Source organism: Haliotis rubra, unplaced genomic scaffold (genome assembly GCF_003918875.1).
Source record: "Haliotis rubra isolate DU_JTF1 unplaced genomic scaffold, ASM391887v1 Scf464, whole genome shotgun sequence".
Classification (NCBI taxonomy): Eukaryota; Metazoa; Mollusca; class Gastropoda; order Lepetellida; family Haliotidae; genus Haliotis; species Haliotis rubra.
Genome location: NW_025767151.1, coordinates 798,864 through 900,025, shown reverse-complemented (window position 1 = coordinate 900,025; position 101,162 = coordinate 798,864). Strand labels below are relative to the sequence as shown.

Sequence of the window (101,162 nt, the reverse complement as noted above, 5' to 3'; positions counted from 1 at the left end):
AGGCCGCAATCTGGCAGAAAATAACAGATTGTGTATGTAAAACAACTAAAAGGCGTTTGTTGTTTCCGTACTGTCGATCCAGTCAAGTCAAGGAAAATGGGGAAACATGGCCCAAAAGCAAAAGACATTCAGTAATTACAAGATGCAGCAAAGGAAGACCGGGGAGGGCCGCCACCCCTAGAGATGAGCCAGGCAAGCAGCAGCCATCATAGAGTCCATGAAGGATACAGCCTCTTTCAGCGGCGTTCCTGGAGAGGATGGAGACTGAAATAAGCCCATGTGGTAAGAAATAAGAGGCCTAAACATAAGAACATGTTGATGTAATGATGAATTCATTCAATTGACAATATTTTTAGCGAAATAAAGTTTGATTTCTTTTTCCTGGCATAAAATGTGCAAATTCGATGTTTAGTACCACTATGTGGTCAAATTTAATCTAACCATCGCTTACCATCGATCCTAAAATTGTGTAAGATATATGCTTAAAACTGTCATAAAACTAATAGAAACAACTCGCAAACAACTCCTAAGTATTAAACTTACCAATTCATGCTATATTGTGGTAAACTAACAGCTTGTTCCCAATATTTTAACAGTAGCGTCCATGCTAACATGTTTTGAGAGGGAAGAGGAAGTGACAATCAGCGCCACCCTTGAAGCTCAGTTATCCATTCAGACTATAATTACTAGCCTGTTTCAGAAAAGTTTACATACTACTAATTACCTATAATTTTCTATCCCACCACATTTGTACTACATGTAATTGAATGAATTAATATTTCATAGTATGCAGATGATAAAAATGTTAGGCATGATGAAATATCCCGGTTTTCAACGATGTAAGACAAAAACGTAATTTTCATCATTAATGTAAGGAGACTGTGATTTCGTAGACTGAAATGTCATTTTAAAGTTTTTATTTTACTAACCTTGGTGATAAATGATGTTTTCATCTATCAAACACAAAATTATCAAGTGTTTTCTCCAAACATAACGTTGATGTCATCGTAAGATCCATAGGCGTAACTGTTGCCGCTCCCCACATCCGGTGATTTAGTATGGGTTGTCGACGGTGGTGTTTGGAAGAGCCTTATTTATCGCTCCGTAGGGAGTGTTGTGATCCTATTTATAGATTGCCTGTCACTAGTAGACTGATGTTACTGATTTTACTAAACATTACGATTGCTATTATTTAATTTTGGCAGTTGTTTTGCGTCAATAGTGATGTGAATGATCAAAATTAAGATACTGATTTTTTTTCAAAAAATATAAACTAACATTCCGGCTTTCCGTTGTGAATAAAATTTCTCAAGACAGAGATTGGGCATCCACTCAATCCATGACACTGCTCCTGTGCAATTTAATAGCACAGATTTATTTGAAAAATAGAAATAAATATATGTCTTGTATTTCATCAAGGTTATGTTTTAATGCATGGAGAATGAAAATACATATGTTACATTATAATTTCAACTAGGATAACAAATCCATTATGATTGTGAATGACCATAAATGAAAAAATCAGTAATTTCACAGCTTCAAAGGTAGCAATATATCTAATGACTACTAAGTCATGATAACACACAAAACAAGAATGTATTCACTTGAACTGAATAAAAGATTTTTATTAAATGTATGAAAGTTGTGAATGAAGACATTATATTAGCATTAAATATACAAATCTATAACAGATAATGTATTTATTCTGTACAACTTCATTTCTTATGAAAGAAAATATAATAATGATATGAAACTGATTAACAATTTTTAATTACTTTTTAAATTCTTGATTCTAAATATAGAAACTAATGATGAAAATAACAAGACATCATGTTGCAGATTCAAAAAATCAGTTACTAAATTGAACGTTATAAGTATTAATTTGTAAACAATGAGTTGTATGACACATTACACTATATTAGTATATTTAAATCTGATGCAATGTAACACTTGTCAATTACAGAAACAGTCAATCTTGAAGATATGGAAGCAATGGAATTAGTATCTTTTTCTACAAATAATCAGCAAACTATTTCAACTGATCCTGAATCTGGCGTCAAACTACCAGCATCACCCATGGATACACCAATTGAATGTTCTAAAATTCCACCATCAAGCAGGCAAGATGAAGTGCAGACAGAGAAGATCCAGGGCAGACTGAGAAAATCCAGGAAGACTAAGCACAGTAATGATGATGTACTCCATATGCAGTACCAGGTCTTAGCAGGAGAGAGAGAGAGAACCAGAGTCTGAAAAAAGAAAAACTGATATTAGAGAAGCAGAGGTTGAAACTACAGATTGAACTACTTCATCGCCTGTTGGCTCAGAATGATTTGGACATTAACCTTAATCCAACACAGCTTCTGATGTCTATGCTGCATTAATAATGTCACAATTAATGATGTCATTGTTAATGTAATAGTTTGTTGATAATGATTAAGTGAATTAGCTGGTAAATCTACTTAAATTGTTTTCTTCCATATTACTCTATCTGTATATACAAACTACTATTAACTATTAACACTCATATCAAATTATAATAGTGCTCAATATCATTTAATAAAATATTCATTTGCTCAAAATGAACTCTTTTTCATTTATGAATCAACTTAGCCAGTGTAATTTTATAACAAGTATCAAAAGTTAAAATTCCTGAGTCTCTTTATTGGTTTTAATCAAAGGGAGACAATCCACCTACATCACACCTTTGCCATTATCTCACTTTGACCATGTCTTATGTCATTGTGATTTTGTTTCTTAAAGACAAAGCTATTTTTGAATTAGATTCAGTAAATATAGATATTATAAAAAATAATATATTTGTTTCATACATATGTAATGTTTCAGTTGTGCTTGTTTATTACAAAATTTTTAACATATCCCTGTAAATTAATACACAGGTAATCTTGAACTGACCTAAACATGGTGTTTAATACAGATTATATTTATAAAAAACCTTCTACTTACCTAGTTAGCAAAGAAAGTACTTGCTATATGATCCCTGATAGCCTTGCCGTCATTCCGTCCTCTGTAGTGGTCAATGGGTGGCTGGTCCTGTCTCACATGGGCATCATCGACATCAAGAACCTCACTCCGAAAGATAGCTATGTTGTGCAATATTGCGCAGGTCAATATAATTTTGCACACCTTTCCTGGGTTCATACGGATCTAAAACAAAGTTAAAAAGCATATCACATTATTTGCTATTTAAAAATCAAATAAGCAATCAGACATTATTTATGTATTGAAAACTTTATCATAGAAATATGATATTTTACATATCTTACTGAAAATATTACATTTCCTTTAAACTGCTATCTGCCCTTACTTTAAATCAATTGTGAGGAAATGCAATTTCTCTTCAACCAATAACTCTGTTATTTTATTCTTATTTTTAACCTTGTGAAGCACCACTAAGCAGCCACCGATTGGAAATTAGGTGCTATACAAGTGCATTATTATTATATCTTAATACCTCAGAATGCAGAACATGAAACCTTCGTTTTAATCGGCCAAAGGTCCTCTCTATGGTGACTCTGGTCCTACACAGTCTGTCGTTATACCGCTGTTGAGGGTTCCCTTGTGGGTGAAGGTAGGGAGTGAGTAAGTAGGGTCTGCAAACACAACATCAGTATCAAGGAGGCATTCATTGGAAATGCTGACTAATTTGAAATAAAAAAAATATTTCACTTCACTAGAAAAATACCATATCATAATTTACATGTATGGAAAGCTACATTTGACTCGTTGAGCAATAATTATTAGCCAAAAACTTGAATTTAGGCTTTCAAGCAAATTAGATTTAAACTGTAAGTTTTTTCATGTAAGATATGAAAATTTACCGGCATGCATATCCACTATCTCCAAGGACAAACCCATCTGAAATTCTGGTGTGGTTGGCTTCTAAGTGTTGTCTCAGATTTGATGTCCTAAATATATGGCTGTCATGGGTGGAGCCTGGCCAGCTGGCACACAAGTTGGTTATATTTCCTGTTAAAAAAACCCCATATATATATATAATTTTTTTTCTTAAATTCAATTTATAGATTTGAAGTAATAATCATGCAAAATGTAAATTCATTCCTACTGAATTTCTGGAAAAACCAATCTCAATTCTTATAAAAATATTTGTCATGCTATAAATGAGTATAAGCATTACCTCTACTTTTATCATACAGACTATACCAAGGGAGCTCACTCTCACATTCTGTTTTCATTTTAAACAGATGACAGTTTTCAATCATGTACACTGAAGTGATATATCGGCTTTACTTGACACACTTTGAAACAAGTAAACATTGCAAGTAAGTTTAACTGTGAAGGTGTTGTTTACATACCTTTATCGTCACAAACAGCCTGCACGTTTATGCTGTGCCAGCCCTTACGGTTGACATAAGCAGGCTCATCTTGGGTGGGTGCCTGAATTCGGACATGGGTACCATCAATGCAACCGATGACATTAGGGAAACCTCCAATCTCAAAAAAAGCCCTTCTTTATCTTGTCTTTCTCTTGTACGCTTGGCCACTTGATAAACTGATGCCGCTTTCGAACAAGAGCATCGCACACTCTATCAACAGTCCTCGAAACTGTACTCTTATCAAGGCCAACCGTGTCTCCCACAACCTGTAGGAAACTACCGCTGGCCAAGAACCTCAAGGTGACTAGCACCTGCATCTCTACAGTGAGAGCATGGTTCCTTTTTGTGTCTCTCTCCACATCATCACGAACCAAAGATATTATGTAGTCAATGGAATCTCTTCGAAATCGGTATCTTTGGTGTAATTCCATTTCATTAAACTCAGCAGAAAAATTCCTGAATTCCTTAAGTTTTCTTTGTGGTCTAATGTTCATGAATGCTGCATTCGGCTGGACAATAAACGCCATGTTGTCACCATGGAGCTAGACCTAGAACTGATGCTAATGGTAATGTTAGTGAGCTAATGTACCCCCTCCCCTTCCGTTAAGTTAACGTGGGCTTAACGGGCCGTTAAAGGTTAACGGCACTTTGAGCAACAGGCTTTTGCTCTGTTAACGTTAACGGACCGTTAAGGACTAGTTAACGGTCCGTTAAAATTTAACAGGCTTTTGAACAACCGGGCCTGTAATCTTTAAACACAGTGGCCGGTTTCATACAGGTTACTTTCAAAATTAACAAAATATGAGGCGTACTATATTTGATGCCCAAATTATTATATATTTTTGCTATGCTCCTTATTTCGTACAGTGACATTTTATTTTTTCCATGTCATATTTACTCATATGAACCATTTGCATAGACACTGATAAACAATTGAATATTACATATAGACATATAATAGAAAAATAGTGTATATGGCCATTGTTGAAGTCCATTTTGAAGTAGTCACATTGTCAGAAAAGTATTTATCGTTGATAAATTAGCCCGTGCTACCTTGAGTTTTTTTTTACCGTTCATGAATCCTTTACGGGGACGGTGGGGCAGACGAATAGTTAAAACGTTCGCTCGGCACGCACAACACCCGGGTTCGATTCCCCACATGGGTACAAGGTGTGAAGCCCATTTCTGGTGTCCCCCGCCTCGATATTGCCGGAATATGGCAAAAAGCAGCGTCAAACCATACTCACTCACTACTCTAGCACAGCCTTAATGTGAAATGACAACACAAAGAATGCATACAGAGTAACTGTACATATTTTATAAAAATCCACGAACGTTGTAACAACAAATACATAAATGTAAAATTATATATAGACATATAATAGAAAAATAGTGTATATGGCCATTGTTGAAGTCCATTTTGAAGTAGTCAAATTGTCAGAAAAGTATTTATCAGTGATATTAGCCCGTGCTACCGTGAGGTTTTTTTACCGTTCATGAATCCTTTACGGGGACGGTGGGGCAGACTAATAGTTAAAACGTTCGCTCGGCACGAACACCACCCGGGTTCGATTCCCCACATGGGTACAATGTATGAAGCCAAGAAAAACTAAATATTCCAAAGTTATCAGCAACACAGTACAACAATTTGTCAGTTAGGCACAACTCTTTATTTACATGGAAGCTAATACAATTTTGTCTAGTAAAAACGTATAAGTCACAATATTTTAATATAATTAATCAATTAAAACAAATTATCAATAATAATACTGTCAACTTTACAGAAAATGGCGCTTTCAAAATCCATTCAGCGCCGCAAATTATGTGGAAGCGGACATGTACTAGTGATTGCAGTCGCCCGTGCAGCTTTAAACACCTTAATGCGGGATGACGTGTTTGTTGAATACGAAGCTGAAGTAATACTTGACTTGCTAAGGAAATCTTTAGACCATTCTAGATGTAGATTTGCAGTGGCAGAAGTTGTTTGTCGTGTAATGTCATATCAACAGACACTAAGAGACCACATGTCTGCAACATTTCTAGCAAGACGTGTGCTTCACGATTGTGACCAAAATAGATTTCAACAAGATACAATTCTCGAACTTGTTCGTTCTGTATTAATGTCAAATTGGGCAGTATTAAAGTAGATAAATTCAGTCTGTGTTTAATTTTTAGATGGGCAGAAGACCAATACACAAAGCAGGCCCTTGGGAGTGCAGTTACCCGCGCTTGTTACAGGGCAGGGTCTGTCTTTCCGAACTGCATCTAAACATTTCAAACGTCATGACCATTAGTGATCATGTCCGGGGAATATCTGAGGGAGGGAGTCTTGGCCGCCCATCAGTGCTGACGGCGGCAGTTGAAGAAGAGATAGCCGACAAAATAAAGGCTGCAGCGCTGACAGGGTTCGGCATAACCCGTCGCCAGCTTATCCTAAAGGTTGCACGCATATGTGGGACACTTAAGCTGAAGACCCCTTCAAGAATGGCGTGCCCGGTAAAGGGTGGATCGCTGGATTCTTGAAGCGCCACCCCGACATACATTTTTAAGATCACAGTCAGAGCAAGAATGCTCAATCCATCAGTTACCAAAAACTATTTTGATGAACTTGAAAAACTTGTCTACAGTCTAGGGTTACACGATAAACCACAAGTAATTTGGAACATCGACGAAACAAGTGTTCCGCTTACACATAAACAAACCAAAGTCATGGCTGAGGTCGGGGTTAAGAACGTTCCCGGGCGTGTGGGGAACACACGTGATAATGTAACAGTATTGGCGTGCATAAATGCTGCAGGTGGCAACATTTCCCCTATGGCGATAGTCAAGGGAAGACCCCAAAATGCCTTCAGGCTTACAATACTCCGGCTGGAGTGCCTGGCACGGCCTACACATACCAGAGTCGTGCATGGATGGAGGACGCTCTGGGTGAAGGATGGTTTGAGGCCCACTTCCTGAAACACTGTGGACCTGAGAGGCCTCAACTTATCGTCCTGGACAGCCACAGTTCGCACGAAACACTTGGGCTTCTGGAGAAGGCAAAGGCAAATGATGTAACCATCCTAGCTTTTCCTCCCCACACAACACAGTGGCTTTGTCCTCTGGACAAATCAGTATTTGGCCCACTAAGCTGGGAGTGGAACAGGGTATGCAGTGAATTCATGGTGCAAAGTCCAAATAACCTGGTGACCAAATGGGAATGGCCCCATTTGTTCAAACAAGCGTACAGTGTGGCTTTCACGCCCTCAAATGTTTGCAGTGGATTCCGTAAATGTGGGATATTCCCTGTAAACAGGAATTCAATTCCAGATAAGGCTTTTGTCCCTAGCAAACCATTTGATATCAGCTTGGATTCATCTAGAGAAGGGGGAGTTGCTGATGTTCCTGTTGTTGTTGAAGCTGACAATCCGGTGACTTCTGATACTGTCACACCTGATGCCGGAGTGTCTGCTACGCCAATAGCTGGGACATCAGTGGTTCCATCTACAACTGAAGCAGTGTTACCAGAGGGCGCATCTCTCCTGTCTGACACTGACTTCATCTTGTCTGTTTTGACAGGTGACACTCCCTGTTCTTTTGATGAATCCGGCAACTTAGTTGTTGAAATGGCTACAGTCTCCGAGGCTGCTGCAATGGACGCTATCAAGTCCGAGTTTTCCCTTCCAGCTCCTGTAACAAAACAAAGTTTGAAATCAAATCCACGGAAGCTGACTTCCCACCGCATATTCACGAGCGATGAGATCATTAAGATGAAGGTAGAAAAGAGAGATGAGAAAGAGAAACTAGAAAGAGAAAAACAAGCGCGTCTGGAAGCCAGGCAATATCGGCAGAAGGGTGGGAAGTCAGCTTCCAAATCTAATGTAAATACCTAAACCAGATTTGTTGTTTGGGACCGTTCATAATTTATGACTCTGTGTGTGTGTGTGGTCAGCAATTTTGTACATAAAATATTACAAAATTATGCTTAGAATTATAGGATGGGATGGGTGGAGGCATTGATTTTGAACATAGGAGGTTCACGTACATTTACAAAATAATTAAGTGGGGGGTGGGGATTCAAATTGTACAGGCTTCTCCATAAAAATCATCAAACACCCCACCCCACAGACATAAATTATGAACGGTCGCTTACCTACCCTACAGTGGAAGGGAGTGTTCTGTGTTTGGTTTACGAAATAATCTACAGTTTGTTTGCCGAGTGTGTTTCCGTTTCGCAAAAACCATGCGACACTGGCGTGCTTATTACCCATAACTTGTACGTTTCGAAAACCTAGGCTAAGTGGGTAATAAACTATTTATCATGTAATGCCATTCTGGATTTATCTATCGTTTTGGACATTCTTTTACTTGCGTATGAATACAATTTTTTATGCAACATTCAGTTATTGTGTGCCAAATTATTTGCATTCATTGTTGCCAACAGAAAAAACACGTGACATCGTCACACTCTTACATAAGCTGATTATGACCCTTATTCAACAAGTTGATAAACACACAGCATATTGATAAGTGGAGATAAAAGAAGTTCCTGATAGGTGGCCTCATTTATATGTTTATCACATCGTGGTGCCAAGTTTGATTAAGTATGATTCTAAATTGGTTTCGCTGTTTCCTCCATTTTAACTGTCTTCATATTAACGCCACTACCAAAACTCTAATTGTCCATCTTGTATTATAACGGATATGTTTAAACTCTTACCTTCTGCGATGCATTTCAGGATGTCTTGATTTTAGTGATATAAGACCGTCCGAGAAGTGATGCCGGTGAAATTTCTATTCCCATGCTTCAGTTATCCGACGTGTTGACAGTTCACACTATTACATTCAAATGACGCTGATTCTACCTCAAACCGTTGATGACGGTGATGCTCTGTTACTACGTCACTGCAATTCAAATTTTCCCTCAGAATATGTCAGGAAGGACGACATTTATTGTAATTCTGATGTATTACAATTTCTTGCGTTCTTAGAAATACACTTGTGATTTTCCGCCATATAGCTGGAATATTGCTAAGTGCGGCGTAAAACTAAACTCACTCACTCACTCTTTGAAATTGTGGCAGCGACTGATTGAAACGTTTTGGATAGATAAACATTTTATATGACAAGGCGGTACAATTTTTGTTCGAGCAGCGGTGTCGGAATGAAAAGAAGAAATTTATCTTTTATTATTAGTTTATTTCATTTTATATTAGGGCGATTTTTGTTTTTGTTGTTTGTTTTGTGGTTTTGTTCATTTTTTTATTTTGTTGTTGTTGTTTTTTTGGGGGCGGCAATAAAATTAGAAGGGTCGGTCGGGCGATGAGAAACACAAAAATAAAAAAATGCTAATAATTTGGTATAAAGGAGTGTATATGAATATAGTTTTTGAACCTGTGTAACCTCCGTTCATTATTCCGAATTTATAATTAGCCAGTAAATTGAAATTGTCTAAAGATCTAACAGCAGCGGAAGTGTCTTTTAGATAGTGTACGGAATTACAATACGTGTACGATATTGGAAGAAATAGCCTACGGTATTAAAGTCACTTTGTACGAATTTAAATGACCAAGGGTAGCTTCCTTTGACTAAACGCATGGTTAAAACGGAATGCACAACCGGTTTACTGGGCAGGCAAGATGATTGGACAACCTTTTAAACAGCATGCGCCATGACGTAGTATTTGTGTAGGAAGCGATTCAGGGGACACCGGTGGCCAAACGTGTACGGTATTCGGAGTACTGACTCTACATATACATGTTTTGCTTGTTTTATTTTAAGTCACTTATCCCAGATAGCATTCTGACGTCAAATGCGATCAAAGTTGGCATCCAGCATCGTCCTGACGCCTTTTTTTACCGTCGGCAAACAAAAGCTGGCCCAAAGTTGGACTAACATCTGTTTTGTTTCTCAATAAATACAACGTAGGCTGAGTGAGTGAGTGATTTAGGTTTCATGCCACTTTTAGCAATATTCCAGCAACATCACCTGAAATGTGCTTCTCAAAATGTGCCCATGTGGGAATTGTCATGTGTTCAGCATGACAAGCGAACGCTTTAACCAGTAGGTTACCCCACCACCCCAGCCTGAAATCTTCACAAGTACAAATGCAGCAATGCTATCACATAGCAAGCAATACAAAACTCTATTAAATGCATTCTCTGTCTTTGCTGGAAACATCTGGATATAGAGTGATGTAGGCTCAAATATGTTTCTGAAATACAATTAATTGAAATATTTTGCATATATTTCAAAACAATTTTCAAGACCATATCAAAAACAATATTAAAAAATAATGGATTTTCAAATTAATAACAATCAGACAACCAGCCTTGCATAAAGCCCAGCACAATAATGTGAAACATTTGCATTTTTCTTGGCCTTACCCCAGAAATATAACACTGAGAGCAAGAGTGAGAACAGCAAAATAGTCTGCATCTGATGTCCCACAATCCATTTTCATGATCAGTTAAAATTTGATTGTGACAGCAACAACTGACAATCGATAATAATGGTTAAGGTGACCTTTATTTACCAGTATTTTCCAAATTACAAATCAGAACTTCGGCTGAGTGGCAAGGGAGCTGTATATTTTCAGATCTCAAATGAAGAGGCGGAAGAAATAATCACAGTAGATCTTCATCTGTTTCAAAGGTCTGTCCTTGTGCCATGGCCTCTGAATAAAACAATGGCAAAAACATTTAATGACTTAATTTGATATGAATAGACAATGGTTGCCTTTTAGAAAAATGATTGGATGTCTGGTGTCACTGGATGATAGGAGAAATAAACCCCCACTGATTTGAATTAAAACAAAGTTTCTATTTCGATATTTTCAATTTTGGAACATGTTGGCATTTATTATTACATACCTTTGTGCTAACCTTTTTGTTTGGAGAGGGCAGTGGGGTAGCCCAGTGGTTAAGCATTCGCTCATCATGTTGAAGACCTGGGTTTGATTCCCCACATGGGTACAGTGAGTAAAGGCCATTTCTGGTGTTTCCCTGCCGTGATATTACTGGAATATTGCTAAAAGTGGCGTAAAACTAAACTGATGGGCACCGTTGTTGGAATCACTACTCCTGTCTGTTCTGTACTTTCAATGAATATGCTGCCTCAATACTGTAAACATCACCTTGCACAGAAACCACAAGCTATCACATTCTTAATCATTGTTAATGTAACCGATAATGAATAATCCCATTTAGTGTCAGTTTTAGTAGATAGGTAAATTTACTGAATTAGAGTAATCACCCTTTCTATTGAAACTGGTTGATCAAATATAGAAAAATTGCACAAATACATGCGTTGCAATGATTTAGATGTTGCAGGGTCGGAAATAACTTTAAAATTGCTAGTGTTCTCCGGTACAGTGGCACATGTGAAATCACTTGCCCTGATAATATTTTTCACTATACCGGCTGTATTCTTGTTGAATTTTTTAAATAAACAACATAATTAACATTGGAAAGTCAAATGGACGCTGGTACAGTGTGATAAACGAATTTGCTTGCCCGACAGAAAAAAACACTGGACTCGGACATCGGGTAATGGGTTGGGGAAATATTTATAGGATAATAGAAAATTTCAATAACTGGCTGGGTGAAAGATAAAGTCATCAGAAACATGTACCCGAATTTTTAATGCAAAAGTATTTCTATTTATATTTTAATCGTGAAAACAGTTTCCGTTACTGAATGTTTTATAGGCAGGAGTGAAGCATTTTGTTCGGCGGATATCTCTGCAAGGTTACGAACTTCACTACGTTTATGAATATTTGTAGTTTCATGTGATAGCCACCATAACCACAATAAATAGGTAAAACATATCTAATTAACAGCGCTAATAACCCCAGAATAGAATCGACCTCAGTGGTCTTTTCACACATTCTCAGCAAATCTCAGACAAGAGTCCCTTCTACCAAATATACATTTTTCATCACATTTATCTCTGTACATCAATGGGGTTTTAAAGAGGCAACACATGATTGTTGCTAATAACAGAACAATATCGGTTTTCAGCCTTTTGCAAGTGAATCTGTCTTCTGTTTCAGACTGTCATTACTGGAGACAGCAGCACACCTGGAGTATAGAAGAACAACCATGAAACAAGGAACTCCTCAATGTCTTCAGACATAATCTCAGAAATGAGTATTGTCTTTGCCACAGCAGGTCTTGTGTAGCATGGTATGTCAGAGAAATGAGGGTGGAAAGACAACTTGGATTCCATAACTGTGCAGAATGGCCATGTAGTTATATATTTTCATATATATGTTTAAAGACATACAAAGTATTTCTGCTGGTGTCCAGTCAGCGGTCCATGTAATGAGATCTGAATATCTGGGTCATCTGGAGGGAAAATAATATCAGGATGGACTTACCAGCTTGTAAAATTGATGGACCATAGTAAAAATTTTTATTCTTTTACATCTTCACTACAGTGGGAGCCTACAGGGTATATCTCACACAAAATAAAAAGTCAAATTTAAATTGGGAATTTAGAACCAACAATAATGACATTGACAGTTGAATTTCTGAATAAATTGTTTAAAAAAATATTTTGTTTTTCAGAGTGAGTTAGTATATGTTGTCTTAAGCAGCTAGGGCTGGGACGATACACTATGTCACGATGTAACATATGTTATATACATTACATTTGGAATTATACTTTCTTTGTAAAGTACAGATTCTAGTACTTTTGTTGGGTTGAGTCCCACCCTCAGAGTCAGGCACCTAATCGCCAGCACACAAAGTCAGACGCCCAGACCGCTCAAGTGTAATCCCAAATATCACACATGTTACATTTGACCACTTCCTAAATGGCATTGTGTATTTAATGGCATTGTGTATTTCACAATTTATGTCACGATTCTTTACGTATTGCGATATTTTACCCGCGATACGATACGTATCACGATACATACACCTTGAAAGAATGGCACAGTATTAAGATTTATTTGTGTATAACAATAACACCATTGTAATAAACAAGCAAGAAACTCTATCATATTTGCCTATTTTGCTGTAAATAAGGCCCCCCCCAAAAAAGAAAATATAAAAATAATGTCTGTTTCCGGTAACCCACCCGACCCTAAATTTTTTTTTAACCAAGTCAAAATTATGACTGGAGTGCATTTCAACTCATCCAAATCGAGTATGATATTTTCATGTTTTTCAGTGTACGTAGGGCTAAAATGGATTGCATTGAACTGGCACAATGGGCTCTCACTGACAAATAAATAACATGAATAATGATTTGATATAGAAATCTTTCAATGTTTCATCATAAGGCATTGTCACTACATGATATGGTACTCTTGAAGACCTCAGGTGCCCACCTGGTGCTGCTAAAAAAATAAAAAGTAAAAAGAAAAGAAAACCGACCCACCTACCTATTTTTAAGAAGGATGTTATAGGAAACGGACATATATTTTTTTTGGCCTAAGTACTTTAACATGTTTAAGATAAAACTGTTTTGAAAAAAACTTGTGTATCATTTTTTAATCGATACACCAGTTGACGAGACGATAGCTGTAACAAACTTAATTGTATCGCTATAGGTGAATCGTCCCAGCCCTATAAGCAACAGTAGGTCAGTTATATCACGGCGTAGGTCAATTGAGGAAGATGTCTGCATGGATGTCAGAACTTATAATTACATTACATGGAATATTCCATATTTGTTTTCATGTTTGGTCATCAGATGACATCTTTTGGAAAAAATATAGATAGACACCTGAAAATCTGTGCCGCTTTGAAAAAAAATAGTCAATGAACCATTAGTTCAGTCCTCATTGTCATACAGCAGGAGACAAGGTTTTGTTAAAATCCAATTAATTTGATTAATGTAATACCTTGTCAGATTGCTTTCATCGTCATCTATTCGTCAGGATGACTTGGGGAGGTGTCAACTGTTGAAAGAGTAGAGTACCGTTAGTTCATACCTTGTTACAAAAACGACTGTGTAAAGTTTACACAAAACTACTCCATTAACCAAATTTAGAATGAAAATCATGTTGTGAATTTGTTTTTATTAATGCAAAAATTATTCTTATGAATGACATTTACACTTCAAAAAGTATATGTAGTATAGAACTGAAATGGAAGATATATACATTCATGAAGTTGGAAGCAAGAGGTATCTGAACCAGAACATACAAAATACAGCAAATAAACCCCAGTTAATCTATGCTACAAACTAAATTGTTCTTGAGAAACTGGTTATTAAGCAACCCTATTTACATCCATGCACAATTTTGCACAGTTTCGGGTTCTTTTTTCAATTTTTTTATTCATTTTAGTTCAGCAGGTGTACAGTTTGATTTCATTTATCAGTTTTTCAGAGCATATACAATGAAGCGCTCATAAAATGATGGACATGTCAGGTGTATAATTATATATATCCATGATACATTGTTCATAGGTTTTCATTTGGAATGAAATTTAGGCAAAACATTGTTCTTACAAGCAATAATTCTTTCTACTTTGTACACATCCTTGACGATATTAGCAAAACAATCACTGGATATTTCATTCTGTTTTATACTTATACTACTGTGTTGCTAGTAAACTAGCTGAACTGTTGCAAAAGAGAATGTCTTGATCAGAAATGGGAACATCACAATTTGTAGGATTAATAAAGTTTTCAACTTTTCTCCAAAATTCCTGTACAAGAACAAAGAGTAAATATGTGTTGCAATATCTTCATTTACCAACTCTTTTCTATTATAAACACTCTGTTTATAAATATATAAAATTGTTCTCAGGAACAGAATTTTAATACATATTTCTCTTTCAGCACCTGTTATTTCCCACCACATTCCCAGGGCCATTGAGGTTACACACCACCAAATGTTTTCCCATTGACCTCTATAGTAACCTTATTAAAAAAAAAAAATATCCAGGCTATCAACAACCATTCCATGTGCACATGGGTACACTCTGGCCTTTACACTACCATAAAACAAAACAGGCCAACTTGTCCTGCTCGTTTTGCGAGCACAGGAAGCGGAACTCATCAACCCCAGTTCCGCACCAAATGTCACCTACTGGAAAAATATCTGTACACACAATAAGCATAAGTCATGGTGATAAAAATGACAACACTAAATACTTAAAATTGTGGTCAGTTTTAATTACGGAAGTCTAATTTTAGTAACGGAAACGAACTCTTCAGCCGAAAAGATATGAAAACGTTTTAAGGCAGACGACAGCAAAATGGAACCTCCAACAAAAAAGTCAAGAAAACCTAAATGGACGGAGGAGCAGAATTTGCGTCTAACCCGCCTTATGGAGTAAAACAAGAGCCTCTTACTAGGCAAATTTGGCGCGGGTGTGACAGCTCAAAAGAAAAAGGAAAAATGGACAGACATATGCGCTGAAATCAATTCCACCTTCCAAAGTGAGTGACGTTTATTTTATATAAAAAAATGTTTCAGCAACTAAATAAGTGATCTTTAACAGAATGTATTGATTGATTTATTGAAGCAGGTTAGAAATATTGATAATTAATGCATTTCTTTAGCCAATTACTTTCGAGAATATTCCATCATTATGTTTATAAAAATCAAATATATGGTTGAAAGACATCAATTTGACATGAGTTTTCAAATGAATTTTCCCCTATCGACGACGCTCATATATCCACACTGTTGCTGTACATTTCCATACACTAATTTCAAATAATTATAAAATTATAAAATGTTCATGTCTCATTTAATTGATTTTTGCTGCATTGATGTTTCCATCTTTTCAATATATTAAAGCACACTTTTTCTGGCCAATTGTAGTTTCTATCATTGTAATTATTGTGTCTTCATTCATTTGGAAATGTTGAATTATGATGAGTTATAAATCCATCGGTTTTCACTCAAAACATTAGATGATTATTTTATAGTAATGTAATTACATTATTGATCCATGAATTGTGTGTATCCAGGTTTGTGTGTATCCAGGTTTATGACAAAATAATACAATAAGTACAAATAAAAGTGTAAGAGTGGATATTTATTGTAATAAATAGAGCATATATTGATAAGTTTCATATTTTTTCTAGATGTAACTAGATCTGTGGAAGAGGTGGAGAAGAAGTGGCACAATATCCAATCTAAAGCCAAGTGTGACATATCAGCCTATAAAAGGTCAACAAGCACCACAGGTAATCATGAAATAACAAAAGTGAAATGTAAAACATGGAAGTGGAAAAGAAAACAGTAATACATCTATTATTCATACTAAACCACTCAATCACTTAATATATGTTATGTATATTTATGAAACTTTGTGGTTGAATGATAATTTCTAAATTTACTTAAATATGTGTAATGTAATACTATTTTGGCAAATCAAATAAACATTTTAATGAATTATCTTTATTCAAATCCGCTTTCATATTTATACATTTAATAGTTTTCCTTTAATAAAACATTGTCATAAACAAAACTCAATAAGCATTTTACAAAAATAAAATATTATCTGGTTCTTTAATCTGAATTAGTATATATATATTTTTTTAATAGGCATTTGAAGTAAAAACACAAGACTTTTCCTGCGAAAATCCTAAAAATTCTTGAATGTGTTCATGGTGATTATCAATTTGATATGTTTAAAAAAGGAGGTGGTCCATCCTGCACCCCCCTGTCAACAGTGACGGAAGTGGTTAGGGACATCCTGGGCGATGACAATATGGTCATTTCGGGGGTACCAAACAGCACTGACTCCAGCATGCTGCAAGTACTGGAGATGTCACCCAGCTTTGAAGCCAACAGGTATTTATTTTCTCGTCATCATATGATATTTCACTGAGTTAGTACAATAATGTTATGTTACTCCTTGCAAACAGGTAGTTTCGTAGGGAAAACATACAAATATACACAAATTAATATAAATATGGGACTTTGATATTTCCACAAGTGATGCAGCTCATATTTGGAGAAATGAGATACACATGGCATTTGACATTTGTTTATCGTATTATCATATATGCAATACCCCCAAACTGAGAGAGTGACATGGCTTTGTTAACAAATTAAGAATCATGAAATCAAAGTCCCTTTTGGACTATTGGAAGATTTTGAATAAATCTGATAGGATTAACAAGACAGATAGCAACATGGCAACACTTATATATTTGAGCATTTCAGAGAAATCAATGTGATAATATTGAGACAGTTAGCTAAATGACTTTGGCATGGGAGATAACTCTGTATTGAATCAGGACATAAGTTAAGATGAAGTCATTAAAACCATTAAAAACATGAAACGACACTTTTACTACCCAATTTTATTTTCCTTGTATGTAAATGACTGAAAAGATTATCTTTCCATGGATGTAAGGGTTTTGAATTAGCTAATGAAGCCATTGCCATATGTAAAACTGTAATTATCATAATGTATGCTAATGACACAGTAATATTTGCTGGTAATGTAAATGACGTTCAAAACAGTTTAGAAATTATGGTTTTTGGATTAAGATGCATGCAATATATTTTTTCATTAAAGGGTACAATGCTTGAAACTGTAAACCAATAAAAATATTTGAGTGTTATTTTTATGAATACTGGTAGATTTGCAACAGCCACATCAGCATTAGTGACACATCCAAAGAAAGCACTCCATTTGTAGCTGATCAGACAGTTGGTCCTATTATTTTCTAAGGCAAGTAAACAGTTATTATGGTTACTCGAGCCAATGGCATAGTAGGACATTTATTTACGACATGACTAACAATTTCTGTTTTTTTTTTAACAGATTAGACACTTTCAGTGAGGTGGATCTGAGGAGGCTGGATTTCTCCGGGGTGCAGGTCCCAGTCATGCCAACAACAGTGAGCGAGCCCCTAGTCAGAGTGTGTCCACCAGTCTCAACTCCAACTGCTCCATCCTCAAGCTGTCATACTTGCCAGGCCTCTGCAAAGGAACAAGCAGCATTAACGATTCAAAAATTAAAACTGGAAATTGAAGTTCTCAAACTAAGGAAAGCAGTCTTAGTGAAAGAACTGAAAAATACTGGGGAGGAGTAAATTTTGCACATGACTTTCGCACTAATGCTCATGGGGCAGTAATGATTTTCATGTAATTTCACCGATTTTGTAATTTTATGTGAATTTGGGGGTATTTTGTCATTTCAGAGTTATAAATTTGTCTGACTGATTGTGGAAAAACTCTTCATCTAATTCTTTTCATATTTGCCCGAGCCTTCCGCACTAATGATAGAGGTACAGTGCCAACTTTCAAGTGATTATGCCAGTTTTTTACTTTTATTTGATTTTTTTTTATTTTTGGACTTAGGCATTTTTTGAGATGTGAAGAATTTTTCAGATTAGAAAAAAATATTCATCCCAATGTTTTCATTCAATCTTTTTTGTAATCCAGTACTGTTGTGTTACTTTACAAAATTGATAACGTCTAAGTCAAATCAAATTGCAATAGGACCAGAAAAACATCAATAATTTAGCATGCATTTCACACAATATGACAATTCAATATACCTGCAAAGCACTTACATATCAATGTGACATCATGAATTGATAATATGGCAACGTGTAAATATGTTGTTGTGTCACATTTTTACTGTTCCTTGATCACATTTTTGCTACACTAGAGAAACCTGTCATTCCTAAAATGGCCATTGATTTTTCCACTTCAGACCTTGTTTATTTTTCTTTGAGGAAAAGGTAAAAATTCTCATTCAAGATGACGCAACAAATATAATATTCAATACAAATTAAACTTAGTTTGCCTGACCAATATTATCTTTAAACAGTGATATAAAGCAGGACTTTTTGTATGGCCTCCAGTTTATATTGTCTAGTAAAGAAACATCTATAAGTATCCTTGTGAACACCAATAAATGCATTCTATTGTATTTTATCACGTTCAGGTATTATTCATGGGATAACAATGTATTTGAGTAAATGTTCCAAATAATTGGTAAGGGTGTCTCATAAATAATGTTGACAATTCAAAGTTGAAGATACAGACATATAAAAGTGGAAAAAACATATCTTCAAATTATAATGGAATTCTATTGGCGTGAAATGTCTAATAAAGCTTTGATAATATACTGCCTCAGTAATAAATCAATTACACTCAAATTAAACACTGGATTGTATTCATTTTATTTGAAGAAGTTCACATTTCATTTAGAGATCATAATTTTGCAATAACCCATTTCAACTTTTGACATTCCTAAAATAAGGGAAGTAAGTCTAATTGAATTAACTTACCGGTTATACGCAAGTTGGTTAGAGTTGTTCGGCCGGAGATATGGTGTCAGAAGCCAAGTTTTTGAGGGATTCCCACTGTCTCCTAATAAATGAAAGTTGCCTGGTACCCTCCTTGTTTCAAAGAGAATTTGGAGGCCACTTTCTCGAAGGATCCGTGCATCATGTGTTGATCCTGGCCACTTGGCGACGTCGGTAATCCGGTAATGCGCATCAAAAACTAGTTGGGTGTTGATTGAGTGGTAGTGTTTTCGGTTCACAAACACAGGTTCGTTCACGTGTGGTGCGATTATTTGAACATGGGTCCCATCAATGACACCGGCCACATTTGGGAAGTTTGCAACGTGAACGAACTCATTAGCGTTATCGGTTAATTACCCTCGACACAATGGAAACTAGACGAATCTCTGCACAATATGAGGTGCATTTAGAGCAGCTTACGTCTGCGCTACAGCCCGACTTACTGTTGGTTGTGAAATATCCATGTCATCTGCATTGCAAAGCTGCATTTTGCCTGTAGCCAAAAACCTCAATGTTACAAGTACTTTGTATAGGGCTGGTAAGGACCGGTTTCTAAAGGTAAGTGCATCGATTTCATCCGATATCAAGCCTGTCACAAACTCTGTCAAGACGATAACGTCGTAATAACTCTGTCGGTGTACATATCAAAAACGTTCTTCCTAGTGTGAAAGTTTGCGTTTCCGTGAGCCGCCATATTGGATAACTAAGAATTTTCTTAACTAGTTAAGTGTCCTTATGAGGTTTCTTAAAGTTAAGAAAACTAAGAACAAAATTACTTGTCTAAGTTTTTTCTTACAAGTTAAGAACGTTATGGAAACTTAACCAAACCTGCAGAGGTTTTCAATTCTTTGAAGAGAGTCGTCCTTGGGGTACATATGCATTTTCCGGCTGAAAAATGTCCTGTGACAGTTGTATCAATGTTTTTTGAATAAAAAGATTGAACAATAAATAAACTCTTTTATTTATTATACGGACCCTACCTCACGGAGTTACCTCCCTTAGCGCATGCGCACCAACTGGGTAGGCTCCTAGACCCGTATCATCATTCCTTCTGCTGAATTCTTATCAGTGAACAGAATTGCGGGGAGGCGGGAGGCCCTACCCCAAGGACGACTCTCTTCAAAGAATTGAAAACCTCTGCAGGTTTGGTTAATTCTTTTTCAGAGAGATCGTCCTTGGGGTACATATTATGCATAAACACAGACTCCCAAAGACCGGAGGCCAGGGAGGAGGGAATTCTGTCCAAGCACACACAAATATAGCGATCGTATCATGGAAAAAAATTGAACAGACGCCATAACACTCACCTGTCACTTGTCCCAGTTTCGCTTCCGCGAGAGGCATTATGGGAGGGGAACTGACAGGGAGGAATTGTGCTCAAAGACGACCTCACTAGCATAATGAGACATTGCACGTAGTGCGAATGTCAATGAATCCCCACCCACTAAGTGGCTACATGAGAGCACCGTAGGGGGAATGCAAAATACCACTCACTAACGATATAGTAACTCCGTAGAGAATCGAAAGGGGGTACAGGTTCTCTGAGTGAGCTCACAGTAGCAGACATGTCAATAATGGAATTATTGTACAGTAGCGTCAAAACCAATAAACCAAGACTCACTCGGTCAGGGTGGCAGGACACTGTCCACTGGAGAGAACAGTACGGCCAAAGCTCGCACGATTACGGGAATGCGTATCGAGCTGATAATGCCGTGTAAACGTGCTTGGCCGGCTCCAAATAGCGGCGGAGCAGATCTCTTCAATGGGGAGTGCCGATGCAAAAGCTTTTGAGGCGGCTACTGCCCTGACCGAGTGAGCCTTCAACCCCTCAGGGAAAGCGTGATCGACCTTCGGTCGGTAAGTATCTGGGAGGCGAATACTGACACGATCCGTGTGAAACAGTCAGCGCCGGGTCGGACGACATAGCATGTAAATCGCCGACCCTACGACCAGATGTTACCGCCACCAGAAAAACAGCTTTCCAGGTCAACAACTGAATGGAAATAGCCGATAGGTGTGAGAAAGTGGGACCGGACAGCCAATCGAGCACGATCGACAAATCCCAAGGTGGACTGGTTCGCCTGAGAGCAGGTCGAATCCGTTCCGCGCCAGCGAGAAAGCGCTGTACGAGAGGGTGCTGCCCCAGAAGAGCACCATCGACAGGGGTGTGAAAAGTGGAAATAGCGGTGGAGTAGCCGCGAATGGTCGAAGCCGCCAGGCCTTCTTCCAAAGCGAGCTTGCAAAAACTCCAATACTCGGACTAAATCCGCAGAAAGGGATCTGCAATCCCTTATCTGAACACCAGCGCGCATAAGCGGGACCACCTATCCTCGTACTGAACGTTTGTCGAATCCAGCCTCGAAGCCAGAATTGTGTCTGCAACTGCTGCAGGAATTCGCGTGCCTCGAGGTTAGACCTGACAGAGGCCAAGCCACCCACTGAATCCGTGGATTTGGGTGGGCGCTCCCGTTCTGAGTGAGAATGTCCGGTCGCAAAGGTAATAGAACAGGAGGCTGAGCCAGAAACCTGAGAATTACCGGAAACCAGCTCTGTGACGGCCAAAGCGGTGCCAGTAGCACAAGTAGCCGAGCTGGCTGGGTGGACAGCTGTGAAAGGACACGGGGAATGAGTGGTAACGGCAGGAACGCCCGAGAGCACTTTGCCCGTCCAATCCAGCAGGAAGGCGTCGGCAGCCAACGCCCCTGGGTCCGGTATCCGAGCAGAACACAGGTGTCTGATCGTCCGCCCGGATGCAAACAGATCCACCTCGAACGACCCGGTACAACTGGGAGATTACTGTGAATATCTGCCTGTCGAGCATCCACTCGTCGCGGGGCCAGGATCCTGCGAGAGAGCGCATCTGCTCGCACGTTCTCCAGCCCGAGGAGATAAACAGGGAGTACCTGACAATCGTACTGGTCGCACCAGAGGAGAAAGTCCCGCGCTTCCCGGAGGGGCGCTGGGGACACCGTGCCTCCCTGCTTCAGGATGTACGACATGGCCGTCTGGTTGTCTAACTGAAGGCGGACTACCTGGCCCCGCGGACATGCTCTCTGGAAGCCTTCGAATACCAACCCGCACAGCTCTGTTCCCAACACGTTGATGTGAAGGTGGGAAGCCGGCTTCGGACCAGAGTCCGGAAGCCGACAGACTGCCCAGAACACCCCCCAGCCCGTGAGGGATGCATCGGTCTGAACTGTGAGAGCTGGCGTTGGGATTTCCAAGGGGAACCCCCTGGTGAGATTCCCGAAATTTGTCCACCACTGAAGGTGAGATGTCAACCACTCGGGGACTGAGACTGCGCTCCAGATCCTCCGTGTGAGTCCACAGCCGAGCCAAAGCTTGCTGTATGGGACGCATCCTCAACCGCGCCCGCCACACTACAGAGATCGTCGCCGCCATATGGCCCAGTAGACGGAGCCAAGTCCGTGCTGGTGCCTGGGGCTGGGAGAGGAATGAAGATACCATCTCCCGAACTCTGGTGACCCGGTCGGGCGACAAGGAAACGAGATCCTTGTTCGTTTGGAATCGCGCTGGGTCGCTCCAAGAAAAACCAATGTCTATCACTGTGTGAGTAGCATCTTGACTCGCTGGCTGTGTTAGTGCTCCGAGCAACCAGTCGTCTAGGTAAGGGTAACAACGCCTTCCTTGCGAGCGAGCTAGGGTAGCTGGGACTAACATGAGCTTGGTGAACACCCTTGGGGCAGTCGATATGCCGAAGGGGAGCACCCTGAAGTGGTAATACATCCCGTCGTAAGAGAACCGAAGGTACTGCTTGAACGATGGATGTATGGGTACATGCAGATACGCATCCTTTAGGTCGATTGACGTGAGCCAATCGCCGGGCTGAACAGATGAGATCACCGAGCGCAGTGTCTCCATCTTGAAGGATGGTACTTGAGCATGCGATTCAACCCCTTGAGGTTGAGAATCGGACGGAACCCGCCGTCTTTCGCCGAGCGAGGAAGTACGTGGAATAAAATCCCGCCTGTTCCTCTCCGGTGGAATCGCGCTCGATTGCGGACTTGTCCAGCAGAGCCTGAACTTCGTCGCAGCAATATGTCCGCCCTGGCTTGACATAGCGGCACCGGAGTGCTTTCGTATGCGGTGAAGTCGGGCGGACCACGCTTCCACAGTGGGGAGATGGCCTATGCTGACCGTGGCCAGCACCCAAAGCGTTGTAGTTCTAGCCTTCTCCGGCGGCAGGAATAGAGAAGCGGCCTCCACTGGGATATGGGGTAGGAGCGCGTGTGTAGACCCGTAAGTAGCAGAGCTGACTGGGCGTGACGGCTTGAGCGGCAGCCTGATGGGTTAACGGGAGGTCAGGGTAGACCTCCCGCGCCCGTAAAGGCTGGGAGCTGGTCGAGGACTGCTCCTTGCCCCTACCCTTTGGCGGACTCTGTTCCTCCGCCTACCCCTACCAAGCGTCGAAGCCAGCCGGCAGACTTCGGGTGTAGGCTGCACCCGGCGGAGGAAGGTGGCACCGAGGCGCTGGGGAGACACCCGCGGGTGCTCAACAAGGCCTTAGAGTCCTTGAAGGAGGTAGCTGCAGCGGCAGCCTCCCGTATGACCTGCTGGGCCCGGGGAAGAGGGTCGCTCCCAGACGGAAAGGGAGGGCCAGCAAGGTCTGCTGTGTTGCTGCCGAAAGTACCTAGACGTCGACAGCCACAGCCTGCGCATCCCCATGACTCGCGCACATCACCGTCGACGCAGCAGACCGCAAAGAGTCGCGAGGTGAGCCTGAACTTCCGAAGCTGACGGAGCAGCACGACATGCGGCGACGTCGCCAGCATGCCCTCCGCCTCCAGGGCCGACCTCTGAACCGAGGAGAGTAGGCCTCATGGACCACCACCCACACCTGCTGCATCGCTTCCGGTAGACCTCCTCGTAGGTCCGGTGCATGCTGCCGGCGTGCGCGGGGAGGCCGCCAAAGGTGGAGTGGCGTAAAGCCCTTGCCGAGCAGCAGCGGAGCTGCTCCGGAGGAAGCCCGAGCCTCCCCAGGGCGACGGAAGTGAAACACATTCGCCTACACAGGTGGCACAACGAACAGGGAATCCTCCCCAAGCTGGTAGCGCCGCACGAGATCCGGTAAGTCAACCCGTACTCGGGCACCAGACAAGAGGGGATCGACCACGTCCGAGACCAATGAAGGCAGAATGCGGAGCTGCGTCTGCGAGGGTTGCCTAGGGGCAAACGCCTCGCCTGGCAAGCGGAACTCAGTCGAGTCCACGCAACCAGCAAACACCGCGGCCTGGGGTAGGCCCTCGGCAATTCTCTGCCAGACCTCCCGCAAGGCCGAAGCAAAACGGAAGCCGCCGTCATGCTCCTCAACCTCCCCAAGCTCCATTGACTCTGCGCCTGAGCCCGAGTCCGAGGCTGGGTCTCCTCCGTAAGAGGACCCTAACCCCGACCCGGTGGACTGCCTAGCGCTAGGAACCACAGGAAGGGAACAACAGACAGACGGCTCCACGTCAGCGCCAGCCGGAGTGCGTGGACCCCGGTCCCGAGACGCTGGAGGCAGGCCAGGCAGAACTGGTGCCTCCGCTCTCATGGGGCGGGTGTGCGCAAGGACCGTAATACCAGGAATACTCAACGGTCCCTGTGCTAACTCCGAGAGGGGGACTGGGAGCACCTCCCTCTCCAAGACAGGCGAGGCGTCCGGATCCGAAGCCAGAGGCAACGGATCTACAGACGCCTCAAGGCTGAGGGATCGAGCCGAGCCCGGCGATCCCACCCCCGGAGTCTCCGCCCCCCGTCCGGAGTGGGTGAGGAACTCCTGCCGGAGACCTCCAACCGACTCCCGAACGAAGGACTTCACGGAGTCCATATGCTGCTGAAACAGATTCCATTACCGACATGTCAAAACCACTCGAAGTGGTAGGAGAGGGGGAAGGGCCTCGGGATTTTTTTCCCTTTTTTGACGTTCGTTTTGTTTTAGACGGGGGACCTGCGTCAGGTCCCCTCCCGCCTCACGCATCTCACGATAAAACAACGTATCGGCCGCCCGCCTCTTCTGGGCCCGGGGGGAAAAGGCCAGACAAATAGGGCAGGAATCAGCGTCGTGTCCCGTCTTTTCCAGACAGGCAACACAGTTTGTATGACTGTCGGCCCGTGGGATACTACCCCCACAGACCGAACAGGATGAAAAGGCCTGAAAACAAACACGCAAGCATGTTAGTTAACGGCGGCCAGCAGCATATAAACACGTAGAAAACATTGAAAAATACGTGAAGGTTACCACGGAAAGTAATAGTTGGTTTTAATACGCAATATTACGATCCACGCGGCACGCTAAACTTCCCGCCATGGCAGAGCAACACTTGCGTAAACCACGGGAAAGTTCGCGTATTAGAATTAATACAAAGTCACAATTATGAAACAACCAACTGTAAAGCTTTACTGTTCCTTGTTTAAGGCAAAAAAGACCAAACATACAGGTGGTGTCTCAGACATAGCGGTATTCATGAAGCGCTGTACGGCTCATGAATGGTTACATATAACGTCTGTTCACGGCAGTGACAGCAGAAGGAAAGATGATACGGGTCTAGGAGCCTACCCAGTTGGTGCGCATGCGCTAAGGGAGGTAACTCCGTGAGGTAGGGTCCGTATAATAAATAAAAGAGTTTATTTATTGTTCAATCTTTTTATTCAAAAAACATTGATACAACTGTCACAGGACATTTTTCAGCCGGAAAATGCATAATATGTACCCCAAGGACGATCTCTCTGAAAAAGAATAAGAATTCTTAGTGGATTTAAGAATTCTTAACTCTTAAGAAAATTCTTAGAAGCTTATGAATACCGCCCCTGTACACAAAGTTCCCAGATACTTTCCAATGAAAATATACCAGTTTCTAAAAAGTGTTCTGGTATATTTATTTTTGTGACAACCCCAACATGTTATATATCATTGGATTGCCAAATCTATGTAGTATTTGAAAATGAAGAAATTAATGTTATATATATATATATATATCTCTACTGTTCATTAATTAAAGGTAACCAAAGGTGAGCAATCAGAGAAAAACAGACAACATAACAGAAAGTGAAGAAATAAATATATATATATATTGTCACAAAAAATGCGATAACAGGCAATAAATAGTGTCTTCTGATCTTTGGCAATCCGTAGAAAAGCAGGTCATCCAGGTGTTGTACAGGTGAGAGAATCATCCAGGTGCAGAATTGCTTCACTGAAATAATGAAATATATTTGTATGTCATATAAAAGTTGTTTGCGTGTTGACATTATATTTTACAATGGAACATCAACACAACATTTTTAAGGGGTGTTGCTGGATCTACAAGAGGTATACTCGTTAGCTTAGGTAAACTCCTTAGTCCAGGAAAGTAAAAATGCACAAAATCACTTTAGGCTGAAATATATTATTGTATTATCATATAATATGTAAAGTACATAGGCTTTATATTTTGCCATCACTAAATGTCACAGGTATAAAAAAAGAAGCTTGATTGGCAGGTGTGGTGACGGTGGATTATCTCCCTTTTGAAATGACCCTTTTCTTCACCTGAAATTATGTCACAGGGTATTTTCTGAGTTTTTCAAGTTGAATAGTTGAAATATTAATGCTTGATATTATATTGGAATCTAGAATAATAAAGAGGCAATGTTATGCAGCAGCAACTCGCCTGAAAGATCATTTCATTTGCCATGGTTAGCAGGACCAAGTGAAAACAAGACAAAAGGGCAAAATTACTTTATTGTCAAATATCATACATAGACAGTGCAAATAAAATGTTTTCCATCACTAGATGGCACAGGTAGCTGTAGTAGCTTGATTGGCAGGTGTGATGAAGGTGGATTATCTCCCTTTGATGATGCCGTTTGTACCTGGCATGACAAGAAAAAACATGTTAACACTCAGCTGATTTTTTCGCTTCTAACAATGTGACATCAGGTTAGCTAAAACTACATTGAAAGTTACATGCCACCTCAATACTCACTTTTTGCCTGTAGAAAAGAAAGAAGAGAGAGAAGTTTGGAAAGGGGAGACAATAAATATCATATATACACAAAGAAATCTACTGTACAAAAATAATTTATAACAGAAACATAAGTGTAAATGTTCAATAAATATGAATAAATAGTAATCAATCAATATATATAAATAATAGTAATGCTAATAATAGTCTCTTTATATTGCGCATTTATCCACGGTCAAAGCGCTCACATATTACCCCTGGTCAATGAGTACAGAACAATCCCTATGGAGAATACAATCGCCTGTCAGGCGCTCAAGGTTCAAATATATGAATATGTACACACACAATCATAAGCAATGGCAAATAGAAACTTTCATGAACAACAGGTGTGAAACATTTCATCAGTATGTAAACATCAACGCCAATACTGCACTTTAGTGTGGTAGTACATGAAGCATGACTTTGTTGAATTTACACACAGCGGAACATTGCATTTTGAGCATTTAATGGATGACTGCGCTCATTTAAATGGATTGTCAGCATACTTTGTACCTCGGTGCTGCACACGATACACATTGTGCATCTTCACACAAACCACACACAGGGTGTCAAGACTACCTGATGGCACTGGCCAGTGACCATTCCCATCCAAGCATTCCTGCTCCAACGATGACGCTGATCTGGAACGACCTAGCCTCCCGTCTTGACGGTACCCTCCAATGAGTTGATGCAGCAGTCCAAGCTTGAAGGCCAGCATGTCCTGCTTTCTTTTCCCACCAGGCATGTGGTTGATGAAGGTACCTTCAATAACATAGGCATTGTAAATGGCTATTTCTGTCAACTTCACCTCAACACGCCTATACCACCTCAAGGTTTTTTTGCTCTTATTTTTGGCGAGTGTTTTGGTCGAACCTATCAACCCCTCCCATATACTTTCCATAATCCTTCACACATGGTGCCCTGGGAAGGATTTGCTGCGATCCGTCCTTCTCCCTCCTTTTGGTGGTCAAACCATCTTCCTCGGGAGAGTGTGCCGTGCTGAGGTAGAAAACAGGCTTGTTATCTTTGCACATGGTTGCAACGAAGTCCCCACAAGCTCGCCAGTCGATGGTCCCTCTCTGCAGACGATTTGCTGCCTTACCTGAAGGGAGATGAACGGCGGGGTAGCCCTTCCTATTGGTACGAGCTGTGCCACACAGGTAAGTATCTTTCTGCAACAGATAGTGACCAAGGGTAGCACTGGTATAGACCCCGAACGAAAAGACGAAATTGTAAACAAAATAAATAAAGTTTATTATGAACAAAACTACTTCATGTAATCAATCTCAATGCTCCCAACAACTACTCACCAACCTAAATACATGTGAAAACAATCCACACATGCAAACACTATTCGCTGAAGCATTCACATGTACCAAACATACAATAAATACATCAAATAAATGTTTCTAAACAGATATAGTAGTACAAGTCAAACACTTGAAAGAAGTTCACGTGCAGTTATAGCACTACTGTCCTACCATAACGCAGGCTTGGATACGATTGTCTCATCATACCATGAGAAATACAAGTCATACACTTGAATGAAAAGTTAGTGTGCGTCTACAGCACTAATGCACCGCCATAACGTGGGATGAAGAATAGCCAACACAAGACTAGGAGTTACTTCACGCAGTCAATGTAACAACTTTACCAAAGTCTTTTGGTTACACTGCCGACCCAATGACATCACAGCTGACGACGTTCCACACAGCTGACGACGTTCCACACACGAACATACATGTAGGCGTAGCTAGGACAAGACAAATACTTGACGTGCATCATTTGTCAACAACTACCATGCCCCTGATGTTCAACATCAACACTGGGAAAAAATAGATACTGGGTGTAGCATCTATTTTAATATGAAATATGACCTATGAAAGTTGCAAATTCTGAACGTATATAGCTACAATATCACTATCAGCAGCGTAATTACATTACCAACTGAAATCACCTGCATATTTTGTTAACTCAACATAAAATACTTCTGTCACACATCAAATACATACCACACAAAGTGAAAATTACACTCAAAACACAAATGTTCAATAAATACAAAAACCATACTTACGGCTCATAATAGCCCATGCATCCACTTAAGCAAATATATCATCTGTTTAACACTCCTCGCCAATCACTCTCTTAAATACACAACAGCACATGTATTCCCCATGCAGCACATGCATCATCCTATTATCAGATGGTGTGTTTGGGCGAACTACTCTTGGAGTGTGTGTGGGCGATCCACTCTTGGTGATTGTGGCTAAAGAGCTATTTTTGTGACAATTATGTTTTCACACAATTTGATCACTACCTGTCCAGCAAGGTCTAACTTGCGGTCAATTTTGGTACCATATTTACCGGCATAAACATAAAAATTCCGCCAATACCCAGACTTTCACTCCGAACTTTGTAGGCTTGTCCTTCATTTACTGTATGATGCCGAGCCTGCCCTTGAAAGGAACCATGTCCACTGACACCTGTTTGTGGAGTTTCTAATGATACTGAAATGCTGATCTCATAGTATCAATATAGCATGAATGATTTGATATAGAAATCTTTCAATGTTTCAACACAAGGCATTGTCACTACATGTGATATCCTTGAAAACCTTCTCAGGTGCCCACCTGGTGCTACTAAAAAAAAGGAAAAGTAAAAAAAAAGATAATAAAGCCGACCCACCTACCCTATTTTTAAAAAAGGATGTAATAGGAAACGGACATAAATTTTTTTGGCCTTAGTACTTTAACATGTTTAAGATAAAACTGTTTTGAAAAAAAGTTGTGTATCATTTTGTATCGATACACCAGTTGACGATACTATAGCTGTAACAAACTGTATCGCGATGTATTGGTGCATCGGCGAATCGTCCAAGCCCTATAAGCAACAGTAGGTCAGTTATATCACGGCGTAGGTCAATTGAGGAAGATGTCTGCATGGATGTCAGAACTTACATTACATGGAATATTCAATATTTGTTTTCATGTTTGGTCATCAGATGACATCTTTTGGAAAAAATATAGATAGACACCTGAAAATCTGTGCCGCTTTGAGAAAAAAAAAATAGTCATTGAACCATTAGTTCAGTCCTCGTTGTCATACAGCAGGAGACATGGTTTTGTTAAAATCCAATTAATTTGATTAATGTAATACCTCGTCAGATTGCTTTCATCGTCATCTATTCGTCAGGATGACTTGGGGAGGCGTCAACTGTTGAAAAGAGTAGAGTACCGTTAGTTCATACCTTGTGTTACAAAACGACACAGTGTTCCCGGTGGTTTTGAAAATTACCGGCGGCTTATGCCGACGGGGTCTGAAAATTCCGGCTGAACTAGTTTTTATCCGGAGAGACAAATTAATCAGTAATCGCAACGATATACTGTACGTAAATGTGTTGAAAAGTCTGCCGTACGAGTTGCTTGTTTTTCGAGAATGCTCATTAGACCTGACAAAAGTATTCGCCATTTGGCATATATAGCCGTTCGTCTCGTATTTTGTCACAATCAGGAAATGAAAGCGGTCCAACTAAATTCGATAAATGTGTTCAGAATGTCATTCGCTATCTAAATGACTGTGAAATGTGCAAATAATTAGTGTTTATATACCTGTGGTGAATTTCAACCTGCATTTCACGAGTTGAAAACAACGATTCTCGGACACATGCTTCGGCAGCGGGTCCACAATAACATTGTCAAAGAGCAAAGTAACCATGTTTCGAGGAATTCATTAAATAAATTGAATAAACTAATGAATAAAATCAACAACATTCATAAAAGTTGTACATATAAAATTACTATTTTCCATGTTTTTGTGCGATCATGTAATGTAAGTCAAGTCACTGACAACTGACATCTCGGCTCTCGCCGCCTCAATCTTCACGCTCGGACACGATGTTTAATGCTAAAATATATACATGAAGCATATTTGTCACAGGTCATAACCTAGCACGATACGTCCAAAAAGTTCCATAATTTTACGTATAGGTAGCGATTTCTTCCTTAATATGTTCAGAATAGCATTATTTTACCCAAAACTTCTGTCTAAATCTAAAAGTTTTGGTTTACGAGGACGGAATCCATTGCCGTAATATGATTGGCTGCTTTAGGTCACGTGTCAGATTTTGACCAATTACGACCCTTATAGCAGACTGTGGCGAAAAAGCGTCATTAGAAACCAATCTTTATCCAATAAAATCGCTTCTTACAACTGTGAAAAAACTATATAGTCTATATTTAGATGTGGGATTGCCACCCTAGTTTTCAATATACGTTTGCATAATGATCTGAAGAGAACAAAGAATAAACAAAGATGTTATCTGCAAGTTTATTAAATCTGCCGATAAATGGCAACTTTAAGCAATACAAAATTTACCGGCGGCAGCTACCGACGGCAGTTGAAAATACCGGATCTTCACAATTTTTATCGGTAAAAATCCGGTAATTACCGGAGAACGGGAACACTGCTGTACACACAATAAGCATAAGTCATGGTGATAAAAATGACAACACTAAATACTTAAAATTGTGGTCAGTTTTAATTACTGGTTGGATGTGCTTTTAAAATACATTAACATCTTACACTATTTCATCCAATCACAGCTGTCACATGTCTGTTCACTTGTTTACATACGGCTCTCTCAGGGAGCATGTGATGCTGATTTAGTGTAGTGGAACCTTGAATGCCTGTACACCAAGTTCCCAGATACTTTCCAATGAAAATATACCAGTTTCTCAAAAGTGTTCTGGTATATTTATTTTTGTGACAACCAACATGTTATATATCATTGGATTGCCAAATCTATGTAGTAGTTGAAAATTAAGAAATTAATGTTTATATTTCTGTTCTTTAATTAAAGGTAATCACAGGTGAGCAATCAGAGAAAGACAGACAACATAACAGAAAGTGAAGAAATATACATATATATATGTCACAAAAAATGCGATAACAGGCAATAAATAGTGTCTTCTGATCTTTGGCAATCCGTAGAAAAGCAGGTCATCCAGGTGTTGTACAGGTGTGAATCATCCAGGTGCAGAATTGCTTCACTGAAATACTGAAATATATTTGTATGTCATATAAAAGTTATTTGCGTGTTGACATTATATTTTACAATGGAACATCAACACAACATTTTTAAGGGGTGTTGCTGCATCTACAAGAGGTATACTCGTTAGCTCAAGTAAACTCGTTAGTCCAGGAAAGTAAAAATGCACAAAATCACTTTAGGCTGAAATATATTATTGTATTATCATATAATATGCAAAGTACATAGGCTTTATATATTTTGCCATCACTAAATGTCACAGGTATAAAAAAAAAAAAAGAAGCTTAATTGGCAGGTGTGGTGACGGTGGATTACCTCCCTTTTGAAATGACCCTTTTCTTCACCTGAAATTGTATCACAGGGTATTTACTGAGTTTTTCCTTCAAGTTGAATAGTTGAAATATTAATGCTTTTCATACAAAGGAATATTATATTGGAATCTAGAATAATAAAGAGGCAATATTATGCAGCAGCAACTCGCCTGAAAGATCATTTCATTTGCCATGGTTAGCAGGACCAAGTGAAAAAAAAGACAAAAGTTGACAAAAGGGCAACATTACTTTATTGTCAAATATCATACATAGACAGTGCAAATAAAATGTTTTCCATCACTAGATGGCACAGGTAGCTGAAGAAGCTTGATTGGCAGGTGTGATGAAGGTGGATTATCTCCTTTGATGATGCCGTTTTTACCTGGCATGACAAGAAAACCATGTTAACACTCAGCTGATTTTTTTCGCTTCTAACAATGTGACATCAGGTTAGCTAAAACTACATTTAAAGGTACATGCCAACCCAATACTCACTTTTTGCCTGTAGAAAGAAAGAAGAGAGAAGTTTGGAAAGGAAGACAATAAATATCATATATACACAAAGAAATCAACTGTACAAAAATAATTTATAACAAACATAACAAGTGTAAATGTTCAATAAATATGAATAAATAGTAATGAATATGTATATATATATATATAAAATAGTAAAACTAATAATAGTCCATTTATATTGCGCATTTATCCACGCTCAAAGCGCTCACATATTACCCCTGGTCAATGAGTACAGAACACGCCCTGTGGAGAATACAATCGCCTGTCAGGCGCTCAAGGTTCAAATATATGAATATGTACACCCACAATCATAAGCAATGGCAAATAGAAACTTTCATGAACAACAGGTGTGAAACATTTCATCAGTATGTAAACATCAACGCCAGTACTGCACTTTAGTGTGGTAGTACATGAAGCATGACTTTGTTGAATTTACACACAACGGAACATTGCATTTTGAGCATTTAATGGATGACTTAGCTCGTTTAAATGGATTGTCAGCATACTTTGTACCTGGGTGCTGCACACGATACACATTGTGCATCTTCACACAAACCACACACCAGGTGTCAAGACTACCTGACGGCACTGGCCAGTGACCGTTCCCATCCAAGCGTTCCTGCTCCAACGATGACTGATCTGGAACGACCTAGCCTCCTGTGTTGACGGTACCCTCCAATGAGTTGATGCAGCAGTCCAAGCTTGAAGGCCAGCATGTCTCGCTTTCTTTTCCCACCAGGCATGTGGTTGATTAAGGTACCTTCAATGACATTAGGCATTGTAAATGGCTATTTCTCTCAACTTCACCTCAACACGCCTATACCACCTCATGGTTTTTTTGCTCTTATTGGCGAGTGTTTTGGTCTAACCTATCAACCCCTCCCATATACTTTCCATAATCCTTCACACATGGTGCGCTGGGAAGGATTTCCTGCGACCCGTCCTTCTTCCTCCTTTTGGTGGTCAAACCATCTTCCTCGGGAGAGTGCCCGTGCCGTGCTGAGATAGAAAACAGGCTTGTTGTCATTCCACATGGTTGCAACGAAGTCCCCACAAGCTCGCCAGTCGATTGTCCCTCTCTGCAGACGATTTGCTGGCTTACCTGAAGGGAGATGAACGGCGGGGTAGCCCTTCCTGTTGGTACGAGCTGTGCCACACAGGTAAGTATCTTTCTGCAACAGATAGTGACCAAGGGTAGCACTGGTATAGACCCCGAACGAAAAGACGAAATTGTAAACAAAATAAATCAAGTTTATTATGAACAAAACTACTTCATGTAATCAATCTCAATGCTCCCAACAACTACTCACCAACCTAAATACATGTGCAAACAATCCAAACATGCAAATATTATTCGCTGAAGCATTCACATGTACCAAACATACAATAAATACATCAAATAAATGTTTCTAAACAGATATACTAGTACAAGTCAAACACTTGAAAGAAGTTCACGTGCAGTTATAGCACTACTGCCCCACCATAACGCAGGCTTGGATACGATTGTCTCATCATACCATGAGAAATACAAGTCATACACTTGAATGAAAAGTTAATGTTAGTGTGCGTCTACAGCACTAATGCACCACCATAACGTGGGCATGAGTATCCACCATAACGTGGGATGAAGAATAGCCAACACAAGACTATGAGTTACTTCACGCAGTCAATGTAACAACTTTACCCAAGTCTTTTGGTTACACTGTCGACCCAATGACATCAGCTGACAACATTCCACACAGCTGACGACGTTCCACACACGAACATACATGTAGGCGTAGCTAGGACAAGACAAATACTTGACGTGCATCATTTGTCAACAACTACCATGCCCCTGATGTTCAACATCAACACTGGAAAAAATAGATACTGGGTGTAGCATCTATTTTAATATGAAATATGACCTCTATAAAAGTTGCAAATTCTGAACGTATATAGCTACAATATCACTATCAGCAGCGTAATTACATTACCAACTGAAATCACCTGCATATTTTGTTAACTCAACATAAAATGTCACATATCGAATACATACCACACAAAGTGAAAATTACACTCAAAACACAAATGTTCAATAAATACAAAAACCATACTTACGGCTCATAATAGCCCATGCATCCACTTAAAGCAAATATATCATCTGTTTAACACTCCTCTCCAATCACTCTCTTAAATACACAACAGCACATGTATTCCCCATGCAGCACATGCATCAACCTATTATCAGATGGTGTGTTTGGGCGAACTACTCTTGGAGTGTGTGTGGGCGATCCACTCTTGGTGATTGTGGCTAAAGAGCTATTTTTGTGACAATTATGTTTTCACACAATTTGATCACTACCTGTCCAGCAAGGCCTAACTTGCGGTCAATTTGGTACCATATTTACCGGCATAAACATAAAAATTCCAACAATACCCAGTGACAGAGTCTGCCAATACCCAGACTTTCACTCCGAACTTTGTAGGCTTGTCCTTCATTTACTGTTTGATGCCGAGCCTGCCCTTGAAAGGAACCATGGCCTCGTCCACTGACACCTGTTTGTGGAGTTTCTAATGATACTGAAATACTGATCTCATAGTATCAATATAGCTTGAATAATGATTTGATGTAGAAATCTTTCAATGTTTCACCACAAGGCATTGTCACTACATGATATGGTATCCTTGAAAACCTTCTCAGGTGCCCACCTGGTGCTACTAAAAAAAAGGAAAAGTAAAAAAAAAAGATAATAAAGCCGACCCACCTACCCTATTTTTAAAAAGCATGGAATAGGAAACGGACATACATTTTTTTGGCCTTAGTACTTTAACATGTTTAAGATAAAACTGTTTTGAAAAAAAGTTGTGTATCATTTTGTATCGATACACCAGTTGACGATACGATAGCTGTAACAAACTGTATCGCGATGTATTGGTGCATCGGCCAATCGTCCAAGCTCTATAAGCAACAGTAGGTCAGTTATATCACGGCGTAGGTCAATTGAGGAAGATGTCTGCATGGATGTCAGAACTTACATTACATGGAATATTCCATATTTGTTTTCATGTTTGGTCATCAGATGACATCTTTTGGAAAAAATATAGATAGACACCTGAAAATCTGTGCCGCTTTGAAAGAAAATAGTCAATGAACCATTAGTTCAGTCCTCATTGTCATACAGCAGGAGACATGGTTTTGTTAAAATCCAATTAATTTGATTAATGTAATACCTCGTCAGATTGCTTTCATCGTCATCTATTCGTCAGGATGACTTGGGGAGGTGTCAACTGTTGAAAGAGTAGAGTACCGTTAGTTCATACCTTGTTACAAAAACGACTGTGTAAAGTTTACACAATACTACTCCATTAACCAAATTTAGAATGAAAATCATGTCGTGAATCTTTTTTTTTAATGCAAAAATCATTCTTATGAATTACATTAACACTTCAAAAGTATATGTAGTATAGAACCGAAATGGAAGATATACATTCATGAAGTTAGAAGCAAGAGGTATCTGAACCTTAAACCTAAAATTGCCTCCATTACACAACATATCCCTCCAATAAGGATGGAATGGGAGGCCCGTATCTTTCGTTTATTGGCGACCTAGCTTCGTATATTGGCGACTTTATTGCGTGTATTATTAGCGCCCTACTTTCAAATACTGGCGCCCTATTACTGACCCGGTCCTAACGCTGAATCCAAACAGTAATACCCCCATTACTGAAATACAGAAACAAACTCAATGTTTTCATTCATTTATTTCTTGTCAAATGTCATTTTAGCACCATTACGTTCCACAGCGAAGTGTACAGTTTTAGCACTTGAATTGCAGCAGTATAACGGTGGGGGGACACAATGCATGGGCTTTACAGTCTGTACACATTGTGCCTTTGCGGGGAATCGAACCTGCTTCGCAAGCACTATAACCACTAGGCTACCTCAGTTATTAATTACGTCTATGGGCGGTGAGGTAGCCTAGTGGTCAAAGTGCCTGCGGCGCGGGTTCGATGGCAGTCAAGTTGTACATACATTGCATACAGGCTGCACTGTAGCCGTCGTCATGTTTTTTTTAAACAAACTATTTTTTAAAAAGATATGAATTTCATTTTTTTTTTAATTTCAAGATTTTAAGTAATCACCATGTTATTCACTCACCTCAATGACATGTACTTTTGGTCAAGTCTATATTGACAACGGCCCATTCAAATAAAAAGCGGTTTCAAGCAATTTTCTCCGGGGTGTCTTCCCCAAGCAAACCCGACTCCCACAATGCATCCTCCTCTTGTGGTGTGATGACGCTAGCTTTCCTAGCCTTCTGTGCATGCCAAAACCAGACTGTGCCAGTGATTACATTTTAGCGTCTAAAATGGTTCTTAAACCCCTGGGGCGGTGGGGTGGCCTAGTGGTTAAAGCGTTGGCTCGTCAATCCGAAGATCCGGGTTCGAATCCCCACATGGGTACAATGTGTGAAGCCCATTTCTGGTGTCCCCCGCCGTGATGTTGCTGGAATATTGCTAAAAGCGGCGTAAAACCAAACTCAGTCAGTCAGTCTTAAACCCCTAAAAGCAAAGTCGGTGGTTAGGTTAACATCTCGACCACTTTGGCGCAAGAATCTCTCATCGAAATAAGAATCTCGTGAATTATGTTGCCCTTGTTGACCTCCCTTTTGGTTCCTTACCCGTGAAGGTCCGGGTTAGAATATTGGCCTTCAGTAACCCATGCTTGTTGTAAGAGGCGACTAACGAGATCTGGTGGTCATGCTCGCTGACTTGGTTGCCACATATCATCGGTTCCCAATTGCGCAGATCGATGCTCATGCTGCTGATCACTGGATTGTCAGGTCCAGACGCGATTATTTACAGACCACCACCATATAGCTGGAATATTGCTGAGTGCGGCGTAAAACTAAACTCACTCCTTTGGTTCCTTACTGCTGTGACAAACAGACTCAGCGTCCTATTCAGATCTTCATCAGAAATACTTAATAATTTGCTGCCTAACTGGGATTCAAACCCATCCCTTTCACGTTAGCGGGAATCGAAAACCCGCACTGCCCACTGCTTTTCTTTTCTGTATGTATATTTTTTTTTTGAGAGATTTTCCAAGCTTTGATATTCAGAAACTGAGAGAGGGTTGCCAAAACGTTTGGTAGTTTGTTCACTTCTTTTTTCTATCTGCTGAGAAGCAAGCATCAGTTCATCATCTGCTGAACTATTCATTTGGTCAAATTCCCGTTCTAGGTTTTGGGACTCACGCAGCAATTCCTCATCCGAAGAACTATTCCCAACTGTGTCTACATTATTTCTCGGACTCAACCAACCGCGCGAATATTGGCGAGTCTTCGGAGTTTATTCCTTACTTAAACCTAAAATTGCCTCCATTACACAACATATCACTCCAATAAGCATGGGATGGGAAGCCCGTATCTTTCGTTTATTGGCGACTTAGCTTCGTATATTGGCGACTTCATCTGGTGTATTGACGCCCTACTTTCAAATATTGGCGCCCTATTACCGACCCGGTCCAAACGCTGAATTCAAACAGTAATACCCACATTACAGAAATGGGGCGGTGGGGTAGCCTAGTGGTTAAAGCGTTTTGCTCGTCACACCGAAGACCCGGGTTCGATTCCCCACATTGGTACATTGTGTGAAGCCCATTTCTGGTGTCCCCCGCCGTGATATTGCTGGGATATTGCTAAAAGCGGCATAAAACTAAACTCAGTCAGCCATTACCAAAATATAGAAACGAAACCTCCCAATGTTTTCATCCCTTTATTACATGTCAAATGTCACTCTTGCACCGTCGCGTTCAACAACGAAGTGTACAGTTTTAGCATTTGAACAGTTGGCGTCTTGACGTCTCTTGGGGTCAGTAGTGTCGGAGACGTGAGGTGTTGGCGAGCTAGTTGCCGATGTGGCAGTTGGTGTTTTCCTCTGGACAACATCAACAATCTTTAACATGCCCTCCCTTGTTCTCTTGTACCTGTATTGTATATAGCACATAATTTTCAGTACATGTTACTCCCTCACTAATATTTTGATATACATTTTACAAGTGATTGTTAGGTAGTGAGTTTGGCTTTACACATCCTTCAGCAAATATTCCAGCACTATGACGGCAGGGGACACAAAGCATGGGCTTTACACATTGTGCCTGTGTGGGGAATCGAACCCGCACCGCAGGCACTATAACCACTAGGCTACCTCACCGCCCTTAGACGTGATTAATAATCATTAAATACAGTGCACATATGTCCCATTGTACCAGTGCCCATTTGTCATCAAATCAACCTGTTCAGTATGTGATAGTATAGTAACCTTATATTTTTTTAAAATACCCAGGCTATCAACAACCATTCCATGTACACATGGGTACACTCTGGCCCTCACACTACCATAAAACAAAACAGGCCAACTTGTCCTGCTCGTTTTGCGAGCACAGGAAGCGGAACTCATCAACCCCAGTTCCGCACCAAATGTCACCTACTGGAAAATATCTGTACACACAATAAGCATAAGTCATGGTGATAAAAATGACAACACTAAATACTTAAAATTGTGGTCAGTTTTAATTACTGGTTGGATGTGCTTTTAAAAAACATTAACATCTTACACTATTTCATCCAATCACAGCTGTCACATGTCTCCGTCTCTCTTCACTTGTTTACATACGGCTCTCGCTCAGGGAGCATTTAGTGTAGTGGAACCTTGAATGCCTGTACACAAAGTTCCCAGATACTTTCCAATGAAAATATACCAGTTTCTCAAAAGTGTTCTGGTATATTTATTTTTGTGACAACCCCAACATGTTATATATCATTGGATTGCCAAATCTATGTAGTATTTGAAAATTAAGAAATTACTGTTTATATATTTCTACTGTTCTTTAATTAAAGGAAATCACAGGTGAGCAATCAGAAAAACAGACAACATAACAGAAAGTGAAGAAATAAATATATATATATATATTAGTCCCAAAAATGCGATAACAGGCAATAAATAGTGTCTTATGATCTTTGGCAATCCGTAGAAAAGCAGGTCATCCAGGTGTTGTACAGGTGAGAGAATCATCCAGGTGCAGAATTGCTTCGCTGAAATAATGAAATATATTTGTATGTCATATAAAAGTTGTTTGCGTGTTGACATTATATTTTACAATGGAACATCAACACAACATTTTTAAGGGGTGTTGCTGCATCTACAAGAGGTATACTCGTTAGCTCAGGTAAACTCGTTAGTCCAGGAAAGTAAAAATGCACAAAAATCACTTTAGGTTGAAATATATTATTGTATTATCATATAATATGCAAAGTACATAGGCTTTATATATTTTGCCATCACAGGTATAAAAAAAAAAAGAAGCTTGATTGGCAGGTGTGGTGACTGGATTACCTCCCTTTTGAAATGACCCTTTTCTTCACCTGAAATTATATCACAGGGTATTTTCTGAGTGTTTCAAGTTGAATAGTTGAAATATTAATGCTTTTCATACAAAAGGAATATTATATTGGAATCTAGAATAATAAAGAGGCAATATTATGCAGCAGCAACTCGTCTGAAAGATCATTTCATTTGCCATGGTCAGCAGGACCAAGTGAAAAAAAGACAAAAGTTGACAAAAGGGCAAAATTACTTTATTGTCAAATATCATACATTGACAGTGCAAATAAAATGTTTTCCATCATTAGATGGCACAGGTAGCTGAAGCTTGATTGGCAGGTGTGATTATCTCGCTTTGATGATGCCGTTTTTACCTGGCATGACAAGAAAAAACATGTTAACACTCAGCTGATTTTTTCGCTTCTAACAATGTGACATCAGGTTAGCTAAAACTACATTGAAAGTTACATGCCACCTCAATACTCACTTTTTGCCTGTAGAAAAGAAAGGAGAGAGAAGTTTGGAAAGGAAGACAATAAATATATATACACACAAAGAAATCTACTGTACAAAAATAATTTATAACAGAAACATAAGTGTAAATGTTCAATAAATATGAATAAATAGTAATCAATATATATATATATAATAGTAATACTAATAATAGTCCGTTTATTTTGCGCATTTATCCACGCTCAAAGCGCTCATATATTACCCCTGGTCAATGAGTACAGAACACTCCCTGTGGAGAATACAATCGCCTGTCAGGCGCTCAAGGTTCAAATATATGAATATGTACACCCACAATCATAAGCAATGGCAAATAGAAACTTTCATGAACAACAGGTGTGAAACATTTCATCAGTATGTAAACATCAACGCCAGTACTGCACTTTAGTGTGGTAGTACATGAAGCATGACTTTGTTGAATTTACACACAATGGAACATTGCATTTTGAGCATATTTAAAGGATGATTTCGTTCGTTTAAATGGATTGTCAGCATACTTTGTACCTGGGTGCTGCACACGATACACATTGTGCATCTTCACACAAACCAAGCACCGGGTGTCAAGACTACCTGACGGCACTGGCCAGTGACCGTTCCCATCCAAGCGTTCCTGCTCCAACGATGACTCATCTGGAACGACCTAGCCTCCTGTCCTGACGGTACCCTCGAATGAGTTGATGCAGCAGTCCAAGCTTGAAGGCCAGCATATCTCGCTTTCTATTCCCACCTGGCATGTGGTTGATGAAGGTACCTTCAATGACATAGGCATTGTAAATGGCTATCTCTCTCAACTTCACCTCAACACGCCTATACCACCTCATGGGTTTTTTGCCCTTATTTTGGCGAGTGTTTTGGTCTAACCTATCAACCCCTCCCATATACTTTCCATAATCCTTCACATCCTTCTTCCTCCTTTTGGTGGTCAAACCATCTTCCTCGGGAGAGTGTGCCGTGCTGAGGTAGAAAAGAGGCTTGTTATCTTTGCACATGGTTGCAACGAAGTCCCCACAAGCTCGCCAGTCGATGGTCCCTCTCTGCAGACGATTTGCTGCCTTACCTGAAGGGAGATGAACGGCGGGGTAGCCCTTCCTGTTGGTACGAGCTGTGCCACACAGGTAAGTATGTTTCTGCAACAGATAGTGACCAAGGGTAGCACTGGTATAGACCCCGAACGAAAAGACGAAATTGTAAACAAAATAAATAAAGTTTATTATGAACAAAACTACTTCATGTAATCAATGTCAATGCTCCCAACAACTACTCACCAACCTAAATACATGTGCAAACAATCCACACATGCAAACACTATTCGCTGAAGCATTCACATGTACCAAACATACAATAAATACATCAAATAAATGTTTCTAAACAGATATACTAGTACAAGTCAAACACTTGAAAGAAGTTCACGTGCAGTTATATCATTACTGTCCCACCATAACGCAGGCTTGGATACGATTGTCTCATCATACCATGAGAAATACAAGTCATACACTTGAATGAAAAGTTAATGTTAGTGTGCGTCTACAGCACTAATGCACCGCCATAACGTGGGCATGAGTATCCACCATAACGTGGGATGAAGAATAGCCAACACAAGACTGAGTTGCTTCACGCAGTCAATGTAACAACTTTACCAAAGTCTTTTGGTTACACTGCCGACCCAATGACATCACAGCTGACGACGTTCCACACTCGAACATACATGTAGGCGTAGCTAGGACAAGACAAATACTTGACGTGCATCATTTGTCAACAACTACCATGCCCCTGATGTTCAACATCAACACTGGAAAAAAATAGATACTGGGTGTAGCATCTATTTTAATATGAAATATGACCTCTATGAAAGTTGCAAATTCTGAACGTATATAGCTACAATATCACTATCAGCAGCGTAATTACATTACCAACTGAAATCACCTGCATATTTTGTTAACTCAACATAAAATACTTCTGTCACATATCAAATACATACCACACAAAGTGAAAATTACACTCAAAACACAAATGTTGAATAAATACAAAAACCATACTTACGGCTCATAATAGCCCATGCATCCACTTCAAGCAAATATATCATCTGTTTAACACTCCTCTCCAATCACTCTCTTAAATACACAACAGCACATGTATTCCCCATGCAGCACATGCATCAACCTATTATCAGATGGTGTGTGTGGGCGATCCACTCTTGGTGATTGTGGCTAAAGGGCTATTTGTGACAATTATGTTTTCACACAATTTGATCACTATCTGTCCAGCAAGGCCTAACTTGCTGTCAATTTTGGTACCATACTTACCGGCATAAACATCAAAATTCCAACAATACCCAGTGACAGATTCCGCCAATACCCAGACTTTCACTCCGAACTTTGTAGGCTTGTCCTTCATATACTGTTTGATGCCGAGCCTGCCCTTGAAAGGAACCATGGCCTCGTCCACTGACACCTGTTTGTGGAGTTTCTAATGATACTGAAATGCTGATCTCATAGTATCAATATAGCATGAATAATGATTTGATATAGAAATCTTTCAATGTTTCACCACAAGGCATTGTCACTACATGATGTGATATCTTTGAAAACCTTCTCAGGTGCCCACCTGGTGCTACAAAAAAAAAAAATAAAAAAAAAATAAGATAATAAAGCCGACCCACCTTCCCTATTTTTAAAAAAGGATGTAATAGGAAACGGACATACATCTTTTTGGCCTAAGTACTTTAACATGTTTAAGATAAAACCGTTTTGAAAAAAACTTGTGTATCATTTTGTATCGATACACCAGTTGACGATACGATAGCTGTAACAAACTTAATTGTATCGCGATGTATCGGTGAATCGTCCCAGCCCTATAAGCAACAGTAGGTCAGTTATATCAGGGCGTAGGTCAATTGAGGAAGATGTCTGCATGGATGTCAGAACTTACATTACATGGAATATTCCATATTTGTTTTCATGTTTGGTCATCAGATGACATCTTTTGGAAAAAATATAGATAGACACCTGAAAATCTGTGCCGCTTTGAAAAAAATAGTCAATGAACCATTAGTTCAGTCCTCATTGTCATACAGCAGGAGACATGGTTTTGTTAAAATCCAATTAATTTGATTAATGTAATACCTTGTCAGATTGCTTTCATCGTCATCTATTCGTCAGGATGACTTGGGGAGGTGTCAACTGTTGAAAGAGTAGAGTACCGTTAGTTCATACCTTGTTACAAAAACAACTGTGTAAAGTTTACACAAAACTACTCCATTAACCAAATTTAGAATGAAAATCATGTTGTGAATTTTTTTATTAATGCAAAAATTATTCTTATGAATGACATTTACACTTCAAAAGTATATGTAGTATAGAACTGAAATGGAAGATATACATTCATGAAGTTGGAAGCAAGAGGTATCTGAACCAGAACATACAAAAATACAGCAAGTAAACCCCAGTTAATCTATGCTACAAACTAAATTGTTCTCGAGAAACTGGTTATTAAGCAACCCTATTTACATCCATGCACAATTTTGCACAGTATGGGGGTTCTTTTTTCAATTTTTTTATTCATTTCAGTTCAGCAGGTGTACAGTTTGATTTCATTTATCATTGTTTTTCAGAGCATATACAATGAAGCGCTCATAAAATGATGGACATGTGAGGTGTATAATTATATATATCTATGATACATTGTTCATAGGTTTCCATTTGGAATGAAATTAAGGCAAAACATTGTTCTTACAAGCAATAATTCTTTCTACACATCCTTGACGATATTAGCAAAACAATCACTGGATATTTCATTCTGTTTTATACTTGAAGAAAAAACATATTTTTGGGCCAACAGGATAATGTGTGTTGCTAGTAGACTAGCTGAACTGTTGCAAAAGAGAATGTCTTGATCAGAAATAGGAACATTACAATGTGTAGGATTAATAAAGTTTTGAACTTTTCTCCAAAATTCCTGTACAAGATTACATTTTGTGAATACATGGAGGCTTTCTGGTTCAGATTGACAAAAAGAGTAAATATTTGTTTCAATTATCTTCATTTGCACCAACTCTTTTCTAGTATAAATTGCTCTGTTTATAAATATATACTGAAAATTGTTCTCAGGAACAGAATTTTAATACATATTTAACTCTTTCAACACCTGTCAACCAGAGTTATTTCCCTTTGTTACACCACATTCCCAGAGCCATTGAGGTTACACACCAAATGTTTTCCCATAGACCTCTATAGTAACCTTTGTAAATGTTTTAAAAAATATCCAGGCTAACAACCATTCCATGTACACATGGGTACACTCTGGCCTTTAAACTACCATAAAACAATATCAGGCCAACTTGTCCGGCTTGTTTTGCGAGCACAGGAAGCGGAACACATCAACCCCAGTTCCGCACCAAATGCCACCTGCTGGAAAATATCTGTACACAATAAGCATAAGTCATGGTGATAAAATGACAACACTAAATACTTAAAATTGTGGTCAGTTTTAATTACTGGTTGGATGTGCTTTTAAAAAAAACATTAACATCTTACACTATTTCATCCAATCACATGTCTCTCTCTTCACTTGTTTACATACGGCTCTCGTTTAGGGAGCATTTAGTGTAGTGGAACCTTGAATGCCTGTACACCAAGTTCCCAGATACTTTCCAATTAAAATATACCAGTTTCTCAAAAGTGTTCTGGTATATATTTCTTTTTGTGACAACCCCAACATGTTATATATATATCATTGGATTGCCAAATGTATGTAGTATTTGAAAATTAAGAAATTAATGTTTATATTTCTACTGTTCTTTAATTAAAAGTAATCACAGGTGAGCAATCAGGGAAAGACAGACAACATAACAGAAAGTGAAGAAATAAATTATATATATATATATATATATATATACATACATACAGTCACAAAAAATGCGATAACAGGCAATAAATAGTGTCTTCTGATCTTTGGCAATGTGTAGAAAAGCAGGTCATCCAGGTGTTGTACAGGTGAGAGAATCATCCAGGTGCAGAATTGCTTCACTGAAAAAGAAAAATGAAATATATTTGTATGTCATATAAAAGTTGTTTGCGTGTTGACATTTTACAATGGAACACAACATTTTTAAGGGGTGTTGCTGCATGAATAAGAGGAATACTCGTTAGCTCAGGTAAACTCGTTAGTCCAGGAAAGTAAAAATGCACAAAAATCACTTTAGGCTGAAATATATTATTGTATCATATAATATGCAAAGTACATAGGCTTTATATATTATGCCATCACTAAATGTCACAGGTATAAAAAAAAAAAAAAAAAAGCTTGATTGGCAGGTGTGGTGACGGTGGATTACCTCCCTTTTGAAATGACCCTTTTCTTCACCTGAAATTATATCACAGGGTATTTTCTGAGTTTTTCAAGTTGAATAGTTGAAATATTAATGCTTTTCATGCAAAGGAATATTATATTGGAATCTAGAATAATAAAGAGGCAATATTATGTAGCAGCAACTCGCCTGAAAGATCATTTCATTTGCCATGGTTAGCAGGACCGAGTGAAAAAAAGACAAAAGTTGACAAAAGGGCAAAATTACTTTATTGTCAAATATCATACACTGAAAGTGCAAATAAAATGTTTTCCATCACTAGATGGCACAGGTAGCTGAAGCTTGATTGGCAGGTGTGATGAAGGTGGATTATCTCCCTTTGATGATGCAGTTTTCACCTGGCATGACAAGAAAAAACATGTTAACACTCAGCTGATTTTTTTTCGCTTCTAACAATGTGACATCAGGTTAGCTAAAAACTACATTTAAAGGTACATGCCAACCCAATACTCACTTTTTGCCTGTAGAAAAGAAAGAAGAGAAGTTTGGAAAGGAAGACAATAAATATCATATATACACAAAGAAATCTACTGTACAAAAATAATTTATAACAGAAACATAAGTGTAAATGTTCAATAAATATGAATTAATAGTAATCAATCAATATAATAGTAATACTAATAATAGTCCCTTTATATATTGCGCATTTATCCATGCTCAAAGCGCTCACATATTACCCCTGGTCAATGAGTACAGAACACTCCCTGTGTAGAATACAATCGCCTGTCAGGCGCTCAAGGTTAAAATATATGAATATGTACACCCACAATCATAAGCAATGGCAAATAGAAACTTTCATGAACAGCAGGTGTGAAACATTTCATCAGTATGTAAACATCAACGCCAATACTGCACTTTAGTGTGGTAGTACATGAAGCATGACTTTGTTGAATTTACACACAACGGAACATTGCATTTTGAGCATTTAATGGATGACTTCGCTCGTTTAAATGGATTGTCAGCATACTTCGTACCTGGGTGCTGCACACGATACACATTGTGCATCTTCACACAAACCAAGCACCGGGTGTCAAGACTACCTGACGGCACTGGCCAGTGACCGTTCCCATCCAAGCGTTCCTGTTCCAACGATGACTGATCTGGAACGACCTAGCCTCCTGTCTTGACGGTACCCTCCAATGAGTTGATGCAGCAGTCCAAGCTTGAAGGCCAGCATATCTCGCTTTCTTTTCCCACCTGGCATGTGGTTGATGAAGGTACCTTCAATGACATAGGCATTGTAAATGGCTATTTCTCTCAACTTCACCTCAACACGCCTATACCACCTCATGGGTTTTTTGCCCTTATTTTGGCGAGTGTTTTGGTCTAACCTATCAACCCCTCCCATATACTTTCCATAATCCTTCACACATGGTGCGTTGGGAAGGATTTCCTGCGACCCGTCCTTCTTCCTCCTTTTGGTGGTCAAACCATCTTCCTCGGGAGAGTGTGCCGTGCTGAGGTAGAAAAGAGGCTTGTTGTCTTTCCACATGGTTGCAACGAAGTCCCCACAAGCTCGCCAGTCGATGGTCCCTCTCTGCAGACGATTTGCTGCCTTACCTGAAGGGAGATGAACGGCGGGGTAGCCCTTCCTGTTGGTACGAGCTGTGCCACACAGGTAAGTATCTTTCTGCAACAAATAGTGACCAAGGGTAGCACTGGTATAAACCCCGAACGAAAAAAACACGAAATTGTAAACAAAATAAATAAAGTTAATTATGAACATAACTACTTCATGTAATCAATCTCAATGCTCCCAACAACTACTCACCAACCTAAATACTTGTGCAAACAATCCACACATGCAAACACTATTCGCTGAAGCATTCACATGTACCAAACATACAATAAATCAAATAAATGTTTCTGAAGCGGTATACTAGTACAAGTCAAACACTTGAAAGAAGTTCACGTGCAGTAATAGCACTACTGCCCCACCATAACGCAGGTTTGGATACGATCGTCTCATCATACCATGAGAAATACAAGTCATACACTTGAATGAAAAGTTAATGTTAGTGTGCGTCTACAGCACTAATGCACCACCATAACGTGGGCATGAGTATCCACCATAACGTGGGATGAAGAATAGCCAACACAAGACTGAGTTGCTTCACGCAGTCAATGTAACAACTTTACCAAAGTCTTTTGGTTACACTGCCGACCCAATGACATCACAGCTGACGGCATTCCACACAGCTGACGACGTTCCACACACGAACATACATGTAGGCGTAGCTAGGACAAGACAAATACTTGACGTGCATCATTTGTCAACAACTACCATGCCCATGATGTTCAACATCAACACTGGAAAAAATAGATACTGGGTGTAGCATCTATTTTAATATGAAATATGACCTCTATGAAAGTTGCAAATTCTGAACGTATATAGCTACAATATCACTATCAGCAGCGTAATTACATTACCAACTGAAATCACCTGCATATTTTGTTAACTCAACATAACATACTTCCCTGTCACATATCAAATACATACCACACAAAGTGAAAATTACACTCAAAACACAAATGTTTAATAAATACAAAAAACATACTTACGGCTCATAATAGCCCATGCATCCACTTCAAGCAAATATATCATCTGTTTAACACTCCTCTCCAATCACTCTCTTAAATACACAACAGCACATGTATTCCCCATGCAGCACATGCATCATCCTATTATCAGATGGTGTGTTTGGGCGAACTACTCTTGGAGTGTGTGGGGGCGATCCACTCTTGGTGATTGTGGCTAAAGAGCTATTTTTGTGACAATTATGTTTTCACACAATTTGATCACTACCTGTCCAGCAAGGCCTAACTTGCGGTCAATTTTGGTACCATACTTACCGGCATAAACATCAAAATTCCAACAATACCCAGTGACAGATTCCGCCAATACCCAGACTTTCACTCCGAACTTTGTAGGCTTGTCCTTCATATACTGTTTGATGCTGAGCCTGCCCTTGAAAGGAACCATGGCCTCGTCCACTGACACCTGTTTGTGGAGTTTCTAATGATACTGAAATACTGATCTCATACTATCAATATATCTTACCTTGAACAATTTGTCACCAGGCACAGGTGTATCATCATTGAAATGTCGATACCTGTGAAATGTGGAGCACAGTGGTGTAGTGGTTAGCATGCTGGCCTCTCACGCCAAAGGCCCGGTTTCGAATCCCGGTGTAGACACCAAAATTTGTGACCTGGATCTCATACTCTGTTGTGTCCCTGGGCAAGGCACTTCGTCCACATTGCACTCAGTCCACCCAGCTGTTTAAAATGGGTACCTGAAAAGCGGATGTATAAGGACCTATACGGTCGCGCTCAGCGCTTAGTAGTAGCTTTGAAAGTACAATTCCGTCAGGGTAATAATGTAACGCCAGAGAACAGCATCGCGTTGGATTCTAGGCGCAAAAATTAGCATTATTTATTATTATTATTATTACCTCTTGATCTGGATAAATCTGGATCTACAAAATATTTCACTAATTGGGAATTTCAACCAATTATAAGTAGAGCCGGAATGCCAGTACATTTCATCCCTGTCAAGTCTGACAACATCCATGTACAACAATACACCATAAAATGCTTTCATTTCTTCAGTAGTAACATCGTGCCACTCACCTTTGTTGTCAGGATCTTGGGTCCGTTTGTTGTTGGCATTGGCATTTGTTGTTATCGGTTTAAACACATCATCTGAATAAAACAGCTGAAAGAAATCAATAGCATTGCGCTTGTCTTCAGGCAAATCAACCATAGAGGGACCAGTTTCACTTACGAATGCCCTGCGGTCACGCCCACCATCGTAATCCTTGCTCCAAGTCCACGTAGAAAAATCCGGTGGAAAATATTCCGTGAAACCCGCAAAATCGTCATCATCGTCTGAGTCCCCGAAAAGTTCACGAAATTCACGTTAAGCATCGGCATCTAGTTCAACTAAATCAAAACCATCTACTTCATCCAAGAAATCGTTGTCCGAAACCTCATCGCTATCCGAATCGTGACCTGTAGCCATTATGCAAGAGTGTTCAAGATCAAATCACAACGCGAAAATTTACCTCGGTAAAAAAGTACCTCACTGTTCAATTTTCCCGCGAAAAAGAAAGGAAGTTTCCAGATAAACATTCCACAATGCCTCAATTCTCATTTCCGGCAGTCACAACCTTTTAGCGCGGGAGGAGGGAGGTAGAATGACTTTTTGTTTACATCGAGACGCGTGGCCGTTAAACCGGCCTACGGTGTTGAAAGGTAGGGAATTTCTGTGGCCGGCAAACCGGCCTACGGTGTGTAGGGACTCTGAGTCGTGGCCGGCTTTCCGGCCTACGGTGTTGAATGGGTTAACAGAACAATCTATATCACCCTGGAGCTTCATCACTGTCATGGATGATATTGTACCATTCTGGCCAACCCAGTCCACATTTCCTACCTGGAACTGTGTCGGCTTTGGAGGCTGCAACAGCAACTGCAGCGTCTTCACCATTGGCCAGGTCAGCAACAGCTCCAGACAGCTTCTCAGCATTTCGTTCTCCAGCAGACTGGACCTTCTCCATGGCAACAGGTGCAGCTGCTCTCTCCTCAAGTGCTGCATAAGACTGGGCCTTCTCCGTGGCAACAGCGGCAGCTGCTCTCTCCTCCAGTGCTGCAAAAGACTGGGACTTCTCCATGGCAACATATGCAGCTACTCTCTCCTCCAGTGCTGCATAAGACTTGGACTTCTCCATGGCAACAGCTGCAGCTGCTCTCTCCTCCAGTGCTGTAGCAGACTGGACCTTCTCCATGGCAACAGCTGCAGTTGCTCTCTCCTTCCGTGCTGCATAAGACTGGGACTTCTCAATGGCAACAACTGCAGGTGCTCTCTCCTCCAGTGCTGCATAAGACTGGGACTTCTCCATGGCAACAGCGGCAGCTGCTCTCTCCTCCAATCCTGCATAAGACTGGGACTTCTCCATGGCAACAGCTGCAGCTGCTCACTCCTCCTCCAGTGTTTTCTTTTCTGAATGCAGATTTTCTCCATGCTTGTTATAGATGTAGACCCAGGACAGCCTGTATGCACCACTCTTGGCATCCCCCTTTTTGCAAGTGCTTTGCATGAACTTTTCAACACCTCTTTCACCAGATTTTGTCTTATTTACACCTGATGACAATTCTTCCCATGCTGTTTCGTATATTTCTTCAACATGTGATAGGCAACTTTTGCAAAGTTGATTAACAGATGGAGTCCGCAGAAAGTTGTTAATTATTGAACAGCGTAATTTTCTTCATCTGTCATATTTCATGTTTTTTCTAGAATGTGAGCATGTCAAAGAATTCTGGTTGAGTGTGGAATTATACTTGAACTCATATTTTCATGAAGAAATAAAAGTTGACACTTGCGCTATTCTTTTTGGTTTCCCAGCCAAATTTAAGTTAATTAACCACTTACTCTTGTTATGTAAAAGACATGTATTCTTGAGTAGTCTTAAAAGGACAACCCTTGCAGTTGATACAGTGATAAATATATTCAAACAGATATATTCTATTGAATTCATTGCCCGCAGGAGTAATAAGGGGGCTCAGTTTGAAATAAATGGCTTCCACTGTCAGATCTTTATGAGTGCTGTCTGCTAAATAGATGGTGACTCCACTCGTTGTTCTTGGCTAGGCCTTGTTTAAAAAGAAAGTATTTGAGATAGTATAAACGTTTTATTAATGGATTCATTTTCTTTATACTGAAGGATTGGATACTAAAGTAAATGTAGGTATAATTCTTTAAATGCATGAGATATTTATTTGAAGTGGGATTTTGGTTTAATGTCACTAACCTGGACGACTTTTCCCACGATACTTAGACGTGTGTTTACCAGCGCAGACAGGGCTTCAGTGATGGCGGTAACTGGTGGATTATGGAATTGCTCCAGAACTTCATCACTGAAATCAAAAGGCAGTGTGGATAGGATCTGAAATGTCATAATATATTTTATGGTTGTAAATATGAACAGACAACACATATTAAATGTATTAGAGTAAATACACATATGTGTATATTGAAGTTTTTAATTTAACATATATGCTCATTTAATTTATGGGAGACAATTTTTAGTTAAACATGCAATAGACATATGAGGCGAATTATTGTCTGTTATTGATATTTAATAGTTCACATTTTTAACAAAAGTTATTGATGTTATGTGTAAATTATATGAAAAACATGTAAAGTAATTGAATGTTGTATTTTGTACATTTGTTAAACTTTTTGATTATAATAGTTAAAGAGTATGAAAAATGTGATAGTTGACGATATATGTAATGGATTTCTTTTGATGAAGTTTTCATGGAATTCATTTTGTATTATACTTACTTTAGTGTTTGCCATGAAACACATGGTTCCATCCGGGGTGAAAGTGACATTTGTTGCCATGCTGTACCCAATTGTCACTTGTGGAAAGTTCGGTGGGATTCTCACATTTGTGATTTTGTTTGGTCGGTTGCTAAGTACAACGTATGCTTCTTTGAACTTGCTGTATTTTCCTTGGAGTTTAGCTTCAGACGTAAAATGATAGAATTTTACGTTCTGGTTGGTCTGAAATAATATGAATGAATATAAATTAATATAAATAAATAATATGTAAAAACACGAAGTCGAGAGACTTTGATAGTCACTGTAATCAATATTTTGTCTCTGAGTACAACTATGCTTAGTATATTTGCTTTTAACCTGATTTTGCTGGAACAAAAACAAAAGCTCCAGTCTTCATATCCTTGTGTCTTACATGCCGAAACCCCTTGAAATGAACCTTCTCAACTCCTCTCTCCGACTTAGCATACTCTACTTGGTTTTCCATGGTGGATGTGGAATCCTGGCCATTTTATGTACAGCAGTTTAATTTACTAAAATCACTACTAAATTGGATTTAATCTTGAACAAAATGATGAAACCTATAGATTTGTACTGTTTTTTTAGCCAAATCTGTAAGTGTTTGTTCATGGCCAAGATGTGGCATTTGGATTAAATGATCCTCCAGAGAGGAGAAGTAATGAGCTTCTCAATCAGTCCAAGAACTTTCGCAGCTGCAGTGTTCTAAGCCACCTTTATTACCTCATCTAGAACAGACTGATGAATCGATTTCTGTTCTTGATTGTGTTCTCCAGGATATCTTTGATTTCATTTTTGTAGAAGTAAATGTTTCCTGCATTTGTGAACAGTACGTAAAATAAGTTCCCATGGAAGGGTTCTGAATGCAGATTTTCTCCATGTTTGTCAAATATGTAGTCCCTTTACAGGCTGTATGCACCGCTCTTTGCATCCCCTTTCTTGTAAGTGCTTTCCACGAACTTTACAGCACAACATTCACCAGGTTTTGTCTCTTTACGCCTGATGACAATTCTTCAGATGTTGTTTAATGTTTCTTCAACACCTGATTAGCAACTTCTGCAAAGTCCATAAACAGATTGAGTCTGCAAAATAACTTGTTAATTATTGAACGTTTTAATTTTTCTTCAGCTGTCATTTCCTCCCATGTTTTTTACTAATTCTGGCATAATTTGTTTTCTTGCATCCTTCCAAACGGTCGTTGAGGCACTTCTTAGTGGCATCTTGATCCGACATTGTGGCCATTATCCTTGACAGAATCATCTTTTCTGCTTCTGTGCCAGGCTCTGTGGTTTCCTCAACCAAGGGTATGTCTGAAAGAAACTCCTTCGGGGTATCTAATGATGATGCCTACGATTTGTCGGCCATTCACGCAATCCAAGACATATGTGTTTCAAGAATCATCCCTCACATGGAACCCCTCAACAGTGGAACCCCTGTCCAGAGTTTCCTCACTCTGCAAGAATATTCTCCTTTGAAGCAAGCTGCTCAGCTGCCTGATTGTGTGGTAGCAAAAGTCCCTTTTTATTCATCTCTCGAACAATAGCCTCACTGGGTAGTCAGTCAACTAATGTTTTGTCACACGATTCTGTCACTTCCTTTATGACTTTTGGGACTTTCTCTGAAACTACTGAGTAGTTCAAATTCACACAACTCTGTTTCAGTTCTGTAGCTCTTATTCTGTTGGTCATACAAGTACAAACTTGAGCTCTGATCATCTTTCAGCAGTTTCCACGTACTCTAAATTCCTTTCAAGTATCTCCTGCTTCTCTTTCAACTCATTTACAGCGGGGGCGGTGGGGTAGCCTAGTGGTTGAAGTGTTCGCTCGTCACGCCGAAGACCCGGGCTCGATTCCCCACATTCCTGGTGTCCTCCACATTGAAAAATATACACACCAATTCTCACAGAGAATGTCCAATTTGAAAGACACAAATCGTAAAAAAATAGAGACAATATTCTGTCACTTGTTGTTGCTGTTTTATTGAAGAAAGTGTCACGAATGAATATCAGAAATTGTAGCACTCAAGGGGAGCTGTAAAAATTCCATCACATCTCACACAATACCACCATACACGATCGTTGTAATCTACGTGACTGTTCTTTATGATGGCTTCATAACACATTGAAGGGAGATATCATTCCCAAAGTTCCCAAAGTTGTGTTTCGTTAAGGAAACAACATTACACGTAACATCCTCTCCACTCAGTTGAGTTTCTGGGCATTATAACAATAAACTTGATCAAGTCAAAGCCCTTGAAAATATAACTTCAAGTTATACTGTTAAATGCAGTTCTTTACGCAAAAGAAGTCGACAAAAAGAATCGACACCTGAGAGGTAATATCATGAACTTCACTGACAAAACAACAGCATTTATAAAAGGTAATATTATTGATCAGGTTGTGAATGAATGCTTTTGTAACGTAGATTACAGATTCGCACAAAAAACACTTGTTCACATGAATAGCATTCCTTCCTTCTTTCTCCCTATTCCCTTGTCCGTAGTCCGCTGGATCTCGGCATGAGTCTTGCCCATTCTGTCAGAATTCAACAATGGAATTTTTGTAATCTACGTTACCAAACTGTAATCTACGTTACCTTACAAACTAATTCATTGACTAGCAATAAATAAAATATTCATAACAGTTACCGGAACATGTGATAGTTATGAAGGTATTACTTCATTCCTTGCAATCTTCGTTACCATACTTTGAGGAGCGAGTACAAAACTGAGGTGAAAGATATGTTGCAGTTTTTTTAAAACATCGAAATATTATACGTTTAGGGTCAATATCAATATGTCTAAAAATAATTATGTGATATTAACAGAATTGAAACAAGCTTCACGAAATACAACTTTTGTCAATCTTTTGAAATGATGGCTAACGACACCCAAATAAAGTGTTCATTTCCAAATGCTTCTACCGAAGAACTTCTCAACAGTAGAACAATTGTTTTGAAATATTGTGACACTATATCCCTATAATGAAGTAAATTAACAAGCAATCTTACCTGTTTCACAGGGAATTTCCCGATTAAAGATGAAGTTTCCGTTCCAAATTTGAATTTCGTGAAATGTCATTGAAGTGCTGCGATTATGTGACAGCAACCAGTGGCAACTGTTGTAGGTTATCAAATTATATGCCTGGGTTCTCTGACTATGCTACCAAGCGAAATCGTCTATTTCCAGTAATATTTTGTAAGATTGCATATCAGGTGGTAATGTAGATTTCATAACGTTGATTACTTTCGCCATTTGCAAACTACCATGATCTTGACTGGAAGCATATTGCACTCCCTTTTCGGTTTTATTACTCTATGAAAACTCAAAGCATTCATTCTAATCACTTTTATAGGTAGCTGTTATTCATGTTTCCGTACAGTAATGGTAACGTAGCTTTCATGCTTAACACAACTATTTTTATAGACCGGGTTCGTCTTTGTGTACAGTTTTATATGGTACGATGTGTTCCAAGATGACACTTTTTCTATATATAATATATCCAGTAAAAACTTGCGACCTTTCAAAACAAATGTTTGTCAATATATATGCATTTTACGTTCTGTAATGTAGATTACCGCTATTGTGGCGACATATTTCGTAGTGTCACATTTCTTTTGTTTATCATGATAATCCCTTCATTTTTTACATTCATGTACGTACAACCTATGGGAAGTAATTTTAAACGCCTATGATGGTAAACATACTCATTGTATCCATTTGTTTAAACACTACAGCTTTGGCGACACCAAGAATGAATAAATTGTGACACATGTTGGGATTGTTACAAACAAAATAGTGATTTCCAGTTGATTTCTACGAATTATACCATGTTTACTTGGTAGTACTGGATGTGTATTTGACTTTTATTCGTGTTTATTCGTCTGCTAAACAAGTACAAATCAAAACAACAGAAGAAATAGGTAATTGGGCATTCTCTCTGAGAATTGGTGTACAGCCCATTTCTGGTGTCCCCCGCTCATCCACACACTTTTACAGTGTCATCTTTCAGTTGTTTAGTGAGGTGAGTGACAGTTGAATAAGAATCTTTAAGAGCCTGCTTATGAATACGCTTTTCCTTCAATTTTTGCTCCAATTCAGATATTTCCCAGAACTCCCAGATTTCCTTTTCCTTTTTTCCAAGTACTTTAGCCTTTGGCCTTGTTTTTGTTTTCCTTATTTAGGATTCCCTCCAATAGTCAATTCTTCTTTTCTTCAAAATAACACTCTCTTACAACTGTTTGCATGTCTCTTCAGCTGTCTTCTTTCTTTAGCAGCATAGATGAATGAATCTGAGGTTCAGTTTCTGTTGTAACTGGAGGTCTTGTATCTGATTAAAACACTATTCCAGTGTTTGATCCTGCTGGACAGCAACTGTTGGTATGTTGAAGACTTGTGATAGAAATATCTTCAAATATTGTCTGTTTGAGACTGTCTTCTTTGAGACTACAATCTATATACTTTGCTTCAAAATGCATTTAGATCATGGGTTTTCAAGAACATTTAAGATCTCTGTACAAGTTAAATCAGACAACTTTGCCAGTTTCGAAAGACATTGTTATTGAATGTTCGCTTAAATACAGTTTCTCCATTTTCTCTTCATTTACTGACACGGTCACCCGTGTAAACAATCACTGATGTTTTCTGTAATCAGGGCATGGGTACCCTTGCATGATGTGAGAGGAACTGCCAAGTCATTCTTATTGGACCTGGTTCTTCCTGACTTAGTGTAAGTACAAGCTGACTTGGAAGACCTGGTTAGGGTGTCCTTGTCTTGGGCAGAGTTACTTCTGTGAAATCCCAGGATTCCTTCATTGGTTTGATACCACTTCTTGAGAACTGGAATGACACTAACGTGGGTCTTTCTGGACTCACATCTTCTGATACAAACTGGCTGAACTAACAAACCCCGTGTGATTCAATCAGTATATCCCGTAGTAGATATCTGGCTAGTTTAGTTACAAAATACAAAAAACAATCTCTGTTAGAAATATCCTTGTGACAATTCACAATCTATACAAAATTGAAAGCATATTTACAAGCAATAGTTTATGTTCCAGGATATATTATTTTAATCAAGAGACAATGTAGCAAAGGGCATGAGTCTGATTACACAGTGTGTAATGTTACCAGAGGGTTTTAGTATTATTCATCCAAAATAACTCAAACCACATTCCCATTATTAATACACACATAATTACACAACTACATGTTGAAACATCAAACTAAAAGATAAGTCTATCTACGTAATCAGGATAATTCTCAATAGCCTGTAACTTTTGTGCATAGATTATGATACTATAGTTACGTTTTAAACTACATGCATCACCTGTTCACCTCCTCGAGCCTCATGAGTCTCTTCTGTCTTTTGTATCACTAGTGCCTGCTGCTGCCATTTGCGTCTCTTTGCTTGGGTTCTTGTTGGCATAATAATGCTGCCTGGTTCGGAACTGGGATCCATATCTTCATATATATGCATATGTTATTGTTGATAACGGTTCTTGGGTACAACAATGTAAATAAATTCATAAAGAAGAGGTGGCTCTTATTTTATTTGAATTGATTTTTTTACATTTCATCTGTGCTGGGACTTTGGATATAAACTAAGGATATGCAAAATTGCAACTTAATGCTAAACAGAATAAGATTGAGACCTACAATTCATGAAGTTCCTACTCTCCCCTCAGACCATGAAAGGCAGTAACAACGATAAAGCTTTGAACAGTTAATATGTTTCAGGGCATATGAAACATTTTCATTGAAATATACCATTTTATATTTATATTCCTACATATGATGAAGAGGTGACTTTTGAATTTCATATGGATTATTCTTTAAGTTTCATGTGTGCTTCGTCCTTGGATGGAAACGAATGGTTAACAATCCTGCTACTTGATACTGAAAACATTTGAACATTTCCTAATGGCAAGAAATATCATTAACTTTCGCACCCACAGAAACATTCACCTATTCATAATGGTTACCTGTGCATTACACTTATATATAATTGATATATAGAATGATCTACATCTTCAGTGTTATATATATATGGGGTAGCCTAGTGGTTAAGGAGTTCGCTCGTTCCCCACAGCTGCCTCCATGGTGGAGTGGTTAGAGCGTCCGCGGGTTCAATCCCCAGCCGCGTTATACCAAAAGACGTTAAAATATTGTACTTGTTGGTCCCTGCCTGGTCAGCTCTGAGTCATAATGTGTCTGAGTGGGGTATTCATGCTTCACTGCGGCATGGTATCTCAGTGAGCTTGTAATACAAAACCAGTTTAAGTCAGGGCTAGTACAAGCAGCCACACATACACATGCATGCATGCACATCGATGTTAAACCCCATTTCACCTAACCTCACTTCGTTCTCCACATGGGCACATTGTGTGAAGCCCATTTCTGGTGCTGATTTTGCCTTAATATTGTGTAAAACTAAACTCAATCGCTCACTAAACATATCTATTATAGTCACTTCCATTTAGTCCATAACAGTGGCAGTGACAAAAATGAAACCTTTGCTTACAGACTCAACACTTTCAAACTTACCTTAAAATACAACATTCTAACATAATTAAATATTTCCATACAGATGGTAGGTTCCCCACAGGTTAAACTGGTGTTCTCCCATAAGTTAGACATCCCATTTGTCAGACATGTTAAAACAACAAAAGTTATGGTTGGTTGCACTCAGGTAAAATGCACCGTAATGTAAAAAAACCCAACATCTTGCGAGTTTATGGGATAGGTTTATTATGTCACTGGGTAAGACTAGGTTGTAATCACAGTCATGCATGCTTGATTTGTCTGATAATTGGCATGTCTGACAAATGGCATGCCTAACTTACGGGAGTAAACTGTAAACTACTTGCTCAGTCACCTCATTTAAAGCCTTTTTTAAGAAGCAGAACAATTTCTTCAATTTTACAAATGCATCTTAAATTATGACAGTTACTAACAAGCAAAACTTTTAATCTCACCTAACATAGGTATAACTTTGATACCAATGCAATTCTTTCTGACTATCGGGCTTAATATAAGTAGTTGAATCATTTAATCCATCAATCATTTAATGTGCAAAAGGCATATTTTTCTCGGCAGTCTAAACACTTAGTCAACACCCTATCAATTGGTAAGGTTATAAACAACTTTAGGCAAGTTTGTGCCATTGAAAGGTTTATTGCTTGTACAAACAACAAATACAATGTTTTTGAAAAAAATGGTCTCCACTCTCAAACATTTTAAAACTTTAATTAGGTAAATTACATTGGATTTTGTATACTATTGGCTTACAGCCATAGTTACTTCCCTGTTCAAACAATGTACAATTCTTGAACTTTGTGTTTCAAACATGCCTGTACAACCTGAATCCGCTAAATTAATATGATTTTTGTATATTACTGAACTGCAGCCATAGACTTACCTCCCTTTGCAAACAGTTTGCCATTCTTAGAATGCTTGTACAGCTCTAGTCAATAAATTACATCTGATTTTGTATACCATCCGCATACATCCATAAACTTACTTCCCTTTGCAAACAATGCTCCAATCTTGTATTTTGTATTTCAAACAAACTTGTACAATTTTAATCAGATAAATTACATCTGAATTTGTATTCTCTTAGCTTATAGCCATGGGGTGACTTTCCCTTTGCAAACATTGTGCCACTCTTTAATCTTTATATTTCAAACAAGCTTGTACAACTCTGATCAGACAAATTACATCTGATTTTGTATACTATTGGCCTACTATTTCTTTATCAAGTTTACTTTCTTTGGCAAACATTGTGTTACCCTTGAACTTTGTATTTCAATCAAGCATGCGCAACTTTAATCTGATACATTACATCTGGCTTTGTATACTGATGGCCTAGAGTTACTTCCCTTTGCTTTCATGGTGCCTCTGTTGAACTTTGTTTCTCAAACAAGCCTGTACAACTGTTCAGGCCCATGTGACTGTACCTACTTTCTACTATGCAGGAATAAAAAAAACTCACTTGAAATATATTTTCTGTATTTTTTTCCAAATATTTTTGCCTTCATCTCACAGGACGCAGCTACACCAGTGTATGGAATAAGGCCCGTCCGACCTCCCGAGACGGGTTAGATTTCAGACGGACGGTCTAGATTTACAGCTCGCAAGCCCGATGGTCTCGTAAAAATAATTTAGATGTTATACACATCTGAGTCATTTCTTGGCGTCTGGTCTGGTTAAATCCATTTTGGACTGGTAACATTTTGAAGTTACCAGCCCTGATGTCTGGCTGGGGTTTTGGCTTATTTCATACACTGAGCTACAGTCAGCCGATACCCAGGCAAATAACCACCACTTTTACAAGAACCGGGGCGGTTGGGTAGCCAAGTGGTAAAAGCTTTCGCTTGTCACGCCGAAGACTCGGGTTCCCCACATGGGTACAATGTGTGAAGACTATTTCTGGTGTCCCCCGCCGCGATATTGCTGGAATATTGCTAAAAGCGGCGTAAAACTAAACCCATGCATTCCACAAGAACCGTGAACTTGGCGCCAACGGAAGTGACGCCAACACTGGAGCAGTTCGACATTTATACATGGAGACGCAGGCAGAAGTGAAACATGTTGATTTGACTGGCTTCGTGTCGATGTCCTTTCACCCCTCGATATGACTCGCCATGACGAATCTAGGCTTGCTGAAGCTTTAAAAACACAGCTCCAAGACCTACAGGTGTTAGGTACAGGGCTGAGATCGCCCTCCTTGCGTCTGGAGAGAACACTAGCAAAGTGACGCCACTGCTGAACTCCAGATAATGTGGCCTGCATTCCAGGACATTCAGACCATTACTCTATTTAAATGATTTCTGGTGTCCCCCGCCGTGATATTGCTAAAAGCGGAGTAAAACCTCCAAAGTTCACTCACTCACTCACTCGCTCACTCGCTCGCCACGGTCACGACTTAGGCACAGTCAACGCATATTGCCCAACATATTGTTTTTCCTGAAACATCCATGACGTGTGCATCACCTCCATTCTATACAAGGTGTTATAAGAAGAACCGCTGCTACTTGAAAAGAATATTTCAGGATCCCTAACTTGTAGTGTCCGGTATAAATGTTGGGAAAGTTGGCTCGGCGTTCAGCTCAGTGGTGTTGTGGAGGCCACAGTAGCGAATTGAGTTCCTCCAGATATCGCTGGAAGTGACGTAAAATAATCACACATTATCAGCGAACCTCAAAGACGCTTTGTCAAAATCAAATTGAGTCAAAATGAACGTGATATAAGCATGTTGTCTTCACCTGTAGTCTGCAGTGAAGACTTTAATTTATTTTGGGTAAATACGGTACAGGTTTGGCTAACGCAGTAGGGTTGAGTTGCACGTGAAAGTGGTGTCACGAAGTCACGTGAGAGAGGTTTCTTGGTGTATGGAGAAGAATGAACAATCATTCGAGGTCTTCGCACTGTGCAGGCGAGCAGCTATCTCCATTACGTGTTTTTCCATGGAGCAGCAGGCAGTTTCTCATCCTTCTAGCCCCCAGGAATTGGGTGTACAACGAGAGCCTACATCAAAGGACACGGTAGAAGGGTATGAAACATTTCAACTGTTTAAAGACTATATGGACATAAAATTAAAAAACTTTTCAACGTGAGATTATTGAAGAGACTGAACAAAGATCTCTTACTGCATTTAAAAGAGCTTACAAAGATTCTGAAATTCCTTCGTTCCGATTCAAAGGAAATCAACTACAGTACAAGTTCAATTTTGGCCTATTGGACAAGATAGACACATCTTTCAGACTTATTAAAACACAACGTTATGCAGAGGGTTTAGAATCCCTGCAAACCCTTTCTGCTGACATACATAGGAGAAACAAACATATTAGGCTGGCTGATCGTTCTCCTTCTGGTTGGGGTGTTGTATCAGAGTTGGAAGGTGATGAAATTGCTTCAGGTTCAGAGGAAAGGCGTAGGTTTGAGAAAGCGGAGACGAAAGCCTTGCGCAAACGACGTGCTTCCTCCTTCAGGCCAAGAGGAAAGTATCAGAATGCGTCTGCTACTGTGTCTTCTCCTCTAATAATGATGTTAATGTTAATGCTTCAAGTTTATACCCAATGCAGAATCAGCCCTTTCGTTCTATCAAACGAGGCCCTTCCCCAAACCAACAATGTTTCTACTGCGGTGGATTCGGGCACTGGAGGGCGTCTTGCCCACTGCAGCTTCACAACGCGCAGCCCAGACAGCAAGTACAACCCAGCGTGAGCAGTCAAGCGAAACACTCAAGAAGTAGTACAACGTCAGATCGTAGAACAAGGTTGTCGGACCCAAGAGCGGCATTTGATATGAACACATTCAGTTTGGACACAGCGAACGGCCAAGTTCAGGGAAAATGGAACAGTTGGTGGAAATAGCGTGGACATGGAAGGTACTTTTGCAAAACTAGATTCAGTTTGTTCACAAGAGTTTAGAACATACGAGTTTGAATCCAAATCTACAGTTATTGTCAAAGGTAGTTTAAGGAGGAATTTATCGTTTTGGATTGACATTGGTGCTCCAAACTTTGTAATTGACACTATACGTGGTGGCTACATCATTCCTTTTATTGAAAGTCCAGCTTCACATTTTGATAATAATAATCGATCAGCCATTACAAATGCAGAGTTTGTTACAGATGCTATTCAGGAACTCCTGCAGAACAAGTGTATTATTCAGATAGATACATTACCTCATGTTGTCAATCCTTTATCGGTTTCCATACAACGTTCAGGAAAAAAGAGGCTCATTCTAGACTTGAGATTTGTAAATCAGTTTGTGTGGAAAGAAAAGATTGTTTTCGAAGGTCATAAAACCGCACTAGATTTTGTCAAGGAGACCGGTTACATGTTCAAATTTGACTTAAAGTCAGGGTACCATCACATTGACATTCATCCTAGCCAGCAACAGTTTCTGGGGTTTGCTTGGAAGTTTAATGGTTGTGTAAAATATTTCTGTTTTACAGTATTGCCTTCTGGCCTTTCGTCTGCCCCGTACATTTTTACAAAGTGTTTACGTCCATTAGTTAAATACTGGAGGAATCATTCAATTAACATTGTGGTGTACCTTGATGATGGTTTTGGATACGATGAATCTAGAGAAGTATCTTCTATACATTCTGATATGGTAAAGGATACTTTAAACAAATGTGGTTTAGTACATAATGTTGAAAAATCGGTGTGGGTTCCAAACACAAAAATGGAATGGCTCGGATTTGTTTGGGATTTAGATCAAGGTGTTCTTTCCGTTTCTGAGAGAAAAACAGAGGATATAAGATGTGTTTTTGAAGGTTTCGTTGCTGCTTTACCTAGATTTACAGCGAGAAGTTTGGCCAGTTTGACAGGGAAGATCATATCACTGACTCCAGTGTTTGGCGATATTTGTCGTCTGCTTTCAAGACAGATGCATGCAGAGATTCAGAAGTCTTCATCTTGGGATAAAGTTCTGAAAATGAATAATCCAGAATGTGTGTACGAACTTTTGTTCTGGAGAGACAATATTCATTCCTTAAAGCCTAGATCGTTGTCAGTGAGCTGTATGCCCATGATTGCTGTTTTTTCTGATGCGAGTGATATCGGTTGCGCAGGTCATATTGCAAACTCTGAACATGTATTTCAAAGTACGTGGGACTCGGAACAGGCTAAGTTAAGTTCAACGTGGAGGGAAATGAAGGCTGTTGAATTAACTTTGAATGCCTTTTCAAATATATTGTGCGGAAGAGCTGTAAAATGGTTCACGGACAGTAAGCCTTGCTGTCACATTGCCTCGTGTGGAAGTTTCAAAAAAGACTTGCAAAAGCTTTCTATGTCAATATTTGTTACAGCTAGTGTTTACAATATAAGGCTAAAGTTCAGTTGGATCCCAAGATCGGATAATGAAAAGGCTGATGCTTTGAGCAGATTTCAAGATTCTGATGACTGGAAAATAACTGATTTGGTTTTCAGATTCCTGGATAAAAGATGGGGCCCACATTCCATCGATCGATTTGCAAATCACATTAACACCAAGTTAGTGAGGTTTAATTCCAGAGTTTGGGTTCCTGGCACAGAAGCAGTAGATGCGTTCACACAGCAATGGGTTGGAGATAACAACTGGGCTGTTCCACCAGTACATCTTATACCAAAGACTATTCGGTTTGTTTTGAGTTGCCAAGCACAAGTAACTTTAGTTGTTCCTATGTGGACGTCTGCTCCGTTTTGGCCAATGCTGTTTTGGAAGGACAAACCTAGACATTTCGTTTCAGAAATGATACAGCTTAGTGCTAACAATTCCATTACAGGTGGCAGCAGAAAAGGTCTATTTGATAATTTTAGTGGACACATTATTGCAATGCGAATTAACTCTCTTTGTTGAATTTGCAGATTTGTTTTCCGCTGGCATATGGAAGCAGCGTGAATCTTTGGTCCATGAAGACTTAATAAATCTGTCAAGGGAAATGCCTCATATTGTCTGTCAATCGAAGGCAACTTCTACAGTTCAGAAATAAAAAGAGCTTTTAAATTATGGCAAAGTGGGCATCAACGTTTGATGAAGTGAGCAGTTTACCAGCAACTTCTTTTCATGTTGGGTTGTATCTTACTTCCCTAATTCAACAAGGCAAACATTCACCGACTGTAGTTGAAGCTATATATGGTATAAGCTGGGCTCACAGAATGGCGGGTTTGACAGATCCGTGCCAGAACGATCTTATCAAGAACATTAGAGAAGCAGCAATGAGGCATTATAGTGAACCAGTGCAAAGAAAGAACCGATTGATACTGATATGTTGAGAAAGTTGGTTTCTGAGTTTGGTAAAACAGATTGTTCGCTGTTAGACTTAAGGTTTCTTGCCATGTCACTTATTTCGTTTGCAGGCTTTTCAGATTTTCTGAGGTTGCTAGGATAAGAAGGTCAGATATTACTTTCTGTGATGGGTATATGCGCATTTTTTATAGAAAAAAGCAAGACTGATATCTATAGAGATGGTAAACATGTTTTGATTTCAGCTTCTGGATCCGAACTCTGCCCTGTTGCTATGCTACGTCGTTATATAGTGAAAGCTGGAATTTGCGAACATTCACAAGAATACTTATTTAGAAAGTTAAGTTTTTGTAATAAGCGTGGATATCACATACTGAGGGGAGACGCACCTATTTCTTATTCTAGAGCCAGAGAAATATTTATTGAAAAATTCAAAGTTATCGGGGAAGATATTAAGAAAATAGGACTGCATAGTTTTCGTTCTGGTGGAGCCACGACTGCAGCTAGTGCAGGTGTACCAGACCGTCTGTTCAAAGACATGGCCGCTGGGCTTCTGAAAATGCAAAGGACGGGTACGTGAAAGATAATGTAAAAGAATTGTTGAGTGTAACATCGTTGTTGGGTTTGTAAGAATAAAAAGTCCGAACACAAACACCCGTTCTTTTAATTTCGAGCTGCGGTAGACATAACCCTAATGTGTGTTTTGTTATACAAAATAAATATTTTATGTTCGGTTGATCGAAGAGAATTAGAACATAATTTAATTTATTTTTGGGTAAATACAGTACAGGTTTGGCTAACGCAGTGAGGGTTGAGATTGCACGTGAAAGTGGTGTCACGAAGTCACGTGAGAGAGGTTTCTTGGTGTATGGAGAAGAATGAACAATCATTCGAGGTCTTCGCACTGTGCAGGCGAGCAGCTATCTCCATTAAATTGACTGAGTAAATGATTCCGTATGGAAGTTGTTCATGCTGTGTGGCAGTTAAAACCTTCTGGTACTTTTGCGTAAGTTCAAGTGTTTTCGAAGAGTCATTATCAGCCAGTAGACCATGAATGGGACGGCGGAGCTGGAGACGTCTGACGATCTCTCGTAAATTTACAAGATAAGTATTCTTCTTTACAATTAGATATATGTTTTATATCAACATATGAAATGAATATACAAATTATTGTGAATTGGAGTTTTATCCTAATGCCTATTAAGTGTTTTAATCATTCTCTTAAATCTTGCAACTATCTGCTAATTAAAGTTAATTTCGCATACATTGTTTTGCAGGAAGACGAATGTACGGCCTAAGCATCGCGTAAACATTGCACATGTACATTGTAAAATAAACCTGCTCGTCTGCTCGTTGAGCTGCGGTAGACATAACCCTAATGTGTGTTTTGTTATACAAAATAAATATTTTATGTTCGGTTGATCGAAGAGAATTAAAACATAAGTACCATTTCATGTCACTTTAAAAAAAAACGTAAGTCGAATAAAGTGAAATTAAGATTGCGAATCCTAGTTTTACCTTGCCAACTGAACGTGTAAATCTCAGGATTTTAATCAACTTAGGATAAAAGTTGTTTAACAAACGATCATAGTTTCGAATCGCTATTATTGGTTTGTACTACAAGGGGGTATGCACATTAAATAAAACACCGAGAACAAGGAGGCTTGGTCTAAGTTAACGCTCATCACGTACCGCACGTGCATTTGTTGCAATGTTTCAACTACTGCGCTTCAGAGATTTAAATGTTCAGTTGGCAAGGTGAGGTGAGGTGAAATTGGGTTTTAAGTCGTACTTGAGAATATTTCACTCATATGACGACGTGCATGCGTGTGTATGTGTATGTGCGGCTGCTTGTACTAGCCCAGACTTAAGCTGGTTTTATAGTGCTAGCCCACTGAGATACCATGCCGCAGTGAAGCATGAATACCCCACTCAGACACATTATACTGACTCCGAGCCGACCAGTCTTTGTTGTACCCATTAATGCCGAGCGTCAGGCAGGGACCAACAAGTACCATATTTTAACGTCTTTTGGTATGACGCGGTCGGGGATCGAACCCGCGACCTTCCGCTCTCCGGGCGGACGCTCTTACCACTACACCAAGGAGGCGGTCTAGTTGGCAAGGTAAACTAATGAGGATGCGCAATCTTAATTTCACTGTATTTGATTTACTTTTTTGTTTAAAGTGAAATTCATCGGTACGTTTTCACCGCAAACAGACTGTAACCTACTTAACATTAATGTATCAATTCGTGACATAGTACACAGAAGATTCATATTACTATGTTGTCTGTAAATTGGGCCATCGCCGTCGATATTGAAGAAAATATGAAAATATCTCTCCTGAAATAACATAGCGTTGTATTCATGACTTTCACGTACAGCAGTCTGCACTACCTCGGGATGCCATATATACATCACGTGACTAATTGGAAGTCTCTGATTGGGCAAGAGCCATGTCGTCAGTGCCCAGCATGGAATACCGTGCAAAATCAGCACGTGCAAACCCAGTGTTCTGGGCTGACACCGACCTTCAGACGAGTAATGGTGCCAGAGTGATCACTTCTAAATTGTGCCTATCCGAGGTGTTTGATTGTAAAAACATGCACCTGCTTTAACCTGAACTGCAGATTGCTGTGGTATTTATCACAGGAGCGTGTCACGCTTAGAAACAGCGTTAGAAAGACGTATAGGTATATAGACCCTACCCTAGTACTATATAAAATTGTATATAGTACTAGGGTAGGGTCTATCTATACGTTTAGAAGCACAACGTTAGAAAGACGTATAGGTATATAGACCCTACCCTAGTACTACATAAAATTGTATATAGTACTAGGGTAGGGTCTATATACCTATACGTCTTTCTAACGCTGTTTCTAAGCGTGACACGCCCCTGTGGATTTAATGGCCTGTTGGTGGGTTAGAGCCAATCAAGAGAGTGTCAACAATATTGCGTTGCTCTTAAAAATACATCGCGTTTCTCCCCGTTATGATCTGGGTTAGAATTGGTCTTCAGTAACCCATGCTTGTCGTAAGAGGCGACTAGCAGGATCGGGTGGTCAGGCTCGCTGCCTTGGTTGACACATGTCATCGTATCCCAATTAAATAGATCGATGCTCATGATATTGATCACTGGATTGTCTGGTCCAGACTCGATTATTTACAGACCGTCACCATATAGCTGGAATATTGCTGAGTGGGGCGTTTAACAACAAACGAACATTCCATACATCTACAACATACTTGTTCATGTGACTTGTTGAATCAGGGCGCGGTGGGTAGCCTAGTGGTTAAAGCGTTCGCTCACCACGCCGAACACCCGGGTTCGATTCCCCACATGGGTACAATGAGTGAAGCCAATTTCTGGTGTCCCCCCACAACGATATGCTATTGCTGGAATATTGCTAAAAGTGGCGAAAAATCACACTCACTCACTTGTTGAATCACTACATGCTTATTACGGAAGCGTAGTAGGGCCACGGTGAAAATTGTTTTTGGTCTTACTATCTCCTACGTAGTACTTAATATCTCCTACGTGGGACTTAGTAGTATCTCCTACGTAGGACTGAATATCTCCTACGTAGGACTTAATATCTCCTACGTAGGACTTAGTATCTCCTACGTAGGACTTAGTATCACCTACGTGGGACTTACTATCTTCTACGTAGGACTTAGTATCTCCTACGTAGGACTTAATATCTCCTACGTGGGACTTAGTATCTCCTACGTAGGAGTTAAGTATCTCCTAAGTGATTAGTATCTCCTACGTCAATGTGGGACTTAGTATCTCCTACGTAGGACATAGTATCTCCTACGTAGGACTTAGTATCTCCTACGTAGGACTTAGTATCTCCTACGTAGGAGTTAGTATCTCCTAAGTGGGGTATCTCCTACGTAGGACTTAGTATCTTCTACGTAGGAGTTAGTATCTCCTAAGTGGGTATCTCCTACGTGGGACTTAGTATCTCCTACGTGGGACATAAGTATCTCCTACGTAGTACCTAATATTTACTGTAGGAGATGATCGATATACGTTTATATGGATTAATCTGAAACGGTCGACTTAATGCCCCAGACACACCACACAATCTCCTGTTTCACTGTTTCAGTCACTGTAAGAGTCTACAGTCCTTCGTTTCATTCACTATTAGAGTCTACAGTTATGTGTTTCATTCACTGTTAGAGTCTACTGTTTCCTTCACTATTAGAGTCATGTGTTCAACTAATTGTTGCCGACTGTTATACTTTACTGCCTTGCGTTCAGTTTGATCTACTATTACGCGTTGCAGTTAGTTCACTGTTATATGTTGCACTTTGTTACACTTTACTATTATGCATTGGATATTTCAGAGGTCGTTGCACATGAATCATAATTTGCGTGTACAGACGTGTCTTAGACTATCGGTGGCAATCTATGTGTACGTATCCCCTTATATTTATACAAATAACTTTAATGATAATTCTTTGCCTTTTTTAATTTCGTATTGTTTTACGCCGCACTCAACACTTGTCCACCCCAGTCAAGTCAACCTGTAAACAATTACGAATAAAACCGCAAACGAGCGTTGCATCCGATCCAACCTAGCCCCATCAAGACAAGCAACAACTTGCGGAGGTCGTGTTATAGCCCGAGTTTCATATCACAACCTCATCCCAACCATCCCACCCACCTCTGTGTGTGTGTGTGTGTGTGTGTGTGTGTGTGTGTGTGTGTGTGTGTTTGCTGTGTGAATAGATGTATGTATGATAGATTAAACATAACCATACCCAAACCTCCATAACTGCAATTAGAGCAGGGTCCACGTCACCCTAACGTAATACACACACAATAACACTGTATAGTAACACTGCGTTAGTGTCATGAATATTCACTGACATTTCGACTATCTAACGTCCTGCATAGCCAAACATTTCTCAACTGAATAACCATCCTTAAAAAGGATATATTAAGTACTACGTAGGAGATATTATGCCCTACGTAGGAGATAGTAAGTCCTACGTAGGAGATACTAAGTCCTATGTAGGAGATACTAAGTCTTACGTATGAGATAGTAAGTCTTACGTAGGAGATATTCAGTCCTACGTAGGAGATATTAAGTCCTACGTAGGAGATACTAAGTCCTACGTAGGAGATACTGGGGTCCTACGTAGGAGATACTAAGTCCTACGTAGGAGATAGTGACCCCAAAAAAATTTTTCACCGTGGCCCTACTACGCTTCCGTATGCTTATCACATTACGAAGTACTGCAAGAATGAAAACAGCTTCAGGACCTGGATTCCATGAGTCACAGGCTGAACCCCTGAAGCGGTCGCATAATTTTCAAATTCCCTTCTCAGAAAAGTCACTGAAAACGATTTATTCAGACCTTTTTGTGTGATTTTAAGTGGTCAAAATCAAAGTTTTCAAACGAACCCAGTCAGGCGTGGGACTTGGCAGGTATGCATGACGATATAGTCTTTGAACGGCATTTAGAAGTGATACACATAAAGGTGCTGGTGAAGTCGTATTCCTGAAAACAAAGAAGTTGACATCCATAAACCCAGGGATCAGTGATCAACTGTAAGAGCATCGACAATTGGTGACATCTGATCGCTGATTAGTCGCCTCTTACGACAGGCGTGGGTTGCTGAAGACCAATTCTAAAACCCGAATGTTCACGGTCGGATGTTATGCCCCGATCGACAGATAGACACATGTGTGTCAGTTGATTAGTTTGGGCATATTTTGCCTATATTCTTGGCACACGTTGCGCGGTTAATGTAAAACATAAATGCTCTAAAATAAGTTGACATTTCTCGACTCCATGTTCTGGCCCGTTATATTTATAAACGAGGCACTTCCCCGGATACTGGTATATTTTCCACGACGACAATGCCTGCGGTGTATCTCGCCAATGTTGTTCAAAATTAAACACTGATGAACGGTAGTACTGGAATGGTTTGGCCTGAAGGCAAATACCACTGAAATTTGCTCGCTTCTAAAAAACATATTTCAGAGACATTAGTGAGTGAGTGAGATTTTTCGCCTTGGGGAATCAATATCTGAGTAAGATTTTTCGCCTTGGGGAATCAATATCGAACCTTCAGCGTGACGAGCGAACGCTTTAACCACTAGTCTACCCCACCACCCCCTCAGAGACATTAAGAAATATCCCTACTGAGATGCATTGGAACGTGAAGTACCGGGGTCGCCTGAGAAAACATACCTGTTGATATAGAAATCTGTTTTGATCTATTCCAAGGGGATACAAAACATGATTAGAAATAAGGTACGCATGACACTATGTTGAGACAGGATGTGATACCTGGTATTTCTGGTATCGAGTTTTAGTTTTACGACGCTTTCAGGAATATTCCAAAAAGACGTAAGAAGTGGGTTTCACACATTGTACCCAAGTGGGGAATCGAACGCGGATCTTTAGCATGACGAGCGAAAGTTTTAGCCACTAGGCTACCCCACCGCCCCTCTTCAAAAGTGAAAAGTATTCGAAAGCAATTGTTTTCAGAATAACGTCCACTAGCCGATTATTGTCCAGGCAATAAAATGATTGACAAAATGAACATCTATCAGCCTTATCGGGTCCTATGATGCAAACTCAAGTCTCCAGATTGCCTAATAATCCATTCACAATTGGTGCAGAATGAGCCGGAATGCTGTCGGAATTAAAATTCCTGGAAATTCGAACTGCATTCTATAACTTCTTACTCCATTCCGAATGCACTCCAACTATCTGTGTCAATTCTTGAAACATGCCCGAATGTTATGAATATGTTCAAAACTTTCGAGGTACATTCGAAGAGGAAAAATATCGAACAACATTTGAAGTGCATTCTAACTGCATTCTAAGTAGTCTCACTGCATTGTAACTGCATTTTAAGTATTCTCAACGTATTCGAGAGAGAATCGAAAAGGCAAGCCACTTTAAATCCTGCAAGAATGTCCCGAATGCGCGTCGAATGTATTTCGACTGCTGCTGGAATTTATGTGGAATATTCTTCAAACGTATCGGAATATTTCGATTGCACTTGGAATACAGCTCGAATGTACATCGAATAGACCTCGAACACAGTCAGAACATCCCGAATGCTCTTCAAATGAGCCCTGCCGCCATTAGATTACCGCCGAATCGCATAAAAACGTACCGGTGAAATATTGATATCATTGTTTTTAATTGAAACAAACAAACAAACAAACAAACAAAAATCCCGAAAAGGACATGTACAGTCATTCTGAAAACAAAACTAGTGTAAAATGGGATGTACATTTATTTGAACGTACAGAACTCAGTGGACACAAATTGACTGGTAGTATCATAACACATTAATATGTTGGTGTCATATTTTATAAGAAACTTTATCAATGATAAAAAGTCAGCAAATAGAATGTCCATATGTCACTTATCCATCAAGCATCTTGTACTGCCACGGAACGGCTCCAACTGGGTTGTTGAAGTAATCCTTGATGATCTCTCGCTCGGGTGATCTTTCCAACTCGGGTGCTTCTCTTTCCTCCCGCAACATACCCGTTAAGGTCCGGGTTAGAATACTGGGCCTAGATTTTCGAAGCTCTCTTAGCGCTAAGATAGTCGTAAGTTAATGTTAATGTATGGCACTTACGACTATCTTAGCGCTAAGAGAGCTTCGAAAATCTAGGCCCAGATCTTCAAAAATCCATGCTTGTCGTAAGAGGCGACTAACGGGATTGGGTGGTCAGGCTCGCTGACTTGGTTGACACATGTCATTGGTTCCCAATTGCACAGATCGATGCTCATGCTGTTGATTACTGGATTGTCCAGACTCGATTATTTACAGACCGCCGCCATATAGCTGGAATATTGCTGAGTGCGGCATAAACCTTAACTCACTCACTCACTCACTCACTCGCTCACTCACCATTGTGGGCATTAGGATAACTAATCCTCATCAAGTTGTGCAGGCAGACACAGCATTCAAAGATGTCCTTCACAAAGGAAGGCCTTGGCAGCATGGTGGTGAGGAGGATTTGCCCACTCTGGGCCATGATTCCAAATGACCATACGGATTCATCAAGAAGGTCCTTATTCCAAAGCCATCATCTCCCAGAATAAACCATTGCATACGCTCGTCATCTTGGGGTAAGGGGAACGGATCAGGAAATCCTATGCTCTCGTCTTCAAGACAGTCCTTGAGCTCGTACTCGTTGAAGATCTGAGGATCAGACATACTGCCTTAAGCACCAACGTCCACCCACAGGAACTTGTAATTTCCATCCACAAGGGCCACGAGGACCACAGAGAAGAGGTCCTTGAAGTTGTAGTATAATGAGCTGCTCTTGGCAGGTTTCCTAATGGCCACATGCTTGCCATCTAAAGCTCCTACGGCATGAGGAATATTCCACCTGTTTCTGAATACCTCTTCAATGGGTGCACATTCTTCTGGAGTGGTAGGGCAGATGATAACCTCATCCTTGTATTCCTCCACAATGGCCTTACATACTTCTGAGATGATCAGGCTGATTGTGTTGCTTGCCACGCGGAAGCTGTACATGATGCTAGGGTACCTATCACTTGAAGCCAGGAACCTCAATGTGATGGCTAGCTTCAAGCCTTGAGGTAGCGCCTTTCTCATATATGTATCCAGCTTCTGTATTCTGTATTCTCATCAAACATGGCAGGCTCCACCCTAAGGTAGTTGAGGAAAGACTGCATGTCCTGAACTCTAAGCTCCCCCATCAGTCTTGCATAATGTCCATACAGCCTCCTCCTTCCCTCTGTCAGCCATGGCCTGGTCTGGAATCTCCCGGGCCTTCTCTTGGGTCTTCTCCTGGTCTCCTCCACACCTCTTTCAATCAGGTATTGCTGGAGGACAGCAATCTGGAGCAACGCAACATGGTCCAGGGAGTCCATACTGTATAGGAGTTGGGCAGAGACTGATGAATAGTCCAGATTCAACAGGTGTTATACCCCATCGTGGAACATTCTGGCAGCATTCTTGATGCATATCGGGCATTCAAGTTACACTCTAGGTGCATTTTGAAGAACATTTGAAATATTCGAGCTGCATTCTGTTTTAATTCTTTAACATTCGATCCATATTCGGGGGTCATTCCAAGAGCGTTCTGAATGCATTCTATGTAACTTCGTATAGCATTCGATGTACTTTCCAACTGAAATTCGAGTGCTATTTGGCAGTCGAAATTCATTTTAAGTATTCTTAGTGTATTCTAACGGCATTCTAATTATTCCTACTGTATTCCGATTCATTCGAGCTGCATTCGTGATCTGGTACGTTTGGAATGAGTAAGAATCATTCGAGGCGGGTTCGAAGTGCGTTCTAAGTATTCCAACAGCATTTTTGCAAAGCTTGAAAAAATTGTATATTTTGACATTCTCTCCCGAATGCGGCTCGAATTTTGAAGCTATTTTATTCTGGCTGATTCGCCTTGATTCCTGTCCATTCGAAATAAGTGTGAAGGACCCTTAAGACTTATAATAGCCCTATCAGGGCAACAGGCTTTTCACGATCAGACACAGTAGCACTTCCTGTCTATTCCCTTTGAAACAGTCTATTTCTGCTGTGAAATTTAATCCAATGTGTTTTCGGCAGTGTTGTGACCAGCGAGTTTCATTATCCAGAAGGCAAAATTCTAGTATATTTTCGTTTCGAGGAACGTTTTTTCTGTTACATCGTTTTTGTGATAATTATATACATTATGCAAGGTTTATGGCACAAGATGCCCCATAACTCTGGACACAGCTACCGTATCTGTAACAATGGCTCGGGTAATTATAGGCGCGCCCTCCGAAGTGTAAATCTGATGTCGTGTGAAATTTCACTCACAACCGGATACACACACGGAGCAGCAGTATTAACTTACCCTTCACACTGTGGCTTGTCGGCGTCTCTCACACAAAGTTAATAGGCTGAAAGACTGTGCATGCGATCGGGTGAATGTTAATATGAACGGCATTCAGTGAGTGAGTGTGGTTTTACGCCACTTCAAGCAATATTCCAGCATGACAGGGGACAAAAGAAATGGGCTTCACACAGTGTGTCGATGTTGGGAATCAAACTGGGTTTTCGTTTGGACGAACGAACGCTTTACCCACATGGCAACCAAACCGCCCCTGAACGGCATTCAACGTTACTTGGGGTAACAGCTGGTCACAGTGGCTGGAGAGAACCACGTACACAGGACCAAAAGCCGGATAGTATACCATTGAAATAAACGTAAATACAGTAGGAAAAACATGCCATGACCGGATTTACGTATGTTTTCAGATATTTCCTAACTTCGGGCATATATTTCATATGAATCTATACCTGTTAAACATATGCTCATCGTACATTTTCGTATGCACAAATTACCTCGTTCATGTATGCCATGACCGGATTGTCAGGTATTTCCAAACATGATTTGCAAAACAGATACCCCGGTAAATACATGATCATACAGTATTTCCGATGCATTCCTTGGAATTTTAATGGGTGGTGAGATTTCCGATTTCGTTCTAAGTTTACTCAGGTTGGAAACATATAAATTTACTGAGGTGGGGAAACACATGTAAGTTTTCAAATTTGCAAATGTTTACACACCTTAGATATGTATGTATCATACCGGATATCAGGGGTATGTATATGAACGGTTCATACACCTTCATGTTACCTGTGCTCAAGCAAGATGATCATTTGTTTCCATATTGTGAATTACTTGGTTCATGTAATTTCATTTTCACACATGTTAGTACGTTTGAAATCAACGTTCACCTGACCTCAATATTCTTATCATCAAAAGAGCCTGACTAAGAAAGCAGTATTACGCAAGCTAACATGGCTTATTAAGCTGCACTCGCTCTTACTACAAGTATCAGTTACGCTTTGTGTGCGGTGTTGGCAAATCTTGTGAGTGATGAACAAAAGGGCGAAGAGCTGCCCCTTTGTCCTTGCAAGTGTCCCAGCTGTCCCAACAGAATAGCACTTTATCTCTCTTAGAGCTCAGCCAAATATGCCACACGTACCAACTCGTAATTTCTTAAGTCTATTCAGCTCACTACTGTAAACTATTGTTCGGCGGTACATAATGGGAATATGATGTGACCTTTCTTAATAGTCTCACAGTGCCTGAACCATGTTATTTCTCCTTCCGCTCATCCTTTGCTGTAATAACGCCATGCAGCTTTAAGTTGTCCACATTTGTTTCACTAGCGCAAAAGTATGCGACAACAAACAATGCCATATCAAATTATATATTCTGTGAGACATGAAATGAAAAATGGTTTCTTTGTATTCCGTTGTTTGGAGCAGGCCTATATCACTATTACGCCCCAGTGCTGCTAAACAACTCGCAGACCTAAAGTCTGACATAGACGCAGACCTATCATGTTCACATCTGATTGGGCCGAAAATATTGATTCCGACATGAATGCAATATCTATTGTAAGTACGTGTTGTCTGACCGCCTCCGTGGTGTAGTGGTTAGAGCGTCCGCCCGGAGAGCGGAAGGTCGCGGGTTCGATCCCCGATCGCGTCATACCAAAAGACGTTAAAATATGGTACCTGTTGGTCCCTGCCTGGCGCTCGGCATTAATGGGCACAACAAGGACTGGTCGGCTCGGAGTCAGTATAATGTGTCTGAGTGGGGTATTCATCCTTCACTGCGGCATGGTACCTCAGTGGGCTAGCACTATAAAACCAGCTTCAGTCTGAGCTAGTACAAGCAGCCGCACATCCACATAGGAGGCGTTGACAACTTCTTGAGCGCATATTATCATATTTATCTAAATCATATAAATTGTTCATTTATATCACATGTGAAGCTCTGCAAAACCGCAATGTTACTGTAAACAACACAGTTTTATGTACAGTTAGACTGATGTTACACTGATGTAAAGCATGGAGTCATGATGACCATCGACAGTAACTGTTCATGAGATCGTGCAAGGGCATTATGGGTATTTCAAACAAGTTATCTCATGACTGTAATAGTATTCATTTGTCTTGACTCAGACTAATCACCACCTTGCGTTTAGTAGACTCGCACACTTCATCGGAGTGCTGTTGGCCACCTTTCTCGCCGTCCCGTCCAGCATCTTTATGAAGATGCATGACCCCACTGGTCAGCCATGATGCCTCAACTTTCTCATCCAAGACAAGCTGGCGGGCCCTTCGAGCTAGCGCAGCTCGGGGTCCGGTTAGATCTTCACTGATAATAATTCGTGTCAACTGACAAGTTATGCGTTCTCCTAAGGTCCTCATATAGCTTCCCGTCTCGATTACGATTTGCGAATCTTAAATCTGAACCTTATATGTGTTAATCAGAATGGTTCTATTGTATTCTCTCTTCAGAAACTGTTTTAAAAAGGAAGCAATAAAACTATGTTTTTCGATGGCAATGCTAGAAATGCAATTTGTATGTGTCTCTGTATGGTTCATACACGGACAATGGCGACAGCAAGATAGTCGGGGCTGTCGGTTATAATGGAGTGAGTGGGTGAGTTTAGTTTTACCCGCTTTTAGCAATATTCCGGCAATATCACGGCGGGGACACCTAAAATGGGCTTCGCACATTGTACCCATTGGAGGAAACCAACCCGGTTTTCGGCGTGACGAGCGAACGCTTTAACAATACCATTTGCAAGGCATTGCATGTACTTGACTTTCATACGCATAGGCATGTAATAGATTTGAGATATTATTCATATTGGTCGGCCCATTTCGATCGTAATAAAAATCATTACTGCAAAATTTACACTAGTCCTTCATGTTAAATAGCTGTCTTTGGAAACACAGAATGTATTCCAAGCTGATTTGCTTTCAGTCACTTCGTCCCACGCTCAGCGATGACATTGGCATTATGCGATTTACACTAGTCTTGCATGTTAAATAGCTGTTTTGAAACACCGGAATGTATTCCAAGCTGATTTGCTTTTCAGTCACTCCACGTCCCACGCCCAGCGATGACATTGGCATTATGTGATCTGACAACGGGAAAACAAATGGAAGTTCTTGTGTTTATTTACTCTTTGAAGTGTAGCGTTTCACAACTTATCACATGCTAAATGTATCACATAATAGTGGATAAAAAGAAACCTGGCCTTTTTATTTAGTTTGTAAACTACTGACTGGTTTTGCTATTGAACACTCACTGAGTACATGTTGTGACAACAACCATCTGTCGTCGTATATCTCATAAAGCGAGAGCGTGTAGTGAACGCCTGTGTTTGTTCGTGCTGGTCTTTCCTTTGTGGTTATATGTGAACATGACGGGGAACATGAATCTAATCAATGCCCTGTATGTTGTTTATGCATAAATCCACGTTGAGTCACTCACTCAACAACGCTGGGAGTTTTAAAAACTCTTGTTACCTTTGATCGCGCAATGAATATCGAAGATATTCAGTCGCAGATGATAGTGTGAAGCTAATCTTAACGCCATTCGTGTTGAACATGTAACGGATATTCCTTCATACGTTTACACGCGCACCACCTCTTGTACAAACTTCACGTAGGAGATGAGCAATATCTTAATAGACATTAATCTGAAATGGTCGACTTAAATCCCCAGACACGCAAACAATCAGTCCCTGATGCATATAATTTATGTATAGTTATATAGTTTTTCTACTGGAGTATATCATCCGAGTATTTATGGTGCTGCACATCCACGTGACCTCATTATTCTTATTACCAAAAGAGCCTGACAAAGAAAGCAAGTATTACGCAAGCTAACACGCGCCTTATTAAGCTGCACTCGCTCTTGCTACCAGTATCAGTTACGTCTTGTCTGCGGTGTTGGCAAATCTTGTGAGGTGCTTGTTTCGAGGGATTAAAAGGTTCAGCGGTGAACAAAGGGCGATGAGTGCCTCTTTGTCCTCTCAAGTGTCCCTAGCTGTCCCAATAGAAGAATAGCACTTTATCTCTCTTAGAGCTCAGCCAAATATGCCACACGTACCAACTCGTAATTTCTTAAGTCTATTCAGCTCACTACTAACTATTGTTCGGCGGTACATAATGGGAATATGATTGCACTGCATGTGATCATTCTTATTACTCTCACAGTCCCCTGAACCATGTATTTTTCTCCTTCCGCTCAGCCTTTGCTGTAATAACGCCATACATGAACTTAAAGTTGTCCACATTTGTTTCATTAACACATATATGATAACACATATCAAATTATATATTCTGTGAGACATGAAATGAAAAATAGTTTTTTCGTGTAGCGATTATGACCCGATAGCACAGGCGGGGCGTTCTCTGAGTATACCACAGGCATGTTGGACCTCCGTGCCTTTTTTAAATTCGCCTTGATTGTCCTGTTTAAATTGACGATCGATGAACTCAGATTGCGAAAGCAAATGTCACACAAGTAAATGTGATGTTGCATTGCTGTACCTTTACCCGTCGGAGAAGTCCTTCTCAAAGATAAATATTCCGTTGTTTGGAGCAGGCCTATATGACTATTACGCCCAAGTGCTGCTAAACAACTCGCAGACTTAAGTCTGACATAGATGCAGACCTGGCATGTTCAAGTTCACATCTGATTGGGGCCGAAAATATTGATTCCGACATGAATGCAATATCTCATCAAGTTATTGTTTTCCTAAGTAAGTGGAGTGCCTTCTACAACATTGGAGATAAATGTATCGCTGTCCTTCTGATATTCCCCCGAACGGAAGCTCTACCCATTTTAGGTACAATGTGTATGTTACAGAATATTAGGGAATAGTCTTAATACTTTTCAACTTTGACCAGGATTCTTCGAACTTGTAACAGTCGCTTGAGAAGATCAAAAGAAAGGGGTAGTGCGCGATGTACTAGCGACGCAAGTGCTTCTCCATCACACATATAGTTGTATAGATACCCAGTGATTAGTGATAGCGTTGAAGCAACTTATTAAAATTTACGACAGACACTATCAACCGCAGTAGTACTGCCACACCCAGCATCGTATTTATAGCTCTCTTACATAAGGTACAATATCACAGGGTTGTCATGGTAACGATAATTTGACATACTATTTATTGTCTTACTCTTTAATCAGCGATTAGAATTTAAATCAGTTTTGAGGTCAGCATGTTAAGAGAAAAGCAGTTGTAAAACGAAAAGTATTGTGATCGAATCTATTGGCCTTTGTAAAAGCAAGTTTCAAGCCACCTATATAAAAATCTGTTTTCATGATAAATATCTGCTAATCCGTGGCATGATTCCGACCATATCATGAGCATGTGTTTGTGAATCATAATCAAATAGTTATGTTACAAGGCGTCCATGCCGCGTCAACAACACATGCAAACGCGCGAGAATTGCAATATGGGCCCCTGCACCAATGATTCTCCGTGACCTGGAGACACATGCGATTGAGCGTATGTAGGGACGTAGTCTGTCATACAGACCCTGAAGCAAATATATCCAAGCCCACGCAAGTCTAGAAAAATGTGGCAAGTGTAGATTTCCACAGCTTCAGGAGAATGTCTCAGGGCTCCTTTTTATTATATTTTTCCTTTTTACTATGAACTTTTTTTCTGTAAAATATGTCCATTTCAGAGACTAGTTGTTAGTCTAGTAAGGTCGGGTAGAAGACAAAAGACAAAATGAATACTTGTGCTGATATACTTTTGAATTATATGTAAGGATATAGAAATTTAGGCTAAGATATTTGAATCATATTTACAATTAAAATACCCAAACAATGGTCTATTGTCCAAAATATTTGGTTTTCCACATATTTTCCCAGAGTGTCTCACAGTCACAGCACTATATTATTATTTCCCCTTCCGCCCTGCCCTTACTGTAGTGCTAACGCCTTACATCTGCGAACGCTTAATTCGCAAGTGGTGAGGCAATACGCTGATGAGGGGAAGGGTCCTGTACTATGTTTGTGAAATATCCATGATGCCTTGCATGAAGTTGTTAGGTTTTTATTGTGTGTTTTTTCCCCCTTTTTTTCCTTTTTCAATGATCTAAGCAAGTCTAGCTATGTATGGCGTTAAGTCACTGCTTAAAGAAACGCTTCATTACAATTAATTTTATTTGGTAAATACATGTATTAGTATTTCACTGACTCAGTCATATTGCAAAACACATGGCAACCTATGCTTCATTGTGACTATGATTAAGGCATCATTGTAAAACACAAGGGTTATTTCCTTTGCGTTAACTGACAGGTTTCGATGTCAAATATTTTGAACTTCGGCCAAAGGTGATGTCATGCTGTCTGGAAATATGGCATTTATGTAATGCTTTGGTTGCAATTAATGATAAGTAATTGTTAAATGTACATATGATGTTTTTAAAGGATAATCTCAGCTAACTCAGATGCTTTGCAGATGTTTTACCCCATTCGTTCCATACCCGTAAAAATAATTTTCCATATATGTCTGTAAGGAAATACTGTAAAGAAATACTGTTAGTCTGTGAATCTTCCAATTTACTTGGTCTTAATATCCATTGAACATCTGCACACTGATACTTTAAAACTGGTATATGAATAATAATTGTTTGCAATTTTTATCAAATTTAGTTTTCCATTTATTTAGCAATTTTCAGTTTCTATGTCCTGGAAATTCTGTACGAAGTTACATTTAACAGTTTCACTCAATAACAGTAACACATACAGACAATAAGTTTTGCCACTTTGATAGATTAATAAGTAAACATTTATTCCATGATATCGGGATGCCAAAATGATTACCATAATTATGTAATGTATAACAAATCAGACAGCAAAAAGCGAAAATGAAAACGCATGAGTAACAAATGCTGTGAGGTGGTTAACTTCCAGTAATTATCGAAACTGCGTAGTTACCTAAGCTTATGAACTAATTGTAATCACAAGAATTTTCTATAATCTACCCTAGAACTGGAATCAAAATAGGTGTACACTTATGTATATTCCGTCGGGGAACTTACATTTTAGAAAACGTCCGTATGGGATAATATCTAGATTCCGAATAAAAGAGAGGTTATACCAAGTACGTATATGCATGTTTACACATTTACAACAGTAATTTACACCGGGAATCATTAATACATTGTAATCATCATTTTTAGAAGAATAGATAATAAAATTTGTGCAGCTATGATCAGTCTGATAACTTATACAGGTGTGCACTAACATTAGGGGCCTACCGGTTCATGTCTGTGTGAACACACCTGTCTTTGTTTTATTGCAATAAGCAGTCTCTCCTTGCATGTTATATATAAGAAGTGTACCTAAGATCAGTTATTTAAAGTGTAATGTAATTTCCATTGCAAAAAGTATAAACGGTATTACCTACTGACCAGCTGCACAAAGGCTTATCAGTACCCCACCGTCATCACCCAACCCTAGGCCTGCCCCATCAAACACCCCTCCCTCTCACACACATGCACACACACACACACTCCCTAACATACATATCGCTCTAGCCCGCAGACCCAATATTTGAACCTTTTAAACAGACATCATGTGTATGTCAAGAAAGGCAGGCACGTTAATAGCGGTGCTCAGTCATGGGTATCACTTCGCCATGTGTTTCTAATGACCTCCGTGCATTATGGCGTGGTCCGACGCGCTAACGAACCATATGTGAAAGTTACATTACAGAACCATTGAAATACATGTTAAAATAGTGTAAATCTTGTAACACTATTTATCCATTATCAACCATTTACGCGTGTACTAAATATATGGCAAACCTAACCCTGGTCATACGAGATTTCAAAGGTATTGAAATGCATGTCCTACAATCACAGCATTTACATATGTTACACATGCTAGAAAACACATGAAAACAATGGCCAGATTTATACACCTGTGAAATACATGTAAATACAAAGTTGAGTGTACGTTAATTTAAACACCCTTTTAAACGTGTGTAAATCTGACAGCCAGATGATACGTAGATTTCCAACGTTGTTCATATGGCCGTCGGATGAAACGTATATTACCTAACGTTAGTAAATGTGGGCAATACAGTCATTTTGTGTGGTGTTATGTTCCAGAACATACTTGAAAAGGTTTCTTTAATTCAGAAATAGATACTAGACATTGTGGGTCCCTGCTGTTTGGTGCCTGTGGGATAAAATTGTTGTCTTGAAGATGTGATAGAATAAATAACCCGTCCAAACAAAAATACATTTCAATATGCTTCATGAAGAGTGTGCTCGTCCGTGCCTACCAGCCCAGTGAAAATACCATCACATCCCTATCGACGTCTGTGTCGAAAATATATTAGTATTTGTTTGCTCATAATATTAGGGCGGTTGGGGGAGCCTAGTGGTTAAAGCATCCGCTCGTCACGCCGAAGACCCGGGTTCGATTCCCCACATTGGTACAATGTGTGAAGCCCATTTATGGTATCCTCCGCCGTGATATTGCTGGAATATTGCTAAAAGCGGCGTAACATTATCCTCACTCACTCATTATATATATCACTGGGATGTCTTTTCCAGACAGGATATACCTCATAGGCAGCCGTCATACAGTTGTGTGCGGCGTTATACAGCAAACCAACCTGGTCCCACGCCGTGCAGTTCGGTGTCGCATAATGATACATCACTGATATCTAGGGCTGCGCAATATAACCGGTTTACCGGTATTTACCGGGTTCAGACATGAAAACGATACGTATTGCGATACGCTGATCGAAAACCGGTATTTTGACTTGCATTCGGAAAACCTCGTAACACTCGGAAATGTTCGGACATGTCCTTGTTTCATTTGTGCCAATATTATTCACATTTTTATTTTATCATGATTAAAATTTGTTATTACAGCTTAATCCAGCCTAGTGATTTTGTTGTGTTTTTGCTCTATAAATCAAGAAGTAAATCGATTATAAGTACTTTTTGTTTAAAATACTTCATGCAATATATTACAATACATATCGCAATACATGCTTTCGCATCGCAATATATCGCAATATGAAAATTCTCTGCAATACCCACCTACTGATATCACTCTGCCCGTATATACATATATCGTATAGCTGGAATATAACTGATTGCGGCGTTAAACAACAACAACAACAACACACACACACACACAAACAAGGATATAAATAATTAAAAAACTCATCGTGCAGTGTGCATATCAGTATGGGTTTATATTTGCAACTAGTATTTTATTGAGTCTACACAGTATATTACACTACATATATTCAGCTGCGCTAAAGAATATTTATTACACATAAAGATTTCGATTTGACCCAAAACGTAACATTCATACTACGTTTCAAAACTTCCACAACACCTTTAAACTCCGTGTATGTCGTTGAAGTGAAGACCATAATGCTTGACATTACTTGCGTTTCAGTAAAGATGATAAATCTTCTTGACAAATACATTAAATTTTTCTTCGTGGACTCAGCGTCTTTGTTAAGCCATAGATATAAACTGCGTTCTGACACACGCGAGTAGTCATGTAGGTCACACGTACATATACAAGGTTTACTTAATATTTACCTTTACAATAAACACATATGTTTACAAAGATACTCTTGTCTAATTTCAATGAATATCATCTAGAATGTTGACAGACTCTAGAAGGATGGACTCAACGTCCTTGACAGAGCACCTGTCACCGAACATGGTATAAAATACGATATACACACCTTTATTTAATGCATGGTGGGTGTAACTGAAAAAGTCTACAATGTGTAGTTCATCCTATAACCGTGCCTCGGGGCTACAGTTGACGTATCGGGGCCACAAGATGAGGGCCCGTTTATACCGTGCAACTAATCGTTACAACACGTTACATGCAGTTGCATAACTGATTTCAGAAGTAATACATAGGCAATAATAAGTGTTCACTACCATCTAGAGATATCTTATCCTGGATTCGTATTCGTAAGATGGGAATAATACAACGTGCCCAACCTAGAGAAGTATATGTAAACTGGTGTACAAAAGAAAAGTGACAGCTGCATAAGTGCTAATATTTTGTAGCAAAACTTAAGACTATGCCGTGTTTTAGCAGCAAAGAAATATTCTGAGCAAGTACAATATATACGTATCTCTCAAATTCGTCTAAACTCGGACTACTTTGGGTGAAAATCGTGAAAAATCCTTTTCGTCATGCGCATGGGGGAGGGGCAGTCATGTCCTCGAACCTTCTGCTGATTCAGACAAACCATCATCAGTCTTTTCAGTTGGTTACTCGAGCCCTGTCAGACATTTGACCGTCCCCCGGAGTTCAATGCTAAAGGTCACAACCTCTCAGGAAGCCAGTACATCCGGACACTTCACCTTCGTAATAAGTTCCTAACGGTGACGTCATCATCAGCGAATTTGTCAGGGCATCGCAATACAAAATCATGTGATAAGACACTTATTCACCAGACTATTCGGTGGGATGGCATCGACACTTACTTGTCGCAGTAATCAGTAACTGTGTGACTTCGGCAAAGTTGCCAAGTAATAACTTCTTTGAGTGGCATTTTAGAAGTTGGGAAGTACAATATAGAACAAACTTTATGGATAACAACTTCTTTTTATTCGTAAATGCGACGTTTCGATACTGATTCTTGTACCGTTGTCAAGCATAGTAAAGCATAATCCTTGACAACGGTACAAGAATCTGTATCGAAACGTCGCCCTCACGAATAAAAAGAAGTTGTTATCCATAAGGTTTGTTCTATATTGTTGCCAGTAATGTTTAACAACAATGTTGTGAGAGTGGTTTTCCCCCGATATGACTCCAATGGAGTAACTATGGGATCATCATGGCAGACGACTGAGACTGTGGTCACAACGGCAGCAGAACATACATCAACCTGAACGGGCTTTGCACGAACATCCTTGGTGACTACACACAGGAACGCGTTATCACTACGTGGGATAAACATAAACCACAGACCTTCACGAACGTCATATATATAAATAATACTCTCTTAACACTCTATTTATATATGACGTGCGTGTAGATCTATGGTCTATGTTTAACCTACATAGCGATAACGGGTTCCTGATTGACTACATCCGCCATGAGACAATAAAAAATGAGCATGACTTGAATAACGCCAGTCTTGAATAACTCCAGCTTCAGTAGGAGCCTGTCTTGAATAACGCCAGTCTTGAATAACTCCAGCTTCAGTAGAAGCCTGTCTTGAATAACGCCAGTCTTGAAAAACTCCAGCTTCAGTAGAAGCCTGTCTTGAATAACGCCAGTCTTGAATAACTCCAGCTTCAGTAGGAGCCTGTCTTGAATAACGCCAGTCTTGAATAACTCCAGCTTCAGTAGAAGCCTGTCTTGAATAACGCCAGCCTTGAACAACTCCAGCTTCAGTAGGAGCCTGTCTTGAATAACGCCAGCCTTGAACAACTCCAGCTTCAGTAGGAGCCTGTCTTGAATAACGCCAGCCTTGAACAACTCCAGCTTCAGTAGGAGCCTGTCTTGAATAACGCCAGCCTTGAACAACTCCAGCTTCAGTAGGAGCCTGTCTTGAATAACGCCAGCCTTGAACAACTCCAGCTTCAGTAGGAGCCTGTCTTGAATAACGCCAGCCTTGAACAACTCCAGCTTCAGTAGGGCCTGTCTTGAATAACGCCAGCCTTGAACAACTCCAGCTTCGGTTCAGTAGGAATAACGCCTGTCTTGAATAACGCCAGCCTTGAATAACTCCAGCTCCAGCTTCCAGTCAGTGTAACGCCAGCCTTGAACAACTGTCTTGAATAACGCCAGCCTTGAACAACTCCAGCTTCAGTAGGAGCCTGTCTTGAATAACGCCAGCCTGAACAACTCCAGCTTCAGTAGGAGCCTGTCTTGAATAACGCCAGCCTTGAACAACTCCAGCTTCAGTAGGAGCCTGTCTTGAATAACGCCAGCCTTGAACAACTCCAGCTTCAGTAGGAGCCTGTCTTGAATAACGCCAGCCTTGAACAACTCCAGCTTCAGTAGGAGCCTGTCTTGAATAACGCCAGCCTTGAACAACTCCAGCTTCAGTAGGAGCCTGTCTTGAATAACGCCAGCCTTGAACAACTCCAGCTTCAGTAGGAGCCTGTCTTGAATAACGCCAGCCTTGAACAACTCCAGCTTCAGTAGGAGCCTGTCTTGAATAACGCCAGCCTTGAACAACTCCAGCTTCAGTAGGAGCCTGTCTTGAATAACGCCAGCCTTGAACAACTCCAGCTTCAGTAGGAGCCTGTCTTGAATAACGCCAGCCTTGAACAACTCCAGCTTCAGTAGGAGCCTGTCTTGAATAACGCCAGCCTTGAACAACTCCAGCTTCAGTAGGAGCCTGTCTTGAATAACGCCAGCCTTGAACAACTCCAGCTTCAGTAGGAGCCTGTCTTGAATAACGCCAGCCTTGAACAACTCCAGCTTCAGTAGGAGCCTGTCTTGAATAACGCCAGCCTTGAACAACTCCAGCTTCAGTAGGAGCCTGTCTTGAATAACGCCAGCCTTGAATAACTCCAGCTTCAGTAGGAGCCTGTCTTGAATAACGCCAGCCTTGAACAACTCCTCCGGTAGCTTCAGTAGGAGCCTGTCTTGAATAACGCCAGCCTTGAACAACTCCAGCTTCAGTAGGAGCCTGTCTTGAATAACGCCAGCCTTGAATAACTCCAGCTTCAGTAGGAGCCTGTCTTGAATAACGCCAGCCTTGAATAACTCCAGCTTCAGCCTTCGCCAGTAGGAGCCTGTCTTGAATAACGCCAGCCTTGAACAACTCCAGCTTCAGTAGGAGCCTGTCTTGAATAACGCCAGCCTTGAACAACTCCAGCTTCAGTAGGAGCCTGTCTTGAATAACGCCAGCCTTGAACAACTCCAGCTTCAGTAGGAGCCTGTCTTGAATAACACCAGCCTTGAACAACTCCAGCTTCAGTAGGAGCCTGTCTTGAATAACGCCAGCCTTGAACAACTCCAGCTTCAGTAGAAGCCTGTCTTGAATAACGCCAGCCTTGACAAGATATTTTTCCGCCGACTTGAACTCAGGACCTACTGACTGCGAACTGAACTACCTGCTTCCTGGGGTGGTCAGGCTCGCAGTCATGGTTGACACATGTCATCGGTTCCCAATTGCGCAGATTGGTGCTCATGCTGTTGATTGTCTGGTCCAGACTCGATTATTAACACACCGCCGCCATATAGCTGGAATATTGCTGGGTGCGGCGTAATACTAAACTCACTCACTCACTCACCTGCTTTCTGTGTGAGTGATGGGATGGAGGCTGCAGGTGGAGGACAAGTGTAACGTCACAAGAAGACTTAGCTCTATGTAGATCTATTAACATTCTTCAACGGATTCTTTAAGACAGATTTGTTTTCTTCTTTTCCTGATGCAGATTTCCCATAGCCAGTCGTAAACAGGCAGAACACACAAAACAAAGTTACAGATGTTTTTGTCTTCTTTTCTGATGTAAGTATGAATAAATCAAGATTTTCTAATTGTTATTATTATCTATTTCAAATAAGCCGACCGACCCAACTTCCGATCATGGGGCGAAAAACCTAAAGTAATGCTGCTGTAACAGAGACACTTCAGGACGATGAACGAAGGCGCATGTGACAGGTGAGTGTCAAGGTGAATGCCCTCATTTCTCCAGTTTAAACCGGATGGTGTTTCTATTCCCTGCGGGGAAAAACAAACCAGCCCCATGGCATTGCATACACTAAAGTAAAAAATGAATTGATGAAAATATTCCAAAAATGTATATTTGTCTCACTGAACGGGGCTAAACACTGGTGTATGTGCAGCTGCCTTGAGCAAAGCTGCTTGGGCTTGTGGCTTTAAAAAGACGGGCATTAAGTAGTGATTATATTCAAAACGTGTTTTTTAACTTTTAGTTTAGGCGAAATATGTTCATAGCTTCTAAGTGTTCATTTTGCGTTTGTTGTCACGTGATGTGTCATAACTCGACGTTGACACTCGAACGTGGATTTACACACAAGCGGTCATTTGGGTGAGATGCTTATGTGAACGAAAGAGTAAGGCGTTGTTTGCTAAAGTTTCTGGCAAGGAAGAAACACAATTCTTATTGATCGACACAGTTTTCCTGTGATTTCTGCCGGCAATCAATACTTTTCTAAACATTTCAAAAGCATCAGGCAAGCCAGGCAGAAAGCCGTCTTCCGTATAGCCGGCCTCAACACAGCAGTTACAGTTTGTACGGTGACAGGCCGGGAAAGCCACACTTCAAAAATGACTATTGCCGGGAACGCCACATTTCAATTACATGGCTGTAGCCGGTAAAGCCACATTAATTTTGGCTATCTGTTTCGAAAAATGTGGCTCGCCCGGCCTGTAACCGTTTGTACCAGGTGTGTTAAGGGGACGCCAAGTTTCCAAAATGCTAAATGAACACAGGCATGTTTAAAACCATATGAACAATAGAGATCTCAGTTCACCCACTGTTGGAGTGTTGTCTCTTCACGGCGACTCCCCGGGTTCGATTCCCCACATGGGTGCAATGTGTGAAACTCAACTCGGATTCCCCATCGTGATGCTGCTGGAATGTTGCTAAAGGCGGCGTACAAACCTTACTCACTCACTCACTTCCAGTTTTACACATACATTGAGTAGGATGTCAGTACATACTGGGCATACATATAATGACTTTCGTCAACAAATAAATATGTGAGTTTATTTCTCACGCAAAAACAGTGCATCAGGCCGTTTAGGCCTCATGGTCACCGCGCTAATGCTTGTTGCCAACTGCCACGCCGACACTGCTTATGACTGTGTTAGAATTTATAACAAACAGCACAAAATTCGGTGAAATAAAACTGAACATCTAACATCTTATCCGGAACTGTAGGATAAAATAGACCAAACATGACATTCTGCAAAATTGAAATGCATGTGGTTTGCGTCCCCTTACTCATAAGTCCCATTGATATTTCCGGGTTCAGGGCCCAGATTTTCGAAGGTCTCTTAGCGCTAAGATAGTCGTAAGAGCCATACATTAATCTTAACTAACTACTGTCTTAGCGCTAAGAGATCTTCGAAATTTAGGCCCAGGGCCCTGATTCACAAAGCGATCGTATTAAAGTAGAGGAGATACGAGAGTCGTATCGCTAGGATTGCTTTGTGAAACGCAGCCCTGATCCACAAGCCTATGATAAACTATAGGGTTACGACAGGTCGTAACTTTACGAAAGCTGTCTGGATCGGAACCGAGAACAATATTACAAAGAAACCAGCTCAGGGTCCCGATCCACAAAGCGTTCGTAACGTTACAACCCATCGTAACTTTATACGTTTTCATAGACTTACGAATGGTATAGTGGTTTTGTGGATCGGGCGCCAGAAACTTACATTGTTAATTCACTTTTAAAGTTTTACTCTTAAAAAAAGTAGGGGTACCTAAACTTTCAATTTGGACAGGAAGTATAAGCGTAAACAAACTTTTCAAAGACAGACATCTTATGAACGCACCACCATTTCGTTTTATCGCCACCCCTAAACACAACGCATGGGATGCACGTGCACAACACCAATACACGTGCATGGGGTGTCATTCTTGATTTGGACGGTTTTCAAGAAGGTTGATCATGATAAATCACTGTAGATCATTAATTTGGACAATAATCTTGCATCACACAGTTGTTAGTGTTTGTTTCTAGCCGGGTTTTTTTGTTTCAAAATGAAAATCATACACATGCAAATTTCACGCCATACACCAATCATCTTTCAAGAGCGATAACTCATAATGGCGTGCAAGTGGTGATGTACTCTCAAAACGTTCATTATTATTATCATATCAACATTGCCATATTTTACCAAAGATGTATGTGAAACGAAAAAAGGCTGCAGAATATTCTATGACGCATTAAACACAAACATGTTCGACATTAAGACCAGAAAACACATTCGGAAATGGGAGAACAATCTCAGATGTTCCCTGACAGAACAAGAATGGAAAACTATACATTATATACCCTTCCGCACACATGCAAACAGCAACTACAATGGTTTCAACACAACATCATTTACAGAATACTACCCACAAACGAACTCCTATATAAAGTGAAATATACGAATAATAACAAATGTGACTTATGCAAAACTGACATTGAATCAATAACACACCTCTTTTACGAATGTACAAAAGTTAGCCATATCTGGAGAGAACTAGAAGATTGGATCGAGGAGAAACAGGAATAAAACTAGATTTTACTCAAACAACATATCCTGTTTGGCTATTATGAAAAGCGAAATGATGTTGTAAATCTGATCATAAATACAATTAAATTCAACATTTATAAACGCAAACTTTCTAAACGACCACCACATGTCCAAGATATCAAAAGAGATATAACCAATGCATATCATATAGACAGATATACCTCATCCTTAACTTGTGATTACACCAAATTCACGAAGTACTGGTCAATATGTCATTGTTCATTTACCTGAACAATACTTCTCCTGTAAAAGCCATAACCGTCAGCTACTGAATTGTCATACCCATTTTGATATGACACTATGTGTATTGAACTATGAACTCTCCATTTGCTGTAAAACATGTACCGGTGAAAAGGAATACAATTATTTTTAAAAAACCCCACATTGATTGGCTCCGATATATCTCCCATTTTTTCCAATAGTAAATTAAAAATAAGTTCCCACTTTTTTATAAATTCTTTTACAAAATGGTGAAAACAAAACAGGCATAATTACAAGAAAATAACTGTTTCTGCTGCCTGCTGTCAGCTGTCACTGGCGAGGTGCAAGGCCCCAAACCACAAAGCCCTTGTAACATTAGGACCTATCGTTTACTTTACTAACTCTATACTTTATTTTAGGCTTAAGAATGGCAAAGTGAATCAGGAACAGTTGTCCGTCTGTTCTTTTCGACGGTGATATACATGTATTTGATTCGGGTATCGTGGTCATACCTTGAATCCTTCAAGAACATTTTCAATATTATAGTGGTGGCGGTGTCAAATGCCTGCACTTGTTTGCTTGTTATCTGTATCAGGGGCGTAGCTACCATTATAAAAGCCCGTCTGTATCAGGGCATAGCTACCATTATAAAAAGCCCGTCTGTATCAGGGCGTAGCTACCATTATAGAAAAAGCCCGTCTGTATCAGGGGCATAGCTACCATTATAAAAAGCCCGTTTGTATCAGGGCGTAGCTACCATTATAAAAAGCCCGTCTGTATCAGGGCGTAGCTACCATTATAAAAAGCCCGTCTGTATCAGGTGTATGTAGCTACCATTATAAAAAGCCCGTATGTGTCAGGGGCGTAGCTACCATTATAAAAAAGCCCGTCTGTATCAGGGCGTAGCTGCCATTATAAAAAGCCCTTCTGTATCAGGGGCGTAGCTACCATTTTAAAAGCCAGTCTGTATCAGGGCGTAGCTACCATTATAAAAAAGCCCTTCTGTATCAGGGCGTAGCTACCATTATAAAAGCCCGGACTTACATGATATTTGCTAAAAGAAATTCTACTTCTTGCCCAAAATACCTACAAACACGTCATCAGGACAATTTAAAAAATGGTAAAACCTCTATGAATCATATTGACTAAAGTATTCGTTGATAAAGCATTACCAATACAGTCACCATGTACAGTAAACATGTTATTCTTCTTATATCATACATGTGAAAGGTGTCTTTATTTCAGTGGTGATTGTGTTTCTATCGACATGTACGTGCATGTTTGTAATTATAACTGAAATACAGATATTTACAATCGCCCTTCAACGAAAAACTTATGCGTTACTCCTTTTGTAGTCATTCTGCAGGCTTTTAGGTGCAACCTCTCGGGCTTACACGAAAAAGTTGTGTATGGCTGAAAGTGGTGATCGCAAGTTTCATCCAGTCACAAAACGTTGCAAGGGAACTTTCTGGAATGTTCCAAACAGCTAGGTTACCACGAACCATGTGAAAGGTGCTCTTTTTTGATCAGATGTCAGACGCTTTGGAATCAGACGTGTGGGTATACTTTGCCAAAGTGTCTAGGGTAATTGAACGTAGTCGGCCCGTGAAAATCTGGGTTTAGAATTGGTTTTCAGCAATACATGAGGCGACTAACGGGGTGGGGTGGTCATCGCCATCGTATCCCCAATTGCGTAGATCGATGCTCATGGTGTTAAATCACCGGTCTGTGTCTGGTTCAGACTCGATTACATATATAGCTGGAATATTGCCGAGAACCTCTTTTACACGACACAGAAAGTTAAATGTACTCTCCTGGAATATGACTACTGTGGCTCTGGTCCTTATTCTCAAGAAACGTTCAGTAGCCTAAGAATTCTTAACTTTGATCGTAGCCAATGTGTTAAGAATGGGCTTAAGAAGTTCGTAAGGCTACGAACGTTTCGAGATTAGCTAGCCTGGTTTTTGCTGAGGTCACAGACGGGCAGGAAGGAATTGTCTTGAACCCTCTGCCTCAATTGTTACCCCTGCACCCTCTACACGACTTCAGGGGAGGGCGTTGGGGAGAGAAGGAGCATCTCATGTGTGTTTATTGTATTCTTGTATCATCTGTATATGGGCCGCAGGCCACTCATTCTGCATTAACAAATTGAAACTGAAATTGTATTTTTATCGAATATCACATCGGACTCACCTTTTGTGGAAGTAACGCAATTACATCATGACGTGTCCCAAAATGTGTTACCATCGTGTAAGTCCTTCTATATATGTGAGCCCTTGTATGTGCGAAATAGCTAACTATAATAGCTCCTCCGTCGTCATCGTCGTCCATGAACGTCTCGAAGTCTCCGTATGGACTTTATACATCCAGCTGAAATTATGTTTGGTCGTTTGTTACTACACTGTATATGTTGGTTGAAGTTGTTTACGCATACACACAGAAATTGCAATATTTCACAGGTAGCAAGTGCACGTTCTCCTCTACGAATGCACCTGAAGCCGAAACCGAAGAGGTGAGTAAGATGAACACGTTTTAAGTTAGACAAACTTGAGCCACATCGGTCTTTTGGCATCGCCATAATAAGCAATAAAGTCAAATATATATTTTCACGGGAAAACCTAAACATGGGTGTGTCGTGCTTATGTGAACGAAAGAGTAAGCGTTGTTTGCTAAAGTTTCTGGTACAAAAGAAACACAATTCTTATTGATCGACACAGTTTTCCTGTGATTTCTGCCGGCAATCAATACTTTTCTAAACATTTCAAAAGCATCAGGCAAGCCAGGCAGAAAGCCGTCTTCCGTATAGCCGGCCCTCAACACAGCAGTTACAGTTTGTACGGTGACAGGCCGGGAAAGCCACACTTCAAAAATGACTATTGCCGGGAACGCCACATTTCAATTACATGGCTGTAGCCGGTAAAGCCACATTAATTTTGGCTATCTGTTTCGAAAAAATGTGGCTCGCCCGGCCTGTAAACCGTTTGTACCAGGTGTGTTAAGGGGACGCCAAGTTTCCAAAATGCTAAATGAACACAGGCATGTTTAAAACCATATGAACAATAGAGATCTCAGTTCACCCACTGCTGGAGTGTTGTCTCTTCACGGCGACTCCCCGGTTCGATTCCCCACATGGGTGCAATGTGTGAAACTCAACTCGATTCCCATCGTGATGCTGCTGGAATGTTGCTAAAGGCGGCGTACAAACCTTTACTCACTCACTCACTTCCAGTTTTACACATACATTGAGTAGGATGTCAGTACATACTGGGCATACATATAATGACTTTCGTCAACAAATAAATATGTGAGTTTATTTCACGCAAAACAGTGCATCAGGCCGTTTAGGCCTTCATGGGTCACCGCGCTAATGCTTGTTGCCAACTGCCACGCCGACACTGCTTTTATGACTGTGTTAGAATTTATAACAAACAACACAAAATTCGGTGAAATAAAACTGAACATCTAACATCTTATCCGGAACTGTAGGATAAAATAGACCAAACATGACATTCTGCAAAATTGAAATGCATGTGGTTTGCGTCCCCTTTACTCATAAGTCCCATTGATATTTCCGGGTTCAGGGCTTTCAGATTTTGAAGATAGTCTCTTAGCGCTAAGATAGTCGTAAGAGCCATACATTAATCTTAACTAACTACTGTCTTAGCGCTAAGAGATCTTCGAAATTTAGGCCCAGGGCCCTGATTCTCACAAAGCGATCGTATTAAAGTAGAGGAGATACGAGAGTCGTATCGCTAGGGATTGCTTTTGTGAAACGCAGCCCTGATCCACAAGCCCATGATAAACTATAGGTTACGACAGGTCGTAACTTTTACGAAAGCTGTCTGGATCGGAACCGAGAACAATATTACAAAGAAACCAGCTCAGGGTCCCGATCCACAAAGCGTTCGTAACGTTACAAACCCATCGTAACTTTATACGTTTTCATAGACTTCACGAATGGTATAGTGGTTTTGTGGATCGGGCGCCAGAAACTTACATTGTTAATTCACTTTTAAAGTTTTACTCTTAAAAAAAGTAGGGGTACTTCTAAACTTTCAATTTGGACAGGAAGTATAAGCGTAAACAAACTTTTCAAAAGACAGACATCTTATGAACGCACCAATTATTTTCGTTTTATCGCCACCCCTAAACACAACGCATGGGATGCACGTGCACAACACCAATACACGTGCATGGGGTGTCATTCTTGATTTGGACGGTTTTCAAGAAGGTTGATCATGATAAATCACTGTAGATCATTAATTTGACAATAATCTTGCATCACACAGTTGTTAGTGTTTGTTTCTAGCCGGGTTTTTTGGTTTCAAAATGAAAATCATACACATAGAAATTTCACGCCATACACCAATCATCTTTCAAGAGCGATAACTCATAATGGCGTGCAAGTGGTGATGTACTCTCAAAACGTTCATTATTATTATCATATCAACATTGCCATATTTTACCAAAGATGTATGTGAAACGAAAAAGGCTGCAGAATATTCTATGACGCATTAAACACAAACATGTTCGACATTAAGACCAGAAAAACACATTCGAAATGGGAGAACAATCTCAGATGTTCCCTGACAGAACAAGAATGGAAAAACTATACATTATATACCCTTCCGCACACATGCAAACAGCAACTACAATGGTTTCAACACAACATCATTTACAGAATACTACCCACAAACGAACTCCTATATAAAAGTGAAATATACGAATAATAACAAATGTGACTTATGCAAAACTGACATTGAATCAATAACACACCTCTTTTACGAATGTACAAAAGTTAGCCATATCTGGAGAGAACTAGAAGATTGGATCGAGGAGAAAACAGGAATAAAACTAGATTTTACCAAACAACATATCCTGTTTGGCTATTATGAAAAGCGAAATGATGTTGTAAATCTGATCATAAATACAATTAAATTCAACATTTATAAACGCAAACTTTCTAAACGACCACCACATGTCCAAGATATCAAAAGAGATATAACCAATGCATATCATATAGACAGATATACCTCATCCTTAACTTGTGATTACACCAAATTCACGAAGTACTGGTCAATATGTCATTGTCTATTTACCTGAACAATACTTCTCCTGTAAAAGCCATAACCGTCAGCTACTGAATTGTCATACCCATTTTGATATGACACTATGTGTATTGAACTATGAACTCTCCATTTGCTGTAAAACATGTACCGGTGAAAAGGAATACAATTATTTTTAAAAAACCCCACATTGATTGGCTCCGATATATCTCCCATTTTTTCCAATAGTAAATTAAAAATAAGTTCCCACTTTTTTATAAATTCTTTTACAAAATGGTGAAAACAAAACAGGCATAATTACAAGAAAATAACTGTTTCTGCTGCCTGCTGTCAGCTGTCACTGGCGAGGTGCAAGGCCCCAAACCACAAAGCCCTTGTAACATTAGGACCTATCGTTTACTTTACTAACTCTATACTTTATTTTAGGCTTAAGAATGGCAAAGTGAATCAGGAACAGTTGTCCGTCTGTTCTTTTCGACGGTGATATACATGTATTTGATTCGGGTATCGTGGTCATACCTTGAATCCTTCAAGAACATTTTCAATATTATAGTGGTGGCGGTGTCAAATGCCTGCACTTGTTTGCTGTCTGTATCAGGGGCGTAGCTACCATTATAAAAAAGCCCGTCTGTATCAGGGGCATAGCTACCATTATAAAAAAAGCCCGTCTGTATCAGGGGCGTAGCTACCATTATAAAAAAGCCCGTCTGTATCAGGGGCATAGCTACCATTATAAAAAAAGCCCGTTTGTATCAGGGGCGTAGCTACCATTATAAAAAAAGCCCGTCTGTATCAGGGCGTAGCTACCATTATAAAAAAGCCCGTCTGTATCAGGGGCGTAGCTACCATTATAAAAAAGCCCGTATGTGTCAGGGGCGTAGCTACCATTATAAAAAAAGCCCGTCTGTATCAGGGGCGTAGCTGCCATTATAAAAAAGCCCTTCTGTATCAGGGGCGTAGCTACCATTTTAAAAAAGCCAGTCTGTATCAGGGGCGTAGCTACCATTATAAAAAAGCCCTTCTGTATCAGGGGCGTAGCTACCATTATAAAAAAGCCCGGACTTACACATGATATTTGCTAAAAGAAATTCTACTTCTTGCCCAAAATACCTACAAACACGTCATCAGGACAATTTAAAAAATGGTAAAACCTCTATGAATCATATTGACTAAAGTATTCGTTGATAAAGCATTACCAATACAGTCACCATGTACAGTAAACATGTTATTCTTCATATCATACATGTGAAAGGTGTCTTTATTTCAGTGGTGATTGTGTTTCTATCGACATGTACGTGCATGTTTGTAATTATAACTGAAATACAGATATTTACAATCGCCCTTCAACGAAAACTTATGCGTTACTCCTTTTTGTAGTCATTCTGCAGGCTTTTAGGTGCAACCTCTCGGGCTTACACGAAAAAGTTGTGTATGGCTGAAAGTGGTGATCGCAAGTTTCATCCAGTCACAAAACGTTGCAAGGAACTTTCTGGAATGTTCCAAACAGCTAGGTTACCACGAACCATGTGAAAGGTGCTCTTTTGATCAGATGTCAGACGCTTTGGAATCAGACGTGTGGGTATACTTTGCCAAAGTGTCTAGGGTAATTGAACGTAGTCGGCCCGTGAAAATCTGGGTTAGAATTGGTTTTCAGCAATACATGAGGCGACTAACGGGGTGGGGTGGTCATCGCCATCGTATCCCAATTGCGTAGATCGATGCTCATGGTGTAAATCACCGGTCTGTGTCTGGTTCAGACTCGATTACATATATAGCTGGAATATTGCCGAGAACCTCTTTACACGACACAGAAAGTTAAATGTACTCTCTCCTGGAATATGACTACTGTGGCTCTGGGTCCTTATTCTCGAAACGTTCGTAGCCCTAAGAATTCTTAACTTTGATCGTAGCCAATGTGTTAAGAATGGGCTTAAGAAGTTCGTAAGGCTACGAACGTTTCGAGATTAGCTAGCCTGGTTTTTGCTGAGGTCACAGACGGGCAGGAAGGAATTGTCTTGAACCCTCTGCCTCACTGTTACCCTGCACCCCACACGACTTCAGGGAGGGGGGCGTTGGGGGGGGGGGGGAGAGAGAGAAGGAGCATCTCATGTGTGTTTATTGTATTCTTGTATCATCTGTATATGGGCCGCAGGCCACTCATTCTGCATTAACAAATTGAAACTGAAATTGTATTTTATCGAATATCACATCGGACTCACCTTTTTGTGGAAGTAACGCAATTACATCATGACGTGTCCAAAATGTGTTACTATCGTGTAAGTCCTTCTATATATGTGAGCCCTTGTATGTGCGAAATAGCTAACTATAATAGCTCCTCCGTCGTCATCGTCGTCCATGAACGTCTCGAAGTCTCCGTATGGACTTTATACATCCAGCTGAAATTATGTTTGGTCGTTTGTTACTACACTGTATATGTTGGTTGAAGTTGTTTAAGGCATACACACTGGAATTGCAATATTTCACAGGTAGCAAGTGCACGTTCTCCTACGAATGCACCTGAAGCCGAAACCGAAGAGGTGAGTAAGATGAACACGTTTTTAGTTAGACAAACTTGAGCCACATCGGTCTTTTTGGCATCGCCATAATAAGCAATAAAAGTCAAATATATATTTTCACGGGAAAACCTAAACATGGGTGTGTCCCTGACCCAAGATCTTAACCGTATATTTGCACTGTCGGTATAGTACATGCATTTTGTGTCATGTCAGATATATATACTGAGAGAAAAAAACATACCAGACAATCCAGTGATTTATGCGCATCGATCTACCCAGTTGGGATACGATGACATGTGTCAACCAAGCCAGCGAGCCTGACCACCCGATCCCATTAGTCGCCTCTTATTGGGTTACTGAAGACCAATTCTAACCCGGACCTTCCCGGGTGGGGCTAGTTCTCTACATTGTTCAAGACTCAGCCGTACTGAAACCCACTCCTTTATCGCCTCAGCTGTCTATGGGGTAGCATAGTGTTGAAAGGGTTCACTTCTCACACTGAAAACCCGTATTGATCCCCTGTGTACTGTGTGTGAGTCCCGTTTCTGTCGTCTCCCACTGTGATTTTGCTGTAATATTGTTAAAAGGGGCGTGGTCGAGAATGACATGACGTAACATACTTTGTCACAGAACGTAACAGTTACGGATGTTTATTCATGTGTATAGTGGTTCCGATCGTGCTCATAAAGAATGAGAAATGTACTAAAGAAGGAAAAGTGTTTACTAAACCGATTGGACGAGAACAGTTACGTACCTCATCGCCAGTTTTATGCAATGCCTTAGTTTTATTCAAGGCCTCCGTAAAGCAGTAAAAACGTTTCATGGTACATTGTACACATGTGAAGGAAATTTCAGAATTTCACTCGTTAATGACATGATGTTACTATTTCGATTTGGTCCATACGTTCCCGATTTTTAAGTGAACACTTGATTGACGAGCCCTTGCATGTGTTTATGACTAGTGCCACCTGCGGGGCAGGATACGCTAACCATTCCGCGAACACCTGGTGTCATCACTATTCCATCGTGAATCATAAACACCTGCGACCGCCTCCGTGGTGTAGTGGTTAGAGCGTCCTCCCGGAGAGCGGAAGGTCGCGGGTTCGATCCCCGACCGCGTCATACCAAAAGACGTTAAAATATGGTACTTGTTGGTCCCTGCCTGGCGCTCGGCATTAATGGGTACAACAAGGACTGGTCGGCTCAGAGTCAGTATAATGTGACTGAGTGGGGTATTCATGCTTCACTGCGGCATGGTATCTCAGTGAGCTAGCACTATAAAACCAGCTTAAGTCTGGTCTCAGTACAAGCAGCCGCACATACACATACACACGCATGCACGTCGTCATATGAGCGAAATATTCTCAAGTACGACGTTAAACCCAATTTCACCTCACCTCACCTCACCTCATAAACACCTGCACATGACATATACATGTATAGTTGGAGATGTACAGTCGACGCTGATTTCAGCAGAGATTTCAGAGACGTGGCACGGGTTTTGTCGCTTGT

General features: G+C 40.0%; 4 protein-coding genes, 3 long non-coding RNA genes and 1 pseudogene across 11 annotated transcripts; 2 read left to right on the top strand and 6 right to left on the bottom strand.

Moving 5' to 3' along the window:
* Window positions 1-1,664: 1,664 nt before the first annotated feature.
* LOC124290417 lies at window positions 1,665-5,094 on the bottom strand (annotated as a pseudogene).
* A 1,547-nt stretch (window positions 5,095-6,641) lies between these two features.
* LOC124290398 (MFS-type transporter clz9-like) lies at window positions 6,642-8,230 on the top strand. Its single transcript, XM_046727104.1, has 2 exons — window positions 6,642-6,763; window positions 7,156-8,230. The coding sequence occupies exons 1-2, from the start codon at window positions 6,642-6,644 to the stop codon at window positions 8,228-8,230; spliced, it is 1,197 nt and encodes a 398-aa protein (XP_046583060.1).
* A 7,323-nt stretch (window positions 8,231-15,553) lies between these two features.
* On the top strand, window positions 15,554-18,520 carry LOC124290397. The gene is given in 4 exon segments (XM_046727103.1): window positions 15,554-15,737; window positions 16,392-16,493; window positions 16,950-17,103; window positions 18,086-18,520. Coding segments are annotated over 4 exon segments (711 nt in total). The 3' UTR covers window positions 18,357-18,520.
* An 8,106-nt stretch (window positions 18,521-26,626) lies between these two features.
* Window positions 26,627-29,069, bottom strand: LOC124290407. The gene is made up of 2 exons (XR_006901919.1): window positions 28,142-29,069; window positions 26,627-27,431 (listed from the first exon to the last, which is right to left on the bottom strand). It is a non-coding gene; the product is annotated as an uncharacterized LOC124290407 (long non-coding RNA).
* A 3,399-nt stretch (window positions 29,070-32,468) lies between these two features.
* LOC124290406 lies at window positions 32,469-35,799 on the bottom strand. 2 transcript variants are annotated; one of them, XR_006901918.1, is made up of 3 exons: window positions 35,534-35,799; window positions 34,016-34,608; window positions 32,469-33,302 (listed from the first exon to the last, which is right to left on the bottom strand). It is a non-coding gene; the product is annotated as an uncharacterized LOC124290406 (long non-coding RNA). The 2 variants fall into 2 exon arrangements; XR_006901917.1 differs by lacking the exon at window positions 35,534-35,799 and having other exon boundaries at window positions 34,016-35,127.
* Window positions 35,800-40,363: 4,564 nt separating this feature from the next.
* LOC124290405 lies at window positions 40,364-45,613 on the bottom strand. Of its 3 annotated transcripts, XR_006901915.1 has the most exons (3): window positions 44,434-45,613; window positions 43,352-43,762; window positions 40,364-43,100 (listed from the first exon to the last, which is right to left on the bottom strand). It is a non-coding gene; the product is annotated as an uncharacterized LOC124290405 (long non-coding RNA). The 3 variants fall into 3 exon arrangements; XR_006901914.1 differs by having other exon boundaries at window positions 43,352-45,613; XR_006901916.1 differs by having other exon boundaries at window positions 40,364-42,438; window positions 43,352-45,613.
* Window positions 45,614-46,567: 954 nt separating this feature from the next.
* LOC124290404 (piggyBac transposable element-derived protein 3-like) lies at window positions 46,568-49,380 on the bottom strand. 2 transcript variants are annotated; one of them, XR_006901913.1, is made up of 3 exons: window positions 49,239-49,380; window positions 47,651-48,306; window positions 46,568-47,014 (listed from the first exon to the last, which is right to left on the bottom strand). XR_006901913.1 is itself a non-coding variant. In XM_046727109.1 (2 exons), the coding sequence occupies exons 1-2, from the start codon at window positions 48,400-48,402 to the stop codon at window positions 47,011-47,013; spliced, it is 690 nt and encodes a 229-aa protein (XP_046583065.1). In that variant the 5' UTR covers window positions 48,403-49,222; the 3' UTR covers window positions 46,568-47,010. The 2 variants fall into 2 exon arrangements, 1 of the variants encoding a protein (XP_046583065.1); XM_046727109.1 differs by lacking the exon at window positions 49,239-49,380 and having other exon boundaries at window positions 47,717-49,222.
* Window positions 49,381-50,598: 1,218 nt separating this feature from the next.
* On the bottom strand, window positions 50,599-51,634 carry LOC124290396. Its single transcript, XM_046727102.1, has 2 exons — window positions 51,112-51,634; window positions 50,599-50,690 (listed from the first exon to the last, which is right to left on the bottom strand). The coding sequence occupies exons 1-2, from the start codon at window positions 51,632-51,634 to the stop codon at window positions 50,599-50,601; spliced, it is 615 nt and encodes a 204-aa protein (XP_046583058.1).
* Between the last annotated feature and the right edge of the window lie 49,528 nt (window positions 51,635-101,162).

What these genes read in the sequence shown, in the direction of transcription:
- LOC124290396 (XM_046727102.1), bottom strand. Translation starts at nt 51,634, where the DNA reads ATGGAGAAGTCCCAGTCTTATGCAGGATTGGAGGAGAGAGCAGCTGCC. An exon ending in CAAAGCCGACACAGTTCCAG is followed by an intron (nt 50,691 to 51,111) that starts GTAGGAAATGTG and finishes TAATGGCTACAG; the next exon opens with GTCACGATTCGGATAGCGAT.
- LOC124290398 (XM_046727104.1), top strand. Translation starts at nt 6,642, where the DNA reads ATGACCATTAGTGATCATGTCCGGGGAATATCTGAGGGAGGGAGTCTT. An exon ending in AAGGCTGCAGCGCTGACAGG is followed by an intron (nt 6,764 to 7,155) that starts GTTCGGCATAAC and finishes TAAATGCTGCAG; the next exon opens with GTGGCAACATTTCCCCTATG.
- LOC124290404 (XM_046727109.1), bottom strand. Translation starts at nt 48,402, where the DNA reads ATGTTCATAATTAACTTTATTTATTTTGTTTACAATTTCGTGTTTTTT.